Genomic DNA, 137,511 nt, shown 5'->3' on the forward strand with positions numbered 1-137,511 from the left:
TAAGCTGCCACCACCATGATTCACCATATGGAGTTTGTACTTTTGGTAATAATAATGCTGTTATATTTTTTGTAATCTCTTTTACAAGACCATAACACATTTTCTCACACAGGTTTGAGGTGATTTATTTGAGCTCAGTTGTTTATTTGTTTGTTTTTTTGTAAAAAAAAAAAAAAGCTTTCTTCAAAGATGTTTGTCATAATCTGTACTTCTGAGATATATCTGCAGCACCATAAATATTGCTATAGCTCTCTTAGCACCCTCCCTGGTGTTTCAGGGACATCCTGTTCCTGGTGATGTCACAGTGGTGCTCCATTTTCTTTATTACTTGATGATGATCTTTATGGTTTCCAATGGTACATCTAAAATTTTGGGAAATTATTTTATACCCCTGTCCAGATCGATACCTTTGAACACATGACATACCATACATGCTCTTTGTGGGCAATAACTTTAACAGATGGATAAAACTGGCAAAATCTTACAGCAACAGCTGATCTTTTTTTGTTGTTGATCAGAACGGCTTCATTGATGACAGCTGCATGATAATTACTTTTAAACATGATATTGAATGTGATTGGTTCATTCTGAGCACAGTTACATTCCCAGGTATAAAATGCTGTGCACACTTAAACAACCAGGTTATTATAACCTTTTCACCATTTTTTAGCTTATAGCGTTTCTGTTATTTAATATCTAATGTCAAAAATTTATTTATTTAATTAATTTGATGTATTCTGTATTTTTATTTGCAGATTTATTTGATGCTATTTTTGTTCACATAGCAAAATACAGCATAATCAAAAGGTGTGTATAGACCTTATATATCTAATTTACATTTTATGGCTCTTTTTTTTTTAATTAAATTGTATTTATTTTACCACAAATATGCACACAATTGTTTACAGACTGCAAGTGTAAAATACAAACTCCAGCTTCACAAACCTTTCTTTATTTAGTGACAAGCTTTTGCCCAAAAAGTCAATATATGCACAAAACCACAGCAAAATGCAAGCTAACAAACCAACAAATGTTCTTGTTTTCATTATAACACACGTTTGCATCTAAATAGACTTAAATAGCATCGTAATGCTTCATTTTACTATAAGCCACTGTTGCATTTAAATAAAAACCCTTGATCTCCTGTTACCTATACTAATATTTTCACACAACAACCTATCGAAATCCTCACATTCAGTAATCTGGAGCTGTCATTTCTTTAGAAATGTAACCACAGTCATGCTTTCTTAGTCTGAGGACCACGGATAAGCATGTGGTGCTACTGTCTCCTACTTCCTATTCATGTTGTGCGAGATTTAAGTGTTATCAAAGCCACACCCTCACATTGTGTCTTACTTTTACTATCTGTTTATTGCAAAACATCAGGAGAAACTATAACTTTTTTTTTAAATTGCCCATATCCTACAAGTCATTCGCTGACTAGGTTCTCTAGTTTTTTTCTCGATAATTTTTTGTCATCGGACACAGTCATTTTAGCTGTCTCTCTCTTTCTGTGGTGCTGTGCACGGAAATGAACAACCTCAATGTAAGGCCTGCCTCTGCATCAGGCATATAGTGTCGATCAGCAACGATCAAATCTCTCTATACTACATTGCGCTTGATGTAAAAGAAACCCTCTGCAGATAAGCCCACAACATCATCGATAACAACAGGGCAAAGTTGGTTTTAAAAAGCAGCGGCTAAATAAGAAAAAAGACTTAACTTAACCGTCCTTACCTTTTTCGCTCCACCGGCACAAGAAGCAGCCCCAGAAAGCATCTGTGACGCAAGAAACCACCAAACTTCCCTTAGTGACTTCCTGACTTCTTGGTCTCTCTTTAGATGTAATTCTCCATTTTAATCCTCCACATTCATCTTATATTCATCTGCATATATAACTTTATAAATGTGCAGCACGTCTGCTTCTAACATGAGAGAAAAGGGGAGAAAGGGGAATCCCTTTGTGTATGTAAATGTAAATGTAAAAAGCTGTATCACTGTGCCACATGAACTGAAAATTATAAATTACACCCATAGCTGTGTATTACAGCCATGTTAGAGTTAAAGGATGTCATTTTGTTTATGTTTATTTGTCTGTAGATGTCTATTACTTTGCAAACCAGACAGCACAATACTCTTCATGTCTTTATCAACATCTTTGTGGCCACAAAATAGTGTTACTTTCCATTTGTTTTTTTGTTTCATAAAGCAATACATAATATCTAAACGCACCAATAAGATTCTGTTTAAGAGCTCATGCCCAACTTCTTCACTTTTAACCAACCTTGACATACAAAAGTAAATTATAGAGCATTTCCAAAGTCATGATATATGATCTGACCCAGTAGATAGTGTTGTTGTAATGCCTCACAGCTACAGAATCTCTGGTTCTGTGCATTGTGTACTCTTTGTGTGTAAGTTTTGTGTCCATGTTCCTCTGGGTTTCCCTGCTGTTCGTCTGTATGCCTGTTGGTGATTTGACAACACTTAGTTGGACCTAGGTGTAAATGAGTGAGTGCATAGATGTCTTAGAGGGTGCATGCAGGCCTGTGATGGACCTCATTGCCCAGTGTCCTTAGAAAAGTCCCAGTTTCCAATGCGACCCTGACTAAGATCAAGTGCTTGTGCTGCTTCTGCTGCTGCTGATGTGACACCTTTCTGATGTTCCTTAGGCTTCCTTCCTAAGGACTTTGGGTCCGTAAGACTTGGAATATAAACCGAACAATATTATTTACAGTCTTTTGGAAGTCAAGACCGCTGGATCATAATCAAAGTTGGGTCTGGGGAGCCAAAAGTAAAATGTCCTCTCTTTTATGATAAACCAGTTGTTTTCATCAGACTAATATTTATTAAATATATATAAGGCTTTGTGATGTGAAGGTGTAAAGATGAATTTATTTTTCTATTTTGATCATTTTATTCGTGTTATTATTATTATTTACAGTCTATGAGACGTTATAACACTCCAGTTAGTGCTTTATAAGCAGCACCCGGACTCCATGAACCACGTTGCATGTTTACGGTAGTGACGTAAGGACACAACCGGAAGTTGAAACCCTGCGTACGTTGGAAGCCAGTGTTCACAGTGACATGTTAGGATTTGTGTGTATTTCAAAAAGAGTGAACATCTTAGTGTGAAATTATATATACTTTTTTTTTTAAAGAATGGCCCAGTACACATTCCAGGAGCAGCTGCTGTCCGTTATGGAGATTGTGGCCAAAGCGGCTACGGAGGAAATTAACCGGCGAGTGGCCGACAGTTGTGCGGTGATCCGCATCGAGCTTTCCCGCAGCCAGAGGGACATTGACGGCCTGAAACGGAAATGCCAGGTGATGGAGAACGAACTGAGGAAGGTACGAGGAAGAGCGAGGAGGAAAGGTACTGCACCATTTATCTCGTTCACCATTAAGTTTTAACCTTCCTGTACAGAGACCTTCTTACTCGAATGCTTACACATTTAAAGGGAAAGTCCACTCATAAAACACTCCAGTTTGTCCAGGTCGGAGTTGTGACGTCATACGTGTGACATGAATGTCCTGGACAAATCTATTTACGTTACAGAACTGTTATTATTAAGTATTATATATAGGCTTAATTGAATAAGTCCAAGTGTGAGATTATGATGATTTATGATGAAACTGATTATATCCTCAGTAATGGTTTCTCACTAAAAGAGACTGGAAGGTATTTGGGTATTTATTTGACATATTTGCGGATAGACAACATCTTAATGTTTCTGGTAGCGTAAAATTTTTTAAACCTTTGACTTCAAAGAGATCTTTCCCTTTATGGGAGGGTTCTTTTGTCCAAAGCAGAAGGTTTATCTCGTTTTGTATATCCTTCTCTTTCTATCATTTTTTAGTAAACATACCGCTATTGAAAACAAAATTTAACTTTATAAGAAAGAATAAACCCCACAAGCTTAAGAAAACTGTCCTGGTGAATATTCGAACAGAGGGTGACCCCAACCCATGTTTTTTTTTTTAATATATATCAAATCATATTTTTACAAAAATTGGTGGTTTATATTAAAATGCAATTATTTACCTAATAGATTAACAGCACTGTCGACATTTCATCAGCAGGTTCTTTCTTTTGTTGTTCTTTTTTTTTTTTTTTTTTTTTTTTTCCTTTTCCACATAAATGCTTTTTATTGAAAAAGATTCTTCAATAATAATTAGAAGTAAATAAAGTTTTCTTTCTAAATGGTTTAACAGGAATATTATTGTTTTTTTTTCTAAATTTTTTTAATGAAAATAGTAATTTTTTGTCTTACGAACAATTTGTCTATGATTTCAAGAATATAATGCTGTGCTAAAAGCGATTCTTTCAGGTCTAATTTAACTTGTAAAATCCCATTCAATTTTTTTTGTAAGATTTTTATTGATTAAATAAATTGTAAAAAAAAAAAAAAAAAAAAAAAGCCTGATTATTACCTCACAAAATTACCCCCAAAAACAAAAGATCACGTCAATATCCTTCAGAAAATATACCCAGTGAACTGTATTTTGGCAAAATATATGGATATTGACAGTTCATGCTCTTTTTGCAGTATTGAAGATGAAACACTGATCCATTAATTTTTCCAATGTAAAAAAAATGCAAAACCTCTGGAATAGCTTATATCTTCATTTAAGTATTTACCTTGATTCTTCCAGTCCCTTTCAGTTAAAAGATATGATTTAATATAAAGGTAAAACAAATATATCAGTAAATTACATTGTCGACTTTTTTATTTAGTTTGGGAAATTTTTTTATTCCTAAATAAAATTCATTTACATTTGAACACTGTCTGAAATTAATGAATCACAGTCGTATCGTGAAGGCTTCCTTTATCCCACACATTTTGACACTAACCTATGAGTTCATATCAATAAGGAATTGAAATTAATGGTGACATCGGTACAAATATAAGGCTCAGTGCACCTGAAAGCTTTGCTCGGTTCAGCTCGGCTGAATTGGATCCAAGTGATGATAAACACACTGGTGGTATAAGTGTGAATGTTGAAGTTGATCTATCAGATGCAGGATGTACAGATGAGGGAAGTAGAGAAAGAAAAAGAAAGAAAGGTGCTTTACACCTGTCACATGTACTTTACAGAACAGTGACATTTGAAAGGCATTTACATATCCCAGCGATGTTTAAAATCTGGGGTCAAAGCGCAGGGTCGGCCATGTTACAGCGCCCCTGGGGCACAGAGGGTTAAGGGCCTTGCTCAAGGACCCCAGAGTGGCAGCTAGGTGATACCAGTAACAAAGTCAAAATAGGCAGAAAAAAATAAACGAAATCATAAACTAAACCTTTCATGCAATTGAGCATGACATGTGGAATATGTTAAATATTGATATATAAGATGTTTAGGTTGGATTTTTAATCCCATTGAAATAACCATTTCATTCATTTACCTGAATTAATGTTTTTATTTTTTCAGTGTTCATCTGCAGCTCCTCTGAGAAGATACCTTTCCAGAGTGTGTGTGCCAGAAACACGAGTGAAAATGCATGCGGAGCTGAAACGCCTGTCCTCCCAGCACAGGAGGATCCTGAAGCGTCTACACGACACGTCCACCAGGTCTGTAAAAAAAAATACGTTGGTTTTTTTGGTTTTGGTTTTTTTTTTTTTGGTTTTGGTTTTTTGGGGGGGGGGTTTAAACCCCATATGTTAATTATTTTGAATGTCTGCACTTAACATCAATTGACTTTTATAACATGGTTCATGATATTAATTATTTGTTGTATCACTTGTAGCCCTGGCAAAGAAATACATGGTTTTGAAACGTTTTTTTTTGCTCTTTGCTGTAGAGTATCCAGATATTGGAGGACAGATCTACAACAACAGCCATTAAAGAGGAAGGAAATGAAAATGATTCATGGATGAGGGAAGAGGGTAAGAGAATAAGAACAGCTTTATACACTCAATGGCCACTTAAATAAAAAAAAAAAAAAAAAAAAAGAAATTCAAATCCCAGTTCATTATTTTTTTATTTTTTTTGAGCAAGGTCTTCAACGTCGTAACTTTTTTGCTATATGATTGGATTGAATTCTGCCTAGGGTTGCAAAGGGGTGGACAATTTCCATGAAATGTTCCAAGTTGGAAACTTACCATGAATCTTTGGGAATTTATGGAAATTTACGTTTGGTCATAAGATGACATGCATGCAAACAAATACAGATATAAAAAAATCCACCCTGCACTAAAGTGTGCTGTGTGAATGTGATTGATGAATGTACAGCGTAGAAATTCAACTAAAATTGCATAAAATTCACTTGTTTTAACCAAGATTATCTTGCAAGATTTTTCCCTGTTTTAGACTAATCTGCAATGATGCTAATTCCCAGATTCTTCTTATTCGTCCTCATTTGTATTGTACTATAAATAATTTTTTTATTGTGCCCCTTCAAGCTGCAGTACAATTTCCTTATGGGTGCCACAGCAACACACACCAGCACCCAGCACAGGACATAAACGTGGAACAAAACCGATATAGCGAAGACCTGGAGGGACAGAGGACACACCTCACACGCATCGGTTCTCCAGTTACAAGCAACGAGGAGCATCCGAGCCGCCTAAGACTTCAGGTAAAAACTGAAAAGGAGGAAGACGAAGAGAAGGAAGTAGCAGAAGTCATCGTGGTCGAGGGGTCTGAGCGAAGAAGAGAAGAACCAAATCACCCGGAATTTGCATATAACAACAACAACAACAACAGTGACGATGGCCAAAGAACGGACAAGTCCTTCGCGTCCACTCATCTTTCAAGCGACCTTCCGGTCTTCCCCCAGCCTGTAGAAGCGGCCATGGAGCAATCCGAAAACGACGGCAAAACTATCCAAAACGAGCAGATGGAGATTTATGGTGTCGGACAGGTTGGTGTCCATGAGCAAGCACAGCCAGTTTGGTGTAGGGAGAGAGCACACGAGGCAGATCATATGGGACAAAGACAGAGGCACGATGGCTCGAGCGCACATCATCAGCACAGGACTTTATCCAGACATAGTGGAGTCGGAGCTGGACCGGGCATGGGATCTAACGTACCCCAGCAGGCGTTTTTGGGAAGAGGCCGCGGAGGAAACAGACGTTTCCGCGCTCAGTGGGTAACGAGCGTGGACGGAGAGCGCCGCTTCCGATGCTCTTTCTGTGAGCGGACGTTTGTGCGCTTCGGCCAGCTGAAGGAACACATGCGCAGCCATACAGGCGAAAGGCCGTACTCGTGCAGCCAGTGTGGCCGCAGCTTCACCAAACAGGGCAATCTGATCCGGCACGCCGTGGTGCACAGTGGAGAGAAACCGTACCAGTGCAGCCTGTGTGGGAAATGTTTCACTCAGCGCTCCAGCTTGAAGTCCCATCAAAAAACACACACACCAGACAGAGACACCGTTCTGCAAGGATTAGCGGTGCGTCAGCTGGTCAGAGAGCAACACAACAGCCTGGCTGTCACGCAAACCAGGGGTTATGTATAGCAACACCCACAAATTTCATTATAACCAGGATGGACATGCCGATAAGCACATTCACACGTCTGCACCATGCTAACATTGGCTAGGAATTTTCTTACTCAAGGACAGACGTCTTCTAAAAGTAATTCTTTTTGGAGATGGACTACTGAAAGTTTGAAAATCATGACGTATAGCTAATCTAACATTAAAAACAACACTAGCTAGGTTAATGTGTCCTAACAGGCCATGAAGGTCAGAGTTCAGTCCGTTGTTGGCATTCATCATTTTTGTTATTACCCCCAATACTTTCCCAATGCTTTGATTCATCGTATTCGTTTTGCACCAGACTCGTCCTGTTAGCAGTGCACGTTTGACTTCTGTTATCACGACATTCCACGTGGGACACGCTCGTGAATTCAAGCTAGTCTGTTAATCCGGACATCGCCTGGCTGTGGTTTATCTGCAGCTCTTTCATGCTAAACAATACTCTGAAGTAATCGGCATCTAGAAATCCTTTCTGACACTGCGTTTTGTGTTGTGGTGCAAAAACGACAATATTGTGGAACATGTTTTCTCATTACACCACTACAGTGATCTAAGACTTGCTCGCTCACACACACGTTGGCTGTATATCAGTTGTGCTTTTGTAGTGTACTGATTGAAGACAATGTCATGGTCATCCAGTTCCACCAAATACAATATTTTCTGATGGTTGGTGCAACCCTGTGTCCTGTCCTCTCATGTCCTTCATGGTGTGTGTTCTAGTTTGCATTGGGACTCTGAGGTACCTGTTATTAATTAATTATCTCTAGGTAGAGTTATATACTTATTTTAAGTGTGGTTAAGCATTTTTTTTTAAATAGTTTTCTTCTTTCTTTTTTTTTTTTAAGGATTTTACTCGCTTTGTTTGTGTCAACAGGACAAAGATCATCCACAAGGGGGCGCCCTCAAACGACTAATGGATTTCTGGTTTGAAGAACTAAAATAAATAAGAGTATATACGCACTTGCACACATGAAGTAATGTCTGAAACGCACCATACGCTAACATTGATAACCATTACACGGCCACATGCCTTTTTTTTTTTTTTTTTTTTTTTTTTTTTTACTTTTACTGAAAACAACCTGTAACATCATAATACAAAATAATTACATCGTAAACATAATATTAGGCAGTTGGTCATAATGTTATGCCATTGATGCACAGTGAAATTCTTTCCTCACATATCCCAGATTGTAAGGAAGAGCACAAAGTCAACCATGATATGACACCCCAGAGCAGAGAGGGTTGGCATTGATGGGGCTTAAATTTCTGACCTTCCTATCAGTAACCCAGAATATTAACTGCTTAACCACCACTGGTACTGCCCTTAATTTTTGAGCCACCACTGGACCAGTGTCAGTAAAGTATGAAAATATATAAAAAACATAACAATATAATGAGTAGTACAGATAAAATAAATATCAAATTATATATATAGGATTTGTTTCCTTCAGGTTTTGATTATGGCGATTTTTTTTTAGGTGTAGCAGCACTGTTAATACCAACACAATCACAATGCACGATCAACACCTTTGATTTATTTCTCTAATAATATTATTTGAAAGACTGACACACACACACAAAAAAAAACTGCAGGCCACAGATTTACTGAAGGTAATGAATAAGTACAGAATGTGACACTGACTTGGCGTTCTCTATACAAGATCTCTGATAAGAGATGACTGATGGCTACATGACAAGCACTAAAAAGACTGAGAAAATAAATTGAATTATTTGCTTTCATACCAGTGACAAGGATGTGACCTGTGATGTAATGTTATCTTTAACCACATTCACATCGCAGATGAGATTTCAGATGGGGACACCTGTACCCATTATTGTGAACAAATTTGTGTTCCAATTCCACTAAAGATAAAACCGGCGAGTTGGCGAGAACTTCGCTTTGTTTGAAAAGGCTGCAGGGCCTCCCGCATAATGAACAGCAACAAAGAATGAGCAAACGGGTAACACAGCATTCTTTTTTTTCTGGAGCTTGACCATCAATCTGTCACCTGTTCACGATCAGAGCTTGATGCACACCTTTTGCTCTTTGTGGAAACAGGAAAGGTGTGAGAGAAAACTAGAGCTGATAAGGAGCCAGTGGTGATGTGCACGTATCAGGTGAAAATCATGATGGAGTGGCTACTGAGGATGAATGATTGAATAGTATAATCAACATAACACTGAACACGTTATGTTAATGGAATCTCTGAAACTTCACGTTCAGGCAGGGGGGGGGGGGGGGGGGGGTTGGAAATAAACAGGTCCACTAGATGGTGGTGGGCCTTAAATAAAAAAAAAATTATGATTAGACAGATATTACTCATGGGGAATACAACTGTCAGGGAAAACTGACAAATCAGCATTAGGCTGAGACCAGCTTGTAACACAATGAATGGTTGCCATTGTTCCATTTACCAAGCACTGATCACCATAGTTTCTACTGTCTCATCCCTAAACATAAATCCCTAATCGTGATCAATGTGGGTCCCAAAGACTATTTACTATAAATAATTGATCATTATAGTTCCCAGTGACTAATCACTGATCACCAATGTTTCCAATAACTGATCATTTATTACCATTGTTCCCAGTGACTAGTCGGTGATCACAGTTCTTTTTTCAATCACTAAATTCCACTTGTTAAAAACGACTAACCACTGATCAATATGGTTCCCAGTAACTAATCACTGGTTCCCAACTGTTCTTATACAATGACTAATCATTGAGTACCATAGTTCCCAATGACATCTTTGATCACGAATCTCCGTTGTTCTAAATGACTTATACCTGATCACCATTGTTTTTCCCAGTGACTGATCATCGATCTCTATTATTCTTATCCAATGACGATTCGTTGATTACCCTAGTTTCCCATGACTAATCTCTGATCACTGTTCTTACCTAATAACTAATCACCAATCACCATTGTTTTAAATGTCTAATCACCAATCACAATTGTTCTAAATGTCTAATCACCATTGTTCTAAATGTCTAATCACCATTGTTCTAAATGTCTAATCACGATCACCATTGTTCTAAATGTCTAATCACCGATCACCATTGTTCTAAATGTCTAATCACCGATCACCATTGTTCTAAATGTCTAATCACCATTGTTCTAAATGTCTAATCACCATTGTTCTAAATGTCTAATCACCGATCACCATTGTTCTAAATGTTTAATCACCATTGTTCTAAATGTCTAATCACCGATCACCATTGTTCTAAATGTCTAATCACCATTGTTCTGAATGTCTAATCACCGATCACCATTGTTCTAAATGTCTAATCACCAATCACCATTGTTCTAAATGTCTAATCACCAATCACCATTGTTCTGAATGTCTAATCACCATTGTTCTAAATGTCTAATCACCGATCACCATTGTTCTAAATGTCTAATCACCGATCACCATTGTTCTAAATGTCTAATCACAAATCACCATTGTTCTAAATGTCTAATCACAAATCACCATTGTTCTAAATGTCTAATCACCATTGTTCTAAATGTCTAATCACGATCACCATTGTTGTAAATGTCTAATCACCATTGTTGTAAATGTCTAATCACCTTTTACCATTGTTGTAAATGTCTAATCACCGATCACCATTGTTCTAAACGTCTAATCAACAATCACCATTGTTGTAAATGTCTAATCACCGATCACCATTGTTCTAAACGTCTAATCAACAATCACCATTGTTCTAAACGTCTAATCACCGATCACAATTGTTCTAAACGTCTAATCACCAATCACCATTGTTCTAAATGTCTAATCACCAATCACAATTGTTCTAAATGTCTAATCACCAATCACCATTGTTCTTTCTTAATGACTAATCCTTGATTCCCATCGTTCCCAACTACTGATCACTGTTGTTCCCAATGACTATTACTATTACTTATTAGTAGTTCTAATGGTCACTGATGACTAATCACTTCTTAAGTACTACATACAAAAAAGTTTCATTGTTGTTCACATGAATATGATGACGTCATGCCCCCACTAGAAAAGTCCCCAGACTACGTCAGGCTTAGACATGCATGATGCTCATGACTGGATAATTTTACATGTGTTTGTATTGTGTTTAAATGATCGGTTATTCTTTCAATCGTCTCATCTTTATTCGTCTTTCACCACCTTTTATTTCAGTATTTACGGTAAGCTGTATATAAACCGGAAGTAGACAGTCGTGCTGCTGTAGAGATTGAGAGAGAGGGGGGGTGGAGTCACTTGATTGTTGTTCCTGTATTAATATTCTATAATTAAAGGCTCGGAACTGAGGTTCGGGTGTATGAGAGGCTGCAGAACCGAAAAGGGACGATGCTGTCGGAGGAAACCAGTAGCAGCGTTTCATTCCACAGCCGGCTGGCGTCGGTCATGGCCGTGCTGGCACAGTCTGCTGTGGCCGAAGTCAGTAAGCTGTACGATGACGGGCTGCTGGTGCTGCGCCTGGAGGTGTGCCGCAAAGACTCCGAGATCGAGGCGCTGAAGAGGAAACTGGAGACGCTCGAAAACGAGTTACGGTTGGTCAAAGAGTCTCAGCGCTCAGAGACCCCCAACCTGCCCCTCAACCTGCCCCCCAGCCTGCCTCCTGCTCCCTGTTCATACAGGCAAGGTAAAACCCGGAGTATCCCTCTATACACACTGCAACTATACCAGTAATATACCTAATATAATGTCTAGATCATAATAATACAATGATGTTAAATCACTGCATCACAGGAAACTATTCACTAATTCAAGAACATCAAGAAACAGAAGGAAACTAAAAAGAAAAGTGGAATCATCCACGACTTCTTTTTAATTAGTCAAGAAAAGCAAAATAGAATAAACTTTCATTCACCTTTATCCAAGTGGGGCTTCTTGTGGATACGAAACCTATCCTCAGGAATAAACTTATAGTTCCAGTTCATCACACACTTTTTTTAGCATTACCAATCTACCTGTATGTTTTTGGGAGGTAAGAAGGAATGTAGCAATTTAGATAATGCAATACGTTAATAGTCACATCGGGCACAGCATTAAGAGTTAAAAACCTTCAGACAAACTAATCTTTCCATCTTCCTCTTCTTTTCACCCCTGCCAGACCGTGTAGAACGAGCCGCGCAGACGAACGAGCATCTTTCTTGGAAACGTCAACCCGCCACCGACGCGTTCGACGGAAAGGAAAACGATCCTGCTGAGGAAATGCGTTCACAGGAGATTCTCCGAAAGGAATCCGCCCCCTCTTTGACAGAGCCACGAGCGTCCATAGAGGATCTGAACCGGCCACGTGTGTTTGAGGAAGAATTTGGACCAGAGTTTGAGGAAAAGACAGAGCAGGAGAAACAGGAGGTTACTGTAGACGAGAGCAACGTAGAGTGTGTTGTGATCGAGGACAGAGAAACGCAGCCGTGGTCTTCTATAGAGAACGGAGAAGAACATGCAGAGGATCCGGAGTGCTCGATTGTAACGGAGCAGGACGGACATCTGCTGATCTCGTCCGTGTGGAGTGTCGGTGGTACATCCATTCCTGTGGGTGATGTTACTATGATAGACAGAGTCAGTGTGGAAGAAGTGAGACAGCAGAGGATGCAGCAGGAGCAGTCCAGGAGCGAAGACGGATTAACAGACCTGAACCCGTTGCGACAGGTACAACACGGAACAAACGCAGAGGTCCAGCCCAGGCTCTTGCTTCAATCACAAACTCAAGAGCACGTCACACTCTTAAACAGCAGCACGAACCAAATGCAGGGCCACGAAGATTTCTCGCTAAATAACATCTCTATAGCCAGGTTCCCTCCGACCAGAAAGCCATTGAGAGAGAAATGGTTCATGTGTTCGTTCTGTGGGAAAAGCTTCGACCGCATCAGCCACCTTCAGATGCACCACAGGACTCACACTGGAGAGAAACCGTTCCACTGTGCCATGTGCGGGAAGAGTTTCTCTCAGCAAAGTAACTTACGCACACATCAGAAAACGCACAAAGACCTCAGGACACCAAGTAAAACGTTTTGAAAACTAGAATGTTTGTTTCTTTTGCTCATTTTATTACTACAATAAACAAAAAGTTGGGAACACGTAACACTTTTTTTGGAAAAAAAAAAGAATAGCACAAAAATTCTAGAACAGGTATTAATTGTTTGCTGATTTTACCATATTTAACATATACAACGAATACAATTCAAATGCACTGGTGAACTTCTAGATTTTATAAGGCATTAAAAAAAAAGCAGCCAGTAACAAAACTAGGTTGGAGAGTTCAAACAAATGGTATATGCAGTGTGGACAGGGAATGAAAAGCAGAGTACACAAAGGTAATAAGGTTGGGGGGAGGGGGGGAATACCTCTGTAAGCACAAGTTAATGTTAATGCCACAAGAGATGACCATTTTTGCTCCACATTTCAAGAGTCACTCGTGGAACTGGAGGATATTCGTTTGGCAGCACAAGCTGCTATTCCACACAGGTCTTTTTTTCCCAGCATTCACTCAAACACCTGCTTCCTTCAGGATTCTTGTCCTTTTATTGAGCTTTCAATCTCTCTGTGGAGCTCTGATTCACTGCATGATGTGGCCTGCTCTGAAGATTACATCAGTACAGAGAATGGCCGCTGCTTCCCACAGACGTTAAAGTTCACGAAGTCTAGATAGACTCATGTCATTCGTTTAAGCTTGCGGACGCCGGTGATTCACAGTAACTTGATTGAAGAGCTTCTTGAAGCTTAGTAACCTGTTTTAATCTCCATTAACTTTTCAAGGCAAACATGCAATTAGAACAAGTGAAAGTGTCAGTCTCATCAAAACACTGAGGAAAAAAAAAAAGAATGGTCCTGAAGTCACCGTTGAGATCACACCTACAAGTTATCTGCTGTTTTTTGTGTGTTTTTTCTTTTTTGGATCAGCATTTGGTATGATGATAATGTCACAATCGATAAGTTTCCAAATGCACTATAAATTGTGGAAAAAGTATCAAGTAATTCACTAAGGAACTCCAACACTAGTTCTGCTTAATCAGTGCTAGTTCATATTTAGTTTTATATTCAGTTCAAGCTTTTAAAAGTGTTGGTCTGCACAAATTTGTCAATGTCTCCACATCTGGACTATTAGCCTGCTTGTAGTTAATCCGTGAGAAGCTTGTGTGTAGAGTAGAGCACCGAGGTGACCATTGGTCTTGATGTGTCTACCCTGCTTATGGTTTTAAGACGTGCTCCAGTGAGTGTAGAAGAAGTTGGTCAGATGAAGCAGTAAGCAGGATGAGCCGCACTGGACACAAATCTCATAACTGGTGTTCTGAAAAGGTCACAGAAATGACATGGTGCAGAAACACTTCCTCCTCATCATTATATGACCTGGGAATGTGGGTGAAGTAGTATAGAATTTGGGTGGGGTTTTGGCCTGAGGAAACCGTTGCTGTAATGGAAGTGGTTCTGGAGTGCTTCTGAAAGCTGATGCGAGCCTGAGGTGCAGTCTCCCTCCTCGCCCTCCGGCATGCCTTCTCTCTGTCCCCATAAGTCTTTTTCTGTCCCTCCTTCTCTTGAAGTGCCTGAGCAAACAGACAGAGGAGGAGGAGTCTGGTCCCTGCGAAAATCTACATCCTAAGTGAGGGAAAGGAAAGATCCAGTTAGTCCACCAAAGCCCCTAACAATTAATTTTTTAAAAACATTTTTACTTGCTGGAAGCAGTAGTTGAGCACAAAAAACACAATGTTTTTTTATTTTTATCACTGCATTAATATATTGCTTCAAGAAGTAAAATACTGTATATACAGAATTTAAGTTTACCCACAACTAAAACATTAAAGGAACTGCCAACTAAGCCATTTCTCCTTCCTAACCAAACACCTCCATTATCTGCTCTAACAAAGAATGTCGTCGTCTTTCTGCTTCTCCCATAAGGGGTCGCCACAGCGGATCATCCGTCTCCATACCTCCTGTCCTCTACGTCTGCCTCTTTCAAACAACCACCTGCATGTATTTCCTCACCACATCTATTAACCTTCTCCTTGGTCTTTCTCTTTTCCTCCTTCCTGGTGGCTCCATTCTCAGCATTCTCCTACCAATATACCTCATGTCCCTCCTCTGCATGTCCATACCATCTCAATCTCCCCTCACCTTTTTCCAAAACGTCCTACATGCGCTGTCCCTCTAATAAACTAATTTCTAATCCTGTCCATTGTCGTCATTCCCAACGAAAACCTCAACATCATCAGCTCTGCTACCTCCAGCTCCACCTCCTGTCTTTTACTCAATGCCACTGTCTCTAAACCATACAACATCGCAGGTCTCACCACGGTCCTATAAACTTTCCCTTTCACTCTTACAGAGACCCTTCTATCACAAATCACTCCTGCCACCCACTCCACCCTGCCTGCACTCTAACACACTCTCCATTACTTTGCACTGTTGACCTCAGGTACCTGAACCTCTCATTCACACACATGTACTCTGTCTTACTCCTACTGACTTTCATTCTTTCCAGCATGTACCTCCACCTCTCCAGGCTCTTCTCAACCTGCTCCCTACTCTCACCACAAATCACAATATCATCCGCAAACATCATAGTCCATGGAGACTCCTGTCTGACCTCGTCCGTCAACCTGTCCATCACCACTGCAAACAGGAAAGGGCTCAGAGCCGATCCTTGAACCAGGTTATATTAGCAAATTGTCTTTTCCCCTCTCTCCCTCAAAGTTAATAAGAATAAACAAACACAGCTTGTCATTCAACCAAGAAATAACTATCTCCTGACTGATTCTTACAAATAACTTTAACCTGTGTGAAAGGAGTCTGCGGTTTAACATCAACATGAATGCCTCACAATATCAAGGACTACACTTTGTTTAATTAATTTTTAACCAATTTATTAGCATCCCTGTATATGATTTGTTACTATAGATATTAGGACTGTAAAAATTCGAGGCAAATTATTTTTGTTTGTGTACATCACGTTTCCCCACCGACCATTATTATTCATGCACCATTCACATTATGCGAAATAAAGTCGCATTTGCAAGTAAAAAAGTCGGAATTAGGCAAACCTTTTTTTTTTTATATGCCGAAAACAGGCTTCCATAGATTTAGGCCAAATTTTGGGATTATGTTAAAATATAAAACAAAGAAAACACCTCACAGTGCTCATCTAAACTACAGCCAGTACTACTCTAGGAGCTTCTGTTACAAAAAAAAGTGATCCACACATTCAAATTATACAACACTTTGGTATAAATGGCATTAACAGATTCATACATGTACATATGTACAAAAAGCCTCACCAAAGTCATATTACTGTTCTTTATAAAGCTTGCCACTCTCTGAGCACGGTCCTGTTTCTCCACCTCGGACTCTTTCCTCCTCATGCTCGCTCGCTCTGCGTGGTAAGACGGGTAGATGGCTGGACGGCCGAGGCTGTCATAGTCGACTTCTTTGTACCCATCTCTCCGCTCACATATGATAGAATTCTCCTGATGAGCACGGACTTACAGTCAGAATCACATAATTACTGGCTCGGTTTCACTTTTGCACCATGAGATTACTGCATGTCACCCACTACATAATACACCATCCCGAAATGACGTCAATATGCAACTATATGACTCGTAGGTGACACTAAATATATAAACAATATATTAAACAATTACAGGAACTGCTTGAATGTTGCGATAATTTGCTACAGTACCTCTAGTGAAAAGACACTGGATTTTATAGGAGAGTCCATCCCGATTAGTGTGGATTCTTCAGTCTACAAGAACAAACAAGGTGAGATGACATAAGAACTTACGTTAGAATGCGTATACAACCACATTCGAACATTCAGTTTGAGCCTTGAGGCATTTTATTACTCTTTGCCGCGTTCGTGCATAGAGGCTCATGTTTCAGTTTTTGAGTCCAACAAGCCAATCCACATTCTTGCTTCAACAACCTTTGGCACATCTGTGTGTGGTTTTTAACACTGCCCTTGATGACCTGGTTCATGCATGTCTATAGATGGAAGTGAGTCAAAAGCTAATAAAACACTTATCAGTCTAAGGAGAAAAACACTTCATTTAAAGCAATTAAATCCTTTCGCCATGTTACCCAGACACTACCTAAAAGGTTTTCATTCGCAAACAATGCAAGCTTTGTTTGCTAAAGCAGGAACTTGTCTATTATCACACCCCAGGTGTCTGCATTCAAGTTGTATTTATAGCAATAATGCCTCCATGTTCACATGTATCATCAACAAATACAGACTTTTTGTCTATTGAAAAAGGTTCCATGAGCACAAACTTAAATCATGGTCAAACTAGATGAAAACTGAGGGAAAAAAAGAAAAGAAAAAACCCTGCACAATATACACCAGGCTTGCTAGCTTGATAACTAATGTTGGTAAAGAAAAGATATGATGGGTGTGGCTACTGTTGAACAAATTGCTGATAATTTGATCATGTAAACTGAGTCTCAGATTGGAGAACCCAATTTGTCTCTTCCTGTGACAAAATCCTGGTTATGATATTGTTAATCAGAAAATTAAAAGAAAATTCAGATATTAATATCCCATTTGTGACAATGTGACAAATGCAAGCTGGATTGCTAGTAGTTGGCTATATACCAATTTAATTTAGGTTTTTAAACAGGTTTGGTGAGAAAAATGCAGGTTTATTCAAAGCAAATCAAAACAGATACTGAATTAGCAACTAAAAAAAGAAAATAATTAAAATCCAAAAACGTTAGACAGCAGTACCTGTATCCTGGGGTCAGTACTGACTGAGTTAAGTCTCCTCATAGAGGTCTGTCTAGAAAGGTTATTGATCTCATCCCTTAAAGAAAAAGAGTAAGAAAAAAGATGTAAATTGTAGAGACATTGGTTTTCTATAGTATCCAGTGTTTGCTAGATTTTTATTATTTATGGGTTTGCTTAAAAACGATGGCAGACTCACTTCTTTTCACTGAGCTCCCTTTTAAGTTTCCTGGTCCTGCGTTTATGATGACAGGTAACCATTAGGATGATAATTGTCATGACAACTATTACTGCCCCAGCAGCTCCACCCACTATAATAAGAAGGAGGTTGTTGAAAGAGGCCTCGAGCCGGGACGCTTCATTGACTGACATGACGGGAAGAAAAAAGTTGAATTAATTTTTTTCTACCAAATGGGGGCGGTGTGCGAACATGAAAGCCTGATAAATGGCTTTCAGGTGATAAAACATTATCTCTATTTTTTTTTACAGAACTTTTAAAAGAGGTTTGAGCCATTGCTTGCTATAAGAAAGCTAATAAGAATTTTTGGAAAAAGAACATTGTGTTAACAGTTTTTGTGAATAGTTTAAGAATCTAATGAATAAGTGTCGCTAAATCATTACAGAAGTTCTATTTGCACAGATACATTGTGGTTTTTATTGGATTATTCATTTTGGCAAAATTTTGGAAGAAAAAAAAAACCATACAATCTGTACAATGACTGAAGATGACACTGGCTCTCTTAAACTGAAAAAAAGGAAGAGGAAGCTTAAGTGAATAGAACAAGCCTGTTTTTCCATCACAAGATGGACACTGTTGCAATAATTGCGAGTTTTCTCAAGAGTCCATTTAAAGAGCATCACTTGTTTGTGGGGTTTTTCAGCAAGTTGAGGAAGAAGAAACCAGAACCTTTATAACGCCACACTTGCAGAAAAATGGTACCAAACTTAACTCATTAAGAATCATTAGTCCAGAAATAAAGAATTTTAGAATTTTTTTTTTTTACTTTTCCTGAGACTGTATTATACACAACTTTTTTCCCCCAAATTTGTGTTGGAAAATATGTAATATGTTCATTAAATTCCACAATACATTACAGTAGATTATTGTCCAAATCATATACGGTAAATAGTAGACAATACTTTTAATTCATTTTAAATTTGAGAAAAATCTTGACTAGGAAATTATGTGTCAAAATTCATCTGTGATGATGTGAGAAAACACTGACTAAGGCTATGCTGTTAGGGTCAAGGAGAACATAAACCTTACCTGAGATCTGAATATTAACCTCTGCCTTCACAGATCCCACTGTGTTTCTGGCCTCACATTCATATACTCCTTCATCTGTTTTATTTAGGGGACGTGTAAAAATGAGCCTGTTTCCCTCCAAAGACACTTCCTTGGGCAAAGACCCACCCTTCCTAAACAATCAGTAACAAATTACTCATTCAATACATACTTTGTTACAATGTTCCTCAATCAATACAATTAACATTGTTAATTATACAAAACACACACCCTTTTCTCAGATTGTGAAAATTTAATTCAGCAAAGCATCATGATTGAGTCATTTCCTCCATTACATATAATACTAATTCTGATTTATATTTTTGGTGCAACTTGTCACTCTGCCCATAAAGATATGAAATAATACATTACTTCTGCTCCAATACTCAATAATATGCTTCTTTTGCCACCTCAGCATCTTTGACTAATGCACAGAACATGATTGGATTGTCTTTTAGTCTAAAAATCCACTTAGCTGTGCAGAAGACACACCCCGATACTGAGCAGAAACTGGTGCATGCGCACGCACACACAAGAACCGACTGTTGAAGTAAATCAGGGTTCTTGGGACAATAAAGCCAGAGTTCTCAGATTTTAATTTTGCAGTCATCCCCACACCTAACCCCACCCCCCACAAACACATAGTTCTTTTGCTAACCCTAACCCTAGATTAATTTCATTTGGTTACAAAATATAATACGAAGAAGTGCATCAGGAAAATGTTGAGCCTGAGAGCAATTAGCATATTTGTAGAATATTGTGCATATTGGTATGCATGAGACTGAGTGCAGACAGCCTAAATTGTTCGAGAACAGAAAGACAGACCTTCTCGGCCACTGCAGTGCCTGCTATAATGATATCTACCCAGAAAGATCAAAGATTGTTAAGTTTACATATGCAGGCGTCACTCCTGATATACCCTTCGCACTCGGTCTCTAATCAAACTTAAACCCTGTCTTTTGGTGCCTATTAAAATTATATTTAAAGTAGAGCACTATCATTTAAGGCTTAGGATAAGTCTCCCTGTTCTCCTCCCTCCTCTTCTCAGTCTTTTCTCTCACTGACTTTTCTCTCTCTCTCTCTCTCTCTCTCTCTCTCTCTCTCTCTCTCTCTCTCTCTCTCTCTCTCTCTCTCCCCCCCCCCCTCTCCCCTCATGTGAAATCAGGTCTCCCCACTGTCTCTTTAGTAATGGGTTGTAATGCGACACCACGGCTTTTATTTTGCCCTCAAAAGAGCATTTGAATAAGCGGCGCTCAGGGAGTTAAATGCCTTTTGTGCGTGTATGATTAGGTGTGTAAAACAAAGCGAGAGAGGCTGGACTAGGTGGGTATGATGTACATTTTCCTCCTGACGATACTGAGATTCTTGCAGTGTCATTGTTAAAAAATCTTATGATAAACGGTGACGAGTCATAAACAGAGAAAAGTAAACATGTTGCATAAGAAACCGGGTTGTGGACAATCAAATGCAAAAACTGCTATTCCTGGCATGATGGAAAGGAAGACAGGTTTTTTTTGTACACACAACCACAAGCATTCTTATGTAAACTGAGAGGCAGTCAGGAAGTACCTGGTCCAGGTGAAGTTGTGTGGTTGAGGATTTCCTACACCCTCACACTTGAGCTCCGCAGCCTGTCGATTAATTGACCAGTTCTGATCATAACCAGAAATCACAGCATCAGGAGGAACTAAACACACAAACAAACCAATTAAAAACTGTCAACGTATTTATTTATTTTTTTAACCAGTCAGCTTCCTGATTAAAATTTGTTTTTATAGTTTCAGTTCAAATGATTACAATGCCTTTGCTTTAGTGACGGAGCTTTTTACAGTTTAGCTACTAAACGTATTTATGCCTATTAACTAGTTCATTTTTGTTTAAAAATAAAATTACATCTTACAGTCAAAATAGTGACTAAGAAAGTAGTAAGTAGTTATCTATCAACAAGCTCAAAGGTTTGCATACTTAGTGGCATGCTCTAGTTAATTTTTGTCAGTGTGTCTTGTTACAGTGTGTAAAACTTGGTCATCAGCCAACTGCCTCAAATCAGCCAGCCCTCTCCTACCACACCAAAGCCGAGAGAGGGCAAAGGCTGAAATGTGCTTCCTACAAGGCACATGAAACCATCTAACATCTTAAATCACTTCATAGGCCACAGTAACACAAAGTCTTGGCTTTTGCAGTTAAAGGTTCAAATTCTATTTTTAGCCACTGTATATATTGCTACATGATATCCTGTTGAATAAACCACCACAGGCCAGAAAAGAAAATGTTTTCTTTTTAATTGCAATGTGTTCTGGCTTTGACCAAAAAGTTCTGCTACTTTAGCATGATGCCTAGCTAACCCAGCACTGTCTAGAATAAACTAGGAAATGTGTGTGTTGGCCTAAAAAACTTATTTCAAAAGCAATTACATGAAACCCAGTGGTTAGAAACATTATTTAACCAGAAGGTTCAGGTTAGATATTTCAGCTGCGGAATTCAACTAGCTAAACTACAGGGCAAAAAATGATTAAATAGTAAATAAACCCCATTCCAAGGCACCTGAGAAATGTTTGTATTATTAAAATGAAGCCTTGCACATTCAACCATGCTGTTGCCAAGAACTTTGATTTCTCCTATTATTTGTACTTTTTAGTTCTTGGTTTTATGCAAAGTAATTAACGCCTAAGAACCAGATTTAAGAGGAAATGTCATATGATCGTAGGAAGACATTGCATATATAAAGAATTTGCCAGAAATTCAAATGAGACAAAGTACACTGTTTGAAAGGTTAAATCTGCATGTACAGTCCTTTTAAGCAGCAAATACTGTAACTCTATAGAGAGTAGTTTTATGCCAAATAGACTAGGCATTAAAGTGGACTCACAGTGTACGACAAGTAGGTTGCTCAGCCTATGGGGTTGCGCTAGAGCAGGGTGCCACACCAGACAGTCCAGTTTGCGGCCGTTCATGCTGCGCAGAGGATGCAGGAAGTACTGAGAAGTGATGACCCTGTCCTCTGAACTCCTGTTCTGTATTTGCCCAGGGACATCTGTGTCCCAGGAGAGCCTTGGTGGAGGCAGGCCAATGGCACGGCAGGTGGCAGCCACTCTGAATGACTGACCCTCCTGCAGGATAACTGGTTCCAGTGTTGAGATGGGAATCCCTAAAGGGCAGGAGAGGATGGTTTTAAATTATGTGATGTTCACAACCTTGTTATAAACAGCATGTACTATGTAAACAAAATCTCTGAAAATAATAGGACATGTTAATTTAACAAAAAGGAGCCAAAAACATCAAAAGCTTGTCTCTCAGGGGAAAAATATACATACAAAGTATATGTACAGTTCAAAAGTTTACATAACCAAAGTATTATAGTGGTAACAGTGGAATTCTCTGTACCACTGTTGCTGGTACAGTGTGTGTGTGTATATTCTGTGTCTCCCTAAACACACTGCTATTTTTGTGATGTCTAATATCTAAAATCTCAAGTTATGTAAACTACTGCAGAGGAAAAAGTACAACTGAGAACCACACCTTTGTGTAATCTTATAAATATTATGATCCCAGTGTGAAGTAAACCCTTTAAACAGTTACAATGGTGTTACCATTCAGACAAAATGTAAAACTGATTTAATTAAAATAAAAAAAAATAAAAAAGTAATCAGTTAGGCAAGGCCCCCCACATTTGGTGAGAAGTGGTGTTTTGTCTCTTTGTCTTGTATTTAGTCCTGTAATTAGGCTTACTGTGCACCTGTTTCATGAAACCAGAAACCAACTGTATAGCAACTCTACATAAGAATGTTAAGAATTTGCATAAGACAAAAGATTTGAATGTTTTTTCACTCAAATGTATGATGTAGTCAACATGTTTATCGTTTAAAGGGTTTTTTTTCTCTGATTTTAAATTGGAACAACAGACAGTAAACAGGCAGTGGAGGTAAAGGTAGGTAACAGGCAAGAATGAAACAATAGGCCATGCTGTTACGGGAAAATAATCAACAGATGGTGTTATTCAGCCCGACATAAAGCAGTTATTGTTACCAATACAAAAGTACATTTTTCTACACCTATTTTTTTTTTTACTGCTCTTATTTATATTACAGCAATTTGCTAAACATAACAAAAAATATTCAAGTGTTGCATTGTATGTTTATCCATTTATAGTTAAGGTAATGTTTTGGAATATCTTAACTATAACTGTTTATATTGTTTAATGAAAGCTATAAGCAATTAATAAAACAAAAAGGCAGCTTTTTTTGAGTGACAGTCTCCCATTATTTGTTACATTAGTGCTCTAGCTTCAGTGCAAAGTTTAAACAGCAAATGTCAGACACTTCTTTGCTGTTTGACTACGCGTGATGATGGAAAACAAATATTTACATCTTTTTGTACACGAAACCACTGTGAATCGCGTGAATTGTGTGTTTGATCAAGTCAACAAAAGAATAGCGAGACTTCTCTTACTCCAGACAGTAATGATGATTTGTCTCTCGAAGTTTCCTGAAGGAAAAGTGGAGATATGGCAGGTGTACGTGGCTTGATCCGACTCCTTCGTGTTTAGAATCAACAGCGTCGACTCTTTAATCGGGTCAGAACTTGCGAAGCGCACACGGCCCGCAAAGTTAGGAAACTCTGCACACACACACAAATGGTTGAAATAAAGGAAACATTGAATTGGAATGTGTTTTTTTTTATTAGAAAGTGTGTGTGTGTGTGTGCAAACACCTTGAAGCCCCTCTGTCATGTGTCTGGTGATGATCTGCTCCTTGACACCGTTATTCTTTTCTGTAGACCAAGTCACTTGTATCACCCGATCACCGTCCTGGGGCTTAAACTCGCACGGCAGTCGAGTCTCCTCTCCGGCAAAGGAGCGCAACGCCAGGAACGGAGGAGGCTGAATAAACTCTCCACACACACGAGCTGGTAGAATCCCAGAATGTGTATATGCCATGATGTTTAAGGGGCAAAGAACAAGAAAAATTTAAAAACATCATTTATTTATGTTGGCATATGAACAGGGTGGGGTTAGGGGAGAAACAGGTTTGTGTGTGTAGTCTTAGTAGAACAGAAGACTGTCTCTAAACTGTCAGTGATTGTGGGTTTCAAAGATTAGTCTAAGAGTGTGTGTGTGTTTGGTGGGGGGAGGTGAAATATTTTAGGGTGAATAACCTGAATTTTCAGTTAATGTTCAACCCTGTCTACACACAAGGACATTAGCGACTCACTTGCATTCAGACACAAGGACATTCCCACACACAGAACGCCAAACTTTCACAGACATGCTCTGAGTTTTAGTTACTGGAATAAACTTTTAATTTCTCTGTTCCCTGTGTTAAGGAGCAGTGGCTGCCCTACTGGCATTTCCTGTTCATACTTCTATTTACACAAAGCTTCTTACTTAAGCACCAACACATGAAAAAAACCTAAGGGTGCCCCAACTTGTTAGATACAACTCCTAGATGCAAACAAAAATATGGCACACACAAACACTTACTATTCACACACACCTTAACCACTTCCTTTGAACAGATATTTATTGGGTGAGTAATCATTAATCATTATTCATTCTTATGCCACAATAGCCCATGGTCACCTTTCTAAGAATGTCACTCTTCTACTTCTTGTATCCTGTTTTTACACACACACACACACACACACACACACATTCATGACTAACCTTTTTTTTAATTTTAAGCTGTACTCACCAATTACTGCCATCAGTAACAGGGCAAAGCAGGTTGGGTTTGACATTTTCTCCATTTGGTCCAAATGGACAACTTTCCAACTTTTTAAGAGTTAAATACACATACCAAATGAACAAATTTCAATTAAACAAACTTGTAGAGAGATTATGACCTTTTTCCTCTAGCTTATCACAAAATATAGCTCTTTGAAACCAGTCATGTTCATTAAAGCCTCACACTCTTCCCTGTAGTCTGTCGCCTCAGGTCTTCTGTTTGTTGTCCAGAGGAAAAAGTGAACCCTTTTCAAAGAAGAAAACCTTCCTCAAACGCTATACAAGCAAATTCTCCAGAAGAAATACCAAATTTTCCAACAATTCTTTCGGGTTTTTTTTTCTTCTCTCCACCCTGATGGAGAAGCTGAAATGAGCGCGCCGTGTTCAGACACCTATATATAACCTTTAGGCACGCTCGCGCGCTACCTCGCAGGTGAAACTTTAAGCGCGCACACCTGTTCGCTTTGTAGCCACGCCCACCATACAGTCCACCGGAAGTTTTTGCGACAACATGGCAGTGCGGCGTGTTTTTTTTTTTGTTTTTGTTTTTTTGTTATTTTTATTATGTGTCCCTCTAAAGGTACAGGTGCACAATGAAAAGTAGATCAAAACGTATAGATCAGATTTCTGCCCTACACTAAAATGGTTTCTTATGTGTTTATTCCTTGTGTGTGTAAAAAAGATCGAATATAATAATACGGACAGCCTAGAAGGATTGTTGAATGCATTCACATAAAAGTGAGATATGGGACAGATTTATATACTTTAATGCAGTTTTATAATGTCAGATCGTTCATGTTTGTCTTGTCAATAGCTGACAGGAAGATGTGCCTAGAGGTTTTCCTTCAGAGAACCCGCACCAGCCAAACCAGTTTCCTTCCGTGCGTTTTGTTTTTTTTCCAACGAATCGCCTAAAGGCGTTAAATGTCAAAGCAAAACAGAGTCAACAGATATGCAAAACAAACACCTATAAAAAAAAAATGTTTAAATGTTTTTTTTTATTAGATTTACATTCATGAGAGCAAGAAAAAAAAATTGTCCTCACGGGGCAACAGTGACATCTAGTGGCTGTACATATGACCATGTTCATGGACAAAATTGTTCTTAACCCCTTATTTATATACTAAATTGATCATAAGAATCATAAGAAGCACAAATATTATTTGCTTAAAATATTCCAATATTTTATATTTTACCGATCTGTTTTTATAGTGTACTTTGAATCTTTGATTTTATTTGATTATTTATACCCATTTGGTTCACAAATCTTTCAAACAAATCCAGTTATAAATAATCACATTTTCTTCTTCTTCCTCTTTTTAATATTATTTTTTCCTTATGATTATTATTATAATTTTGAAATTATGATTAATCCCACTGAATTCGATTAATGGTTAAACAGATTAATAACATGATCATTTTAGAATAAATAGTCTTTAATATTATCTATTATAATAGTGGGTTATTATATGTGTAAATATTAATAATGATGATGATAATAATAATAATCTAATTAGCTTTTTATTGGATACTTTCAGCTAATTAAATCAACTTGAATCCAATTTGATTATTTATAAACCTATTTGTTTTAGGTATATTATGTATGCATTTATTTAGGTCCCCTGGTGGTCTAGTGGTTAAGATGCAGCGCTGCGACCCGGGTTCGATTCCCGGTCAGGGAACCATCCCCAGCCACGCTCAGTGCCGGTCCCAAGCCCGGATAAATTGGGGAGGGTTGCGTTAGGAAGGGCATCCAGCGTAAAACATATGCCAAATCAAACGTGCGGAAGATCCGCTGTGGCGACCCCTAACGGGAGAAGCCGAAAGAAACTATACTATACTATACTATATGTATGCATTTATTTGTGAACAAAATATGGTTATAAATAACCAAATTGGATTTAAGGTGTCCAATCCCAATAAAAAAAATAATAAATAAAAATGCCTATTTAAATTGTTTTTGTTGTTGTTGTTAAGATTACTGAATTCAATTAATGGTTAAACAGATTTATGAGATTAAGATCATTTTAGAATAAATTGTCTTTAATATTAGCTATTATAATGGTGGGTTATTATATCTGTAAAAAATAAAGAAATAATAATAATAATACAAATTATAATAATATAATTCAAAAGAACATGCTTTAAAAACTTAACCGGACCATAGTAATCTACATAAAGTTGAATGCTGTTGTTTTCATGCCACTAAGACAAAGGAATCAAGAAGACATTTATTGTGTTAGTTTGCACAGAAGATATTTATAAATAACAAAAAAAAATCAATGTGACACCCATTCCGAAAGTGCTTTCATACTGCTTTCACGCTCTTATTCTTCCTGACTTATCTATGCCCGATAAACTATGCCCGTGGTCATACACTGTCTTTTTCAAAGAGCAATCTTCTTTTTGGGTGTGTCAAGGCTTCATTTTTGACTTCTTTCTTTTGCTTCTTTACAAAATATTCATTCATTCTGGACCACGGGGAACGAGGCAGGAATTCAACTTTGTAGGAACTGTCTGAACACGGTAGGCCAAACTGTTACTAGTACTATGACAGGAAAGCTGGACATCATTCTCACACACATTCACATCTAATAGTTTTATCATCATTTTTTTGTTGTTTTTTGTTATTTGAATTAAGGGCTACTTTCTGTACATGTATTACCTTTAAATATTTATATAGCACTGTGTTTTTATTAATATTGTCATAATTATATCATGTCTGCAATATCACAATTATAGTTAATAATCTAATTATATAAAAATAGATATATTTTACAGTAATTTCAGAGTATGTTATGGAAAATAAAAGGAATATTGCCAATTTGCCGATAATTATTGCCAATAAAAAAAGAATATTTGTCATTTAATGCAGCAAAAGCAAGCTGTAAAACCATATGTAAAAAAAAAACAGGACTTGTTAGTAACCAGTACTAAAAACAGATATACATGAATTTAACAAAAATGGAAATGCTTATTAGATGAATTAGATTTAAACGTCAGTTACTACAATGGTTGCTTCTTTACACCGAGCGTCTCATAGGTGTCCTGGTTTTGATGCTGCAAACCCTGATGGGAAAATGTTTTTTGAATAGATTATGCATATGAAGATAAATCCACAAGCCACATTCAAATTCAGATTTCAGACTTTCAGATTCTTAAAAATGGTTGTACCTGGTAGATGCCCTCTGGTTTCTCTTCAGTTGGCTGCTAGAGAAAGACAAAGTGCAGACACGAAGTTAAGCGGAAACATAAAGACGGTTCTGTGAATAAAGCATCACACCAGTGTGTGATAATCTTTCCCTGTATAATGTGTCATCCTTCCGTCCACACAGAACAAATAGTTCTGGTTTCTGCATTCCACACCAGAGATACAGAGTTACGTTCTTGGATAAGGTCAAAAGTAGAGCAGTGGAAATTAAACGTTGCTAAAATGCCATTAACTTTTAAAAAAATCTTCATATACTGGCTGCTTATATGTGAGACATTAGAAGGCTAAGGGGAATTTTTTGCAAGCACGAAAGTATAAATAACTGCTAGTGGTCAGCAATGCACCAGAAAGAGAACTTAGCAGAAGTTAACAGGGGAAGTGAGGATCGGAGAAAGGTAACACACACACACACACACACACACACACACACACACACACACACACACACACACACACACACACACACACACACACACATATAACATAAAGACAGTTAGGAAGGACATCTTTACAAAAAGCAAGTCCTTACCATATTTCCAGAACGAATCTGCAAAGTATACATGAAAAAGGATGAGGATTAGTAATAATTCTCGCTTTCATGATACAGGATTGTGATTTTATTGATCAGGTACAGTTTTTGTTCTTTTAACAGAGATTTATTTAGGTCATGTTATTAAAAATAATTAGAAACTAATACAATAAATTTTTACAGCTGGGTGCAGCAGTTTTTTAACTCTTATCTGAAATTATGCAACCAATACGGCTTTTATTTATGAATCTGTTCTGTTATTATCGCAAGTAACACAACTTTACTATATAGTATTTTCTATTTTTAAAGCACACACACACACACACACACACACACACACACACACACGCATGTATTGTATTAAATCTGGGTATTAATGTGAAAATTTTGTCTGTTAGCATGTAGAAGTGATAAATGACTCACCCTCAGTCTGCAGTAGAGGACCGTCAACACAATGCCGTAGATAATCAAAATCCCATCGAGGATATAACACAATCCGCCTTCTGCCATGGCCTCTGAAAGAGTTTGCAAGCACACACACAAACACACACACACACAAAAAGTAACTACCACTGACTTGACTTTAATGTAGGCAGACAACTCTAAACATGAAAAGCCTCAAAGCCTTACCCAAAATCACATTTCTTTAAAAGATCATTCAAATGTCAACCCCCCATCATGAAAACATGCTTCCCTCACTTTTTTTTTCCCACAGAATCTTCAAGGATCAATGTATCAGAACAGTTCAATAATCCTAAACCTCCATGTAATTTATACCTCCAGCACTAACAACAACTTTTTTATATTTCCTTTCAAACACTTTAATATTTTGTTTCTAATAAAGACTCTTAACTGCTATACTAATAGAGGAGCTGTGCGATCCAAAGCGATATCCTATACAAATTTAATTTTAATTCTTGAGATTATCCTAGACAAATTTTAATTTGAATAAATGTACAATAAAATTTTTTGATTTATGTCATGAAACTGATTTTTTTTTTTATCCTATTTTAATAAATTTCAAAACAATATAGTATAAAAACTAAGAAGATTAAAAAGCATGGGACAAGTCTGTATGCATACATAGATGTCAAGAAAAATCCAGGAAGTGAAGTGTATTTCAGTAGAGATAATGTATGTATTAAAAGTTAACTGTAAAGATAACTAGCAGACAAAACAGGACACTTAGGACTAAAGTCATTTTTAAAGTGCTTCAGAGACGAGATATTTTAGAGATATTACGTGTATATATACATATTTTTGGCATAAAGCGGATGTTACTTATCGTATGATCGAGAGAAACACATTTTCTCTATATATATAAACAACTCCAAAATACATTTTATGAATATTACAAAAACATGTAATGATAAAAAAATAAATTAGCTATGAACTTAATCAAAATTTGCAAATGAAACAGAGCTACAAAATTAGTTTTTATCTATTTAATCTAATTTAAGCAATCAGGGCGTCAGAGACGTCAACAGGGTCTCACCGGCAGCCCCCAAATTCAGAAGGAGGAGGATAAATATCCCTGATCCCTGATCCATTCTTTTAGCTGAGCCGACCCAAAGCCGATGCCAAAACAAAAGTCGATGAGATGGATGATATGATGTGTGTGTGTGTAAGTGTGTGTCTGCGAAATTATATGTGAAAGCAATTCTTTGAACAGGAAACTGTGGGTTGTGACAAAATAGCCTTTCCGAGACACTGCAACTGAGATGGCTGAAGGGTTGGCCACAGTTTCACATCACAGTCCCTTTTTCTTTCATTTTTCTCACATGCCAATTTTATACTTTAGTTACATGAAGTTCTCAGATTTTTTGCATACTAAAAGGGATGAATTAAAGCAGGAACCTTTGCAATTTGCAGGTGGTCACATTTCCCAAAGTGCTAGAACATAAAACACAAAGAGAGACAAAGACCACAAAAATGAATCTGCAGGATTATACAGTGCCATACAATGTAATGCACGGATTACTGCTGCATATGTCGCCTAAACGGAAAATGTGCCTGAATGTAAGACTAGGGCAGAATACAGAGGAAGTAACACCATGTTGCTGTATGGGTTGGCGTGTGTGCTTCGTGTGTGTGCTTTGTGTGTGTATGTTTGTGTGTGTGTGTGTGTGTGTATATGTCTTTGTGTGTGTGCGTGTGTGAGGTAGTTTGCAGATTACCAAAAATACTAAATGCCTGGTAACTATGGTCAGTTTTTTAATTAGCAATGACCTGGTTTACTTTGAATACTGGTTTCCATTATGTGCTTTGTTTCACACAGGAAACTTCACATAGTAAATTTTTTTTCTGCATATGTTTTTTTTTTCACAAAAAACACTGTCACAAAGTAATATCCCTAAAGAGTGCAACCTCTATGAGAAAGAAACCAGACCCACCCTCTTCTTTGTGACACTGTTGCTGTGTCTGAAATCGGTCACTCGTTTACTGATCCATATATAGTCAGGCAATTTTATGGAAAGAAGGGAATGAAATTTAGTGAGCAAATTTGGATACTAACAAAAACACTACACATCAAAGAGCTGCACAGGCAATTTTATTTGATCATTGTCACATTTAACTGGTATTAACATCTGTTGTATGTTGTAAAATATGTTTGTTCTTCATTATATTTTGTATGTAAAACTACATTGAGTATAAAGAAAAAAACACTTTTTCTTTTTTTCAAAACACTACTGTCTGTCAAATGTATTTGATTTATTCTGAAAACATTTAAGCTGACTTCAGAGCTAAATGCTAATTCTGGTTCGGACGAAACCTTTTTCCTTAGAGGAAGATTTTCTTTTATGCCGTGTCTCATTCGATATGGGAAATCGGATGTACACTCGGAATCTGACTGCATAGTGGGTACAAATGAGTGAACATATGTCGGGAATAAAGGGAATGATTCATTCATAATTCTGACACCAATACAAAATCACCATCATTTCTCTTCTACAACTGAATACTATAAAGTCAAACTAATGTAAAGAAGATTGGTAAAAGAAAAGTCAGTAGGATCCTATTGTGAATGAGATTAATGAGTCTTTATGATTACACTGAGCAATGCTTAGGTACAAACCTACAGTATTTCATTGAGATTATTCACTGAAGCAAGCAGAGTTTATCCAGATCTTAAGGTTATTCTAAAGTGAACCACCCACATCAGCAAAAAGGGTGTCATAAGTAGAGGAACTCAGACATTAAACATCAGGATGAATCATCTAGATCAAGGAAGTGAGTATACACTGTGTTCTGTACATTCTGAAAATACAAGGTTGCACTTTGTGGTTTTGGAGTTTAGTGCAGGGTGTGGAATCTGTAGTGATTTGTTTTTTTAATAATTAATCTTTAGGCCTACCTGGTCCCCTGGTGGTCTAGTGGTTAAGATGCAGCGCTCCCACCGCTGCGACCCGGGTTCGATTCCCGGTCAGGGAACCATCCCCAGCCACTCTTAGTGCCGGTCCCAAGCCCGGATAAATTGGGGAGGGTTGCGTTAGGAAGGGCATCCAGCGTAAAACGTGCCAAATCAAACGTGCGGAGGATCCGCTGTGGCGACCCCTAACGGGAGAAGACGAAAAGAAACTTATAATCTTTAGGCCTACCCCAGAAGTTGGTCAAATATCAAGCAGAAATCACATTGCATAAAAGATTCAGTGACATAATCAAATATCAATAGTTAGCTTAAGGATCTAAATTTTGTCATATCATTGGCAGGTTTACACCCCTAGTTACATCATTTGTGTGGCTGCCTATAAAACATGGAGCAGTGTGTGTATCACAAAAATTAAAAAATTTACACACTAATTCACAATGCAATTCAGTCTATTTCCATGACAATTACAACTGCATAACCGAATAACGTCATGGAACGAAATCATCATCATCTATCATGCATTAAGTGGTTATAATTGTATTGTTGCAAGTACATATGAAACTTTGTAACTGATGTGAAAAGGAAATTGCGTCAGTTTTAAGATCTGCTTCTGAAATTTACACAGGCAAGTTGTTTCGATTTTCCCATGGTACAGTCTTATTTTTTGTACCACAACTTTTGCATGTACCCATGACTTTCCCAAAATTCACCCCCACAGTCAACATGTAGGTGAAGGCATAATGGTTTGGGGTTGTTTTGGAGTAGTTGGAGACTTGTTCTGGGTGAAAAGAAATACTAATGTCCCATTCTATACTTCAACACCATGCAGTTCGGTTTGGACTATAGCAAAGTGGAACCAACTTCAACATAAAACAAGAAAATGACCTGGAACATATGTCAAATCTCTGTAAGCGTTATTTAGAGCGCAAACAGTCGGCTGGAGTGTTATCTATAATGAAATGGCCTGTCCAGTCACTGCATTTAAATCCTACTGAGCTGCTCTTGGATGAACTGGATTGCAAGTTCAGAAATAAATCTCCAACTAGAGAAAAACACCTTGTGTAAAAAAAAAAAAAAAAAAAAAAAAAAAAAAGACATTATTTGGATTTAACTAAGCAAATAGTTAAGAGCCTTCCATTAAATAAATACTGACCAATATGATTTCAGCTGCAACAGATTTTCACTTTCAACAGTCAAGTCAAGTCAAGTCAAGTTTATTTGTATAGCGCTTTTCACAACAGACATTGTCTCAAAGCAGCTTTACAGAAAACAACAGTGAAGGTGAATGGTGTGCGTTTGTCCCTGATGAGCAGCCGTGGCGACAGTGGCAAGGAAAAACTCCCTTAGATGATATGAGGAAGAAACCTTGAGAGGAACCAGACTCAAAGGGGAACCCATCCTCATATGGGTGACATCAAAAGTTTGGTCATAAATCTTTCAACAATACAGAACAATTTGTGATCATCATAGATCCAGCATCAGCTTCTCCATGCCAGGGCCTTTAAACACTCGGCATCTACTTCTCCATGATCATCCATAGGTCCATAATCTTCACGAGGTGGGACGTGACTGGAGCTGGCCAAACCTCAGGATGCCTCGGGATGGGGAGAGAAAGAGAAGCAGTGGAGAGGAATTAGTGTAGCTGCTGTTCATGATATTAACAGCACAAGTTGATAATGTGCATGTGATCAGATGTTCTGGAGCACAAGGTTGTGATGTGATGTGTGTGATTGTGTGTTATGTGTAGGCTTTGCTAAAAAGATATGTTTTTAATCTGCACTTAAACTGGGAGAGTGTATCTGAACCCCGAACACTGTCAGGAAGACTATTCCAGAGTTTAGGAGCTAAATGTGAAAATGCTCTACCGCCTTTAGTGGACTTTGCTATTCTAGGAACTACTAGAAGCCCAGAGTTTTGAGATCTCAGGGAGCGTGACGGATTGTAGCGTGTTAAGAGACTGGATAGATACATGGGAGCCAAACCATTTAGTGCTTTATAAGTGAGTAGCAGTAGTTTGTAGTCTATTCGAAACTTAATAGGAAGCCAATGTAGGGACGATAAGATTGGGGTTATATGATCGTATTTTCTTGACCTAGTAAGAACTCTTGCTGCTGCATTCTGAACTAACTGAAGCTTGTTTATTAAAAAAATAAACAGTGATGAATATGTTTCAACTGCTAACAAGTTGCAGTTAGTAGCTTCTCATTTTTTAAACATCCATGTAGGAAGACATATCCTGTGGTCATGGGAAAGACTTTACTCCTTTTCAGAAAGGTTAAATTATTGGCATGCATCAAGCAAAGAAAACAACTATAGCACTATAAATTGGGTTAAGGACTGTCTAATGCATTATTACAACTTTTAAGGATAGTGCTGAATTATAATCTTTAAGGAAGAAGTGAAAAAACAACAACAAAAGAAACCCAGTAGAACTTTTTGAAAGTAAGAGCATTTCCACAGGCAAAAGGTGAACAGAACTTAAAGGATTGGGACTAAATAGCTGTGAAGTTTAAGAAAGCTACTTATCAGTGAGGCTGATCTGGAAAAAAAGGCTTCAATTCGCTAGGCCTTTCAGTGTCCTAACAATAGTGAGAGTACAAAGTAAGGTGCGCCCTCTAGTGAGTAACAATCCATTACAAGATTACAAGAACATTCACACTTATAAAAAAAAAAAAATCATCTGCACCACAACAAGCAGTACATGTCTATTTATTTGCCATAAGACTCGCTAAATCTTGTCAGTAGATAATCCAGTGCTTTCACCGGAGGATATTTGTTGGAGCCATCACAGCAGCTAACGATAGCATCATCGTCTGGCTGCACGAAGAACGCCATTGACTGCCTTGTGTTTGAGTCACCCACAGAAGGCAGTAGAACTCTATGGACCTGCAATAAACAATTGTGTACGATGAAATATAAGATATATAATATAATATAATATAAAATATTTAAGGTTTGTAGAAAACAAGATTATTAATGGCTTTGCTTTGAATGTATGGCCATATTTACAGCAGACACAAACACGTCACCGGTCCACCTCTGCATCAGATCTGCAATGTTGATCAGTACTGTTCCAGGAATGCTTGGAGCTGAGATAAACTCCCCTTTGCAATTTAATACCTAAAGGGAGCAAACAAAATATTTGCTAATTTTATTGTGGAAGGGATACAAGGGAAGGACTTACTGCATAAAACTATGTTTCAATGTGTTTCCAAGTAACAAAGAACAATCTTAACAACAATGATAATGATGCTAATGATGATGATGATGGTGACAACAGGAAATGCTGATTCTGTCTCCATTTTCACTGATCGTGCACTACAAATCTTCTGTGAAATCTTTCTTACCTGCAGGCCTGCCTCATGGCTCTGGAAGACAAGAGTGATGCTGCCATAGTCTGAGTGCTCACCACAGCGAAGCTGACCTTCCTTCACGCTCTCAGCCTTCACCGGAGGGTAATAAAGAGAGCGCAGGGTGGTGCCATTCTCATCACCTTTACATCAACAGACATGTCAGTCATCAGTGGGTCATGACCAGAGGTGGGAAGTAATGAAGTACAAATACTTAGTTACTGTACCTACCTAGATTTTTCTGGTATACTTTACTTCACTTTTTCTTTTTCAGACAATTTTTTTTTTTTTACTTTCACGCATTGCATTTTTCACACAAGTATCTGTAATTTCTACTTCTTACATTTTTAAACTAGGCGTATTATTTTAGTTTTAATCTATTTGGTGACACAATCAATATTGTTCTTTTCGTTGCATGACATTTTCAGCTCATCAACCGATTTCCTGTCAATGTGCAGCTTTTCAATCTACTACTGGTGTATCATTTCCTGGCTTTTTATACGAGTCTTAATTATTCATCAGGCTGAACTTCTGGAGTGCACCTGAACACCTGAATAAAGTCAGTGAAACAATTCTGATTTCAAAACTAATAACTCGTTCCACTGCTTTGCTAGAAATTTACTGCACAAACTGCATAGCACCAGTCATGTCAGAGCATGTATATCTGCATCTGTGTGTGTGTGTGTGTGTGTGTGTGTGTGTGTGTGTTTAACTTACTTCCAATGAGTCTGTGTGCCTTGAGAAAAACATTAGAATCGAGTCCTAGACTGAGAGCCAAAACCCTGATTACTCGAAGAGAAAGCTCCTTACAACGTTGAAAAAAGCCGACTTGGATGTCACGGAAACCATTAACACCATCAGAAGGCCATTTCTAATCAAAAAGAAAGATCACAACAATTCAAGTTTTTTTTTAAATATATTCTACGTTATACCATATATTACTGGCTGTTGCAGTGGAATTTACAATAATAAAAAAATAATTGAGGTAATTACAATATCTGGGCTCAAGGATGCAGTATTGAAGGCTTCTTTCAAGTCACCTGGATTTCGAGGGTTCAAACTGTGGAGAGCGTAAACAAAATTCCAGTATAAATCATCAGAAATTTGACCGATCTTTATGTAAAGGAAAGTAGAACCAACTACCTTTCTCTTTCGAAGGACACCCAGCCATGATTTAAATTATTCGCAAAACTGCCTCTACTGAAGGGTTTTTTCTCGTCTTCAGAAAGCAGGAAGAACTTCTTAGAAATGTCCATGACATGATCCACCTATGACATTTTTGGCGCAAAACATGAACTTGTACTGTAATGTACTTTTTTTAATATTTCAAATTGACAAAAATTAAATACACACACCTCTCTCTGATCTATTCCAGTGTTTTTAAGATACACAAACCCCACTTCGGTGAAGGCCTTTCGAAGTTCTTTGCATAACTCTTGCAGGTCCTGGTCAGTGACATCGCCGATACCGAGTTTGTAGCCATCAAAGTCAACCACAGGTATAAATTCCATAATGTGATCTGTTCTCAAGGTCTTACTGTATATAAACAGCAGCACAGAGCAGAGCCTCTAAAAATATTCAAGCCAGGCCCCAAGATTCCCACGGATTTATCTGTGGAGCATACATGTTAGAGTTAATAAGAAAACTAAATCAGCAGTCCTAAAGTACTAAATCAGCAGGCACACCCTACCATCATCATCCAAAAATGAACTCTTTAAGATCAAACTTCAGTACAGTTCAAGAGACTGGCAGGATGTACAGCATTCCAGTAACATGGACAACTAATTTTAGTCCAACAACTAACACAATTCATGTTGGTTTTCTCACTAATGTAATAAGCCAAATACAACATCTTTATTTATAGAGTCACTTTAAAGATGAAGGGTTACTCTGAGGTGATCTATTTTGTCCAGAAATAATAAACAATAATGTTACAAAAATCTGACATTTCACAATTTTCACGATTATCATGGATTATTCTACTCATCTCACACGTTGGTATCAGGAAAAAGGAAACCAGAACTTGCTTTCTTTAAGTAAAACAAGTTGGTATCAAGCACAATAACTGAAGAAATGACCACAGTGTATTCTTAAAGGTCAAACATACTGAATTTGCCTCCTTTTATTGCTTAATTCAGAGTTTGTTTTATTAATACTGAATTTATTTATTTATTTATTTTTCAATTCAATTCCGTGTCATTTGTATTGTGCTTTAAACAATGGACATTGTTCCAAAGCAGCTTTACAGAGAAGAGATGGTAAAAGTAAACGCATCCTTTACTCAAGTAGAAGTACAGATACTCATGTTTTAAAAGACAAGTTGAAGTACTGACTACACTTTTTTACTCAGGGTAAAGTAAAGAAGTTTGGGCTCTGACATGTACTTTAGTAAAAAAGTAGCCATTATTGCTACCTGTTTCAGTGTCACACTGGTAACTGAACCTTACATCATTTTAATATAAAATTATTTAATATTTTGTTATCTAATGAATGTATCAAACAACCTCCATAGAGATCACAAGCAGAGAAACAATGATGACGATCATGTGATTATCTCCGTTCTCCCTCTGTCTCATCCACGTTACCCACATACTTCTTGTCACCTTCTGCCTGCTCATTGTTCGCTTCGTAGACTAGAATGCGTCTGTGGGGTGTGAGAGCCAGGAAATAATACACCAGCGGTAGGTTGAAAAATGTCAAGAAATTGGTTGATGGGCTAAAAACAGTGTGTAATGAGAAGCACAAATATTGATCATGTCACCAAATAGATTAAAACTAAAGAGCCATGTTTTAAAATGTAAGAAGTAAAAAGTACAGATATTTGTGCAAAAAAAATTAATGTGTGAAAGTAAAAAGTTAAATAGTGAAGTAATGTACTGATACCAGAAAAATCTACTTAAGTACAGTCGCTAAGTATTTGTACTTCATTACTTCCCATCTGTGTTACAGAGATATATAAATCAGTAAAAAAGTTATATTTTAATGTCTATAGGTTTAGTGCTTATTAGCGTATCCCTTAGTAGTTTATCCCTAATGAGAAAGCCAGTGGTGACAGTGGCAAGAAAAAGCTCCCTGAGAATTTTCCATTTCTTAAATTGTCATTGAGTCTATTATGTCCAAGGAATGTTTAATGAGCACAGAATTAAAATGAATTGTTTTAGACTTTTCCCTTACGAGGGAAATATCAAGTTCCGTGACGTCGGAGTGACGTGGGGCCGCCTTCCCGTGGGCTCACCACCTGCAGGAGGGACCGTAAGGGACGGTGCTGTGAGGATTGGGCAGCAGTCGAATGCGGGGGCCTGCTTAGACTGCTGCCCCCGCGACCCGAATTACGGATAAGCGGGAGAAAATGAATGAATGTTTCAGACTTTGAACTTTGGACTGTTTTGATGAGCTTAAGTCGGTGTTGATGGGTCTTCTATAGATTATAATTTACTTTTGACCTGCATTCTGGATTGACCCTTGTCCAGGAGTCAGAAATAGTCCTTTGCATACATTACTTAGGTACTTACTTACACAAATTTACTAAAAAATAAACTCAATGTACTGTTTGCAGTGCAAACAGCAAATGCATAAGCACTTATAAATACATGTACTGCTATAAGCTGATTAAACCAAATTACCCAGTGAAGTAGTGGTTTTTTTTTTTTTTTAAGTTTTACTGTACATAATTCATTTCTGACTTACAGTATATGTATTGATAAAAGACCAATTTGTAAATATACCCACAAGTTGTAATCTATGGGGTCCAAGCACTCCTTGTGAGTTCCCCAAAATACTTAGAACCCCATATGGAGCATACATAAACATTTTTGTAATGATTGACAGAAAGATGCCATGTTTTTTATGTAATTCCTTGATGATTAAAAAACAGTCAAAGATGAGCAGATCAACGCAGCACACCAAATTTCGGCTCAAATGGTCTTTAAACGCACACTTCCCTTCGAAGCTTTTATGAGTCACGGTTTGGTTTGCATGGTTCGAAGATGGAAATGAAATAGTATATGAAGTAAAGGAAGAAACAGAAAAAGGGAAAATCCTAACAATTATTGTAGGGTTTCTGCATTTTGAGTGCTTGGACCCCTAGTAAATGTGGTTTAAAATTTTATGGTTCAAAAATGCTTTGAAAGCATATTTTACAATACATTTAGTTATAGGATGTTACTGTTTAAAATCAAACATGCCCTCAAAAAAAAAGTCCAACATTAAGCTACATGAGAATGAAAATAATCAAATATCTTGTAAATGTAATATAAAATGCCAACTCACATACTTTCAGGCAACTCACAGATGTACACACACTGAACATACACACCTAGTATATTGAAGTCCACTGGAATGTATACTGCATTTGAACATTTGTAACTCCAACAACCATGTGACACAACTGGCCACACCTCCTTCACATATAGTTCAGGTTCAGAATAAATAGAACATTTGATTTTAAATACTTCAGTATATATTTTGATGTTGGTGTTTGACTATATTCACTATATTAACGTAGCTATATCTTAAGCTATCTGTATTCTGGGTTTTTTTTGGGGGGTAATTCTTTTCTTGGTGTTGAACAAAGAACAGAGCTGTACTGTGGTTCAAGCACACCGTAGCATTAATGCCAAGGTTCGGTACTGAGCTTGGGTTAGTTTCTGTGAGAGATTTCTTCAGTGGTTGCCTAACAGTGTCCCAAGATTATGCCAGGGGATTGACCCCTAAGTGTGAATGAGTTCCCACCTCAGTGTTCCAGGATAGGCTTCCACTGACAAAGAAGTGGTAATAAGTCACTTTTTATAAGAGCATAACCTATGACCATCATGTTAGAGAATTATTATACATGGCTCAGCCATAACAATAAAACCAGTGACGGTTGAAATAAACAACACTGATTCTCTCGTTACAATGGCACCAAATTTACATAATTACAATTTGACAAATGAATTAATAACAAATGGAAGTTTTGTCAAATAATCCATGTTTATTCTGCAATCAAGATATCAAGCTCTACTCTTATTCGTTGTCACTGGAAAAGAAAAAATACAAACCAAAACAATAACACGAGGCATTAAATCATTTCATCTACTCTGGATTTGGTCGATCACTGTTCATGAACCGATTAATACGAAGCTCTGGGAACTGCAGAGATTTACTGTTACAGAAAATGTGTACAAAAAAAAAAAAGAACAAAAAAAAAAGAACAAAATGCTATGGGTGTCTTTTCCCATGAGACCTAGTGTTTAGTAGTGATCTTACATCTTGTTCATAAAATCTGGTACACCTATTGAACATACTGCTTGCAGATACACAACTGATCAAGATTCATACAATCCTATCATTCATAAGATTCTCTCTCACACACACACACACACACACACACACACACACACACACACACACACACACACACACACATTAAAGAAGCGGTTGGTATTTTTTGGTGCCAGGTGGGCACGGGGCAGGTCATTTTTTGTAATTGCAAATAACAGAAGGCTCTAAAAATTACAAACCGCTTCATTAATATTCAATATACGGACACAAATCAGCAAAAACAAGGCTAAAACAAACAACAAACAAACTTCGGATTAGTGCCAAACTGAGTAAAGTACAGTGAGCACAAATAGAAATTCTGCACTTAAAAAAAAAAACAAAAAAAACAATTGATTTTACACACATGTTCCTCCTACCCATGTTTCCTGTCCATTCTGTAAACCTGGCCTTATGTCACGTTCAGTCCAGTGTAACCAGGTGTAGTTAAAGTCTTTAAATATTATGGTGCATTTTCTTTACCAGTTTGGAATAAAGTTATTTAAAGGTTCGCAGGTCTGCATTATCAAGAAACATTCCTGCACGAAGAGGTCTGTGTACGACGCTTGTAATGCTGGGGACGGAAAAGTGGTACTGAGTTATAAATTAATATGGGAGACTGGATAGTGGTAATAAAGTCTGTATAAAGGTAGGGGATCGGAGATCGTCAGCGGGTTGAGCAGGACCGTGTTCAGTAGGTGGTATTCGGGGGATCGTGCGCAGAACTGAACAGAATGTCTGCCTTCGAGCTGATGAAGTACGTCACCAAGATAGATACCAGCAAAACAGCGATTCCAACCCCTAGTGTTAGCATCTGTGAGACAAGAAGAGGGAGGAGAAATAAATCTAGTGAGTTGGACAGTTTGCACAAACATAAAGTGGATGACGAGTGTTGCTCATCACTCCAAAAAACCCATTACATTGGATTTGCCTTGTTACCTGTAACTGCGGACTTGCGACTAGGAAGATACGCGCTCCAATGTTCTTCCAGCGAGACTCTGTCCACGTGGAGTACTCCCTGGAACCATACTGTCGGAGCTCGAAGGCGGGGGACACCGCTCTAGTAACGCGCACGGGTGCACGAACACAAAAGGGTTCCCCTGTCGTGTGGTTCTCTGATGCAGGGCCAGACACCCACTCGTATGCGTAGAGCTGAAACAGAACAACAAGAGAGAAACCCTCAGCAAATATCTTTACATACGCACTAATAACTCGACTATTATCTAAACATGGTGGGCTTCACATGGCATGTGAGTGGAGTAAATATGATGCCAGATTATGTCTTAATGAGCCGGTTCTCCAGTGCAGATAAATGCATCATTCATCCGACTTCTGCGCGTATGTGAAGTCAGATTCTCAGGATTAAAATCTTCTGAGGAACTTCGAAGACAAATCGGCAGCAGTTACTGATGCATGTACATCCGTTACTTTTTTTCTCCAAACTACCAATATTTCTCTGAAACAATACTAGGATTCATTATAAGCCACTAATTCAGCTGCTTGTGGGTTTATCCGCATTTTAGACATTTGGGTCGAGTCCAGAAATGCGACAATGATAAATTAACACAGAATTAAATACAGTAATCCCCCGTATAAACAGAGGCCACCACAAAAATGATATTTTATGTATACAGTACTGTACTATTTCATTATTCCAACATAAAACTCCATAAAAACAATTCCCTATAAGTTTTTTTGGTCTATCATGCCACGAGATTCGAACCGTGGTAAAGCGGGGGATTACTGTATAACCCAAATACCCATTAATAAATCATAAATTTTTCAGTTTGTGGGATTGAAATGAGACTTCGTGAAGCTCGATCTTCTGATATTGATATAGTGCGTATCCCACATCACAGTAATATAAACTAACCCACAGACAATTAAACTGGAACTGGTCAAAATTGTTGTGTACTGAAATGTATTAGTTTGACTGAAAACATACATCTCTGTTCTCGCCGGGAATGTCTTTTGGATTCTGGCACTGACTCTGATTCAGGATGGTGGCCGTTCCGGTCATGTTGGCCAGAATGTACCTCACGAAAGTGGTCACGCTCTTTGGTTGTTGGGTCTGCGTCAAGCTGACATAGTACTGAGGAGGGCCTGAAGCTGCAGACGGAAAAAAGAAATGAGAACGAGAATGAACGAGGACGTCTTTACTACTTGACACCGTTTGTGCTGAGCATGCACGAAATCGCTGCCACTTCCGGTCATCGCCGATGTTTCTATGACAGCATAGCGTTATGGATTCTTTCGTGGTTTATATACAGACAAATCCGCATATCGAGGGAATTAATGAATTCATTTGGTATAAATAAACACACTTATTTACACATCTGTATTGCCCAAATGGGGTCTAACAAATGTACTATTTAATTACATTTTTCCATTGATTAAAATTCATCAATTTTAATTGTGCCAATTTAATTAATTTGATTTAATTAATATCATTTTATATGCAACTCTAGTTTATTTTTCATACACTTGGCATCGTTGTGTATGTTTTCAAGTCTAATAATAATAATAATTAAAAAAAAAAAAACAACAATATAAATACATGATATTGCCGTAAATTGTTTCAACATACTTCAGACAGGAAGTAGACGCGTTTGCGCAATACAAGCCGTGTTTTCACTACTTGGTCCGTACTGTATGGTGCATTCAAGACTGCATGACACGCAAGTATACTTAGCGCAGGGAAAAAAATTTGACGAACCCAAGATGGGATTGCGTTCTCTTGACACCATGTCAGGGGGCAGAATGGAACGGAACCAGCTGTTATTAGACTTCACCAGAAAGCCATACAACAACTTGGCCATCTGAAACAAACAAGAGAGAGATATGATTCTGGGCTTTCACTTCCAGAAGATCATGTGCTCAGATCATGAGTATGTCATGTGACTCACCGTCTTTGGCTCAGCTGTAATGTTTTTGAGCACGCTGTCATCCCCTCCAGCCTGCTTATACAGTGAGCGAGCTACCAAAGTAGCCACTTTACTCAGAGACTACAATAAATGGTGAGAGGTACATGAGGCATATAACATTCTGTGCAACCTAGAGTGTACATGACAATCTATAACGCCGCATTGATATAGTTATACTTCTGAGCGACGTAAAAGTACCTTGGCAGTCTCGGTCTCGTACTCCAGCTGCTCCTCTGGGCTCAGGTTGGGAGGGTAGCTCACGTTCAGGTACTCTGCTGTGTCGTACAGACTCTCATAATACCTAGACAACACAGGCAAGAACATTCTATTACAATTTCTTTCCAAAGGTATGTACATTCGCACTTGAGGACTGGTCTGACGCAATGCGTCTCCATGACAATTACACACTCACCCACGATTACTGCGTTTAAAACTGCATGCAATCAGTTTCACTCAGTTCTACACCAGTAAATCATGTGATACTATTTAGCAACACAGTAAGCGTACATGAGGAGTATATAATTGATGATCTTTTAGCTAACACTAGCTGAAGAGCACTTTCCTGGAGAATATCTTGAGACAGGAATGGAACTGGTTCCCTTTAAATCCCCTCCTATTCATTATATACACCGATCAGGCATAACATTATGACCACCTGCCTAATATTGTGTTGGTCCCCTTTTTGCTGTCAAAACAGTTGTGACCCGTGGAGCACTAACAGCATTAACTACTTCAGCAATTCGAGCTACAGGAGCTCATCTGTTGAATCGGTCCACAATGAGCCTCGGACATCCGTGACCCTGTTGGCGGTTCACCACTGTTCCTCTCTGTTCCCCTTTTCATAGATACTGACTGCTGCAGACCAGGAACAGGAAGAAGAGCTGCAGTTTAGGAGATGCTCTGACCCAGACGTCTAGCAGTCACAATTTCGCTCAATTCCTTACGCGTGTCAATTTTTCCTGCTTCCAACACGTCAACTTTAAGGACAAAATGTTTCTAATGTGCATAATTTATCCCACCCACTAACAGGTGCCATAATAAAGAGATAACCAGTGTTATTCCCTTAACAGTCATAATGTTTTAATGTTGCTGCCTGATCTGTGTTAACATTAGGACTGTGCTTATAAAATGTATAAATTTGTCATAAAACCACAGACTTCCGTAAATGTTTGCTACAACTGATGTATGCTTGTAATCTTGCACGCTAATTCTACTACCTGTTAGTAAATGAGGATCGATGGTCTGCCAGCACCAGTCCTGGGATTGGCCGTGCCCTCAGGAAGCGCTGAAAGGAGGAGGGCGGTAAGGCCTGAGTGGCATTGGGTTCATCCAATGAGAGATTCAACATGGAGGCTGCAGACTTGATGTTGGCCACCAGAGATGTAACCTTAAAAAGACAGAAGTGAACCAGGTGAGTTTGATGCCTATGGCAATGTTTTCATTTATTAATTTTTTTCATCTTTTCATCACCCACCTCTTCATTCACCGTTTTGTTTTTCCGAGATACAGGATCCGAATGCATCCACAGCTGCTGTTGATTCCATAGCCCCACCTGTGAACACAACAGTGTGTGAGTGTGTGTGCATGCCCGTGTAGACATGCAGCGAATGTGTGGGTGTGGTGGCCATATCGCAAACCTGGCCGATCTCCAGAAACGAGTGCACGTTGTCAAAATCGATCACAGATTTATTTTTCTGCATATCATACACCATCCGGGAGCTGCCGATGTAATCAAATGTTTCCTGGTAAATGGGGAAAGAGTCGGATACTGAAGTGTTACATACATGAAGCACTGGATCAGATTTGCGCAAAAAAATTTTAAATAAACACATACCCCCTGGAAAAACGCAAAGAAAATATTGCGTGGGGGCGGAGCCATTTGAGCGACCGAGCGAAGAGCCTCGGCGGCGGCCAGAAGCGTCACAATGCCGGACACTGTTCCCTCGGCTGATGGAGCGACGTCATAGAAAAACGATCTCCCATCCAACTGAAAGAGAAAAAAAAGGGAGAGAGAGTTTGTGTTACAGACTGCCAGAACTAAGATTGCTTGTCTACTACTAAAGAGTAGACTGTCACATGGCCCTACACAAACACAAGACACCTGACCATAACATTTGTATGTGCTTTGTGAACATTCCATTTCACATCTAGTAGCCATTTGCTGTTAAAATAACTTTCACTCTTCTGGGAAGATGTTCCACTAGATTTTGGAGTGTGTTTTTTGAAGATTTTTTGCTCAATCAACACCAAAATCATGATTAAAATTAGATACTGATGTAAGTAAGGATAAGGAGGCCTGGGGTGCACTTATTGTTCCAATTCATCCCAAAGCTGTTCAATAGGGTGGAGGTCAGTGTGCTACAGCAGGCCACTCAAGATCTTTCACTTTAACCCATGTAACGCATATATTAATTGAGCTGGCTTTGTGCACAGAAGCATAGTCATGCTGGAACAGGTTTGAGTCTCCTAGTTCAAGTGAAGGGGAAAATAATCACATCAAGAGACATCCTAAACAATTGAGTACATTTGTGGTACCAGTCTGAGGAAGAACCACATATGGCTGGAAAAGTCAGATATTTAAATACTTTGGTGGCTTATTTAACTGTTTAAACAAGACAAGCTTTTGGATACAGATATATATCTCCACATCAGTCTCAACACTCACCCTGGTTGCTGCAATGACCATGCTCTCGTTCTTCTTGTGTCCCATGGCAGTGGCGTTAATGGGTCGGATGGTCGCCCACACGTTGAAGTCCGACAGAGGATCGCAAAGCTGCTCTGTGGGAGGAACAGTGCATGTAATAAATACTGGCTGTTTGGTAGATGTGCGTTTCGATGCATAGTCAAAGATACGATATATTAAAGATACGTATAAAACAGCTACTGATACGATACGATTCACCACTATTACGATGCAGTGCGATCCAATTTCAATTCGATCCGATGAAAAGAATATGATGTTTTACAATTTAATATGGTAGAGTTCGCTTTTATTTATTCGCTGCAGACAGACAGTAAATCATAAATTCTTCTAACGCATGGCCCTTTCACAAACAGGCCTTTGTAGTGCTAAAAAAATAAAAAGAGAAAAAGATTAAACAAAACCAGACGTTCTTTTCCTGTTCTGTCTCCAGGAAGATGCAGCTCTGCCTCTGCCATGTTCATCTGTATTCTATGTGACTCTAAGGACACGCCTCGGCCTCAGTAGAGCTGTGATACGTCATTCACGTAGCAGCAGTGGTGCTGAGAGAACACGCTCGAGAAACGGTTTAGCGAGGAGAAAAAAAATCTACATATCAAATGATTGGTCACTTTCTAAATAATAAAAGTGTAGTGCACCTGCATCTACTAATAATTATATATAAATTATTTTACGGATGCAATTATGTTCAAAAGTTGGATCCTGATACAAATGGCAACTTGTATACCCGACGCGGAGTTTTGAGTCGATGCATCACATCGTTAACTTTTAGTACCCGGGTTGAGGCTGAAGCTGTTCTGCAGGTCCGTGCGTCGCATGCAGGTCACTGTGTCTGTGACGGCATGCATGTGAGAGAAGAGCTGCATGGCGCACAGTGGGTACTTAGGAGCACTTCCATTCACACGCTTGTTGTGATCTTCATAACACTAGAGACAAAGAAGAAAACTGCAATTAAGATGTGCTTTTTTTTGGCTGAATCCTCTTTCTCCAAGCCTTTCTTTCTTCCTTTCTTTTTTCTTTTTCTTTCTCACAAACATGTTTCTCTTTCTTTCTTTCTTTCTTTCTTTCTTTCTTTCTTTCTTTCTTTCTTTCTTTCTTTCTTTCTTTCTTTCTCACAAAAATTTGTCTTTCTTACAAACATCTTTTTTTTTTCGTTCTTTCGTTCTTTCTTTCTCACAAAAAAATTGTATTTCTTACAAACATCTTTCTTTCTTTCTTTCTTTCTTTCTTTCTTTCTTTCTTTCTTTCTTTCTTTCTTTCTTACAAACATCTTTCTTTCTTCTTTCTTTCTTACAAACATCTTTCTTTCTTTCTTTCTTACAAACATCTTTCTTTCTTCTTTCTTTCTTACAAACATCTTTCTTTCTTTCTCTCTCTTTCTTTCTCTCACAAATGTTTTTCTTTTTTCTTTCTTTCTTACAAACATCTTTCTTTCTTTCTCTCACAAACATCCATCTTTCTTTCTTTCTTTTTATTTTTCTTTCTTACAAACATCTTTCTTTCTTTCTTTCTTTCTTTCTTTCTTTCTTTCTTTCTTTCTTTCTTTCTTTCTTTCTTTCTTTCTTTCTTTCTTTCTTTCCTTCCTTCCTTCCTTCCTTCCCTATGTACAAAGTTAAACACTTTTCTACTCTCTGACACAAACACCCACCTGGCGAATGACTTGCGTCTCGTTGTCATCCTTGAGAGAGAAAATCGGAAAAGGAAAGTCCTCATAGGACAAGCCGTTTCCCAGAGGGTTCCACACTGTAGTGTTGCAGTTGGCCAGGTCAGGGCCGTAATCCTCGGTGTACACGCCTGAGGGCAACGAGCAAAACGGCACATTCGACAAAATGTCACTGACAAACTTCTACTCTCTCTCATCCAAATACAATGCTCTTTCAGACACGCACAAAAAAGTATAACGAGTACATTCACTCTTACAAACTCGTGTGTGTACAGACCCGTGTTCTGGTTGGGGCAGGACGTGTGAGGTGAGAATCCCTGGTCTGAAGGTGTGCTCTTGTGAACGACTGCCACTCCTGAAACCCGGGTCGAGTTCTTTAGCCTCATCATAGTGGATCTGCACGCAGAGACGGAGAGGGGACACGCTCGTGACTAACAGGACGGGCACAAATTAAATATGGGAGGGAAAAGTAGGAAGGAAAAACAAGAGGGGAAAAAAAAAACAGAGGGAGTATGAAGAAAGAAAGAATGAAAGAAAATTTCAAACAGGACAGAAGAAAAAAGAAAGAAGGGACGTAGAAAAGAAAAAGATTGCAAAAAAGACAACAACCAGATAACAGAAAGAAAAGGGAACACACTGGGAAAAAGAGAAAGAGGGCAAAACAAAAACAGGAAAACAAAAAGAAATGTGTGTTAATGGTTCGATCGCAGCACCTGGTGAGTGCGGTGGACTCCATGAGCACCACGTATGGAGAATGAGGTCCGGTTCTGACGATCCAATCCAGGTCGTCCTCCGTCTCCAGCACATGCAGAACCCCAGTGTCTCCTGATATGGATGCTACAGAACACAAATCCACACGAAATATGGTGTCGGATTTTCATCAGTCTCCATGTTCAGTAGTGGATTAATTTTCCATTATAGCTCTGAAGAATCTAAAACTTATGAGAGTCTGCTCCAAACTCCATGAGAAACATCTATAGGCCATGTCCACACAAAACGCATATTTTTCATATTTTTCTAAAATGCATAGGAACCCTGTGTGTCACCATGGTTCTCCACCATGGGAACATAAGTGTCACAGAGAGATTGTAAATCGGTGTGGTAGAAGAGAAAGAAAAAAAACGTATTGGCTGGTTTTCAGGGGTGGTGAAAGTAACTCCATGAAATCCTCATGTGAATCATTTTCATCCTTTTGTGCCCTTGTTTTATTTCATGTTTACTGTCTCTGGTACTCTAAAGCATCTTTCACTATCATAATGCGAGAAGATCCTCCATTTCTTGAAACCGTATTGCTAGATTATATTTTGTCCAGCAGCGTTTAATGGAGATTGTGTTAGAGAAGGGAGGAAAAGAGTGCAGGCAGGATGGAGAAGAGTGATAGCAGGAGTGTGATAGAAGAGTATCTGCGAGAATAAAAGGGAAAGTTTATAGGGCTGTGGTGAGACCTGAGATGTTGTATGGTTTAGAGACAGTGGCATTGAGTAAAAGACAGGAGGTGGAGCTGGAGGTAGCAGAGCTGAAGATGTTGAGGTTTTAATTAGGAGTGACGAGGATGGACAGGATTAGAAATTAGTTTATTAGATGGACGGCACGTGTAGGACGTTTTGGAGACAAGGTGAGGGAGGCGAGATTGAGATGGTTTGGACATGTGCAGGGGAGGAACATGGGGTAAATCGGTAGGAGAATGCTGAGGATGAAGCTACCATTAAGGAGGAAAAGAGGAAGACCAAGGAGGAGGTTTATGGATGTGGTGAGGGAGGACATGCAGGTAGTTGGTGTGACAGAGGCAGATGTAGAGGACAGGGGGATATGGAGACGGATGATCCACTGTGGCGACCCCTAATGAGAGAAGCCAAAAGAAGAAGAAGAAGAACAAGTCCCGCAGCGCTCTGTTTCACTCCTTACATATATAACGCAACGCCTTGTGAGCACACTTTATTGCTTTAGTGTTTTATTAGACGGAAATAACCTAGTAAAATAAGTAAGTAAGTTAAAGTGTGTGTGTGTGTGAGAGGTTGGAGGAGCTGCACTCTGTAATCCGAGTAAAGAGCTTCGAGACGGTTGGTCTAAAAATTTGTTAAATCCAAACGTACTACATCAGCGATGACAAATTGTCGGAAAAAGAACAATGTTATATCCCAGGACAAGACATGGCACGAAGAGGATTTCCAGGAGCAAGTGCATTGCATAACCTCTCATCCTTAACAGGGGTTGTGCAAAGAAATGGCAATAATGATCCAATCGTGGCAATCAGACTTCACAAAAGATGTAGACATTTTTACACATTTATCAAACCCATCCTTGGCATTATACTCACACTGACAGCCGATCTGATGAGTGGCATTGAGAAGTCGGACACATGGAGTCGTATTGTTCAGTACCACATAAATCTTCTGCTCCACTGAACTACAGCTTGCATCTGAGACACAAAGAATTGACCCAACACTCTGTAAACCTCCTGAACAACACACTCCTGTGAGTCTTTACACCATGTTATACCGCAACAGACTTCTAAATTACGAGTGTTTATTATCAGTGATTTATAAATAGACAGTTAAAACACGGACATTTTGACATACACTGGAATAGTGCAATGAAGCCTGAGGTACCGGTTATAACCAAGTCATGACTGGGGATTTCCAACATAAACCAAATACCAATTCGATGCAAATATTTTACATTTGTAGTGAAATTGGGTCGCGTTGTGATAAAAAAATTTACTCACATGAATAAAAGAAACAAACTAATAGCAGTTGAATCCATTTTGACGGTATCGGTCCCATCTTCCTGCTTTCTGCTGCTCGTCTGACAAAACAAAGGAAGTCCACAGGCTCGTTTCCGGTTCCGGTTTGGCGTGTTCGAGCGACGCTCAGGCTCAATCCTACTACATGACATAATAACAACTTCTCGTTTTTTTCTATGTAGGTTTCATAAATAAGTATAAAATAATTTATTCGGAATTTTCTGTCGTTATATATATATATATATATATATATATATATATATATATATATATATATATTATATATATTATTATATATTTATATATATTTATTTATTTATTTATTTTTGGTCAATTGTAAATTAAATACAACTGCTCCAGTTGTATTTAATATGCGTGTTTATTTCCCTCATTACGGTATCGCCTTCAGTTTTTAGTAAAAGGTTGCCAGATGTATCTTTTAAAAACTGAATTGGTTTACTAAAGGGGATTAGTAAAAATGGTGGTTCAGTGGTTATAGATGTTGGTCTTTGGTTTAAATCCCAAGACCCCTGACAGGCTCTTGAGCAAGGTCCTCACTCCTTATCTGTTCATGTGTTTAAATGAAATAACAATAAATTCCTTTGGTTAAGAGCATCTGCCGAATGCTGTACATTCATGTATTTATGAATTTCCCACCACTGAAGCTCCCTAGAGGAACCCTCATCATACCATCACACCATCTACTGTACACACACCCTACAGGACACTTTTGTTGCCAGTTTAAAACAAACTGACAATGACTTAGTGGAATGGTAGACGCTGTCGAAGGTTCAAATATTGTGCCAATGAATGTGGTGCCAATCCATCAACAGTACCTGATTACACACTTTTGGGATAAATTACACACACACACACACACACACACACACACACACACACACACACTAAAACATTTTAAAATAAGTAAAAAATTCAGGTTTAAAAAAATAATTGGTCATTGTGTGTTATGCATGATCATTTGTTTTCCAACAAGGCAACGACCCCAAACGCACCTCTCGGTTATGTAAGAGCTGCATGTTCTAGCAGGACAGTGATAAAGTGCTGCATCAGATGACCTGGCCTCCACAATCACCTGACCTAAATCCACTTGAGTTGGACTGGAGAGTGAAGGAAAACCAGCCAACAAGCACTCAACACCTTTTGGAACTCTTCAAGATTGTCAGAAATACATTCCAGTTGACTACCTCATGAATCAGACGAGAGAATGCCACGAGTTTCCCAAACTGTCAGCAAAGCAAAACGTGTCTACTTTTATTTTTCTTTTAAATAATCAAAGATACAATATATATTCTTAGTTGTATAATTGTACTACACAATTCCAGTTCTTTCCCAGTTTGGATGTCTTCACTACTGGTGTAAAATGTTATGAATGATCAAAACTAAGAAAAAACACTGAAGGAGAAGTCCAAACTTTTGACTGGTACTGTACGTGATATTGGTGTGTATTAAGATGGGGGAAGTATCGTTGGGTTTTATATGCAAAGATCTGGCAACCACGTTTGAGTGTCTGTACTTCCGTCGTGTGGTTCGTCCTGGTATAAAGCAACGCAGTCCTCGTCTTTGGCTAAAAGTGTGCAGTAATCAAATCCCAGCGATTCCATTTGGGCAGGAGTGAAAAAAGCTGGAGAGGAAAAAAGAGGAGCCTTAAAGAAAACTTCTCTGGTTTTTAAGAGGGACTCGTTTGTGCGTGTGCGCGCGCGCGCGGTGTGTGTGCTTTATGTAAATGAGATGGACAACATGTCCAGCGGCGTCGCGCTCCAAAAGCAAATCGCGTCGATCATGGACGAGCTCGCTAAAGCCGCGGTGGCCGAGATAAGCAAGGTGGTGGACGACGGCGTGGTCCTGCTGCGCCTGGAGATCTGCGAGCGCGAGCACGAGATCGACTCGCTGAAACGGAATCTGCAGCTGGTGTCCGAGGAGCTGCGCGAGACGCGGCGCGCGCTCGTCCGCCAGCGTGCGAGTGGCGCGTGCCCCGGACAGCCGCTCCAAGGTGACCCGATCTCCAGAGCGTCAAAACATCATCACCATCATCATCATCATGATGGTGGTGGTGTCTTATTTATTCTGTTAGTGATGGTGGCTCACTCTATACGGTAGTGTGCAAAAGTTCAAACGATTAGAAAGGCAGAGATCAAGGTTTAGTCTTCTAGTTTCCTCAATGATCACCAGTTAAAAAAATATTCATGAAATAATATTTCTTAATAAGATCTTAAACAAGCATGCAGACACAAGAAAACTTCTTTTTGAATTGTCCATGAATTGTTTTAAGGGTCATTCTATCTTCTGTGCATGCGCCAACCCGGCCCAGGATGGTCTGATCCCGGAACTGATCCGTCCATCGATCGGACTTTAGTACATGCTCCATCCTGGTGAGGGTCATGGAGGATCTTGGGCCTGATCCCACTGATTCATCTTTAGTAAAAGCTCCAGTGTGGACAGGGTTGTGGTGGATCAATGAATTGATCCCATGGATCCATCTTCAGTACATACTCCATCCTAGACCGGGTCATGATGGATCAAGGAACTGATCCGTTTTTGTTCTATGTTCCATCCTGGACAGGGTCATGATGGATCAAGGAACTGATCCATTTTTGTTCTATGTTCCATCCTGGACAGGGTCATGGTGGATCTAGGAGCTGATTTATTGTTTATTTTATGAAGATTTGGAGCTTTTTGTCAACCTTCCTGACATTTACAGCTACATTCACTCGTACAGTGAACAAGCATCTGGAGAGCATTTCTTTTTTTATCTGTAGGGACTTCTGGGGGAGACGAGACATGAGGCGATTAGATGTGACCATATCCAGGATTGTAACAAAGTTGACCAAAGTTTCACTTTATGCAAATCTGGAGTGATAAATGCACACTATTGAAGCGAGTGAAGACGGTGGAGCGCCCACGATCCATCTCCTGATTTGAGCAATTGTAGTTGCATCACCTGGCGAGAAAAAAATGTTGTACTTGTCACTTTATAGTAGAAGTTCATAGTAAAATCGCTGCATCACAATCTGCACAATAATGACCACCAGTAGCAAAGATTTATTTTTTTTTTTTAAGAAAACAGCCGATAGAAAGGCAACAGCTTTGGTTTTTGAGTAGCAAGCAGTCTGAAATTGTTTAAAATTGTTCTCTGGATCTCCACAGGTGTCACAGGAAACGATCAAATCGGCGAAGAAAGGCCTGGGATCGACGAGGCAGACAGGCCGAGTGACGGCGCGTCGGCTTCCAGAGTGGTCGTGAAGCTCGAAAGCATAGATGATGATCAGTCTGTGGAAAATGGGAAGGATTGCACGAGAACAGAACCTGAGCTACACTCCAGTTCTGCTGATGATGACCAGGTGTGGTCGTTGGAGAACAACGAAGAGATGCAGGACGCTAATTTCAGTTCTAGACACGATCAGTCTCGGAAGTCTGAGCATCGTTCAAGGAGTTACGAGTCGCTTGGGGGTAGAGCGGAGACGCAGGGCCTGAGTGGGGAAGAGGAGCTTTCAGCGGACAGCCTGCACGCATGTACAGACGAATTTCTGAGAGCGCAGCCGTGCTCTCACTCTCACGACGCGCTCGTGCAACCACCTGCTGATTGTCAGGAAGATTTCGGGACCTTTGCAACGTGCGTCACTTCCAGAGGGAGACCGTTGTTTGGGGCGGTCCTGAAAAAGAGACGATATGTCTGCGCCTTCTGCACCAAGAGCTTCGACCGACTCAGTCATCTTGATAGACATCAGCGCATACACACGGGAGAAAAACCCTTCAGCTGCATGTTATGCGGCCGCTGCTTCACCCAGAAAAGCAGCTTAAAAAGCCATCTGAAGACCCACCGAGGTGAGTCCTGTCCGGTACTGGTTATGAATGGACAAGCTGATGTACACTATATTGCCAAAAGTTTTCAGACACCTGGTCATAAGTATGGTATGTGTGCTTTTTAAGCACCCTATTCCATGTTTAGTCCCAATTTGCTCTTATGATGCCCTTCACTCTTTAGGGAAGATGTTCCACTAGATTTTGAAGTGTGCTTGTGGACATTTGTGTTCATCAGCCACAAGGGCTTTAGTAAAATCAGGTACTGATGTAGGTGAGGTGAAGAGGCCTGGGGTTTTCCAGTTCATCGCAAAGGTGTTCAGTAGATATGAGATCAGAGGTCTTTAGCAGGCTACTCAAAATTTTCCACTACAAACCATGTAAACCATATCTTCATGGAGCTCGCTTTGTGTACATGGTACATGGAACAGGTTCGGGTCTCCAAGTTCAAGCGAACACAAAATGTTATAATAGCGCATCTAAAGACGTCCTGTACAATTGTGTGCCTCCAGCTTTGGGGTAACAGTTTGAAGAAGAACCACATATAGAAGGAAATGTCAGGTGTCCGGATACATTTGTCTTTATAGTTTATTATTAATTAAAATCACAGATTTATTTGAACGCATTTCGTGTAATATTTAATCATTTCTATAGAAACATTTACAAGAGGCTTTTTATTTAACTGTATAAGACCTTTTATTATGAATGTAGTATTAGTCATGCTATTCAGCAAAAGAAAAATATTATCGTTGCTATGGTAATGCCTTCAGTAAGAGATGTTTACTTCATGTTGTTTAACGTTTACGTCTCCTGTCTTCTGTCCGTTATGTCTTCAGTGATTTTCTTTTAGCTTAATCAGACTGGAGAGGGAACAACTGTGTATTCATAGTTTTAACATAAGTGATAAAAGTAATTTTTTCAGAGATGAATTTTTATATGATGCGTCAAGTCTTTATTAATGAAACAGATTTGGTATGAGGACTATAAACCATCGGGATTGTCAGGATTATGGCATCAGACGTAGGACTATGACCCCAATGAGGCATTACATCTGATCATGTGGTGTCTTGTCTTGTGATAGTATTGCAAGTAGAGCTGAAACGATTCCTTGAGTAATTCGAATGAATACAAAAAAGGCAAATTATTCTACACACGGAGCACTGTGTTTCCACACGGACCATTTTTACTGACGCACCGCAACCTATTCACTGGACAGGTAAACACAGAAGAAGCTGCAGAATAAAAAATAGAGGAACGGGGAGGAAACATCAAGGGGTGAGGAGAAGATTAAGGTCAAAGAAAACGACAGAAAGTTTGGGATCATTTCAAACGAAAACTTGAAAAAAAACCCAAAACAGTTTTTAATATAAAAATAGATTTTTATAATTTCACTTATATTGTGGTTTTAGCAATAAAAATTTTCTAAAAAGGCAACAAATTACTTGTTCATTGTAAGAGACTCATCTATTTTCTCTTGTGGGTTTAGTATTTCTCTATAATTAAGAAAAAGTTCTCTTTATCCGATTAATCGATAGGATAATCGCCAGAATACTCGACTACTAAAATAAACGATAGCTGCTGTGGATCTATTTTATAAAGAGAGCAAACGTTAATAGATCCTACAAAGTAACTGAGAGAAACCATAACCTGAGCGTAAAAATGAGGACTGTGGAAAACAGTAGTCCAAAGGGGGAGACAAATGTGAGACCACAAGCACTGTGAAAGTTCCACCTCATATATAAGTGCTACCATGTTTCCTCGCAATTATATAAATCGTATATACATTTTTGCGCCAAAAGGTGTGGTACGGCTTATGTCATATGAAATATGGATGGAATAGCTTTTTCTTTTTGCATTCATCTTCTTAACATACAGTACGATAAAGTAAGCCATTACACACGCAACCTGATACAACATGTACTCTGATTGGTCATCAGTTTACCGTAGTTCTCGTACAATGGCACCCGCTTGGGCATTTACAAATACTTACGGTAATTATAATTTATATTACTGGTGTTATATTAATATAATAATTATCATTTCATCATACATCAAATTTTTGCCGTAATATCTATATTTCCATAGTTTTTTTTGTTTAATCACTGTTTTGTTGTTGTTGTTGTTTCAGGATTCACTGCCGATTTAGACACAGCATCTTTGTTGCAGAGTGAAAACAATCTGTTCAGTGATGAATGGAACATGGCGACTCACTGTGAAGAGCAGAGCGCGTCCAACTTGGACCAAAAAGCAGAAGAACCGAATTCACACCCGTCCTACCTGAGCCAAGAAGCAGCTCATTTCACAAACACCGATGAAAAGACCATTCAGCAAGCGTTCGAAGATCAGAAGATAAGATCCTTTCCCTCAGGAGATAAAAAGACGCCAGCAGATCTACCTGAGCTCTTTGAGAGGAACGAGCCTGAAATGGAGGATGAGGAAAATCCCAAGATATCCGATTGTCACTCTGGATCTGACAGTACCATGGACGAGGAGGACGCTCAGGCACACTCATTGAACGTGGCAAATAATGAGATGGACTCGAAGGAGTCTGAGTGCGTCAATGCAACCGAGCAAACCTCAGCTCATAACCAACTCCGGTTAGAATCTGCCTCCACAGTCCTACACACGTGGGGGGTCTCGGAAGTTAAAAGTGTTGCTGTGAACCAAATTCATGTGAAGAAGGAGGAAGAGGACGCGTCCCGCTCGGACAAAGAGAAGTCCAATCCGAATCCCGAGGCGCCCTATGATCTGAACCAGACAGTGTCACCATTGAAGCAGAACTCGACCACAGATTCGCTCAGGACCACAGAGACTGCACCGGTACCTGATTTTACAGCCGACACATTACCTCGGAAGCGGCGTATGCTGAACGGACGCGAGAGGCGCTTCCTGTGCGTTCTCTGTGGTAAGAGTTTCGACCGCCTGAGCCACCTGGACCGTCATCAGCGCGTGCATACTGGTGAGAAACCCTACAGTTGTGGGATATGTGGCAGGTGCTTTACACAGAAAAGCAGCCTGAAGAGTCATATGCGAACTCACACTGGTGAACGCAGCTTCAGGTGCACTCGGTGTGGCATGAGCTTCCCCACACGGGCCATTCGCTACCGGCACCACTGTAACTAAACCACAACCTGCGTCTTACAGCTGATCGTTGTAAAACGCTTTTAATGAAGACTCCTCAAACTCATCAGCTTTGTCCATATTTATGTACTTTGATACAGCCTTTTTGCTCTGACGTAAACTACATTTACTGTAAAAATCAATTACTTTTTTGATATGAAATTGTGTGCACAAAATCACCCCTGTACTTACGGGTTAAAAAGTGTTTTTATTTGTATTTTTTTGTAAAACGCTACATCATGATGAATTTAAAAGTTTACACCAATGAAAAAAATATGTAATTCCACTTTTTCAGTAAGGACCAATCGAGAAATAGGTTTCATGTTTACCGTTTATGTGAAACGCCACTGACGCGTTGCAAATCCAGAAAACCCCCCAGAAAGAAGCGCTTTCATCAGCTGCTGTCCAATGCCGATTATATATGAAGTTGTTACAGTGATGTAAAAATAACATGATTACAGACTGCAAAAAAACGTATCATTATAGACAAACATGTCACAAACCTGCCTTAACCAAGCGCTTAAAAGCTCTACGTGCCCTGACTAGTCCCGGAGAAACACACTATTCTCGCCTGTGTCTTGGCACAAAATATAAAAACTACACTCAGATCCGAAAACATGACAAGTCATGGGATTTATCTGTTTAAACTGTGTCGATTCATCATGCGTTCATAGGCAAGAGTTCATTTTCCATGGATGTTAATAGCTAAGATGGAAGTCTGTGTTTTCAGGGTTAAACAAATATCAGTGTGTTACAGCAGTGACTTTTTATTTCCAAAATAAAACTGATGTCATGAAACATCCATTGGACTTGAACTTGAAATATGTTTTTTTGTTTGTGTTTGTTTGTGCTTTCTCTTTATAAAAACCATACTAATTGTGGACATGTAACTGTATTTATCATGTGATTTGGTTACTGAATGTGTACTGTCCCCTTTATTGTCATATAATAAACAGCCAAACTTATTTTTATGATGGGGATTTAGTGTGGAAAGAAACTTTTTTGATAGAAATCAGATTTGTAGCTAATTGTCAGGATTGGACAGGAGTACCGTTTACGTCTGTTTGGTTCTGTTATAACGCTTTATAGTGTGTGTGTGTTTTTTTTTCTTCATCACTGGACTTTTGGAAATGTGCTATGAACCATGAGCTCGTTGATCGCAAGACTCAGCATGGTTGGAATTGTTTCTCTGCAGACTTTATTAAATAATGAATTGCTAATATGTTATTGTTTGGTTCATTTTATTGATGATGTATAGAAAAGTTTTTTGGTTACTCAAGGGGGAGCTTATTTCACCCATAAGCTACTTATCCCCAGTCTTAAAACCTGTGGTGGCCAGTAACAAAGTAAAGGTTATAAAGGTACTGTACTTAAACGGCTTTTTTTTTTTCGTATCTACTGTACAGAAGTATTTTTATTTGGGGGGGGGGTTAACCTTAACGTCACTACATTTCATAATCAAATGTATTTTTTACTTAACTACATTTTTCTATTTTTATATTTATGAGCAGATAAAGCAAAGCAACCGATCAGGGTCGAGCGCGGGCTCCGTTTAAACTTGTTTTGATTGGCGCTTGGTGGAATCTACTTATTACCAACATACAGTTTAGGATCAGTTAATCTGCAAGCAGAACATTTATAGAGGAATAAATGATGGAAGAAACTCCAGATTTGAACTCGCTACAACACCACGTGGTTTTATTTTTATGATTTCTTTGAGGTAGTTGAAAAAGAAGGTTTTCTTCTCACGATCATTTGAATGGATATCAATCAGTGTTTGACTCATAAATAACATTCTATCGGTAGAGTGTTGTGCTGAGAGTAACATCATAGTCTTTTCATATAAGCTAAGTTGATTAAGCAAAAGTATTGTGACAAAAAAATGATAATAGGAACATTATAGCTGTAATAAATCATAGTATTTTGGAAACTTAAGTACAAAGTTTAACGGGAAGACTTTTAATTTTACTGGAGTCATATTTTACTTGCTGAATCTTTTTTTCTCAAGTTAGTGAACTTTGTCTATCACTGTTCACAACATCCGAAAATGTAAAAGACCGATGCTACCAAATGCTTCCTCTGAGTCATCCTAAGCCGTGTTCCCTATGGGTGTGTAATAAAGCACTAAATGCCTCTCTACATGGGCTACCATACCATTGTAAGGAAAGCTAAAGAGCCATTCATCCCACCCACATGGCAGGACAATTATATGGTCTGTACTGTAGTAGCCCAAGCTAATATAGTATTTACTAGAGAGTATGGTTTATCACTAATTGTGGCCTTTCATATGAAGAGGCAGTTTGATTGACATGGTAGATGACCGCATTTACTAGCAAACCTTTTTTTAGTTAACAGACAATTCAGAAATTTGATTTTATATCTTTGATCTGAAAAGCTAATTGGTGAACAGATGGAACACAAGTCTGTATACACAAAAGTACTGGGAGCCATTCAGACTGCAGCCTTTTGTGATCCTGAAGCTTGTGGCCAGAAAAGTGTACAAAACATTGAACATTTTGTGGCTTGTGGGTGGAACCTGTAATGCTGACAATCTAATCTCAAGAGATGGGTTTCTTTTGTGGATGAATATTCCAGACAATATATATATACAATAATGGTTACAATAAAGATTTTCAGTATTATGGAATGGTTTAATGGTTTTATAAATTTTTTGGCTCTTTTTATATATCTGTATAAAAGGGTATTTATGTATAAAAGTGTACTTAAAAATGCGAAAGCCACATATTGAGTTTAACTATTTTAAATTTAGCAAATTCACTCAGGCTGAGTTGCTTCACCTTGCACACACAAATAAGTGAATTTGTGTAAATCAACATTTGTATTGTTTTTAATGATACTTGCAGATGGCAGGTTGACAACCATGCTTTAAAAAATCTATATAAAATAAAATACAACATTGTTTTGACAATTTTAGTTTGAAAAAAAAAAAAATACACAGACGTTTTGTTCAGTTGGGAAGGTATAAGCATCTAGAACAGGGGTCACCAACATGGTTCCCGCGGGCACTAGGTCGCCCGCAAGGACCACCTGAGTAGCCTGTGGCCTTTTCTAAAAATAGCTGTTTCCTACTTTGTTAAATCATTGTTAATGATTATTATAAGAAATCATTAACATGATCAGTGTCTTCACATAGACGAATATTATTAATTATTAATAATAACATATAATAAAAGGTAAACTGAGCAAATTCGTTATTTCAGATCAAACTGAAAAATGTGTGTATCAAACTGGTAGCCCTTCACATTAATCAGTACCCAAGAAGTAGCTCTCAGTTTTAAAAAGGTGGGTGACCCCTGATCTAGAATATATAATTTATTTCATTTGTATAATAATTTAATGATATATGCATAAATTTGATATACAAAACATTGAAAAGAAGCATTTGTACGTTGTAAAGCCGCAGTAAATCACGTTTGAACAGATAAGTTACTGTTGTAGTTCTATTAAATGCTATAAAAAGAGAATGGAACAGAACGTAGCAAGCTGAAAGGCTTGACTTAAAAAAAAAAAAAAAAAAAAAAGGAAATAATATGCATTGGTGTACAAATGAGCTGAAAACCACAACAGTGACTGAAAATGTGATCGTTTACTGCTGCTGTTATTTGCTGCTTTTAGATTTAGTGTTTGTTCTCACTGTTTTAATTAAATCTGTCACTATTTCGCAGATTGCTCAACCTGATGCTCAACCAGATCCAGTGCGACTGTCCTAAAGTTAGCAAACAAACAGTTTACACAATATCACTTTGTTAAACTGTACAATTTTCACATGATTTCACAGTTTTTGTTTACCATGCTGATGTTTCGCCTTCATCCGTGACTTGTTCCTGCTGCCGGTTGACCCTGTACTCACGGCCATTCCGCAAGCGTCTGTGTTATCTTGCTGTCATGCTAACCCGTAACTCAACTAATCGATAACGGCATTCGTTGACAGCGAATTTCAGTATAGATTTTTATCGATTTTATCAAGTAGGTGCTGCAGCCCTAGTCTTAATACTCAATACACATTTATTACTTCTCTATAACTATCCTTATGTGCTGTTCATACAATCATCTTTCTCATTTAGTTGAAGGAGAGAATAATTTTGGAGATGATGGGAACATTTTGGTTAACTACTTACAGTAACAAAAAAATGAGAAAATCTAAAAGGTTTCAATAGTTTTGGATTATTTGAACTATTTGTCCATGCGTAAATTATACCACAGCATTTGCTGAGGTAAAATATTTGCTTAAATATTGCTTAAAAATATTTACATTATTTTAAGATGAAGAAAAGTGAACGGATTCTGTGTAGCTTTCAGTAGGTAGCTTGAGTATTTCAGATTCAGAATAGAATAGCCTTTATTTGTCACATATACATTACAGCACAGTAAAATTATTTCTTCACATATCCAAGCGATGCTAGGAAGCCAGGGTTTGCCATGATACAGCACCCCTGGAGCATAGAGGGTTAAGGGCCTTCCTCAAGGGCCCCAAGAGTGTCAGCTTGGCAATACTGGGACTTGAACCCCTGACCAGTAACCCAGAGCCTTAACCACAGAGCTACCACCTTGCATTAGACTGATTATAAGGTAAGTGTGTTAGAAAACACGATTGAGAATCGATTGAGGTGAAACGACAGTCCACACACTCGGGGGTTTTACGGTCACTTCAATCGAGCAACGTAACACATCACAAGGTTGCCAGATTGTTTTGAATAAACCCGTGCAACCTAAAAACGAACAACAATATAAATTGTATTCATATGTTACATATTACCTTTAACAGTTTAATTTACTGGTTAAATCATGTTAGTCTTATTTACTTTCCTTTTATTTACTTTTCATTTAGTCCAATCTTACAATGCTTTCCGAATTAGAATCATTTTACATCAAGCCTTAATAGCTTTAAACATACATAATGATCATTTGGATTGCTAATAATGAGTAACTATACTATATACTATATAACGGTAATATAACTAAAATATAGGTAAAAATAAAATTCATTAAATCTGCCGTTAAACGTTTTCGTGAAGTTAAAGGTGCTCGAATGGGGTGTTATATTGATTTGTGTGGCACCTGGCAACCCTGTGCGCAGCCTGACTAAACCGGAAGTAACCAGCGATACAGGTTAAACAATAAAGGAGAACGGAGTGGATTATAGTGGATCCAGGATTTCTGGGACAGAGGAGAGTAGATTACATCACAGACTGGGAAGATGCCGACGTGTATGACTCTGGAGACTCAGATCTCCTCCGTGATGGAGAGTCTGACCAGAGCGGCGGTGGCAGAGATCTGCAAACTGATCAACACCGAATGTGTGGAAATGCGGTTAGAGATCCGCCGGGGCCAGAAGGAGATCGAAGCCCTGAAGGGAAAAATACGGGATCTAAAGAGAGACGCGCCGAATCCTTGTCTGCTCGCGGTGTCTTTAAACCAGCCTCGAGAAAATATGCAAAATTCAGGTCCTGATTATTTACTCAGATTCAGTTATAATTGGCAATGGGAGTTGTTTATCAGTTGTCTTTCTCAAACATCTGGTGTCTAATCTCATAGGTTTGGCCGTGGGGCGTGGCTACTCGGGTGGCACTGGGTGGGCAGGGGCCAACCTTGAAATAGATCATGCAACCCCAGTTCCCATTACAGCAATTCAGCAATGCAGACTCAGGGAAAAAAACGCATCCCAACATGGAGCTCCCAGATGGTGTCAAAAACTAACACGCAGATCCATTTGATCCCCATAATTCTTGGCATATCAAATTTAGAGGGAGAAAGAAAGATTTCCTGAAGAATAGAAATGGTTAGAATATGATGTAACCGATTAAGAATTAGGTCAATCTACCTATTTACACAAAATAAACCACGGTAGTCTGGAAACATTTAGAAAATGTTTACGGATATGATGACTATTTGTATTACCAGTAAATAAATTGCACAAGATCAGTGATTGGTTAACAATAGGAATCAGTGAGTGAGCAAGGACGATCATGACTAGTTGTTGGAAACAATGGGAATCAGTGATTAGTTGATGGGAACAGTGATGGTAATGATTGGTTAACAGACACAGTGAGAATCAGCAAATGAAAAAGGGTGATCACGACCGGTCGTTGGAAACAATGGAGATCAGTGATTGGTGGAAAGGGAACTATGGTAACCCTAATTGGTTGTTGGGAACAATGGTGATCCGTGATGGGATGATGGAAACAATGGTGATCAGTCACTGGATGATGGGAGCGATAGTGATCAGTGATAGGATGATGGGAACAGTGGGGACTGTGATTGGTTGTTTGGAATAAAAGGGATCAGTGATTAAATGATAGGAACAGTGATAATCATGCTCGGATGTTATGAACAATTAGGATTAGTAATTGGTCATTTGGAATCAGTTATTGGTTGAACTGTGGTGACCTTGATTGGTCGTTAGGAATTAGGTGATCATTCATTGTTTTTTGGAACAATTGTGATCAGTGATTGATCTTTAGGAATAATGGTATTTAGGGTACATCAGTTTGCACAACACATTTAAGGTTTACAGAGGTTGTAAGTTGATTGAACTTCTTTAACCAGCAGCTGTGATCAGATCTGAAGAGCTGTTTCTAATATTAATAATATATATATTTTTTTAAATAAATGTGCTACAGGGTGTAAAATGTTTCCATATCTGATCTGATCTGATCCACCCTGAAAGATTTGATATCCAAGGTTGATATTGTAATGAGTTGATTTAGATAGAAGTTTTTACTTCAATACACCCAAATATGTTTTCTTCTTTACCCACATGATCCACTTTAGCAATAATATTAACGTTTTGTTTAAATCTCTTTCTCAGATAACAGAGTCGATGATCTCAGCACAACGTTGACTTGTCACAATGAAGACAACGATAAAGAAACTAATTCTCCAGTGCTGACGAATAACTTGCAGGAAAATGATGTTCGGGGAAGCAGGAATTCTCATCCAAACTCTGGCATTGAACAAAATCAGACGTGCATGTTGAAGGAGTCCCAAATCCTTATGGAATCTTTGACCACTGCAGCTCTCAGTGATATTAGAGAACTCGGTACTGCTGCCGTAAAAGTGGAGGGTGCGAGTCCCCCTGTGTCCACAGTCGAGTGTATCTCAGAGGTCTTCCAAGCTGACCAGAAGCAATGCACAAATACACACAGCCATACAACAGGTAGGAAAACCATCCCACAGAAATTTCAAATATAGTCAGCATACTTAGGCATATAGTAGGTAAAATATTACTTCAGTAAAACAAAAAGTGCTTTTGAATAAAAGTAAAAAAAAAAGTTGGCATTAAATTTACTTAAGTATACGAAATACTTTGATTTATTACAGCTATAATGTTCCTATTATATTTTTTCACAAGACTCCTCGCTTGATCAACTTTAAAATGAAAAGACTCTCATGTGACTCTTAGCACACCAATCTATTAATACAATGTTATTATTGAGTCAAACACTAATTGATATCTATTACAATTATCATGAGCCCAAAACTCAAAAATCACCTAAATAAGGTGACTGGTGTTGTGGCAAGTTTGAGTCAGGAGTTTCTAAAGATACCTTTAGAAAATACCTTTATTTTTCCCACAGTGGGGAAATTTCTCTGTTACAGCAGCAAAGAAAAATAAATGTTCAAATATGTAAAAAAAAAAGAAAAAATTGAAACATAATATAGTATATACACAACACAATGTATAAATACAAAAGAAAAAAAAAAAAAGACTTTCATCATTCTTTCATTATTTATTACTCCTAAAATGTTCTACTTGGTTTTTAAACTAAAGCTAAAGTGTATGTTAGTGTAGGTAGATACCACCAAGCACCCATCAGAACAAGTTCATAACATGTTTAGTGGCTTGTTTTTATCCACTTATAAATAAATAAAAAGGAACAACTGGTTTTGCAAAATGTAGTCGAGTAAAAAGTAAGATATTTGACTTTGAAATGTAGTAAAGTAAATAATAAAAGTCTCCCGAAATTGAAATACTTCTGTAAAGTACAGATACGTGAAAAAGCTTATTAATTACAGTAACAAATTATATTTACTAAGTTCACGTCCGCCACTGGTGGCGTTAGACTTGTTTTCATCAATGCTACAGGAAAAGAAATAGGAAGTTCCTGGTTTGCATTTTCACCACAAAATATGGAACTGTGGCAATTATGTAAAATAACTTGCAAAACCAAATGTGAGATTGACGCATTTCATTATTCACAACACCACAGCAATTATAAACCGAGATTTGAGAGAGTTTTTTTTTTTTCTTCTTTTGTTTAAATCCTGTCAGAAAACATTTCACATTTACTCATGCTAACTAACTGACTAGCTGTAGTAACGAAAGGATTTAAATATGAAAGAAATGCTCTTATAAATCCTGTCAGGTTAGCTCATACTAGATATTTGGCTAGCTTTTAAATCAAATAGATATGAATATAAGAGAAATGCTGTTAGAGATCCTGTCAGATTAACTTATATATGTTGTATATTGCTGTATATTCATGCTGTATATGAATCCTCTTAGAACTCAGATTTGTTCATGTTAGCTTGTTTGCTTGTTAGCTGTACCTTGTTGACTAATGTTGACTGTGTATTACATTAAATCTGATCGCACATTATGTTTTAGGAGACAACATTAATCACATTGGCTCTGCAGAGGAGATTTGGCCACAATCTCATTATTCGGCGCATTTACATAACAAACATCTGCCTGAAGAAGAATCTAGCTACAAATATGTGACAGACTTTAATCATCTAAATGGGCATAGGAGCAATGCAGGGAATGCTAATAGGTTGCTTCTAAAGACTGAGGAGAATGAAGAGCCTTTAACAAACACAGTAGATGACCTGGCACCATGTGGAATGATAGAGAGTGAGGCTTTATCATGGCCGTCTTTGACTTCGGTGAACTTTCCAGTGCGAGGTGGAGGTCCAGGCTGCTCTTCTATGCTACAACAGGCTATTCATGTTTCTCATCCTGAACACGCTGATTTTCATCTCGGTGTGAATGGAGAAATAGAATATACAATCGAACCAGAAGTGAAACAGGCAGGAGGACGAAGTATACAGGATGTGAGCCAAGCCACAGCACTCAGACAGAACTCCACAGTGTCCACAATGCTGACACAAGCGAAGGTTCTGCCGATGGCTGAGATGCGGCATAAGCTATTCTCTTGCTCTTTCTGTCCTAAGAGTTTTCAGAGCAGTGCTGACCTGAAGAGGCATCAGCGCATTCACACAGGAGAAAAGCCTTACGGCTGTGCCGTATGTGGAAAGCGCTTCTCCCTCAGGGGGAACCTTGTCACCCACGAGAGGGCACACAGTGGCAGCAAGCCCTTCATTTGTCGCCAGTGTGGGAGAGCCTTTGCCCATGGCTCCAACTTAAGGGCTCATCAGCGTGTCCATACAGGAGAAAGGCCTTTTCACTGCTCTCTGTGCGATAAGACATTTGCTTGGTACTACCCTTTCAAAAGACACATCAGCTTACATTTTTTGAACGGTCAAAACCCCTGATTACTTTTGTGATTCTTTAAAATATTCAAGGCCATGCTTGTGTCTTGCAAATCATTACAGGCTTTCATACAAAAATGAGCATTTTGTACCAGTGGTCGACCGATAGTTGATAGTTGAGAGGCCGCTCTCGTGCTGTATAAGGTAAACCCGGAAAAACTACCGGTATAAATATAAATATACCGGTATGCCAATACCCGATAGTTCCAGTAATCAGCTATTGGTGCAAATTATGCGGGAAAACAGATGAATCGGTTGACCTCTACTTAGTACTGTCTGTGGTTGTGTGCTCGTTATTTCTGAGTTAGCTTTAAGCAGGAAGTGAGGAAGTCCAGAAAAACATTTTAGGAAAGGCCTAGTGTCTTTGTTAGACAACACTATTATATATGGAAAAACATGAAATAAATAATTAAAATAAACGTAATTAAAATGTTTCTCTTGTTTTTTGTCTCATTTGAAGACATGACATTCAAGATCTCAGATGTGTGTGTGTGTGTGTGTGTGTGAGAGAGACACATGTTGCTTTGTCTTCCTGGATTTTCTATATAACCTGCCTGCAGTTCCTGGACATTTGGGTATTTCTCTTTCTAAGCATTTCCTAATATTTGTCTATATGTTGGAGCTTCAAACACATATCAAAATTCAGGGCCCAGTGAGATTTCCATTTGGAATAACCAATTTGGCCTAACGTAAAAAAATATACGTCATATGAAAACACACACCTTCATCACTAGATGGAGACATTTCACTGCAGAGTTAAAAATTAGTTTGAAAATATAAATAATACAAAATACATCATGCAGATGCACTGGGACACATCATCAGTGATGTATTCTGGGGTCATTGGGTGTTTCGAGTCTTACAACATCAGACACCCTCGTCCAGGCAACCCCAGCCTGTGTCCCAGTAGCAACTGCCCACGGTTCTGCCCTCTTAATCCAAAGCCATATAGTGGCTTCTTTGAGGCTTCAGCTGCCGTTCTAATCGCCATCCTTTTTGCCTTCCCAGTGATGCCTAGTAGAGTAAGTACTTTACAGAGTGAACGCTCTGCAAAACCTCTACAGCCCACCTCCAACGGCTCACAACGAGTTTTCCAGCCCTGCCTTATACACTCTTCAACTAACTCTTGGTACTTAGCCCGCTTCCTCTCATTGGCCTCTTTTATGCGCTCTTCCCAGGGCACAGTGAGTTCCAATAAAATCAATTGCTTGGTAGAATCTGAGACAATGATCACGTCTGGACGAAGTTGTGTAGATGATATTCTGGTAGGGCTCTTTAGCCGTTTATCTAGATCCACCTGCAATTGCCACTCTGTAGCAGAAGTAAGAAAACCAGACTTTACTCTGGATTGTGGGTGGGCCTTCTCTCCAGCTCTTAAAAAAATTGGATGGTCGTTGGATTGTAATGGCCTTTGTTGGCATTAATGGCTATAGCTAAGCTCTCAGCAACTGCCTTAAACATTTGGTCGTGGCGCCAACGATAGCGCTCGTTCAAGCAGCTGCTGAGGATATGTTCTAGCGATCCCCTTTCCGGACAAAGGGAACAGGAAGGGGTCTAACTTTTTACCCAGAGATGGAGGTTTGCAGTACTTGGTAAGACATCATAGACGCTTTGGACTAAGAACCTGATATGATGGAAATCTACTTTCCAAATGTCGGCCCATGGGAATGTTACGCTGCTGAACATTAACCCAACCAGTCCAAGCTCCTTTTTGTCCCAATCCCACCATCCAGCTAGCTCATTCTTCCTCCACGCCTGCCCGCACTTCCTGCTGAACAAGATATTGCCGTTCTTTATTTTAAGCATTGTCAGTTCTCACAACCGGGAAGTAGCCAAAGCCTGCTCGCCCTGTTTCTACTGGCCCCACCAGTGCCTTGTGCCTCAACCGTGATTTAGCCACTTCTAGGGATTTCTCTGTGCTCCATTTCCTACCTGTGCGCACCTGTGACTCTCTGTACTGCCATGCTTCCTGTGTTCTTGATACCATGAACTCTTCAGTAAGACTACTCATCGGGAGGTGCAGAATTGTACTAAAATATTGATTCATTATTATAAATAACACTCCTTTTATACATTAGTTAAACATGTGTCACCCTGAATTTTATAGCTTGTATTTGTCTTTTGGCTGTTTACTGTATTCAAATTTAACAGTGCAATTCTGATTTTATTAGTCTTCATGAATAAGAAAAGACATGCCACACATTTTCCCTTATAGATATAAGCCAAAATTCCACATTTGTATGTCTACAGAGATTTTGGCATTTCAGGAAGCTGTTGTATATTAGTTTTGTCACATGTGCAAACAAGTTATTCATGTAGTTTTAGTGCAAAAATAATCCCAGGATAATAAACTGCAGGTAAATCTTGTAAACCAACAGCTTATAGTGAAGAACAAACATGCAATATTTATAGCGTTTAAACTAAACAAAAAAAAAAAAGCATCTATTCAGTCATAAGTGGATTTGAACATTAACAAGGAAGGATATATGAAGAAATATAAATGTGATCCATGAAACGGATGTAATACCTAACAAAATAATACATATATATGTAATATGGAATAATATTGAGAATGTTTTGTGAAAATAAATACATTTGCAAAGCATGTTAGTCTTTAACCCTGGTATATTAAACATAAAATAGTTTATATGTAAGGACGAAGCAAAGCAGTAGGGAGTCTCCAGTGTCAGTGCTTTTGCAACAGTCTACAACCACCTTTATAAACGGTTTTATCTACTGCTGATTCCACTAAAATAAAAAGAAAAAAAAATCTATGTGACATAAATCTTATTAGAAAGGTTTCCTACAATACTGTGCTTTGTTGTGTAGGAGCAAAATCAATGTGGTAGTGCTGAGATGGCTTTTAGGACACGGGCTATTAACTGCCTCCTATGCAGAAAGGCTGGAAGCTGACCAAGACTGATATGATCAAAGCAGGTCTGCAATGTGTTCTTTGTGTCAAAGCAAAAAAAAAAGAAGTGCCATCTGTCCACATCAAAACACCTTTTAAATTGACCTTGTCTTTTTGTCACATCAAAATCAGGATCGTAAAAAAGACAAAGAGGTAGGCGGGCTTGCACTATTCAAATAATGAAAGTCGAAGCATTCAAAAGCAAGACAAAAATGCTTCATTAATAATATATATCTATGAAAAATTGTCATTTAAATTACCTGTAAAGAATACCATCCAAACCTCGACTCTTTATATTTGATTGAATACAGTAGATTTTTTTTTTTATTTCAATAGTTTCAACAATAACACTGCATTCAAAACCTCATAACGTACTGAAAATCAAACTAATATTAAGCTGGCCAGATTAGAGTATGGGTTTGGATATTGCCTGTGTCTTTTTATAATGTTCTATGACAAGGAACTAGCTGTGGAACCAAAATGGTGGCTTACTTTATATTCCCACAGATAACAAAGTCCCCTATTGTCAAAAGGTTATGAAAAGTCAGAAACCCCTTTTAGTGTGTTTGACTTTCAGTAATAATAAATATTGTTATATATTATTTAGAGATATGTGTATTATGGTATTGACATACTAATCCAGAGTGACTTACAATTGAGCAGGTGGGGGTTAAGAGCCTTGTTCAAGGGCTGAGGAGTGGCAGGTTGGTGGTGCTGGGATTTGAACTCATAACCTCCCATTCCAAAGTCCAAAGCCTTAACCACTGAGCTACCACCTCCCTACTATTTAGTTATTCTATGGTTTTTGCTTAGACAAAATTAACCGAAATTGTGATGCAATGGTGCTGCTAAATATGCATATAAATAATTTAAATCTAATGACTTTTTTTAAAATAAGAAATTTGTTCTAAATCACCAATAAGAATACCAAGAGTGTGCAAAGCAAAATAATAACACATTTTAAACATATTCTGGGTTTTTGTTTACTCCATCATTCCATATTTGCTCTTTCCCATATTGTTAATCTTTAGTATGAATGTACAAGTTGAACATAATAAAACTGAAGTAAAACCACTGAAGAAGGTGTCCAAACTTTTGACTTCTAGTGACACAGTGGTTTAGCAAACTTTTGACTTACACTTACACACACACACACACACACACACACACACACACACACACATATATATATATATATATATATATATATATATATATATATATATATATATATATATATATATATATATATATATATATGTGTGTGTGTGTGTGTGTGTGTGTGTGTGTGTGTGTGTGTGTGTGTAAGTGTAAGTCAAAAGTCAAAAGTATATATATATATATATATATATATATATATATATATATATATATATATATATATATGAGAGAGAAGAAGCCTACTGGTCATGTGATATACACAAAAAGGGAAATGACTATGTTGGATTAGATTTAAAACAGATAAAGGATCTATTAAGTTTGTACAATTACAGAGGCGGATAATTGACAGCTGTACGCATGTTGGTGATCTGCGTGCGCGCTCCCGCGTGTGTATGTGTGTGCGCGCGCGCCAGTGGTGAGGGCTTTGGATTTCTCCGCGCTCCCGCTCGGCGGCTCTGTGAAAACGGCGATCCGGCGCTGCGAATCCCCTCCCCGACATAAACATGTCCAAACTGGAGCAGATTCTCCTTCTCGATCCTCCGATTGATCTCAAATTCAAAGGTAAGACCTTTGCGCTTCTGACCCGCGACTGACATCTAATTTGGAGTAAGAGTAGATATATTAAAGACGGGGGAAAAAAGTAAGAGACGGATTTCACGCTCCCGCCGCCATGTTGGAGGCTGGAGAACTCGGGGCAACTGCGGATCCCCGGGCTCGAGTGACGTCGCCATGCGGCCTTACACTCACCATACCCCGGCTAGCTTCACCGGATACGCCCGGCTTACTCGTTACAGCGATACAGCAAAACCGCGAAGATTTTTTCTTTTTCCTTGACAGATTTTATCCTTTTTATACTTACACACGGGTCATTTTCAGTTTATTTATTTTTTTGGCAGCGAATTGATGAACTAGCGTCTGACGCCAGCGTTAGCATGAGCTAGTCGGTGCGGATAGGGTTACAGGGGCGACGTGGATGGTGCTAGCGAACTAGCAGGTGCTGATGGAGGCTAATGCTTCTTCTTTTAAAATCCACTGTCGTACAATACAAATATCATTTTATCACCGAATACGGTATTTTTTTTAATTTTATTTAGTTTCCTCATTTTGGACCTGAAGGTTCTCACATAAATAAGGGAGGCTCGATAAATATTTGATGCTCTGTCAAATAAGGTGCATTACAAGAAGACACTGATCAGGGCTCAACTATCCTTTTTTTTTGCAATCTAGCAAAACCTTGGCCATGACATCTTGCTGTTTATTTATTTTCATAAAACATATATTTTAATTGCTTAATAGAGCCACAGTCTTGAAATGAAGGCTCAGAAGAGGGCGGGGTTCAGCAGCCAAATGGGGCTTGATGGGTTTAGCGTGGATGGAAGCAGGGTGTGTGCGCGGATCCGAATCCATTCTGCATCATCATCATCATCATCATCATCATCAGATCAACTGCACATTTCAGACTTCTCATTTATCCTACATTCAGCAGTTTGTAGAAATGGCTTTAAATTATGCAAGATCCGCAGTCTGCGGGGGAAAAACACGCGCACACGCACACACGCACACACACGCACGCACGCACGCGCGCGCGCTTATAAACCTGTGATTTAACATCTCCAAATGTCTCGAGCATAAGTCATAAGAATGATCATATATATTTAATTCTCCTAAGTCTGGGAGATTATAGTATACTGTATAAGCCTGAATGTATGAATGACACGGAAAAGGGCGATGTAAACATTCGGCAAATGAAATCTCGTGATAATGTCACATGACCTCGTTTTGACCAGCGATATGGGTTGTCACGTGATTAGAGATAAGAAGTCATGGAAAACGAGCTTTAATAACTAAATTAATATTTTCCAGATATTCGTTTTTGACATGTTTTGTTCTAGAAAACAAATCATGTCTGATTTAAGCATGCATTTGAAGTCTGGTCTAATTGATTTCTCTTTGGGTCTGTCCGTCTGTCTGGATCGTTCAGACATTTGTGATGCGATTTCGAATCCAGTTAACCGTGGCATATACCTTTGCTGTTTGCAACAAATATTTCAGAAACCTAACTGGACTTTGCTGCTGTGTAAAGCATAATTCAGGATGAGATTTCTATCCACATACTGTCCAAAAAAAAAGTCCAATTGTTACTGCTAGTGTGATGATCATAGACCAGATCAGAGACGACCCAGAATTGTCTTCTTGTAAAATCAGAAGGTTCAAAAAACTAAATGAATGTAAGTAGTGCATGTTTGTGACCAGGTACTAGTCAAGTGATTAGACCAGAAATATAGGAGCTCAGTTGATCATGTCCCTTGTGATACTATTTCTTTAGGATTGTTTGTTGGGCATCCTTGGCGATCTTTCTCACTCCTTTACTCTGTGTTTATAATAGAAACCAGCATCATGCGGCGATTAGGGCATTACTGATGCTCATCACCAGAGCTACCTTGCATGCTTTATAGCCTAATCATAGTCTGTACAGAGCTGTGTTTCCTCTGAATTAGGTTAGGATGCTGTGATACTTATCTGTAGTCTATAGTGCAGATTGTAGATACTTCCAAAAAATTGGGATCATCACTGTAATTTCTGGTCCGATTTTTCAGCCGGAAGATACGAATGGGAATCACCGGGACAGCACCTTCCACTCCGAAAACTGCGCCACGCCATTTATAAAATACCCCTTTTAAACATTTCACACCTCTGGTCATACATTAACTAACCCCACCCGTCCTGACCTGCACTGGTTTTTTTCCAGCATTAGTCACATGATCTGGCAGTAAACCATGCCTGCAGGTGCAGGTTGAGTCGAGTGTCCCTGTATCACCAGGGCACTGAGATCTCCTGTAGTTCATCGGTCCAGGAGGGAGTGTCTCGAGTTAGCTTCTGTTTACACGTTTCTCTCAGCACCGAACTGCTGCTCAAACTTCGGAAAGGCCCGAACGATTGTGTCCGCTGAGCTATAAACAGCAGCACAGCAGCAGGACTGCTCTATATGAGTGTACTATCACCATCGTTTACTCTCTCTGTCTGCTATCTCTGGCTTTTTTTCTCCTCTCATTGTCTGTCATCCTTCTTTTTTTGCTCACCTATCATTTATTCCTTTCCTCTACCTCTGTGTTCTCTCTGATTCTTTCTCACAGAGTCACTGTCCTTCTCCTTATCAGCCTCTTTCTCTTGAGCTGTCTGTCTGCCTGTATCACTCTATTTCCCTCTCCCCATCGGTGTTATTTATAGAGACAAGGAGGCCTGGGAGACTGGTACAGAGTGAGTGTGGAAGACATGGTAAAGCCACTCAAGTGAAAGAGAACACAGGGTTTCTAGAACAGAGTAGTTTTGCTACATTGTCCTTCTGCGAGGCTGAAAATCCAGTTACAGCAATTAGTGCTGTAATTATTACATGTAATTATTACATGAAATATCATTGTTCTATTCAGATTTTTTCCCTATTCAAATGAAAGTGTAAATGCCCCCAATTATGCAAACATAATCATACAGTTTTTTATTTATTTTTTTTATGTTGAAAGTATGTTCGCGTAAACTCTTTAGGCATGAAATGTTCGAATGGCAAATCGTATTGCCTCATGACCGGTGCAACACGAGTAACTGGTGCATATCTTGGCGGACTCTGTCACAGAGGGGCGCGGCGTGGATGTTTCTCAGGAATTAAATTTACAAATGGAAGCTGAATTCAATCACAAATCCATTTTGCAAACAGGACAGGTTTCAAAAGCCTTTTTTGCTTTCCACACCCGATTCAACATTAGAATCGACCTCGTCTAGTGACACAGTGGTTTAGCAGGCCAGAATGATGAGACCTTGGCTCTCATGAAAAAAAAAAATCAGCTAGTCATTATCACTAGGTATTATACAGTCACAGTTACTTTTGTGAAAATGTATAGGTGATGAGGTAAAAGCAGAAGGTAAAAAAAAAAAATATCAAGCTTATAGACAGATTTTGGAGCTGATGTTGTGTTGAGACTTTAAGATTTTAAGTAGTTTATTGTAGATAACTTTTTATCAAGGTTAGTCAGTCTTGGAAAAAGCAGTATATTATCAACTGGAGGTTGACCGGTATATCAGCATCGATAGATGATTGCTCGAACTATTTTTGTCAAAAATGCATACGATAGTTTTTCCGGGTTGTGTTATTCAGTACGAGAGCGGGCCGCTAGAGGCGAATCACGGATGCCACATGCTGTTTTTTTTTTTATTTTATTTTTTATTGATTTTTGGATGTAACCGTTTTTATTTATTTACTGTTGCTTTTGTTTGAATGCATGTCTTATTTTTCTCAATATTCATTAATATAATTATTAGATTCATATTTATTCATTTAGCTAATTTTAATGATTCAGTACTGGTTTTAAATATTTGTAATAAAGGTCAGTACTATTTTACATGGAATGGTTTTTATTTTTTTTATTTTTTATCCAGTATCTATTCCAAATCTAAATCGGTTGATTTAATAGGTTCTCTGCAAGTACGACCCAACCTAGCTATCCCTAACGGTCAAATCCATTATGGGTCTACCTCTATTATCCACAACACATAATCTTGTGTGGTCTATATGTAAAGGTCTTGTTTATCTTTACCTGGAGATTTAAGGGCTTTAAAGATGAATAATATGGGACTTGCTGGACGCCATTTTGCACAGAAAGCGACTCTGAACTGTAAAGTGATTTATTAAAGAATGAATTCTACACTAATGGATAATGGACCAATGCCAAATCTGTCCAAGATCAGTAGTTCATCCTTAAGTACTACAGCACTTTGCTGAATCATCTTTATCTATAAATGTGCATAATATCTGTTACAATTCTGGCCTTTGGAAAAGCATTGCGACAGTGTAGGCGATAGTTTGAGTCATGGTGTTGGCATCTTCGCTGTTTCTGATCCGAATGCGTAAAACATGCATCCCTATTTATTTATTTTTTTTTAAGAATGTGGAACGGTAAGAAGGCTTTTAATGACGGAAATAACTCTGCGCATTGTGCAACACTGAGTCATAGGGTTTTTAATCCTTCACAAAAATGACGTTAGGAGATCCCTTTACAGGATTCTAGATTAGTAAAGAATTGGTTTATGGTGTAGTATTTCATATAGGACAACGTTTTACGTGAACACAGCCCAGCCTTTGCACTAGGGGTTCATTAAATGAAGTATTTAGTTGTATTTTTAAAGTAATTGCACATTTAAGCCTTCTTAAAATGAAGTATTCATTGTTGTAGCTCAACAAGGGGGAAAAAAAGCCTGAAATCAACAATTCTTTGGCTGAATTTAAAGAAAGGATCATTACAGAAGTGACAGAAAGGTGGATTCATGGTAGTTACCAAAGTGTGTATAGAGTTGTCTGGTTGTACATAGTTTAATATTAATAGCTATACATGATATTTTCTTCAAAAGGAACAGTAGTGCTGCATGCCAAAAAATGTTGCATTCCACTAATTATATTATGTACTAAAAAGAAGTCCTCTCTTTTCTTTTTTTTATTTATACAAAAAGAGTACATTCTCAAAAGCGTGTAGCAAAAGATCAGCGCATTGCTACCGGGTAACGTCCACTGTCAATGCAGACAAATGTCGGATTTTACATTTGCTTCATTCATAATTTCTTATACACAGACGCTCCCCACTTTACGAACATTTACTTTACGAATTTTCGTAGTGAAAGTGAAATTTGTCTTAAAAATTCAAAACGGAGGAGAGCCGCCGCTATTTGTCGACCGTAACGAGTCTACATGATGCGCACTGGATTGGGCCAATGAATTTTTTTTAAGTACATTTTTTTAATTTACATTTTTATTAATTTTTATTATTAAATACAAAATATTATATACAGTATTTTGAATTGTTTTAGTATATTTTATTGTTTATTTGATAGTATTTCTAGCTCTTACTTCATTAGGAGATATGTGTTGTCAATAACGAACACAGTAACAACTTACGAACAAATTCATGGTCGTTCAGAACGTAACTCGTCTGTAAGGTGGGCAGCGTCTGTAGTTTATATACTATCATTTCATTTAACATTTTCTTGAATTTTGTCCACGTATCATTTACACCTGAATGGATCGACACTTTTAAAAACCACCCTCGATCTTCTGGTTGCCTGTATGCTGTGTGTTTGGGACACACTCATTCTAATCTCAGATACTATTTAGGACAGATGTTAGGAACTAAGGGTGCAGCATAAGTGTTTTTACTTTGAGGATGGATTTTGACCGATATCAACAGTCTGCTATAGTGGCTTAGGACCAATGTTTGCATGAACAGTTCTGCATTAAAGTGCTGAATAGTAAATCTCAACAATGATGGAACTGTAATAAATGGGATTTCGGATGACTGGTTCACTTTTGAGTCTGGATATTTAAAATGATTCGTCCTCAAGTTTCTTCCTCATCTTAGGGAGTTTTTCATTGCCAAACAAACAAAATTATAGGCACTATAATTATACATTTCAGCTTCATAACAAAATCATATTAAGCTAAATTTAATTAAATTAATAGGTGGTAGTCTTTGTGAGTCCCTATACAGTGTGTGTGTGTGTGTGTGTGTGTGTGTGTGTGTGTGTGTGTGTATATATATATATAATATATATATATATATATATATATATATATATATAATATATATATATATATATATATATATATATATATATATATACAGTGAGGAAAATAAGTATTTGAACACCCTGCTATTTTGCAAGTTCTCCCACTTAGAAATCATGGAGGGGTCTGAAATTGTCATCGTAGGTGCATGTCCACTGTGAGAGACATAATCTAAAAAAAAAAATCCAGAAGTCACAATGTATGATTTTTAAACTATTTATTTGTATGATACAGCTGCAAATAAGTATTTGAACACCTGAGAAAGTCAATGTTAATATTTGGTACAGTAGCCTTTGTTTGAGGTCAAACGTTTCCTGTAGTTTATCACCAGGTTTGAACACACTGAAGGAGGGATTTTGGCCCACTCCTCCACACAGATCTTCTCTAGATCAGTCAGGTTTCTGGCCTGTCGCTGAGAAACACGGAGTTTGAGCTCCCTCCAAAGATTCTCTATTGGGTTTAGGTCTGGAGACTGGCTAGGCCACGCCAGAACCCTGATATGCTTCTTACAGAGCCACTCCTTGGTTATCCTGGCTGTGTGCTTCGGGTAATTGTCATGTTGGAAGACCCAGCCTCGACCCATCTTCAATGCTCTAACTGAGGGAAGGAGGTTGTTCCCCAAAATCTCGCAATACATGGCCCTGGTCATCCTCTCCTTAATACAGTGCAGTCGCCCTGTCCCATGTGCAGAAAAACACCCCCAAAGCATGATGCTACCACCCCCATGCTTCACAGTAGGGATGGTGATCTTGGGATGGTACTCATCATTCTTCTTCCTCCAAACACGTTTAGTGAAATTATGACCCAAAAGTTTTATTTTGGTCGCATCTGACCACATGACTTTCTCCCATGACTCCTCTGGATCATCCAAATGGTCATTGGCAAACTTAAGACGTTCCTGGACATGTGCTGGTTTAAGCAGGTGAACCTTCCGTGCCATGCATGATTTCAAACCATGACGTCTTAGTGTATTACCAACAGTAACCTTGGAAACGGTGGTCCCAGCTCTTTTCAGGTCATTGACCAGCTCCTCCCGTGTAGTTCTGGGTTGATTTCTCACCTTCCTTAGGATCATTGAGACCCCCACGAGGTGAGATCTTGCATGGAGCCCCAGTCGAGGGAGATTGACAGTCATGTTTAGCTTCTTCCATTTTCTAATGATTGCTCCAACAGTGGACCTTTTTTCACCAAGCTGCTTGGCAATTTCCCCGTAGCCCTTTCCAGCCTTGTGGAGGTGTACAATTTTGTCTCTAGTGTCTTTGGACAGCTCTTTGGTCTTGGCCATGTTAGTAGTTGGATTCTTACTGATTGTATGGGGTGGACAGGTGTCTTTATGCAGCTTACGACCTCAAACAGGTGCATCTAATTTAGGATAATAAATGTAGTGGAGGTGGACATTTTAAAGGCAGACTAACAGGTCTTTGAGGGTCAGAATTCTAGCTGATAGACAGGTGTTCAAATACTTATTTGCAGCTGTATCATACAAATAAATAGTTTAAAAATCATATTGTGATTTCTGGATTTTTTTTTTTAGATTATGTCTCTCACAGTGGACATGCACCTACGATGACAATTTCAGACCCCTACATGATTTCTAAGTGGGAGAACTTGCAAAATAGCAGGGTGTTCAAATACTTATTTTCCTCACTGTATATATAGTATTATATTATATTGTAATATATATTTAGTTAGTGTGTATATATACATTTAAAAAATGGTAATAAGTCTATATGTCTAATCCATATTTATTAACTTATATTGTGCTTGATTACATAGGACAATGACAGCAAACCTTTAAATTTCAACGTAGGCACCAGTGTCGTCAACCAGTTTCCCCAAACAGCCGGGAATAGAATGTACAGTCAGTCTTCCAAAGGAAGTTATTCGGCATATTGCTGAGAACCTCTTGAATCCGTGCCTCCAAGTCCCCCAGTTTGAGAGGCTTTGTCCTGTACACCTCCTCCTTTGCGTAGCCCCACAGGAAAAGATCACATGGAGTGAGATCTGGACTTCTTGGAGGCCATTCATGAGGTCCGCATCATCCCAGCCAACAAAATGCTGGTCTATCCACGCACGCATAGTAAAAGCTAAATGGATGGTGCAGCATCCTGCATGAAAAACAGGTCACCAAGTTCTATAGCCATTAAATATTGCCTAGTTAATTTTCACCCACCCTGGAGGCCTGTCTTATTTTCTCTCGTATATTTAGTATTGCACTTAAAGTAAAAGTACTTCTGATCCGATTGATCGATGGAATAATCAGTAGAATACTCGATTACTAAACTCAACTCTAGTGATTAGTTTAGGGATGAAATGGAACATAGTGTGTGTGTGCGTATAAAAACATACACGCTACAGTTCCTACTCGAGAAAAGTGATCTTAGAACGGACTGTGAAATGTCTCTTATCCTGTTACTACATTCTGGACCCATTTTTCAATGTTGTAACAAACATTTCTTTTTATAAATATCCTGGTTAATAGATCCTGGAACATGTTTGGGATGAGGGATAAGTGTATAATAGATTGACTCTATTATACATGATATAAATCACAATATATACATTTGCTTACGATCTGTCAACAGAATAATATTGATTATGCACAGAAAATATAGACTGTTCATCTTATTAACAAATGGACGTTTTATAGGAGACAGATATATATATATTATATATCCTTTTTTTTTTTTTTTTTTTTCAGTTTGTAAATATATAAAAAATATGAAACAGTATTACTTCCACAAAATCTCAGATATTGTGACACAATTCAGTAACAATATTGTATCGTCAAGCCCTAGTACATAACGTAATTTCTGGACTATAAAGCGCATCCATGTATAAGCCGCACTGAATTTGACAAAGATTTTTATTTTGAACATAAATAAGCCGCACCTGTCTTCACTGAAACTAATGAACTTTACACAGGCTTCAACGATAGGCAGTGCCTGTTACACGATGTAAAGGGTGAAATATGTTGTGGCTCCTTTAAGAGCAGAGCGGCATTGTGGGAATAGCCTGCCGCCGCATTTTTTCCGGTATTACTGCATGTGTGCAAGACCGAAGAATATGTCCTTATTTTTTTCTGATGCTCATTTCTAAGTTTCTTTGACTAACCCGTGACGCTGTTGCCAAGAAACATAAAAAAGCACGAGTTTTGGAAACCTGTCTGTGCTTATATGATTTCTGTTGCAACTGGAGTTAGTGAGCTCTCCCATGACCCAGACTCAACGCGTTACAACGGCTTGTATCTAAAGAGTAGCCGACCAAGAAAGTCATTGTTCACTGTCTTCCTCCTTCCTTACATAACTATTTCTCTCTGGAGTTGATCTTTTTCTCCCGATGCCGTGCAGCTCAGAACACGGGTGAGGTGCGTGTTTTTTTTTTTTTTTTTTTTTTTTTTTTTCCGTTTAAGTTCGGAAATTTTTATTGGTTTAATGTTATGTCGTTCAGTTTTTTGGCTTGAAGTTTGTGAAACCGGGAAAAACCCAGGAAAAATCCATAAATAAGCCGCTTCGTTGTTTAAGCTGCGGGGTTCAAAATGTGGGGAAAAAGTAGCGGCTTATAGTCTGAAAAATACGGTAACATTGTCATCTCAGAAGCACACGCTTATTATCAGAATCTGTCAAATGCTGTTGGATTGGCTCTAAAGTATTGACACCCTCGTTTCTTGCTTGTTATAGCGATGCAACAAACCGGATCAATCCTTTGAGTGAGAAATTGTATCCTAACAGCTAGTTTAATCAAATGTATTTTTAAAAATAATAATAATTATTATTATTATTATTGGTTTAAGAGGACCGTTATTACTCCTACTTATAAAGTAGAACTTTCACAGGTAGCGTTATGCAATGGGGGAATAAAGGACACGCACTCAGTCACTCAACAACGACATGCTTTCGTTCAGATTTATTTCCAAGCTGTGGTTTGGCATTCAGTGGAAATCTGCTACAAATCATTATCCCCCCAAGCATTGAAGCTAAAGCATAAATAGACTCAAAGGGGGAAAAGATCCCATATACAAATCATCTTCGACCCAGATTTATGAAAAATGATGTCTAATCTTCTTCTGCTGCATCCTCCTGAAAGCAAAACACATCATGATGTCGATGGTAACTCTCGCACAAATACAGCAAAGTAACAAGTCCAGTTAAGCTTAACAAACCCGTTGCTTGTTTTATGCTTAAAAAAAAAAAAAAAAAGGTCTTTATTGTCTACTTGTTGCTTCTTGGTGTAGTGTAGGAGGATATCTTTCATCCGGTGCCTCCTCGGTTGGAATGCTTTTAATCACAGTGCCGTGACCTGAGAGGGAGTCCGAGCTGGTCTGAGGCGTACGCGCTTTAAAGAATTTTTCTCTAATGATGCTTGCTGTTTACTTCTTTCTGTTTACCAGTTTGATGTGCTCATTTATGTTTGGGTTGTGCAGCATGGCTTCGGGGGCGATTTTTAAAAAAACTTTTTTCTGTTCTTCATTTTTAGTAAGCAAATTGGGCTGACAATCGTGCTCTCCCAGGGGGATTAGGCTTGTGTTGAGAATGTGGGTTTATTGTTATTTTTTAATGCATAGCCACAGATCAGGTTTACCATCAGCCTTTCAGCCATTACCGATGTTTAGCGGTGAACGATGAGTCCATAACGGGTGAGCCTGCGGTTACTCGCTAGTTGATATCGGCAGACCCGGCCCTAATATAATTTTACCGCCATTTTCAGTGTTTAGACCTTTTTGAATCATTTGCTCAGCGCGATTTTCTTGGGCAGGTGAGAACGCAACATTCACACTCGAGTGTGAACCCAAACAGCTAGAGCAGGAGGTTGTCTCGTTCCAAGTAAACTCTAGCTTGGTTTAATTGCAGTGAGAAAGCCCTGAATTATACCCAAGTGCACCAAGTATTCAGCTTGATTTAAACTCTTAGGCTTTTTGCGATTCTTTTTCTTTTTTTTTCTTCTTCCAAAAGAGAAGGAACTCATTATGTAATAGCATTACACTGTTTTTTTTTTTTTTTTTATTCGTTTAGCATATTTTGTTTTGTGCTTGTGCAACACACAAGCCGTCTTGTTCTCTTAAGACGAGCTTCAAACGCTCAGCTTTCAAAACAAGTCTAACTTCATCTGATTGTTTTTTTGGAGCGCACCTGATGGCAGCTGATATATTAATACGAGTCATGCTCGGTCATAAGATCTACAGAACTTGGAGTTAATTGATATGCCTCGTATTGGCCTGAGAGCAAAGCCGTGGAGCTCAGCGGTGTGTAGTTATATCGAAGCAAAACATATTGATAGTAGAACTTTAAATGCAATCAGTATAGTAATCTATAGCAATTTCTATCATTTCTAGTAATTTATTTATTTAAAGAACACATCATACATTCAAATCCATTTACAGTTACATCTTGTAAAATGTCCAGAAGACTAGTTACTTTCCTGTCAGTAGATAAAAACTACAGATTGATTAATTGGCACTGATGCTTGATTGCTGAAACCATCAGCTGTAGGCAAAAATCAATACCGAACAGTTTTTCCGGCTTACGGTCCACTGTCATTACGAGAGCGGCCTCTAGAGGCGAATCACTGACGCCACTTGCTGTTAGGTTTTTCACGCGAGATCGCTTGCTGCACGGAGAGTGCAATACTATATTTATTAATCGCTTATTAATGATATTATATTTATCAGTTAATATATCTTATATTTATTATCGGCAAGTACAATTCAACCTAACTATCGGTATCGGTGAAATCCACTATCTGGAGAAAGGAAAAGGATTTTGCGGTTGTCTAAAGGAATTTCTTCCTCAAACGATGTGAAGCTTGATAAGCTAGCTTGTCATTAATTGCCATCAAAGGTCTCCAGAGCCTCAAATTTACATGCATATACTTTTCATGTATATTAAGAGATCTGGTTGCCCATAGTTTATTAGTAGGAACACAGAAGTTGACTGCAGGTCAAAACCTTCTCCTTGAAGCACGCAACTTATGTGCCTGTATTCATTAGAGAAAGTCTGTCGGTTATTGTATTGCTGTCACTTTCGGTCGTATAATGCGCCATGCTTCGATGACGGGTGCCTTCTAGAGCAAAACCGAAGCATGTTGTCAAGTCTCTCATGTTGCACAGAGCGACAGTGTTGGAATGTCACCAGCGAAACACCCGCGCCTTCACCACGCCCAGCTGTAAAGCAAACAATTGCAGGGAAACAATGGAGCTGGTTCAGTAACTAAAAGGCAGATAAGCAACAGTACGGTCCAGAAATCTGAGTATCATTAACTATTTTTTTTTATCAGTTGCTATGCAGGCAGGTGACAAATGAAACAAAAATGCACTGGCTCTGTTCCGCTGCATTTTTATTTTTTTTTTTAGTTAGGTGTAGGTTGCCTTTAAACGAATCACCCGTTCACTATAATGAAACATTTAGATCCTTGTGGGCTTGGTCTTTTCCAGAAGGAGCCAGGAAATAAGGGCTTAATAAACGCTTATCAAGAAGATGACAACGGTGCAATTCATACGCCGTGAACTTCAGTCAATTCGTTAGAGCACCAGCGGGTGATTTTGCAATGTGAGCGCATTCTACAGAACAACCGTCACACGACATGGCCAAAGGTTTGTGTAGTCATGAACATCAGACCCCCGTTGTGGGGGAAAGTATTAGAACCCTTACCTCAGTCCGTGGTTTTGTAATGCTCTTGGAGCTGAAATGGCAAATCCTAACAGCAGCACTCCAGAATTGAATGTAAAGCCTTCCAAGAAGAATGGAGATTATTCTAACAGCAAAGGAGAACTAAATCTGTAACAGTTTGTTCGAACATCACACATGAGTGTACTGCTATGATTTCCCCAAATGTTTTAGTATGTAATGTTCTGTAGTGTGTGTTATGCGACGAGATGCGTAAATTGCTTCAGGTTGTAATCTATTACCACACGCATTTGTCTTCAAATGAGCAGCGTTAATGAATAACACGTAATGACTTACAATCACCTACTACAATCCATTTGGAGTCGTCATATCTTCAATTCTGCTTCGTATCTAGCCTTTCAGACTTGAGATTTTGTAGCAAACACAAATTAACGAGGAAACAACCAGGTCGACGTTTACCGTTCCTACCGTGACGCTTTTCACCTACACGATCCACTTCAGGAAATACAAGACGTCAATCGCTAGGCTCGAATGATGTTCTTCTACTGAGATACATGAAGCAGGGCTTTGGTGTGTTCTTGATCTTTTGCTGGGAACTTGCAAAGAAAAACATCAGCCTCATGCGATTAGCCAAGCCCAGTTTGCCGTCCTGTCCCCTGGCTACTAAAGGATCCTTGGGATTTAAACGTGCAATTTTCCTATAATAAGGTCAACACTTTTCTGTGATGTAAAGTCATATCTTTAATGTGATACTAGTACATCACCGAAATGTTGCCTAGCTGACGTTTGGTTGAAGCAGACACAATGACGTTAGAAACTCTGAACAGTCTCAGAAAAGTCTCTATGAGCGTATTTAATGACCAGTCTTATCATAAATTATTCTATTGCTTTAGCTGACAAGTTTTACATTAGTCAGTTACACCAGATTGCGCAAGCATGCTGGAAAGCCCCCCTTTGCCCATTGGGCTCCCCAATAAATCGATGATTTCCTTCACCCTTGCTTATCTTTATCTTATCCTTATAACCACATTCTTACACTTTTTATTGATCTGTAATTCTTCGTTGCCTCATTTTACTGTCCCTTTGTTGCTTAAGGTATTATGTAACACGTGCTTTTATTGAAGAATCTCAACCTTCTAGTCAACAACACAGAATTCTTTACTAATGAACTACCATTCCATTGCAACTGGCTCTCTTAAAGGGGGCATTCCAGCATAAAACTGACGTTTAAATTCACTGCTCTGTAGTATTCTTTAACACAACAATGTACACCAATCAGGCATGATATTATAACATTATAACATTATGAGCGCTTATGATTATCTCTTCATCCTGGCATCTGTTAGTGGGTGGGAGATATTAGGCAGCAAGTATATTTTTATTTTATTTTATATTATTATTATATTTTTGAATTTTCTAGAACTACAATCCTCAAGAACTATCGCTATGTTATTGACAAAATCAATAAATGTGTTTGAAATAGAGACACTACTGTAGATGACTAGTAGGTACACTGGCCAGATATAATATTGACATTATAGCATTATGACAGGTGAAGTGAAAATGATATGATATTATTAATCATAAGATTGCCATTTGTACTTAATGTTGATGTGTCAGAAGCAGGAAAAATGAAAGTTGTGATGCTAGAAGACTTGGTCAGAGCACCTTTCTGGATTCTCTGGACAATAAGTCCAAATTGGCCTGTTTTTGTATTTTTATTTATTAAATTATTTATTTATTTTTACTCTAACTGAAGAACTAATGTAAGACAAAGAACAGGAGAGATGATGTTAAAAAATGCATTAAGCAGGGTTGTTTAACAGAAAGGTTGGAGACTCGTTCCTAATAAAAGGAATGACTACAGTTCGTTCCACGCTATAACGCCACACGATACCGTCCGAACTGCGGCTAATTAGAATCAACTTCACTAAAACAACAAGACGATGACCCGAAGCACACGTCCGAGCTCTGTAAACGTTATTTAGAGAGCAAACTTTCAGCTGGCCTGCCCAGTCACCAGACCTAAATCCTGTTGAACAGCTTAGGGAAGGTCACAAGTTCAGAAAGAAATATTCAACAAGTTCTACAAGAGGTCTGGCAAAGTATTTCAGCTGAATGTTTGGAGAAACGAAATGTCCAGATTCCAAGAGTGTGTAAAGCTGTTATTCATGCTAAGGAAGGATTTTTTTTTTTCCCAGTACAAAATAACGTTTAACGTGAGCATTTTTTTTTTTTTCCTCCCCAAGTAAATCTTCATGCTGTTAATAGTTTGTTGCATATAAACAAAAGGAACATGCTTGTGTCTCTCAAAAATGAAAGTATTAGGTGGTTTTCCAAAAGTTTGACTGTATATCTGCTACAGTGACAACCCATAATTTTATATAGTTAGTGGGGTTTCTCTTTTCACTGCTCTGGCTTTGCATGTATTAAGAAAATGCCTCATTGGGAACTTCTGGGAATCTCCACCACAGCACTCATTTTAGGTGGATCGCCAGTGAAACCACCCGAAAGCCCTCCTCAAGACACGTCGTCATATTGCCTTTGCATTGCTGCTGTGAGAGCTAAGCAGCCACTTTTCAACTGAGTGGTTAATCTATTTTCCATCTTCCGGATTATGCTCAATTCACACCGAGCCCTAAATATACCTCTGAAAAAAAAAATAGTGCAATAGCCCCCAAATAGGCTAACAATGTTTAATGAAGTGTAGACGTGTTCAATCTGAGCGCTTCTTCTTGGGGATTTTTCTCCCAACTGGGGTCCTTCAAATTGAGTAGCAGCCGAAAACTGTCCAGATGCCACCATTACACCTCTTGTAGCCTTCTCAAAACGTCGCCACCGATCCGAATAGGCGTGAAATGTAGATTTCAGAGTTGTGAAGTAATTACGGCGAGTAACACCCAATTGCAAGCTGTGGAAGCACAAGGGACTTTAATATTCAAGCTGAAAAAGCTGCTTCTCAACCGTGTTTAGATGATGGTCCTGAATAAAGCCTTCTAGGCTGATGAATTTGCAAACTGTGCTTGTTTTTGTCTAGTCTGGTTACCGGATATGTAATTGTCTTTACTCACAAACGTTTAGCCTGTATGATTGTTGTTGGGAAGCTGTTTACTGCTGTGGTGCAAGAAGGTTTGTGAGGTAGCTAGCTACTAGGGAAAAGAACCAGGTATATAAGACTAGACCTGCTGTCCTGATTTGGACCCAGCAAAGTATTTTAGGCAGCACTGAAAAAAATACAATATATGGAACAAATATTTCGATGCCTGACCATAAGGCTTGTATGTGGTTTGATTAGTGAAATAAACGCTTGGTATTACTTTATATCGAATAATTACTTTGTTCTCAGTACAAACAAACGTGTATCTCATAATTCATTGTGCCTGCCTTTACAAAACGTTTCAATTCAACCAGTGTCTCTTTTTTTTTTTGGTGTAAATAGACTTTTTTTTTTTTTTATCTGTAATTTATGCCGCTGACGCCTAAACGCTTGTCCTGTCTCCTCAGGTCCGTTCACAGATGTCGTCACGGCTAACCTGAAGCTGACGAACCCGTCAGACAAGAGAGTATGTTTCAAAGTGAAGACCACAGCGCCACGCCGGTACTGCGTACGACCCAACAGCGGCGCCATCGACCCCGGCGCTTCAATCACCATCTCAGGTCAGATTCATGTATAACAATTTAAATCAGGGTTTACCGTCAATCACCACGCAATCTTCTTATTCAACAGTTACATAAAGAGTTATGGGGAAAACCAAGTGTTTCCATATACGTCTAAGTGCCACAAGACTTTACAAAAAAGGAAATGTGTATGATTAATATTTCAGCTGCTGTTGTGTAAATCGCATATTCCACAAGAAGCTTTGATTTTCTGGTCTAAATTCCTTCTCGGTCTGAAATTGTAATTGCAATTGATGCTCTGCCGGGCTAATTTAAAAAAAAAAAAAAAAAAGAAAAAAAAAAAAGAAAAAAAAAAAATCTCTTCAGATTTTCATTTTTTAATTTTATTTCTTTTTTACAGCACACAATTGCCATGGCACCATTTCCATAAGCTTATGCAATTTCACATCTCTTTCCTTCCAAAGTTGCGTTAATATTTTTGCTAAGATCTTGAATTAATGATTGGAGAGTCGGATCGCTGCGTAAAGTCTTCTTCAGCTTATCCCAAAGAATCCCACTGGGGTTAAGGTCTGGTCTGTGGTGGCCAAGCCAAGTGTGGAAATGATGTAATAACACTGCTGAACCTGAATATGAGCAACTGAAGCATCCCCATATCATAACACTGCCCCCACAAACTGATGCAGAAGCCATTGTTCATGCACTGATTTTTGCTTCATGCAGGATAATAATTCAATAATTTAATAATTGAACCGTTCTGAAACAGAATACCTTTTTTTTCTTTTCTTTTCTCCGACATGATAAACGAGAAGGTATTTACTGCATCAGTTAGGGTTTTTTAAATATTTTTTTAATATTATTTCGGGGAAACCATACCAGTGTTTTTAGTAGCCATGTTGTTTGTATTACTGTAGCTAGTTTTCTGTAGGGTTGTGGATAACCGAGTCTGGTCCAGTATTACACAGATGGTGATTTATATTGAGCAATCAGGTGTTTAGGGCAGTAATAGGAAAGCAGGTGATCTATGTAGACAGTGAGTGGTCTGACATCAGTGCCTAGACTCTGAGGTTAATATTTGCTTGGTCAGGTAAAGGTGTGTTTCTTGAATAAAGCATTCTCTTTTTGAAGTCTGTTTTGTTTAGAAATGTTGTCATTTACTTTTTTGTCTTTCTTTTTTTTTTTTTTGCAGTTATGCTACAGCCGTTTGACTACGACCCCAATGAAAAAAGTAAACACAAATTTATGGTGCAGACCATCTTTGCACCAGCTTCCGCCACAGACACAGAGACCATGGTAAGTATGAGGCAAAGGTATGCATTGTAGTCCTCTTTTTGAGACAGTAGAGGGCAGCAGGGGCTTTTCCCTGTAGCCGTCTACAATAATATGACCAAAAGCGTAACTCCATGCTTCTGGCCTGGAGTAAATGTTTGTGTAACAATAGAAAAGATGCGATGCCCAGAAAAATTGAACCCGCTTCAATTATTCAAATATAGTTCTCATAAATCAGTACTTTTACTTTCGATACTTGAAAAGTTAGGTGTCCCAATACTTTTTGCTCACAAAGTGTACATTCCAAAGTGATTACTTTTTGTACTTTTACATGTTGAAATGTACACCTCGTGAGCAGAAGTATTGGGACACCTAACTTTTCAAGCCATATATGGCTCTTCAGTAAACCGATAGCACCAAGCTGGAGGCACACAATTGTATAGGATGCCTTTAAACAGAGTAGCATCCAATTTTCCCTTTTGTTTAAATTAGAAGACACAAACCCGTTCCCCTGTGCTCAAAGCCAGCTCCATGAAGTTATAGTTTTTATAGGATGGACCGGAAGATTTCGAGTGGCCTGCTCTAAACCCTGCTGAGCATCTTTGGGAATTGGAACCTTGACTGCCTGACTTTTTATTAATACCAATATGAATGACCAAAAGTAAATTTTATCTTCAGTAGAAATGATTTCAGTGGAGATCATAAACCTCTAAAGGATCTGAGGTGCCCATACCGCAAAGCTCACGTGATCATTAAAGATTGTGTTATCAGCTATATGAAATATACCTTCGCATTTTGCACTTTGACGCCGATTAATAACAAACCCACAAATCCCAGACAACACTGCGCCTTTGTTCGTTAGTCAGACCTCGCATCTTGTTGCACGCAAAGCATTCATATTTCCGTTTACCTCAAAAGTACTCTCACAGAACATGAAAGAATTCCTCGGCTGCGAGTTAACATCTGTGCTCTCTCAGATCGCTCGATATGATTTAGCGCCTTCGCAATCAAAGACGATCGACCAAGCAAGTTGTGGCAGTGCCAGACGTTCCGGAATGCACCGCACGTTTGAGGGTCAGTGTCGCAATGTACGGCTATCGCGACAGGATCCGAGCCGTGCGATCTGATGTGCGGCAGATCACAGACTACAGAATTTCCATCCTTGACTTTACTGCCATTTTGTTCTTTAGTGTGGCATGGAAGAAACACAGTTGTGCTACTATTACAGTGTAAAAGCAGCCACGTGAAACACGTAGGGGTGTAATCACATGCATTATTGTTCCATACGAGGTTTAGGATTTGATATGTCTGCGTATTAAACAATAGATTTGGAAGGCTGCTATAAGAAAGTCGGCTGCTTGTCAGAATACGAGGCTTATATCCAATGAGAAAAGAGCCCTTACTCTTAGTATTGTAGAAAAAGACAGACGTATAGAAAAGTGCGCTATACCAAGACACTACTGTAAAATGTTGTTGGAATTTTGCTGCTCGTTCCATCTTGAGAAGCGCATTGTGAAGCATGGATGGAGTTCCATCTACAATAAACAGTTTTACACTCAAGTGTCAAATTCAAGTCTCAACAACGATGGAACTATAATGAACGGACCTTTAGATTCACCCCGATGAAGACGAGTTTCCTTTTTGAGTCTGGTTCTTGTCAAGTTTTCTTCCTCTTAACATCTCGTGGAGTTTTTCCTCAGCCATGATCCTCACCGGCTCGATTATAAAGGGATCAATTTTTAGGTAATTTATGATGCAGTCTTTTATATTTGCAATTTAGTCAATTTTGTAAAGCTGCTTGGAGACAATTGTTGAAAGTATTACACAACATTGAGCTGAATCAAGCAGCTTTATTTTTTTTGTGGTTTATCAAAAATAAAAACATCAATAACAGGTTTATGTGGAGTTCTGTTTAAAGTGTGGGGCAGGAGGTCTCCTCGATCACCGGCAATGGGAAAAATACAGAGTTTTAATACCTCAGTATCTGTTATAGGAAACTTACTGAAAGGTAAATTGTCAACATTTTACATCGAGCCAAAGTTCCACTCCAGGGTTATACAGCATAGTGGTTGAGCTGACTTAATAGAATTTGCGGGTTCTGGGTCTTATTCAGCCATTCACTGCACCTGCACTACAGTAACGCCTCAGACATTTTCCTGGCTACAGTTTAACCTCGGACTGAGGAACACGTAGTCGTGGTATTTTTTTCTTTTTTTTTCTTGTTAGTCTGAGGGGGCACGGTTTGAACTAGGTGTGCTGGCATACGTGCTCATGCACAAGCCTGTGTGTAAACATGTGGTGTGTCTGATGTGTTACTGTTCCACTGTGACTGTGTGTATGTGTGTGGGATGAGGTTCCAGCTGCTCGCTTGTCGAGGCTGATGAATTGCATGTCTGTGTTTCGACCCTGCAGTGGAAAGACGCGAAACCCGATGAGCTCATGGATTCCAAGCTGAGATGTGTGTTCGAGCTGCCTTCTGAAAACGATAAAATGGTGAGTACATGAGAAATTGGAGAAATGGGTACAGGGAAGAAATGAGAGGAATGTAGGAGAAAAGGATGAAATCGCAAGTGGAAGAAAGGATAAAAAGGAATGAATCGGAAAGGGAAGTGGATAAAGGGAGGACGGAATGGAGCGAGGTTGCAAGGAGAAACAAAACAAAGGTAAATGGATGAGGGGAAAAGTAGGACGGATGGAAACAAATCCCAACAAAAAGAAGGAAGAGACGGAAGGAATTCAAAAAAGAATAGAAAGAACAAAAGAATGCAAATGGGAAGAGTTGGAGGGAATGGAGAAAAATTAAGGAAGGAAAACAGGAAAGAATAAAAAAAAGATTTGAAATGAGAGACAGAAACAAAGGAAAAGTCTGAAATAGGGCTGTGCAATTAATCGCAATCGCAAAAAAATCGCGATTTAAGCACATGCGATTTTCTAAACCGCATAAGGCTGCGATTTTATATATTAATTTATTTATATTTTTATTCAGAATATGCTTGTGCGCATGTTTTTAAGACGTTAACCAATCAGAGCTAACGCAGCGCACGTCGAAGCTGAGCGGAAGAACCGAATCGGCGAGTGGGAGGAAAGAACATAAAATATGGATTTTAAACACTTAACACTTAAAACAGCGCCATAAAAAACTGCATGATCAATGCATGTCGACAAAGTCCATCGAAACAAACAAAAGCACACCTTAAAGCCAGCCCGAACAGATTGAACAAGTTTCCATTGTTCAAGCATTTGCAAGCGCCATGCCTTATGAGAAAGGATCAATCTCGCACTCATTTGCTAACACGTTTTGCTATTCCCAAAATGTATGAGAAATGTAAGGCGGGCGTTGAATACGAGCTCAAGCGGGTGAAATACTACGCCACGACCACAGATATGGTGGACATGCTGGTTTTTCTTGCAAAAAAACCTTTGAGAGCAATCCGTTTTTTTTGGTTTTGATTTGTTAGTTTTTATTTATTGTTATGACTGGAGTTGAGGTTAGTTCATCTTAATTTATTAGCAGTTAGTACTACTGTACAGTATGTTATTTCATTGTGAAATGTGTGCACTGAAAAACAGTTTTGAAGTTTATTTATTATGGCTGGAATTTAGTTTAGTTTATTTTTTTACTATAGTTTTGTTTATTAAACTATTAATACTGTTATTTTATTGTGAAATGTTTTATGCACTTCTTGTGCACTGAATACATTTAGAAAAAGCATGTTTGAAAAAGTTTAAAAAAGCAAAAACAATTGCCAAAATCGCAAAGAAAATCGCAATCGCAATATTCATTCAGAAAATCGCAATCGCAAACTAGGACTGTCTAGATCCAGTGCCACTCTCGTGGAGTGGACGACTGATTTCCTTCCCTGCCGCTGTGATGTGGTGACTCTAGTTGAGGTGGTGTCTTGGCTCTGCGAATGTTCTGAATATTATTTAAGCAGATTGTTTCATCATGACCGTCAATGCGCACACCTCTTGAGTTTAATGAGAGTTTTTAATCAGGCCAATCTGAGTGCCGTACAAGTCCAGTCACTTTGACTCCCTTCCACTATACGAGTCTTAACGGCACGCTTTTAACACACAATCGCAGAACGACGTGGATGCTGTGAGCAAGGCAGCCCCCGTGCTGGCCTCCTCCAAGGCGGAAGGACCAACTGCGCCCAAACCCGCGAGCATTGCGCTGGACGACACCGAGATGAAGAAGGTTCTGGAAGAGTGCAAGCGACTGCAGACGGAAATGAGCAAGCTGCAGGAGGAGAACCGTCAGCTTAAGGTAAGAGGGGGATGAACAAAACTTGGCCCAAGTAATAAACCAATGTAACTTGGCCCAGGAGTTCCTTTTTCTAACCACTGAAATCCTAGAGGTTTATGGGAACGCATCAATTTCGATATTTCAAAAAGATTTGCCTGATGTCTGCTTAAATTTGTGCTGTGTGACTGACAGCGTAGCACTTGACCAATCAGAAAGTGGCTTTTGCAAGTACGGCTGCTTTTTTTGGTTAAGCAATGAGACAAGTAGAAAAAAGATTAGTTCTGTGATGATCTACTTTAAAAAGCTGTTATGAATACTTAGGAGTATTGTACATAATTATACACTGATCAGGCATAACACTGACATTATAACATTATGGTGAAGTGAATAACACCTTTTAATCATGGCACCTGTTAGTAGGTTAAATATATTAGGCAGCATTTTCCTCAAAATTGACGTGTTAGAAGCAGTAAAAATGGGCAAGCTTAAGGATTTCAGTGCGTTAAATGAGGGTTAAATTGTAAAGGCTAAACGATTCCAAACGTGATCACGTCAAAAGTACTCCAAGGAAGGAACGGTGGTAAACCGGTGACAGGGTCACAGACGGCCGGGGCTCATTGATGCACGTGGGGTGCGAAGGCTGGACCGTGTGGTCCAATCCAACAGACGAGCTCCTGTAGCTCAAATTGCTTAAGTAGTTTAAGCTGTTAATGCTCGATGAGTCAGGAGTGTTTTAGCATGCTAAATCTCATGAAAAACCATCACTACTGGTGCTCTTGTGCATGCAAATCACATCTTGCGTTTTCCCCTCCTTCTTCAGGACGATGGATTGAGACTGAGGAAAGTCCAACGGCCCGAGCACACAGCCTCCAATTCCAGCTCTCTGATTGGCCGAGAAGTGGCCACTAGCTCCCTCCCATCACTCCTGGTCGTCATAGCAGCCATCTTCATCGGATTCTTCCTCGGCAAGTTCATCCTGTAGATGGACAAGTGGAGGGGAGTCTGACTTGTCTGCCTGCCTATCAACCGGTTCCAGAGAGAGAGGGGGGGAAAAGAGAGGGAGAGCTCACATGGCCTGGTTGAAAGGAGAATGTCTTTCTGTTGACATTGCCATATCATTGGTAGCTGGGCCAGCGGCAGAAACACATCTGTGCGGCATCATAATGTCCTCAGCCTCACACACGGTTAGTTCAACACTCGAGAGAGAGAGAGAGAGAGAGAGAGAGAGAGAGAGAGAGAGAGAGAGAGAAAGAGAAAGAGAAAGAGAGAGAGAGAGAGAGAGAGAGAGAGAGAGAGAGAGAGAGAATAAAAAGCAGAAACAGAAGTAAGGCTCTTTCTTCTCTCTGTCCCTTTTTTTTTTTTTTTTTTTTTTTTTTTTTTTTTTTAATTCCCACACCGTTCTTTGCTTTGGGCAATGAACAGAAATTAATTCAGAAAGCAGGGTTAAAACACAGCAGTGGTGTTTTAAAAAGGAAAAAATAAAGACAGGACAAATCTCAGAGACCCAATTTATAAAGGTGTTGATATAAATATTTTTGTCCCGCACATCACCATCACCATCATCACCATCATCACCACACTCCTCGCTCTCTCTTTCTCGTTTTATTAAACAGTTCAATGGAATGTTAGGTGTCTTGTAAATGTAATTTTAATCCTTTTAAAAAAAAAAAAGGGAAAAAAAAGGAAAAGCAACATCAATCAAAAAAAAAAAAAAAAAACGACCGTGTGACCCTTTTCACCCTCCGGCTGCCTCAGAAAGACGGCAGACGTTTCTACCCCTTCGCTGCCTCTCCATTTCTACGGGAACGTCAACAGTTGGGCTGGGAACAAAGATGCCTCCTTTTTGTACATTTCCGTCTTTTTCTTTCTTTTTTTTTTCTGTTCCTATCGATACCAATGCAGACTTTTATTACTGTTCTATCATATTATTAATATTATTAATGTTCTCTTCACTTTCCCTCAATACATTTATCCCTACTTGAGGCAAATGTTGACTGAAGTTCGAGTCTACACCTCTCCTGTCCTGTCCAATGCTATTCAACATTAAAGAAATAAATAAAGTGGGAAAAAAAAAAAAAATCTCCATTTGTACAGCTGTGGGTTTTTTCCCCCCTTTACTTGTTCTGTCTGATCTATTCGCGTCTGCCTCGTCAAGCAAACACGCGCGTGCATGCGCACGTCCAACCATCGTGTTTAAGTTTCCAGAAGAATTTCAGATCTTCCATAGTCTCCTTTTGGAAAATGTAAAGGACTCGTTAGTATACATGCCCTAAGAATCTCTGTAACACTGAAGCTGTGTCTGTTTTATTGTTTTAAGTTACTAGTAGCCATATATGATTTAATCATGTATTTTCTCATTACCACAGCAATATCTTACACATGACTCAAAGAAAAACTGGACCTTCAGAGTTCTGTGATGGCTAAAAGTAACCTGAAAAACAACAGGCACATTCTGTTTCTACCACAAATCAAAGAACAAAATTATGAGGAAAAAAAAAACAATACATACAACCCAATCAAATATTTAATTTCTGTTCTTACAATCCAGTTATTAGGACGATGTCTTTTCAATGCACTTGTAAGTAATGTAAGTAGGTGCATGTAGTAGATCAGCTGTCATTAGTAACAATAGAACATTCTGTATCGAAACAAAACTCAGAAATCTGTAGAAAGACCAGTTATAATGCTTAACCACCTCTGTCTCAAATACTGTGGTTTCAATCTGTTTGCTTTTTTCGGCAAATGCAATTTATGCCGATGCAAGCAGGAAATTAATATCGCAATGTTCGCTTTCTGTCTAGTTCTGGATAAAACTGCAGTTAAGAATGCCGGTTTCTAATCGGACATCCGAAAGCCACGGTTGCTTGGAATAGTCTTCATTCCGTAACCAGTCAACCATCAGGAAATCAGAACCGGCACTCTTCTAAACATGAACAACTGTGTAAAAGCTTTAGTTTCCTGTTTCACGGATAAAAAACATGTCAGATCTTTACTGTAAATGTGACAATATAGTACCCAGTCATTCCTTTTTTGACGTACCCTGAATTGATTTATTTTGATCGTTTCCATATGCACATTTACACAATATCCTTTAAAAAAATAGCTCTTTGTTAGCATACATGCCTACAGTAAAGGTTAAGAATATAAACAGAAAACCCTCGAGGGTCAGGTGAAGCTGATAACACAACGTGTTATCAAAATGTTTTTTTTTTTATTTTTTTTATAAGAAACCTACAAGTTCCAGGTCTTGCTTTATTAAAGTGCAGTTACTGTGGTGCAGCAGTTTCAGTTTTTTTTCTTTTCGCAGACACTTCGCCTCTTTACACGTTTCGTGTCTCCATTTAGTCCTCCTCCGAATAGGCCAGAAACCAGAAAAAATGGGCAGGATGCTCAAGTAAACTTGTTTCCAGATGGCCAGAGGATGTTCTTGCATTTCTCTGCTCTTGCTTGTGTCAATATGTACAAAGATGCACAGAAAAATCAGTTCAGGGTTGTACATTCAACCCAAGAAGTGCATGATCAGCATGTTTATTCCCACAAGAACCACAGTTTCCATCAAGTAGCTTTGGTAAGCTGGGCAGCAGCTGTTATTTGACTCGTGTTGCCATTTTGCATGGTGACCAAGGTTGACCTCCGACTTCTGGCTGTTGGCCGAGCACTGCACCAGGGGTGTCTGGTAGGAGGTGGCACGTTTTTCAGGCCGGTTAGGACTGGAACCATCGCTGGGTCGTTGGCCGTTGTAGAGCAGGGAACGACCGCGAGTGTCCTGCTCCATGCGAAAAAGCTCGTACTCCGTGTGCGGGAGGCTGATCCCCAGAGCTTTGCAGCCATTGGTCGAGGTCACGTCCTGCTCCACGCCGGTTTGCCACGAGCCTTGAGCACCACATTCATTCCCATCAAAGATGTTCAGAAGAGAAGTAGCACCTTGGTCCATAGGTACCACCCGCATGTGGGTCACTACAACCAGAAAGACAGTGCGTTAGATTCTATTGTAAAATTTTTCATTGGACATCTGGATTAAATATTTATTTTTCAAGTTGTTGGGTTGCCCACGCTAGACCATTTAATTTTTTTCTGTTTACTCAAGGCCAGTAAACTCGAACCCTGCACCTTTGGGTGCAATTAGCTTTAAGTGGCTAACAAAATGTACCCCCACTTACCATTAAACACAAACTCCGTTGCCCCCATGACACGTTTAGAGTGCACACCGTGGCTGTACCTGCCCCTGGCAAAGATGCTGAAGGACAGGTGCTTGCAGACGGGATCGGTGTAGTGGTAGTAGTGTCCCTCCCATGTGCTGTTGTTGTCATAAAAGATGAAATGCCTTGTGAGGAAGAGCCCGTCCGGCCGAATTTCACACCGCTGAGAAACCCACTGGCCGCGCAGGTCCACACTGAGCTCGGGCTGTGGCGGGAGGATCGGAGGCTCCAACTCGTCCGAGCGCAAGATGATCCGGCACGCGACGCAGTTCTGCTCGTGACTCTGAAGGTAAGAAGGCACGGATATCAGAACGGAGATCGAACGAAGGTATGAGATTGTTTCCTTGCTAATTTTACAACTAGAAAATGGTTGCTTTTGAGCCTGTTGGCAACAATGTTCCTTCAAGGTATTAAGTGGTTTGCATAGAACATTATTTCCAAGAGGCTGAAGTCATAGATAAGTTTAAGCAATCAAGGATCTACCAGAACAAGAAGGCTCAGTGTAGGATGCTGGAGCAAGTCGTCTTTTTCCTGTACAAATCCTGAGTCCCCCTAATTTGTTTCTATTATTCAGCTGAAGGTGGACATTTTATACAAACACTTTCACCTAATATTGCAAGCAATCCAATAAATATCACACATGAGAATGTCCACATGTGTAATAAACATTATGGAAATGATATTTGATCTCATTTTACTAATGAAGTTTTTTCTAAACTCCAGTTAAACATATCTTAAAACCCTAAACACTTTTACAAAGAGAGAAAAATACAAATGCAATATCCAATGCACTTAAACGACACATTGTTCAATGTCAGAAATAGTATCTATATATGACTGGGTATATGAGAAACATTCAGGTTTGAGCTTTATTTACACAAAGTATTCGCAGATGTAACTGTGTTTTAAATAGAAGAAATAATAATAATAATAAAAAAAATATCTATGGTGCTTAATAATAAGCAGGTCCGATTTTTTTCTTTAAAAAAATGCCTCAATTGCTCCAACTTATATGTTATAATATAATATAATATCGGCTGAAAAGCAGGTGGGTCGTGAATTCTCGAATAAATCAGAATACTTTATTGATTCCATAGGGAAATTGTTGGATTGCAGTTACTCATGGTAAAATTAAAGTAAAGATTTAAGTGGGATAAATATATTTTAAATAAATATACATATTAAGTGAAATGAAATGTGTAGCAGTGAGGCAGAAAAAGTCAGACTACAATTATGGTTATACAAGTTATTGCATATGTAACAATGATGATTATGGAAGTGAAATTATTGCACATAATTGCCCAAGATATTAACATTATACAAGTGTGGCTTAAAAATCTATAACTATATTTTCTATATAAAATACTTGTATATTCGTTTAAAAAAATATATAAATATTTTGGAAAAATAAAATAGAAAAATAAAGATAAAGCTTTAGTTATCACTAGGTCACCAATGCAAAAATAAATAAATAAAAGCTTTTTACATTCGAGTGAACTATCAGGCTGCATCCCGTTGTTTTTTTCTTCATGAGAAGTACAACACATCTATATAAAACTGCTGCGCCTACACCATAGGAGTCGTCAACTTGGAGCAAAAAGCGTAATAAATACTCTTTACGACCAAAAGTCATGGGCCACCTGTCGTTTCCAGCCATATGTGGTTCTTCCCCAAACTGTTACCACAAAGTTGGAGGCACACAATAGTGTATAGAGATGGAAAGTTCAAAAAGCACATACGAACCATAGTCAGGTCTCCACAATCTGTTGCTCATACAGTGTGTTTCCCATAAAAATAAAAAATAAATGATTACTGGAATTCAACATCTGCCCTCAGACATGTTTTATAGGCGAGTTTAGCGCAAATAGACGAGCAGTTCTTCTCTCAATGTCTGGAAATGTTCAAATTCTAGTCCACATGCTAAAATGTGGTGGATAGAGATGAAATTAAAAACAATTCCAAGCTCATATTTTTGTACATAAAAAAAAAATAAAGAAATAAATTAATAAATCAAATATATATATGAGCTTGGAAGTGTTTTCAATTTGAACATTTCCATATATATATATATACACACACACACACACACACACACACACACACACACACACACACACATACACACACGTATATATATCGGGCTTATCAGTATTTATTCAAATGTTTAAACAGGCTGCGGTATTAACAGAGCCATGCCAGGTTGTGTCCAAACGCACCAGACTCCAACACAGGGAACAATGGAAAGAAAAGAACAGAAGAGAAAAACACAGACTGCATGTGTGGACAAGATGTGTTCACCCCGTCTCTGCTGATGAAGATTTCGGTTGATGAATCCCTGATCTTCTGGCTAACCTCAGACTTAGCAATGCAACACATCTGACAACATGTCTCACTCCGTCTTCCTCTCTCACTCTTTCCCTGGCTCGAGTTGCTCTTTTGTTTAGCCAAAGCTATCCAAAGTCATTTGGAAAGTTGTGATTGCTGCAGTCTAAAAAAACACCACATAAGAAACGTCGAGGTTTATTTTCCTTTCTCGTTTCTTTCCGCGCCATTAAAACACTAACACCAACATCCTAATTTGTGCGCCGACTTGCCGAATGGTGCCAATCATTCGACGCCGCTTGCGGACCGGTTTGAACCAGTTCGGGATGGGACCACGGAAAAAAGTGGCGGAGAAATGGGAAACGAGAGGAAAACAGTTGGGACTATTGCTGGCTTCTGCCCATGCAGCTCTGATCCACCCAATAACCGCAAATGAACAAAGTGCCACTCTCGAATCCTCTCAAAACAGATCCGGAGCGGGGCACAAGCTGCTATTTCGTAATTTATGTCTGGAATCGTCATGACAGCAATACAACATCTTAAAAATAAAAAAATTAAAAAAAGGAAGGATCCCTCCATCCTCAGATGGCGAAATTGTTAATTAAACATCTTTTATGCATGGCTCGGCCGTGTTTGGCTAATGTGGTCGCGATGCAACAAAGTGCAGACCAAATCGTTAGGCTTGATTTGAATGAAAATGAGTGCCACATGCTTCACTTTTGGTTGTTTGTTTTTTTTTTTTTTTTTTTTCTTCTGCGGCTCAGTCTTTAGAGCGACTCTTGTTTGGAATAACATTTGGCTGGCGAAACCGTTTTTAATGGTACACGTTTATGTGGACATCATCTCTGTCTGAAATTATACCAGACACAGAAAGAAAACGAGTTACGAGCTTTTGGAAAAGTGGGAACATAAATGCAGAAGGTTTTCCACATGTAAAAAAAAAAAAAAAAAGATAAAAATTTACTGTACAGTCCTTGTGTCCAAGGCTGGTCTGCTCATTTTGTGGTGATCTTTGCTGTGTTTTTGAAGTGTCCCATATAAAACACGTGAAAGGCATATATTTTCTATAAACTCTAAAGCCAGTCTTGAGCTAAACCTTTCGTATTTGCGGACACAGAACACAGAAGGGGGAAAAAAAATGCTGAGGAACGGAGAGCTTTCCAATTCTTCCCGCATGGCATGCAGGAAATCGGACCTGGAGTGTGAATTCTCCACAACACCACATGTCGAAGCTTACCACTGTCTCTGGTACACGACATCTGATCTGTGATCTCGTCCTCAAACACTGTCCTGATCTGTACAAAGTTAAATCGGCGAAATTGTCTGAAACAAGGCTTGATTTATTTAATGTGCATGATGTGACCTGTACTAGGACATGCATCCAAATCCAGACAACTGCTGGACATGAATGCACACATTTGTCTAAAGGGATTAAAGAGAAACACAATGTGAGTGATTGTGAAGGACTAGAGCATGAGCCATTGTGTAACCCGACTGAAATGTTCATCAAAGCTCAAAATCAGGGCAATTTCACAGTTGAGTGTTTGACATGGCGAGAGCGGTGCCAAAGTGTGGTGAACGAGAACCAGTGTTTCTAAAGTTTTATTGAGAACTTTGATCTTGTAGTAGGATCCTTTTATTGAGGTAAACAGACTGAAGTGGTCGACATGTAACTATGCTTTTAAAATAATAAAAAAACTTGCAGAGAAAAAAAAGTTGCAACTTCCTGTATTGTGTCTTAATACAAAGTTATATGTCCTAATGATGCAAAAAGTACAGCTGGTTGCCTTTTCCTTCCAATTTCTGTCTTAACAGCTAAAGAAGGCATACTTTCCACTTTCTTTCATGTACACATACACATACACACACACACACACACACACACACAAATGATTTCAATCTAATTTGCAATGCGCTCCTTAACTCACGCAGTGTCATGAATTTGTGGGAAAATCACCTTCCAGCATTAATATATGCACACACTGAAAAAAAGCACAAATGCATACGTGAGTTTACACGCAAACGTATGTGCACATATAATCCCACTGACCTTGGCGTTCTGCAGTGGAGGCTGATAGCAGGAGGGCTTGTGGCTCATCCTCTGGCTCGTCTCAGTATTGATGTCACCTAGAAAGAGCTCCTCCACGGGCTGCTCCATGTCCCGGTTCACGTATTGCTTCTCAATGCGCAGCAGCTGCAGCTCCTGCATGGTGAAGTTCAGGCCGCGAGAGCAGTTGCAGTTTCCGTCCTCACTGCAGAGCTCATAACTTAGGTTCGGCTCCAAAGAGACGCCTTTCATTCCTTTGCAGCTCTGTGCCAATCGCCTGCTCAGCTCCTTGGCCGTGTTCGTAGAGTGGCACATCACCTGGATTACAAGTAGAGCAGAGTAAAAACATATACTTCACACTAAAACTTCAGTACGGTCTCTGATTCACTACTAAGCGGGAGATCGGGTTAAAATTGAATCACGGTTCTAATTCGTTGCTCGTAGTGGTCTTCTAGATCGGTATGTAACCGGTTAGCATAGTCAACTCTTTGCACTTGGCCAGTTTGTAATATTTTCTTTAACATGGGTAGAAAATCCTATCTACTACTCTTAGATGGGAACTAGGCGAAAACAGACCTTTGCCGGTCCTGGTGTACCTGAATTCTTCTGTTTTCCACCCTGAAGAACCCTTATATGTTCCATAACCTTTTCAGAAATGTCTTGATAACCATAAAAGGAACCAATAAAAGACAGATTTTATTCGATTAAATTAGCAAAAGTGATATTTAAAATGAATTCCACACAAATAACACATGCTGAGGCAAAGCGGCAAACTTTAAACCCGATCCGTTGAAGTGTGTGGTCTGGTGTTTCTCCAGTTCGAGAAACACAACTTTTAGTTTCCATTTACTCTCTGACTTGCAAAAATGGAGTAACCATTTCACCTGATCCTATTGTACACCATGACCGCTCATTAAACGTTTATAAATAAGTTATGCAGAAAACGAATTCTTGTTTTGGAGGTAAAAGAACACATAACACGCAAATCGTACCAATTTCCAGCTGATTAGGGCTTTATTTTGTGTTCAACCAGTTTGATTTAAAGGCTATATACGCCATTTATATCTACTATAGTGACAGCATACATTCGCAAGCATTAGTAATCGCTGCATGCCTACAATAATGTTGTGAGGTGGATTATAATTGTTTAGGCATGAAAAAGCTAAATATGGTACAATTAAGAGGACAGAAAGTGTCCCAATATCTGAAACAATGCCTGAGGTGGAGAAAAAGACACTTTATTAATATTAAATGGAATGAATCTGTACAAAAACAAGGACAGAATAAATATATATATATATATATATATAGCAACAATATCAGCAATTTAAAAAAATAATAAAAATATATATATATATATGAATGAGATTATTTTTTAATTAATTATTTATTTATTTATAATTATAATAATAATAATATACCATTTTCTCTCTCTCTCTCTCTCTCTCTCTCTCTCTCTCTCTCTCTCTCTCTCTCTCTCTCTCTCTTTCTCTCTCTTTCTCTCTCTCTCTCTCTCTTGCAAATTGGCAGGACGTACTGAAATTAATATCTTCTTGGTAATTCCTCAACACTACTAGTACATCAGCATTTTCTCAATTACGGTGTGCAATCATGGCATCTCACCTTAATATTGTGGATGTGGTAGTCGGCCTCTGTGCCACCGCGAATGACCCATGAGGCCTGACGCATGTGTATGCGGCCCTGGATCACCAGCGTGTAGGAGGGCACAGTGCAGTGGTTGTCGGCATAGTAGAACTGCCAGGCCTGAAACGTGTGGTTGTGTTGAAAATGGTAGAGGCGGGTGATAAACTCCGGGCCAGGACGTACCTCACAGCTGCCATAACAACCCGGAAAATGAGAGAAGGAAAAAAAAAAAAAAGGTGTGGAGGATTAGACAGAAATAATTGTTCAAGCACATTTATTTATATTATATTAAATCCTAAAAATACTATTAATTCACTATTAAAAACTATGTATAAAATTGTAAGACAGTGGATGTGATCTCTGCCCACTGGTTGTTGATATAAATAAATACATAGATATAATAAATACATACATAAAATATTTTGTAATAGTAATATAAAGTAATATAAAGTACTTATTTATTTCAGTGTGAAGGTTCTTTTAATTGACAATTTTTTACAATTGGTTTGCTGGAAACATCTTTATTTATTTATGGCCAAGAAAATAGTGTATAATCACATTTAACATTTTGTAACAATTGAAATAAATGTGATAATCGAAATTTTGGGAAACTCTTCTGTAATGTGCGTCTTATTAAGGATATGAATGAACATGGTTATGTAACTTTCATTAAAGTGGATCATCTCAAAAGATGTTTGGTCCTGGTTATAATAACTATAAAAAATATAATACATATAAATACAAACAAAAATGTCATAAAAACAAACAAACAATATTTTTCAAAGTTGTATATAATATATAGTTTTTTCTAGTGAAATGCTTCTTTGGCAAATGTATCAAACAAATGATTAAAACCATTGTGGGCAAACTATTAATAAAATCATTTTCAGAATTTTTTTTTCATTACCTGTACAGCATTGTTCTATTTTCAGTTATTAGTTCAGTATTAAGTACTTTTCTCTATTCAGGTCACGATCTCGGGTCACATACTCACCTGGTGGAGACCCAGTGGCCCTCTAAGTTGGGGGGCATCTGCACAGTAACACGTGCTCCGTTATGGAGACGCTTTAGCATGTCCTGGCACTGCATGGCTTTGGGCGGCCAGCTTAAACTCTTCTCCAGAGCCAGACGAGGTGAGCGACCATCCGCGACATACAGAGATGAGCCTACTGTCCAGCCTACTGAATACACAACCACATAAAAACATGTTTAGCCCTTTGGCTAGTTTGTATTATGTTTGGTCATAATTGCAAGGAATATAAATAAAGCAGTGTTTATTATTAGGAATGTAGTTATTGGCAATTATACACATTTCATGCAGATAATCTTTAAAGTTGGGTGAAAAATAAAAAAGTAAAGGCTAAAACTTCTTGATAAATGAGATCATAGAATAAAAGGACAGGTTCAAGCTGACAGAAAAGTCACTCATTATAACCATGATGAGCAGAAATCTCAGAAAGTACAACACCAGGGATACACGTTCACAAAATCTGGACAGTTGAAAATGATCAAATGTAACTTGATCCTTTACCAATGCCAGAGATTGTTTGAACACTTGATCGCTCACCTGAATTCTGTTCCAAGAAAATTCACAGATAAACGACATACATAAACTGGCACAAAACTGGGAGATTCCCTGTGGGGAGTTATGCAAGCAGCACTTAAAGTGTTCAACACAGATCGCTCTCCTGGTGGTACAAAAATGTGATTTGGAAGGTACTGAGTTGTAAAGTGTAGTCATCAACTTTTTTAACGTTATTGGCAGATATTCAGTAGATATCGCATCTGCCGAAATGTGGGTTTATATTATTACCGAAGAACTTTCATTTTGGTATAACATCGGGCACATTCGTTAACTCCCTAGCGCTACAATTGTCATCTCTGGTCACCGCAAAGTACCGAAAAGCTGAGGAACTTAAAAGCAAACGTCTGAAATGAAAGGAAACTAGAGCTCAAGGCTATTGGGCAGAACTCCATGTGTGCGGACGTCTTTCAAACACCAAAATTATTGTAGGTTTGGAACCTGTTATTAGGGATAGTTGTGTGCCAATCCTGTTCGAAGGCGATGCTAGTCTGTCCATGCTACTCTCGAAACTTTATACAAAGAGTATAAAAAACCTAATTCTGATTATTGTATTTCAAGCACAATTGTATTTTTCTGATTGACCATGCGTGATAAGGCAGCAAGATCCAAAGGTCCAAGGTCCAATAACCATACTAAGGATAACCAAAGGATATCTTTACAGGATATTACTTATTACTTAACACGTCTAACTCCAGTACCAATGGCAAAATGCTAATAAATGGCTCCACTCCATTTCATTCCCTTTCTTGAAAACAATGGCTATAGCTAAACATTTCACTTTGGGTAGGGCTTGAAAGAATAATTTAAAAAAACATAAAATGTCTTAGACTGTTTATGACTATGCTGTGGATGCTAATGTCATAGCTCATGTCATAAAATATATATATATATACACAATGTGTTAGAATGATATGAAGTTCTGTAAAAAAAGAAAGTTTGTCATATTTTACCACAACATATAGAAAGTTATCCAGTATTGACCTTTAATGAACAGTAAAATCGAATTAATATTTTTTGTTATAAATACAATATTAGCGAAGTGACATGTTTAGAATTTTGCTGGTTAGTTTGCTTGTTGGTCTTTAAGTCTGTTACAATCTTTAATACTACTTGGATTTATTTGGTTTTCTATAAGTATATTCTATGATATGTTGCAGATATCTAAGTCTCATGCATCAATTTATCCCACATTTCATCAATACAAATTGATTGCTTTGACTTTAATTATAAATCCGGCTTGTTTTTCCTGCGATTGTGTTAATAAAATGTATGAGATCTATAGCAAGAAACACAGTAGTATAAAATTTATATTTCATTATTCACTATTTTAACACAGTCCTTTTTAGATTTAGAGATTTTTTTTTATCTGAATTTAGTAGGAAAGACTTGAAAAAAATTGCTGAGTCAGACAAAACAAAAAAACATTTACGTTCCTATTCGACTACACTAATGCCATGCAGATAGGGATTTGTTTTCATAGAGAGAAAAGTATTTTGTCTGGTAAAGACAAAGTAACATGAGGATTTATCAATGAATTAATAGAGGTAAGGTGTGAGTAGAATTCTGACAAACAAGCCCCATTAAAACCTCTTTTTTGGGATATGAATAAACGTGAACATGTTCAGTTCATAAAAGTGGATCATTTCAAAAGTTTTGGTTCTAAATATAAAAAGAAATTCAACATTTCTTGTTCTTTTTTCACTCAATTGAAAAAAAAAGATTTAAATGTCCAAAATTTTCATCACTACCTATAGAGTCTTGACTTAAAGTTGACAAAATTAACAAACTTTCAGGCGTAAACTAACATAATGCAAGTTATATAATGCACATTAGGTCTTTGGGAGACTGTACCATAAAATAATAACTCTCCAAACAAACAATGAAAGCCATTGTGGGTTAGCTTCATCTTAATAATGCCTATTTTCTGTACTAACTGTACAGCATTAACCATTTAATTTGCAGTTCAGTATTTAGTTAAGTATTAAGTACTTTTCACTAATACAGATCTGATCTACGGTCACATGCTGACCTGGTGGTGAAACAGTAGCCCTGTGTGTTGGGGTTCAGAGCCACACTGATCATAGACAAGACAAGATATGATCAAATCTATCGAATCCTCATCACATTTCATCAGTTCAAACTGATTGCTTTGACTTTTATTAGAAACTTTGAGAACAAAGAAACAGAATATTTCTTAAGTGTTAGAAGCCCCATGAAAACCTCCTTTATGTTAATATCCATGTTCTTTAGTGCCTGTGGATATACATTATTTCCCAAAAATTGAGTGCACCACTCACATTTCAGCAATGATTTTAGTATATCTTCTAAAGGGACAATACTATAAAAAATAAACTTAGATATATTTTAGAGTATCAATGTGCACTTTGTATATCAGTACAAATTTACTGTCCTGAAAATAACTCAACGTACAGCCATTACTGTCAAAATAGCTGGCAACAAAAGTGAGTAGACCCTAAGTGATAACAGCTGTATGTCGTTTAATCATGCAAAGCCACATGTCCTATTCATCATGTTCATGTTTTTTGTCTGCTTGGCAGGACCATAAGAATTTGTGTATCATGTATTAGAGCAGTTAAAATTTGGTGCTTTGAGTACAAATCTCTCATACTGACCACTGGATGTTCAACATCCACCTCATGGCAAAGACTCTAAGCGGATTTGAGAATTGGAATTATTGCTCTCCAAAGATGGCTGAGGCTACAAGAAGATCGGTAACACCCTGAAACTGAGTTACAGTGCAGTGACCAGGGTCATACAGAGGTTTAACAAGACGGAGTCCATTTGGAACAGGACTTGCAAGGTCCATCAAAAAATGTTAGTCCTCGTGCTGTGTGTCAGATGCAGAAGCTGCCTACAAAAACCAGACGCATGATTGCTGCAGCATCGCTTTAGAGGTCGCAGAAGCGGAATTTCCGCTTGTCAGTGCTCAGACCGTACGCTGCACATTGCAACAAGTAGGTTTGCATGGCGTCGTCCCAGACGGAAACCTATTCTGAAGCTGGCTCACAAAAAAAGCCTGCAAACAGTTTGCTGGAGAGAACATGTCCAAGAGCATGAATTACCGGAACCATGTCCTGTGGTCTGATGAGACTAAGATAAACTTGTTTGGCTCAGATAGTGTCCAGCATGTGTGGCGACGCCCTGGTGAGAAGCACCAAGAAAACTTTAGCCTACAGTCAATCATGTTGGTGGGTGCATCACGGTCTGGGGATCATTGTGTGGAAACATGGATTCCAACATGTACTGTGACATACTGAAGCAGAACATGATGCCCTTCTTGAGAGGCAGTTTACCAACATATTACCAACCCCATACACACCACCAAGATGACAACTGCCTTGCTGAGGAAGATGAAGGTGAGTGGCCCAGTACGTCTCCAAACCTGAACCTTATTGATCACCTGTGGGGTGAAGAACTGCCATGTGTCTAACATCCAGCAGCTCTGTGATGTCATTATGGAGGAGTGGAAGAGGATTTCAGCAACAACCTGTGCAGCTCTGGTGAATTCCATGTCCAGGAGGATTAATGCAGCGCAAGAGACCAATGGTGCTCACTTTGCACACAGTTTTGACATTTTCACTTAGGGTGTACTCACTTTTGTTGCCAGTTATATATTTAACAATGGCTGTATGTTTACAATACAATATAAGTGTTGTTACTTTTGTGAGATACTGTAAGGGCTCCATTTGCACCTGCACCGACTCCCACTCATCAAGCCGGCCATGTGATTAATTCTAAACTGTGATATCTGGAACCAATGTGGAGATGTTGGCCACGGCATAACCCGGCTTCTATTATGTAAACACACTCCTCCACAATACTGTGAAAAGGCAACCCGACATTGCCTGCTTTTGGGAGATTTTTTTCAAATGCCACTTTAGCACCCTGGCCTTGTCATGGATTTGCACGGTTCTTTTTTTTTATTAAAAGAAAAACCTAGGGTTTTTTTGTATCAACCACATTTTCTTTACAGACAACTTCGCTATCGATCCAAAGGTTGATAAATTCTGCATGGAGATATACCTCAGGAGGAATTTAAATCAAGCTGACTTGGAACAGATCCGTAGCGAGAGGAACGTAAATTTGAAATCGGATAAAGCTTCATGGACAGAATGAAGCCAGTACTGTAATGAGCCACTGGAATAAATAGGATCATCCTTTAATAACATGGCCAGCTTTATAAAAGCAGTCAGTACGCGATGTAAAAACCCGCAGTATAAATATACAGAGGCACTGAAGCATAGAGAGGATTTATGACCCATGACCCGCAGAGGGCATTTATGACCTATTGGCGTCCTGCAGCCTGGGTAAAGAAAGAGGCCGTGACCGGACCTGATGTCATTAGAATTCCCATGCATGGGTACGCTGCCCGTCTTTGTCTATTGTACTCTTGAATATACCCAGTTTATCGCAAATGAGACAATGCCTTACCCTGCCTGTTGTACCGCTTTCGCTGAACAAATCTGCTTTTGAAAATAAAAATAAAACTTCATATGAGGTTAATTGTCAAACCTCCATGCTTGGAAGCCAAATAGATCCTTCAATTCCAGCCTGAAGCCCATAACCACTTTTTCCCAAGCTCTAATTCAAAGCACCCACTCAGTTCCCCAATCCTTTAACCACCAAGAACATTTCCAGTTGGACAGACCCCATCGGTGAGCTAACAGTCCTGGGACGGCTGACAAACGGACAGACGAGCTCAAGAATCGAACTTAGCTGGCGAGAGCAATCCAGGACTTTTGGAGACATTCTGCCTCTCCTCTAAAGCACTTTACCATGTCCCAATTCATGTTCGACGGACAGCACGTCTCTGACATTCTTCTCTCAAGACACCGTTTAGTAGTCTGGTGTCAATACAAGATTTATGTATCCATAAGAATTTTATAGCATGTGCAAAGAAATTTAATAACAAAAAAAATCCTAACTGGCACAGGAGTTAATGTATGTATTAGATTTAATGTCATTTCTTTGGTTTGCCTAGTGTCTAATTAGACTGGACCAAATTTTAATAGTTTCTATACTTTGTTAATTAATGTTTACTTTTAATTGAGATTCGCTAACTGCATGTGCCAGCAGTCTAATTATCTTAGCATAGGATTTAACAGCTTCAGTGTCAGAGCGCATTAAAAACGCCTCTGCGCAACATAAAAAACGGGCTCTAAGCCGATCCTTTGGTTTCTCTACGACCTTATCCTGAGGTTTCTCTCACACCCATCCCACCCTCCCATAAATGTACATTACACTCTAATCCAGTCTGACACTGGCAGTTTTATGGGTGCCAGGAAAAGGCTGCAATAACGTGCCACTTAATTAAACTTTTGATTCCTTTAAACACACACGAGAGTTGAAAATATATTGGGGTTTTTTTTTTTTTCATTTCTGGGCCTAATTTGAAGTGAGAGCTGAATGTTTGGGCTCCGGTTGTCATTTCTAGCAGACGGAACCATACCAGGCCGCTATCGCCATCACAGAGAGCTAAAGTATAGCCTTGAACTCCAGAACAGCCCCACATCTACCCGAGAGGCACAGGGAGAGCACTTTATTGCCTACCCTTCCCCAGAGTAGAGATGATTTAAACATAATCTCCCCCTTGAACCTTCATAATGTAGAAACTTAGTTCTTACAAATGTGAGCGGAGGCCTTTTGGGAAAGACAAAAAGCAATCCCAAAGAAATGCAGTACTGAACCATGTGTTCAGCACATTTGGTGTTTTTACCATCTGCTTTAACACTTAGTTACACTAGTAATTAGTTATAACAATCAGGTGCAGAGAAAATACAATATTCAGACAGTTGGAGACTCCAGAACTTAAAAGGTGCTCATCAGCGCCCTCTGTGTGCCCTTACTGATCTGCAGACACAGCATGAGCTCTATAACCTGAAATCACTGGACACCAGTTCTCAAGTGCAAGCTAAAGCAGATGCATTCATTAAAGCCAGTAAAAGTAAAAAATAAAAAATAAAAATGTATATTAAAATAAGGAAAATCAAGTAACATTAAAGCTACAGGTTACGTGAAACTAATTACGCGATTAAACCAGCTGATTTCACCCTGAAGTTTCATTTTGTCTGTATTTTCACTCACACCTTATCATCATCATCGTGTGAATGTTGTCTGGAAAAAGAATGCAACCAATGGATCCCTTTTCACCAGATGTGAAATGACATCTGACATGGTCATCTTTCCAAAATCAACTGGACATTAATTACATTTTTCAAAAACTGTTCCTATTCAGATTAACCACATAGATTTGGTGACTGGATCCCGTACAAAACAAACTGGCATGCGAAGGCTAACATTAATATATTTCGGATTTAAACAACACCTAGAGCGTGCAAAAAAAAAAGTAAAAAATTACAGGAAAGATATTCATTTTGCATTAAGTGCATAACATGTTTTGTCTGTATGGCTGCACGAGCCACGAGACAGTTGGTATAATCTAATAATGCAGACAAACATTCCAAATTTTCTCTGAAATAATTCTCAAATATTTTTGATTTAACTGAATAGTTTGAGTCATATAACAAACAAAAAGGCCAGGGATACAAATGATGGGCCCCTTAATCTAATATCCTTTTGTACAACTTTTATTTTATTTATCAGTGCAAACAAGCGATATCTGTAGCTCTCATTCAGACTTCTGCACCTGTTAAAAGGCCTTCTGGTCTGCTTTTTTATGAGAAAACATCTCCAGCTGTCTCAGGTTTGAAAGGTAGCTTTTCCAGACTCCACGTTTCCATAGACGTTTGATAGCATTCAGATCAGGGAGTTGGCCTCATTGAAGCCCAACTTATTATATTCCAGTGTTTTAGAAATATCTGAGCCAATTCTGGGTGCTTTTAGTCAGATGTTTTGGGTCAGTATCCTGTTAGAGGATCCATGGCTGCACCTGAGATAAACTGTCTGATTCTGGGCCGTATGTTTTGCTCCAGAATGGCTTGGCAGTCTTGAAATTTCATTGCACCCTGCACAGGTTCAAGGTCAGACATCGCAAAGCAATTCCAAAACATTATCGAGCATTCCCCATGTTCCACAGTAGATATCATGGATATTTCTTTGAAAATCTCTTTGTATTTTGCCAAAAAAGCTTCCAGTCTGGCCTTTTCTTTTTTCTTTCAACATGGAGCTCATTGATGTTTAAAAAGTGACATGCTGTGTGATCAGACACTGATGTAACTTGACCTTGGAGATCAGCTTTTGTCTCTGATTTTCTTGGATAGTTCTCTACCATTCGCACCAGCTTTCCGTTCAATCCGTATCATTTTTCTCATGCAGCCTCATCCAGAGAGGTTGGCAACAGTCCCATGGACGTTAAACTTCTTAATAATATTTGCAACTGTAATAACAGGAATATCAAGCTGCCTGGAGATGGTCTTAAAACCTTTACCTTTATCCTGCTTGTCTATTCATTTCTGTTTTACCTCCTCAGACAACATTTTCTCCTTCGCTATTGCTGGTTCATGTTCAGTGTGGTGTACAACATGATACCAAACATCAGTGACCACATTTCTCACAATTGAAATAGGCTGAATGATTGAAGACATGTGTAAAACAAATGTCATAAAAATGGAAATTATTATTTCGAAACATCACTAGAATGCAATTATTTTGATTTATTTTCTAAGGGATTGTTTTATTATTCAAAATATTCTGTTACATCAAAATTTAAAATCAAACTCAGATTTTTTGTATTCATTTTTTGTATTCACAATATAGACATCAGTTACTTTTTGTCCGTTTCAAGTTACTTATGAGAAAATCGTGGGTTCTTGTAGGGTCCTAAGGTGGAGTTTGTCCAAGTCTGTATCTATTTGGGTACTTGAGCACCCTTAGTGTCTGTTCAGTTTTTCCTTCTGGGGAACTCTGTATTATGTAAAAGCACAGAAGAACACATTTAGAAAGCTTGGACTGTCATCAGTCCCTATGAGCGTGTGTGTGTGTTCAGTAACAGTGAAACCATGAACTCACCAAGCGTCACCAGCAGCAGGGTTACAGTAATGTCCATCCTCCTGCAGCCGGACCCACAGCTCCTCATTGTGTCCTCATGCACTTCCACTTTGGTGCTGCCAAAATCAAATCAAATCGCCAAGAAAAGCGTATCCAGACATCTAAAGGAAATCGCTGAAGACTGCGCGTCCTGAGCCCGCGGCCGAGTGGGAAAAGCGCCGAGGAGCCGAGGAACCGTGTCGGTGTTTACGTGCTTGCAGACAGACGCGGAGAAGCTTAGATGAGCTCAGAGCCTGACTTCCGTTAGCGAGCTGTTCAACTCCGGGTTCCTCATCACCACTGGAGGCTGATCTGAGAAACCGGAGCCTTTTACTAGAGACAAGCGTTCCGAGTCACTTTACTGAGCCGACTCTTTTGAACACACTGTTGTGCTGAGAGTAGTAGTACTACTGTCATAAATCCTCCATGCTCAGGGCTCAGGACACCAGACACAGGACACAGGGCTCAGGGCACAGGGCATAGGGCTCAGGACACCAGACACAGGACACAGGACACAGGGCTCAGGGCACAGGGCATAGGGCTCAGGGCTCAGGGCTCAGGGCACAGGGCATAGGGCTCAGGGCACAGGGCATAGGGCACAGTTTTAAACAATTAAACAACACACGGTTTATCCTATCATTTTGCCTTTATGACAACAGTTTCTTTTCTTTTGTCATTTCTTTTATTTTCTTGTCTTTTCTTCTCTTCTCTGTCATTTCTTTACTTGTCTTTACTGTTCTTTTTTTTGTCTTGTCTTTTCTTTACTTTTCTTTATATCCCCTTTCTTCACTTTTTTTACTTTACTTTTTCTTTTCTTTTCTTTTCTTTTCTTTTCTTTTCTTTTCTTTCTTTTCTTTTCTTTTCTTTTCTTTTCTTTTCTTTTCTTTTCTTTTCTTTTCTTTTCTCTTCTCTTCTCTTCTCTTCTCTGTCATTTCTTTGCTTTTCTTTACCATTTTTCATTTCTTTACTTTTATTAGTCCTTTTTTTGTCTTGTCTTTTCTTTACTTTACTTTTTTTTAATATCTCCTTTCTTTACTTTTTTACTTTACTTTTCGTTACTTTTCTTTTCTTTTTATCCCATTACTTTTCTTTTCATTACTTTTTCTTTCTTTACAGTTATTTTTATTTTCTTTACTTTTTATCTTTCAAATTTTTTACTTTTCTTTTTTCATTACTTTTCTTTTCTTTACATTTTTTTTTCTTTTTGTTACTTTTCCTTTCTCTGCTTTGCTTTACTTGTCTTTGCATTCATTTTTTTCATTTCTTTTCTTTTCTTTTCTTTTCTTTTCTTTTCTTTTCTTTTCTTTTCTTTTCTTTTCTTTTCTTTCGATCCCAGCTATGACTGCATGGCCCCTGATTTACAAACTGCTACAATTTCAAAAACTGTACATTTGTGTAAAAATAAGTTACATGCAGGAAACCTAATTGTAAAATTGACCAGTTTTGAAAAACAGTACTGGACACCAGTTTCGCTACTTGTATGTATTTGTATGTTGCAAACTAGAAATAAATATAATATAAATTCCTGTACAAAAAACAAAAAAAACAAAAAAAAAAACAAGCCCAAGCCCAAAACTGGTAAAATATTAAGCATTATATATATATATATATATATATATATATATATATATATATATATATATATATATATATATATATATATATATATATATATATATATATATATATACATATATATATAAAATCACAATAACTAATTCTTTTTAATTTCCTGGCTAATGATTTTGTTGTTTTTCCCATTCAGGTCTTGGCCCAGGGTTTTATATACATACTGTATACATGGTCAGAATGATATTTTACAATAAGCTGCTGTGTTTCCACCAGTTTCACCTGCGATTGTTTATCTGTTACATCTCATGAGAGAATATTATCCTGAAATGTCAATAACCTCTTCAAAAAAAACATTTACAATTCCTAATTTCTTTTAAGCTTTAATGCAGAATTTTCTCAGTCACATAATTAAAACTAATTAATCTGCTCAGCTGACCAACGTGCATAAAGTATTTTTCTGCTGTAACACTTCTGTCATTCAAATCAAAATTTCATTAATAAGTCTTGTGAATTTAAAAAATACCAATGGTAAATGATTGGGTAGAAAGTATACTGAAATGTTCTAAAAGTATATAACAGTACAAAAATATTCAATATGCATGCAGATTTCATACAAGCGCATATTTGCATGGTATCAAATATGAAAACATTTCAAAATGTTCAACTTAATATATAAACAACATTTAATATTTTGATTTGAATCTCTTGCAGTGTAAAGAAAAAGCTCTCCACTCACACTTCCCTATTTAAAACTATTAATTTTTTTCCTTATAGTGTAAAGAAAACAGAGTTCAAAACATTGCAGTGCCTCGAGGAAGGGATGAGATATGTAATTTCCTGCAACTGTGATAACTATGTGTCCATATGGAAAGAAAAACGAAAGCGCATCCAAAATGTTGGGTTTGGTTTCTATGTGTTCAAAAGACTTTAATCTCTCAGTATGACCACAATCAGACTTGCCTTTTTATTTCTCCCACCCTCTCTCTCTCTTGCTCTGTCTGTCTCTGTCTCTTGCTCTCTCTCGAGACCCTGCAGCTGTAAAAGTGAGAAAAATAGAGAGGCTTGAATTGTGTCTATAAAGTGGTGACTTCATGCATATCTGTTTCTGTCAAACTCGGTTTTTCATTCACACACTCTCCATTGTTCTGACTCAATGTTTTCATCTTAGGAAAACCACAGGTATTAGAACAAATGGCATCCACACCCATCTTTCTCTCTCTCTCTCTCTCTCTCTCTCTCTCTCTCTCTCTCTCTCTCTCTCTCTCTCTCTCTCTCTCTCTCTCTCTCTCTCTCACTTCCACACACACACACACACACACACACACACACACACACACACACACACACACACACACACACACACACACACACACACACACACACACACACACACACACACATTTCTACAGTGTTCTCTAGTGAATAGCCATCTGAGATCACAAGTAAAGACAAGCTGTGATATTAAAAAAATCCACTTGGCAGGGATGAAAAACCCTACATGGCTTATTATCTCCGGATTTCCAATGACCTCACCCTCGATATGAGCTGGATCCAGCGAGTTCTCCTCTGTAAAAACAACATTAATACGGACCTTTAACAATAAATCAGTGCGTATTTTATCCAGTTAATAAATAAAAGAAACTCTCAAGCAGACATTCTTGCATTTCTTCCTGAAAATATAGTGCCTTTTTTTACAGTCGTAATTATTTCAGCCAAGATTCTGTGTGTGTGTGTGTGTGTGTGTGTGTTTAGGGTTGGAAGGAGAGTGTGTCTAAGGTGTGGAGCAAATTCTAACTAATCAGTTTTCTGTACCACCTTCATTGTGGAGAATTCACAAACACACAAAGCCACAGGTTTTTTTTTTACTCTGACCTTTGCCCTCTGACCTTTGAGTTTTTCTGTGTGTGTGTGTGTGTGTGTGTGTGTGTGTGTGTGTGTGTGTGTGTGTGTGTGTGTGTGTGTGTGTGTGTGTGTGTGTGTGTGTGTGTGTGTGACCTGTAGCACTGATCCATGGATAGCTTTAACACACCCTCTCTGATGTTTTTTAACCAATATGTGGGTTTCGGGAGTCAAAACAAACACTAGCCTCCTGTCCCGGTCATTAGACCTCTCTCATTAGCATTCACTCAACCCTCTGAGCTGCAGCGCACAAACTGTACAACCATGGCTGACTGTACATGCTGTGTTGTAGTACATAGAGTGATGTGTAGTCATGTATACATTGCCATGGTGTCAAAGTAATTTTTTTGTATGCCACCATTGATGCTGGTTAGATGAAAATCACAGTAATATTCAATTCAATTAAATTCAAGTTTATTTCTACAGCACTTGTCACATTTGGACATGGTCTCAAAGCAGCTTTACAGATACATACAGTGTATTACCTGAGCAAAACATGGTAGTTGCACATCAGGGATGTAACCCAATATAATACATTATTCTGAATGTACAGATAATGCACATAAAAACCAATACAAATATGAATAAGAACCACAATATTGTCAGAAAGCTTCAGTGGGCATCTGCTTCAGACTAGAGGTGTTTCAGCACTAGGACTGGGAAACCCATTTTAAGTTAAATGCACTGTCACAAAAGATCAGACTTGATCCTAGACCTGCCCTGAAAGGTAACGTTTGAAGAATGTGCATAGTGACACTCGTTTAACGGCAGCTCAGACGCGTAGAGGTAGTTTACCTTTAAATTCAATTCAAGTCCTATTTGTATAGCACTTTTAACAATGGGCATTGTCCTAAAGCAGCTTTACAAAAAAAAAAAAAAAAAAACACAAACAGATTACAAATAGAATTTTTTTCAAGTCACAAATTTGTCCCTAAATGTTTATTCCCTAATGAGCAAACCAGCACCACCAGTGGCTTGGAAATGACAAAGAAACCTTGAGAGGAACAAGTGTAAAGGAAATTGTTGAAAAAACTTCAACAATTTCAAATTGAGTTCAAATTGAGTGCTTATTAATATGTATACTTTAAAAAATAAAAATGCTAAAGATACTAAAATAGATCAAACTAGTTTAAGCAGCACATTTGAATGCACAGATTTTAGAATTTTAGCTTTATGGGGATGTGTTGAACATGTAATTGAGTAAGTAAGAACAGTCTAGCTTCCTTCTTCTTTGTAGTTTTTGTCTCTTTATCTTTTTTCCTTTTTTTTTTTCTCTCTACTTGTCATAAAATCAAGATTAAGTGATTTTTGGCCCACATCCAGAGTCTCTAATTAAACGTATTGTTTGGGATATTTCTTCTTCTGTTGCGTTACCATGGAGTTTGTCACGGAATCCCCCGCCCTTACTCGCTCTCCGCTTTGCTCTTCACCTCCCCTCATTCTCTCTTTCCTTCAGTCCTTTTGTTTTTTTCCCCAGATTACAGATATGCAGAGGGCAAGATCTGGAACAATGCTCATAGAGAGAATTTGGATTTATCAGTCTGGCTTAGAAATGAGATGAGAGGGAGAAAGAAAGAAAGAGAGAGAAAAAGAGAGGAATGGAAAGAGGGAGGCTGAGCAGTCACGGTGTGTTAACCATGTCTGTGTTCAGTAATCGAAAGCCTTTGCGGTTCCTCTTTCAGTATCAGGCTATGCCTAAAGAAGGTTTTATAGAAAGAATAATAACACACAAGACTCAATACTTTAAATGAACCATACAAAAATATGATGTAATATTTGCCATTATACAATTCTACACATATATATATATAATATTAGAGCTATTGAATCTCTGAATATGGTTGATCAGAAGTCTGTGATTATATTTCTATAATGGGAGTTCTGATATTAATTCCACATGCAAATCTCAAGTTTTTATCAATGTACAATAAATGATTATTTTCATGGCATCAGCAAATTCAATTCTCTGATGGATATCCACATAATATAACGGTAATAATGGAGTACTATCCAGACAATTAAAGAGATTAATAAATAACATTTTTGAATCATTAATATTAATAAGTGTAAGGAGATGTTTATTTATAACATTTAATGGAAGGAGTCTTTTCATTAATAATGCCCATTGTGACACTATAAGATGAAGAAGAACACTTAGTAACCTGCTAAAATTGGGAAGGAATCAATTTTAGGAGGGTAAAAGTAACTCCAAGTTGTGTCAGGCTGTATCACACCAACCTTTCTTTAAATACTTTCCAAAAAAAGATGCCATGTTAAGTATTGTTCCTTAACACATATCCGCATTTTGCTTGAATCGCAGCGTGTCGCAGTGAATTTCGACAGACCATCCCTTCAATTTCAGTCAGATATTCACCTTTCCCTCTGTCAGCTGCTGTATTATTACTGTAATATTACATGTCTCAATAAAACATTTGCTTTCCAGTAAAAAAAAAACGGACGTTCACCTTTCTGTCCTGCAGCTACTGTACGCCAGCTGAACTTGTCACCCTGAAAGGTGATCATCTCATTCTCACTTCCTAGCTGAGGGCTGCAGGCTTTCTTCAGAACTTCGCCTGTACTTTGTGTCATCCATCTTCCCATAAATCCTGACATGTAACCCACTCCCAGCTAAAGAGAAACACCTGCACAACAGGGTTCTCTCAGCACCAAGCTTTACTTCAGAAACGATGGTTAAATATAAGGGCTTTTCTCCAGACATTCGCTTTCTGGATGACATTCAAAACATTGTTTCATTCGACCACAGCACCTTTTTCCACTTTTGCTGGTGAATATTTAAGGGACTTCTTTATTTTTTTTTTTTTAAACAAAACCTAACTGAGATGTAATGAACCTTTTTAAGTCAAGGATCACTTTCATGAAGGAAGAATTGTGGACAGATTTTAACATTTTTGTCAGCTGGACCCACAGAGCAACATTTACTGTACAAAGTTGTAACTCATTCTTATATATATATATATATATATATATATATATATATATATATATATATATATATATATATATATATATATATATATTTTTTTTGTTTTTTTTTTTTTTTTCATTTGGCTGATTCTTTTATTCAGTGTGACGTATAAGCACAAGGATTGAAAGGATTTTTAAGGGATTGACCCCAGTTTAAATCCTGGGACTTGAAGTCATAAACTCTTAGTTAAAACTAGCAAAGTATAATAGTATAAAAGTATAAAAAAATAGTGCTATGGTCACATGCTGAAGTCTCAAGTCTATAAAGGTATATGACATTTTTCAGTCTAAACAAAAAAGAACCCAAATGTCTGGGAACATAGTAAACACAAGCTGGACCAAGAAACAGCATTGATGACAATCATGGATGACAAACATGAGAAAAGTAGTGCTTTATATAAGATTATGATTAATAGAGTTTGCGAATCAGGTGCACATACAATCACATGACATTGTGAAGTTTGCTGATGTTAGTCATTTTCCTATAGCTTTGGATGCCGTCCTTTCAGTCTGGCATTGTGCAAATGGTCACAATGTTTAGGTCTGTATAATTTTCTGTTACTGCTCAATTACTTTTCAGTAAATGATATCAAGTAGCATCCAGTCCTTCAATTTTTTTCCGTTGCTGTCAAATGTAATGTTCTATATGCTAATCTAAATGCCTAAATCCGAGTGTGAAAAATTGTGGTTACATCAAACTAACAGACAGTGACACTGGACTTTGCCTCTCGAGCTGGAACCCAAAAAAACAAAAAGAAAAAAGATGTGTAATTGAATAGAATAATACTATTTTATACAGAATAACTGTTCAGAATGATATAGAATGGAAATCTAAAAATATCCTCTTTTTTAATTTTGAAATGAAATAGATATTGAAGTCGATCAACTGAAAATCAAAATGTTTGAAAATGAGACCATTGTTTTTCCCACATTTGTGTCACTAAAACGTAAAGGTTTGTGTCAGTTTCGAGGCATGGGATCAGTTTCTGTATTTGGTAAATTACTTAAAAACTAGGAAACATGACACATTAGGCAAAAGGGTTTATCATGATGACTCGCTCTTCATGGTTTTTCAGCATAATGATATTCTAGTGAGCTGAAAACACTGTAGATGTGCTTATTAGTCTTTTATACCGTACATTACCTTCATGATTTTATTTAGACATGCTGCTTTTCCATTGGAGTGGTTTGTATACAGAACATGCCTGTTTAAAACAACTTTTTTTCCTGAGTGCCACATTTTTATATCAAATATGCCACATTTTTTCTAAATAGGAAATATGCCACATGCTGTAGGTATGCAGTAATAATCAGTATATAGGATGAAATAATGATTTGTAGGACTGGAGGCTTTGAACATTTTGAAGAAGTTCTAACTGAACAATAAGCTCCTTAAAGTTTAGAAAGTAGGGAGGAAGAAGAGGAGGAGGAGGGGAAGGAGGAAAAGGGTATGAGATCAACACTGTTTGGCAATCATCAAGCCAGCTTCAGTATGGCCAGCATCTGCTTGGAGCATGGCTAAAACTTGTTTAAACAAATCCAGATTTAAAACGAGAGCCCAAGAAGAGAGAGAAAGAGAGAGAGAGAGAAAGAGGAAGAGAAAGAGAAAGAGAAGAGAGAGAGAGAGAGAGAGAGAGAGAGAGAGAGAGAGAGAGAGAGAGAGAGAGAGAGAGAGAAGGTTCTGATGAACTAGGCCTACACTCTTACCAAGGTTCACAAACAATAGAGTAAATAAAATCATCTCAGAAAGAAAAAGAGAAACATCGAACGTTCCCATCTTCCTCACACAGCAGCCCACGCCCTTTCAAACATCTCAGTGAGAGAGAGAGAGAGAGAGAGAGAGAGAGAGAGAGAGAGAGAGAAAACGACAGAGAGCTGACCCCTCTTTCACTCAGTTTCTCTGTTTGCCCGCCACTGCCAGATCTGTGCTCCACAAATGAAATCTCTCTGTAGTATGGCCACAATCCCACAATGCCCCACCACGGCTGCCCTGCACATTTCAGACCTCCGTGGGTGAGCTTTGTCAAAGCGTCTCTCTCTTTCCCTCCTGTTTGATGTGGTTTGATGGGAACATTTCCACAAGCACAGGATCTGCATCTGAGCCTCTGCCTGTTTTCCATTTAACAGGTGATGGCAAATAAAATTCGGCGCTCTCGCTTTGATGTCGACGTTTACAGTAATTGTCTGATTGCTCAGTGTTTACCTGAAATGAGAAAATTGTAAAAAGTTAGCTTAGCTTGCTCAGTGAGGAGATACAAGAATCCCACAGCAGATGTGGAAAGTAACACATGCAATTACTTTCTTACTGTACATAGTTACATTTTAATAACAGTTTTTTTCTTCACTTTTGCTTTTTTCTAAAAAGAAAATGTACTTTCCACCCAACATTTTTCGGATGCTATAATGTACTTTAATGTAAATTTATTTATTCATTTTTCTGTTTCGGACATCTTTAAGCAATTGATAAAAAAATGTAATTCTTAGCAGATGTGACAAAAACGAGCATAAATGCAAATTGATAAATTTAGGCACACGTTTGTACGTTTTACATTTTAGTTTGTCACATACCTACCGTATCGGTTATACATTAGCATACAAGCTATTTTTTTTTCATCATGCTTGCTTAAAAGAAAATATTATTTCTACTGCACTAATTCATCAGCGGTCAGTGTTGTTTCAACACTTTAAACAAATGTAGGCGGTTGAGGAGAATCTAAAACCTCTGATGTCCTGAATGCTATAGTAATGAGTAAGACAAAACTTGAATGTAACCTTGTGACCAAAAACCTGCTGCTGTGTCAAAAGCTTAAAAGGCATTATTAGCTGTATATGAGCTGTCTATGAAGCACGCCTTTCAGGTTGCATATAATCCTTTAATAAAAAAACACAAAATGTAATAAAACCTTAACTAAAATACAAAACACAAATTCATAAATTATACAGAAATAAAAAGAATCCTGTTCTTTTCTGCTTTCGTAAACTTCCTGATTCATCCTGATGTCCTGCTTTTAGATGAAGTTCTTTCTCTGCTGTCAAAATCTTCACATTAACACCCCATAGATCCATGATGTTACTGTGGAGGGTTAAAGTAGCCATGAGGAGGGATTTAGACTGTAATTCACTTACAATTTGCTACAAAAGCTTAGGGTTACAATCGCCATGAACTGTTTCAGACTCCAAAAAGACTCCAAAAAGTGTCCAACAGTGAATTGACATTCAATGTCATGAAGATGAGGATGGGTTCCTGTTTGAGTCTGGTTTTGCTCAAGGTTTCTTACTTATACCATCTCAGGGAGTTTTTTCCTTGTCCACTATCACCAATGGTTAGTTCATTATGAATACATGTGTATGTTATAATTGAAATTTAAATTGTTTATTAAAGTTTTGGGATAATGTCCTGTGTTAAAAATGCTACAGTATATACAATACAATACAATACAATATATATATATATATATGAATACAATGGAACTTAATTGGATTTCATAAAAGCACACGTTATTTACCACTGTTTCTTTATATTGACTTCAGAAGGACTACAACCACCTCATGGCACCTCATCACAAACAAACAAAATAAACATAATTATTTCTTACTTATCCTTATTACTAACTAAAATAAGCACTTATTCAAGCCATTTACAGTAGTTACAAAATGAATCTTGGAAGCTGCGCTTTTGCAAAAACACAGAATCACAGACTCTTTCACTCTACATGACTTTAATCATTTTTGTTAAGTTGTTTCTTGGAAAGAGAAGCAGCAGCACACACTACACAATCACTCACAGATGAGGCTCACACACTAAATGATCTGTGACCTGGAGAGTTAATTAAAGGTGCTTGCCTCATCCCCAAATTTTGCTTTCTCAACAAGCAGTTTCAGTCTTTTTTTGTACTTATTTTTTACAGAAAGAAGAAAAACAGAAATGTGTGGATGGAATATCAGTTGGGCAGATTGTCTTTTTTGCAAAGAGAACTGGAGCTTCATTTTAAGCTTCATTTTTTAGCGGTTCCCTCTAACCCTCTATCTATCTATCTATCTATCTATCTATCTATCTATCTATCTATCTATCTATCTATCTATCTATCTATCTATCTATCTATCTATCTATCTATCTATCTATCTATCTATCTATCTATCTTAAACAAATACTATCTACAGTACATATACATATATAATAACTATAAGTTTTGATTAAACAACTGTGAATGTTTGTGTGGCCTATCCCATAAATGTCTGATAATCTCTTCTCTGGTCATTAACAGAAAAAATTAACTGTTTGTGTCAGCACTCAAATTGTTGACGAGCTCAGACAGTGGTGAGTCTCTTAGTAGATCAAAGGTCTGGACATGCTGGAGGGCAAAGAGGAAACGCAGCTTAAAAATTTGTCTGCAACATTCCATGGGCTCTTGTCTGAGCTTCGAATCTAAATTTATCACCATCAAACGAAGGCTACCATGTGGCGTCGCTCGGTTTAAGAGCCTAAATAGATAAAGACACTGTCAATTTTAGTCAAGTGTGTGCATGAGCATGTGTAAGTATTTTGATTTGTTACACTGCAAGCATGTCAGCACAATCTCAAGCATTTCAGAGGAGGAAGGAGAACGCAAAATGATGGAGGCAGAACTTAAGTGATCCTCAACATTCTCTAGAATTTTTTAATAACAGGGAAACATCTTCCATATGAGACTATTACTGTTTTGCTCTGATGTCTGAATTTATGTGATTATATTATGATATACACCTGAGTTAAGCATGCAGGAACCTGCAGTAAGCTTTCCCTCTCTCTCTCTCTCTCTCTCTCTCTCTCTCTCTCTCTCTCTCTCTCTCTCTCTCTCTCTCTCTCTCTCTCTCTCTCTCTGTGTGTGTGTGTGTGTGTGTGTGTGTGTGTGTGTGTGTGTGTGTGTGTGTGTGTGTGTGTGTGTTTACAGCAACATACCAGTCAGCAAAGATACCTCCAAAAGATGTTATCGTTTTGGGGAATTCTGTTCTTGAGGTTTATTGTAATGTGAACTATAATTTTTTCTCGAATGTGGCTTTAAGCAACATAAAGAAGTCTATACATAATAATCATAAAAAAAAATAGAAAACGAAAAAATAAAAATCCACTTTTGAGAAAGAAAGATGTTTTATATTTGTCATATGTTAAATTTTTTCGTTGCATTTTCCAGCAATGTTATTAAACTTGGGTTAGAGCACAGGATCAGCCATGATACAGCACCCCTGGAGCACAGAGGATTAAGGGCCTTGCTCAAGGGCCCCAAAAGTGGCAGCTGGGCGATATTAGGGCTTGTGTCTTTTTCCTTATGGAGCATCCAGCACAAAACTTCTTTTATACACAATTTTCCCTTAAAACAAACCTGTTCTATTTGTAAAAAAAAAAAGCATGTAATCACAACATATTTGCATATTTTCTAGCAAAATTTCAAAGTGATGTAACCTTAAAGCTAAATTAAGATTGTGAAGAGCATTAAAGCTGATCTGTGTATGTCAAGTGGCAGAATCTATTGGACCCCAATAGATCTGGAATCTATTGATCTGGAATCTATTGATTCACAGTGTAACCTAAATGATGTGCACCACAATTACTTCCATAAGTGCAGGCAGACTGCGGTTTGAGTGAATGGCATTTCTCTCAGACTTTTCTCTTCCTTCCTGTCCCCATCTCTCTCTGTTTCTCTCCCTTTTTTGCATTCCTCTCGCTCTGTGTCTCCTCAGTCATGGTCCGACCCATTGCAGCAGATCCTCTGGAGCGTGGCTGGAACCGGACGACTCAAGTCTACATAAATACATAAATAAAAAACAGTCCTTCATGCCAATGCAGTTTACTTTTATGTTTCCCCCCAAAACCGCCTCGTGTTTATGAGAGAGCAAATACATTCAAAACATTTTCTAGCCACAAAATTAGTTCTGCTCCAACGAACCCCTTCAGGACTCCAGTGCTGCCATGGAAACGAAATGTTTCTAATGTAAAACAAATATTAGAGCTCAACCTCATCCTCTGAAATTCTCTTTTCAGCTTGCTATTTCTTTTTTTCGTTTGTACATTGGAAATTGCTTTTTTTTTATTTTTAATAAGAGATGACATGAAATAAAGCAACAACTATAGCTGATTTCAAAACAAAAATGTAAAGAAAGTTTGAAGAAGAACTAAAGAAGAAGAAAGGGATTGGGAGTTGCTCCTCAAAGGCTGTACCAAACATTCTCAATCTCTCTCTCTTTCTCTCTTTCTCTCTGGTTGTTCACCAGGCAACTACCACCATTATAAAATCTCATTACTGTATGATTCATGATCCTTCTCTGTTACATTAGTGTTTTGCTCAAGTCAGGAAGCCATATATCACAGCACATGACCTGACCACATTAATGGCAAGACCAAGTTAGAAAAGCCTCATGGCAGAGAGAGAGAGAGAAAGAGAGAGAGAGAGAGAGAGAAAGAGAGAAAGAGAGAGAGAGAGAGAGAGAGAGAGAGAGAGAGAGAGAGAGAGAGAGAGAGAGAGAGAGAGAGCACACACATGGCTCAGTGTACATTGTATATCAGTAGATCCTGCGGAAAATCCTTTTATCTTGCTCAGAGGAGGAGCAAGTGGACGTGTAATATAAAATGTGATTAACACTTGCATCACTGCATTTCGTGGTATTTTAGTTTCCAGATATTTAGGGTCTGTACAAAAAAGACAGCTTAGATAAAATGCACAGAATCATGAATCACAAAACAGAGCTTTATTTATATATTGGATTTGTATAAAAATGTATAAAAATCATAAAAAAAAATGCATCCTGGTGTAAGTTTCTGCTTCCCACAGTTAATAAAGAGCAGTTATTTGAGTCTGCCACTCGCTTGATGTTCTCTGTGTTTTTATGTGTGTCAGAGACACAACATCTCCCTGTCTTGAGAAAAGAACAAAAAACATCTTTATTTAAAACTCATACAATGTTGTTGTGGCATTAATAAATGGTTAATGTACAAATGATATAAAATGAATGAATGCATTATTTAGAGTGTGTCATTTTATATTAGAGGTGCTTTTTTTCTGTCCTGTCTGAGGAAAGAATTATGGTAATGTTTTACCGGCAATATTCTGGACCTGATGGTGCATGGAAACCACAAAAGCTTGGTGAAAGCATGAATAAACAGTATGCTTTTAAATTCTTACAAAAATCTTTTTTTATTTCTTTTTTCATTTTTGGGAAGATTATAGTCAGTGTCTGGGGCACAATGGTAGCGTTTATACCGTTTCTTGTCACAATATTTCTATAAAAGCTAATGAAATAAAATTCTTACTTTTGGAATATCCTCATAGAATCTGGTTACTTTTTTTTTTTTTTTTTTTTTTTTTTTTTTTTTTTTTACATTATACAGTTTAAAAAGTCGGGAAAAAAACAATATGTAAGAACATCCATAGTAACTTCCTGTGTTTCCCCTAAGTATATTTTATTCTGTTTAATGGTTGGAGGACTGAACTTTTGTTGCACAGCAAAAATATTTTAAACAGACCTATTTTAAAGGTTTTTGCCCCTGTTCCTTTCTTGAAACAGTTCCCCTCTGTCGAAGTTTTTGTTTGCTTTGCTTGTAATCATCTTTACACTAAACAGAAGGTAGATGAATAGGTCAAATCTGACAGCAATGGACAAAGTACAAATTACCCCAGTAAAAGGAAAGTAGTCCCTTTGGAAGAGTTTCAGACAAAAGTATTAGGACACCTGACTTTTCCAGCCCCAATCTGTTAGAACAATGTTTGAGGCACACGACTGTATAGGATGCCTTTGTATGTGGTTGCATTAAATTTTCTCTTTACTTGAAGTAGAGCAAAATCTTTTCCAGCATGACAATGAATATATAGTTTACATGGGATGGAGAGGAAGATCTCGAGTGGCCTGCTATAGAGCTCTAACCCTATTGGCGCTGACTGCACCCCAGGCCTTCATATTACATTCAATCCCACAATCAGAATTCTGGGGTTACGATTTTTTGGTCTTGCAACAGCAAATCATTTCAAATCATTTATGGATTCTCCTTAAAATGGCAAAAAAAAATATAGCATGTTTTTCTTAAATGTAGTACAGTAAAATGTAAATGTTACACATTAAAATGTAATTAAGTAAAAGTTTTCCAAAAATAAAAAATACTCTGATTAAAGAAACTTGAAGTAAAAGCGAAAATTCTTCCTTACTGTCCACCAATTAAATCTGAGTTACTTCTTTTTATTGGGTCATAATTGTTTTCTTATAGAACAAACAAAATGTTTCCATCATAGTGCTTATGTGAATTTCCTAAACATCAAATGATGCATCATACTATAATACATAACAGACTTTATAACCGAATGGCATTCATCATGAAATTAAAAGAAATTCACTGATGTTGCTCTCAATGCTGACTCCACAGATACTTGGAGGGATTCATTGTCTTGCCTCTTGAGACTATGTGACAGTGATTTTCAACAACAACAACAAAAAATTCTTTCAAGTTTATTGAAAACAATATGTTTTTAGAGCCCTAGGTCTTAGTGGGGAAATGCCGAATCTGTCTTCTATTAAGACTGTGTTATAAATGTATCACGAGAAGAAAAACAAAACCGCTTATTAACTCAGTGTGCAATGCAGTGCATGAGGTTATGGTGGAAGGCTACGTCTCTTCAGTCTATAGTGCTGGTGTCTGTGACTTGTGTTTCTCATTGAAGAGTCAACGTAAATCTTTTAAGCTGGTTTTAGAAAATTGTATTTTTTGAGTTTTGTAAGATTATTACAGGTGATAGTTCCTGAGATGAGCCCAGTAAAATTTTAGCTGATGTTCTATAACAAACAAAATGCAATAATATGCTTATTAAACGCCAGACTATACAATAAAAACCTTTGATGGGCCTGAGATTAAAGGGGACATAACACACACACACTTCAGCCAATTTTATGCTAGTCTTGAGTAGCTATAGAGTAGTACTGCATCCTTTATATTTTAGAAAAGTCCTTAATGTGATCATATTTATAAAAAAAGATACAGATTTATGCTTTTCTCCAGAAATCTCCTGAAGGCATGCCAGGTAGAGCTGAAAAGAAAAAAAACTAAACTAAAACTTTATAGTTTTAAATTAACTATGGCTAACAATCAGATCCAGCTGTACATATCGGATCCAGAATCAGATTCCGAGTCTGAAATTGAACATCAAGAACTACAGCAGCAACAACGACTACAGCAGGATGTGTCTATATGGTAATTACTAAACAAGGTTCTCCTTTCCTCACATTTAAAAACACACTTCTTTCGAGACATTCTTCTCAAGCAAATCCTAGCCATCAACTTCTGTAAACGAATGAAGCACGGTGATGGGTGTGCCATACAAGGAAGGAGTGTATCAGGCACAGAAATACTTTGTCATACTGCTAAATAGTTTTTCCACACTTTGGCCATGTTAAGCATGAGAATCCAACTCTTTAATAATACAGAGGTGGAAAGTAATGAAGTCCAAATACTTAGTTACTGTACTTAAGCAGATTTGTCTGGTATCAGTACTTCACTATTTATTTTTCTGATAACTTTTTACTTTCACTTATAATTTTTTTTTTTTTACACAAATATCTATACTTCTACTTTTCACTATTTTCAAACCCGACTTTTTACTTTAGTTTTTATCTATTTGGTGAAATGTCAATATTTTTTCTTCTCATTGCGCACCGTTTTCAGCCCATCAACCAATTTCTTGTCATTGCGTGGCTTTTTCAAACTACAACTGGTTTATCATTTCCTGGCTCTCACACACCACAGACGTAGGCTAGTTTATGAAGCTAACAACTAGCAAGGCAGACAGCAAGTATGGGGCAAACGTATATGGTGGTTGCTTAGACTGGATACATTAATTGGGTAACAAAATGTTTAATTCATTTGTATTATTATATTAATATGATGAAAGGTCAAGTTACCAGTGTGACACTAAAACGGGTAATAGTAGGGCCGGCGCTAGCTATAAGCAGAGCAATAGCCTAGGGTCTCGGGCTTGGATGGGGGCCTCCATAATCACAGATGTTAAATGAAAATGACATTTTATCCCCATTTTACTGTACAGAGCAGGCAAAAATGTTCATTATCCCAAATAGTGGATCAATGTGTTACTGTAAATACATTACTGAACAAATTACTCAGGTCCTCGGTCAGTGTGTCTATGTGAGGTATTTATAATAAAATTATAATCTTAAACCTAGTAATGTTAGCATTTTAAAGTAATGAGAAAAACACATCAAAACTAATTATTATTTAACAGTATAGCCTAGCTAATGACATGCCATGGCCAAGGAAGAAGAAAAGCTGGACCTGATTTTATACTTTTTTTATTTTTATTTTTTTTCTCTTTTAGTGTTGACCTTCGTTAAAGTTATATTAATGTATACACATGTAAACATGTCTAGAAGCCGCCCTGGGTTATAGTAATGGCTACTTTTTCCTTAAGTACATGTCAGAGCTCAAATCTCTTTATTTTACATGAACGAAAAACTTCAACTGTTACCAGAGTCTGTTAAAACATTAGTTTTTATACTTGATTGATGACGGATGACTTCTTATATTTCACCAGTCAGTGTTTCACAAATTGCTTTAAACAGATTAAGCTTAAAGTTAGATGGCATAAAATAGACGCAGACACATTTACTTTTCCAATTTCTCAAGGACAAATCAATCAAAAGTTTCTCCAAAATACAAATAACAAAATAGCATCCAGCATCGAAAATACTGACTACCCCTTTATACCACAAATTAGAGAGAATAGTCTGAAACAACAGTCTCTTTAGCTACATGGCTAAGCTTTCTCATTTATCTTAAGATTTCCATGCACAAGCTGTTCCAAGTGATCTTGCATGCCAAAAATATTTAGCAACAATATCTGTGTCCTTTCGAAGACTTGAATACTGTCAGGCTCCTTCAAATAATCACCTCCTATACCTCACTTCCTTCACACTCCAGGGACAGCCATATCTGTCAGAGCGCTGTGTAAACAGTCAGGAGTATGTAGTGATATATAAAGTGTTATCTATAAGGCTGGTAAAGGTTCAGAGGAAAATGTGTGTGTGTGTGTGTGTATGTGTGTGTGTGTGTGTGTGTGTGTGTGTGTGTGTGTGTGTGTGTGTATGAAGCATTGGATTACTGCAGTGTCCGTCTCTCCTCCTTAGGGCCTCTCTGAAATGTCAAACATTGTGTTACTGATGAGCTGTAGCCCTCTAGCCTCAGCATTCTCCAACATCCCTCCTGTCTGTTTCCCCCCTTCCTTTAACTTTTGGCAGTCTTATTCTTTCACACAGCACAGGTGGAGCGAGCCGTTTTGTTTTTCGTTTCTCTTAAACATGTCACGGACAAGGTGTAGTCATAAGATTTACAGATTGCAGTGTGAAATAAAGACTAGGAGACTTTAAGTAAATGTAAATAATGATGTCATGTGATTTTCACATTCGCCTTGCAAAATGGGAGACTTCTCTTGTACAAGTCTACCAGAATACTTCAAGAAATAAGGGGTTAAGAGTTTTAATGACTGTTGAGGCTTTCAATGACTACACAGAAATACTCAGCAGCAAAAACAATTCAGCACGATTAGGTCTGTGATACTGAAAATCATTAGACGTATATCAATAAATACAAAATATTTGTTTGGTCAGTCAACAGTGATTTTATCCTTGTCAGGATTGCAGTGGGGACATCACAGGTCCCCATATACTCACTGATTATTCAATACCTAAGGACAAGTTAGTGGATCTGAATGTTTTTGGAAGGTGGGTCGACCTGAGAACACAGAGGAAACCCATGTGGACATGTCAAAACATGCAAAAGACAATTACCCCAGCTCAGGATTGAACCAGGCGCATCTACAGCTGTGAGGCAGTAACTCTATATGCTGTACACTCATAGCATAGTATGACTACAGTTTCATTAGAACTACAAGAAGCCCTATTTTTTGTGTGTCATATCTTATAGCGAATGACAGTCGCAGCTCGCCAACAACTGTGGGAACAGTGTTAGCGCTTGTATATATAAACCATGCAAGATTTTTCTGACCGCCATCATGCACTTTGGTAATATACATACTTATGCTACATTCTGCACATATGTGCCCCCAGAACACGGGAAATAAGATAATACTGCTGGCCAGAATGTAAAGGGGGTGATTGTGGTAATGATATCTCTTCAGTGGGTTTTGTTTTCTCTTTGAACTGTCCTACATTGCCAGTGATCCAACAAATGGACTCGCTTCATTGAGACAAGGCCACACTTCATTGTTTGGTGTTTTAGGTTCCAGCTGTAGGCTGATAAGTTGCTTGTGGAATGTCCACAGCTCTAGCGGGCCAAGAGGGATCAACAATGAAGCTGCTGTCATCAGTCTAGCATCCTCAACAGAAGCCGGGTTGACTTTGATTGGAAGGCATGATAATATACCTCACACATTTTTTTAGTTAATCTGTAATGTAGATGATGGAGGGATGTGGATGTGTCCTGGATGACCTGCTGTTTGGCTGGGGCAGATGGTATTTTAATTAAAGCATTATCCTAATGCCACTGACAAGTAGGGAAAACATGGGTACTTGGATACAACTTGAAAACAACCATAGTGCTAGGGATGAGGCCAACAATGTTCTGAAAAAGGCATGAAAGAAGAGGTGAAAGAGAAAGAGAGAGAGAGAGAGAGAGAGAGAGAGAGAGAGAGAGAGAGAGAGAGAGAGAGAGAGAGAGATTGGCCGATACTACATTTAAATCCAAACATTCCCTTCAAGCTTCTTTTATAGAGCAAAACCAAAGCGAGACAACCAGGGCAAACTAAATCAAACTGAATAAAACAGCTTTTGAAAGGACATATCAAGTAAAATATGTATTTAATGGGAGCCATGCATGGACACTTACCTTCTGTATGGTTTAGTTTTGCTGACTGTCTTTTGACTGCAGTGACTGGTTTAATAAATATATTTTTAGTTAAAATTCCAACTTAGTACACGTCAAGGTGTAAGTCTCACCTCATCCACAAACAACACATAAGTCAATATTTGTCTGTTATTAAATATTTCCTGTATAGTCGAATGATGAAGTGCGCTTTGTGCCTCGTATCTCGAAATATCCTGGACGCGTGGCACTGGAGTATGAAATTCTGTTTGGGCTGCCTGTGGCTCTGGTGCTGACAGAGAGGGTTGATATCATCTCAGGGAGCTGAAGAGAAGCTCTGTGCCTGTCATGCTTTATACAAGCGTGGCCTTGTCCATGTTCTGGGATCAAGCCTCCATCGGAGACACCCAATACAATGCAGGTCTGGATTAAACATGTCATATTTCAGGCCTGTTTGTCATCAGGCCCGGATGGCACCTCTTGCTATGCGATGCGGTTGAGAAGTGATGATACTAGCATGCTAACACTTTTAAGCTGGAAACCACTAGCCTAAACAGTGTAGGGGAAAATTTAGATCTGGTTTCAGATCAGTGAAAAGACAAACCTCGTCATTTCATATTGTACTCAAGGTATGATTCCGAAATGTTGGTGAATTTTTTTGCAGAAAGACAGAGTGGCAGGATGTAGCAAAACCTTCTCAAAACCTAAACTAACTTGAGATTAAATGTGCAAACTAGCTAAATACGAAGAACTGTGAAGGATAAACTAAGAGACTGGGAAAGGTCTTGCCCTAAATAGATTGTTCCAAGTGTGTCATGCTGCCCTGTGATGGAAGCTGAGTCAGAAAAGACAAGCACTTATGAACACAAGAGTAGTACAGTCTAAATCATCAACAATTTTTCATAATTCTACATAAATCTATACAAGTTCATAGACTAACTAAAAAAATGTTTAAATTATTTTTTCTAGATATGCTTTTTAATGAATTTCCATAATAATAGAGGATGGACACAAAAAATTTTGAATCACCATTAATTGATTTCACTTGATTACAGGCTCACTTTATGACCTACTTCAGCAGTACTCCATTTAATCAACAGAACACAGCTGCATGCACAGTCACAGGGAGCACTGACCTTATGTCAGTATGCCAAAAGACATGGTCGTGTGTACATCGGGAGCTGTGCAAACTTTTTTAATACCACCTCGTAATGATGCATGCAGGGTTGGACAAAGATACATCAAAAAGTATTTTAAAATAAATACCAATTACCCTAACTTTGAGTGTATCAAAATAAACTACAAAATACAGCACACACCATGAATCAAAATACACTGCTGTAATTTTATTTTTAAAAATACAAAACAAATACTTTTACAATGGAGCATGAAATTTCTTTGCAAATTTTCCATTAATTGGTCTATTTGATCTGTTCTTCACCATGACACCGATTTAGTTGATTAAGTAAACAATGTTCGATAGCAGCAGCTTTTCTCTGGTCGAGTCACGCAATAAATCTGACACATGCAACCAGTTAACAGATCAAATATTCACATACATTTCCCTGATGAAGGTCAGTTTTAAAGTAACCAACAGTTGAATGTTTAGCAGTTTGCAAATGACTCATAATTGTATCCTAATGATTTTGGCTTTGTTTATTGTTTTTAGTCATATACCATATGCCATATAGATAGACGTGCTAATGAGGTTAAGTTGGGGGTAAAAAACTCTTGATTATTCCTTTAATGTACACATAAACAAACACTCTACTGTTTTTCTAAATGTGATGTGCACACTGACTAAAAACAACACACTTCTTATTATTCACCCTCCCATTCTAATGTGTGTGTGTGTGTGTGCGCGAGATGCTGTAGATTCCATTACACGACTGTGAACAATCAAGACCTAATCAGCAATAGATGTTCACTTCAAACAGAACAGAGGAACCAAGACCTATATCGTTCCCTAGCGCTGTATGTGTGTATACAGATCCAAATTTATGTATGACTGATGGAAAAGAACTGGCAATCATTAGTGTCATCTTTCTTCTGTTTAGGTTAATGAGATGCAGATACAAGAAAAATGCTTTTGTATACACATGGAAAATAAGACCCAATAAGAAAATTTCTACTATCAGACAGGAGGAACTTAAGATATATATGCATTTGCACTAGAAACAGAAATTATAATAAAAAAATAATCTTTATTTTATATAGCACCTTTAAAAGTTACAACTCAAAGTGCTTTAGTAACATAAAAAACACAAATAAAAAAAACAAGATAAACATCAAACACACTATGAGACTGTCTAATCTCATTGGGAAGGGAATTCCATAATTTTTTAGACAGGTAGGAGGAACAGCCAATGGGTCATAATCGAGAGAAGGAGAATCATGCCTAGGAGTGTAAAAGGTTAAAAGTTGTGACAGATAATGTGGAGCTATACCATGTAGTGCTTTATAAGTAAGCATTAGATTTTTTAAATTGATCCGAAACCTGACAGGGAGCCGGTGCATTAACTCCAAAACTGGAGAAATGTGTTCAGCTGTCCTGGTCTTTGTCAGAATTTTTGAACTACCTGCAGTTTATTTAAAGTGGATTTCCTGCCAAAAAAAGCTGAATAATCAATCAGAGAGAAAACAAAAAGGTTGATAAATTTTTCAGCAACAGAGAAGGATAACATAGAGCGCTATCTTGCGATATTTCAGAGATGAAAAAATATATGGTCATCTGTATTCTGAAAGTGTGTAAACTGAGGTCTTGAGTCTTGTGAATGCCATGGAGAGTTCAGTACGCTTAGACAGAGCTCTATCCTAAGAAAGAATTGCTTTGATTGTCACCCTCAATAGAGTACAGTGTTAAAAATGGAAGGTGGCATGTTAGTGGTTAAGGCATTGAACTTTAGATCTGAAAGTCGTGAGTTCAAATTCCAGCCACACCAAGCTGCCCCTCCTGGGCCCTTGAGCAAGGCCCTAAACCCCATAGCTGTTCAATAGGATGAATGAGATAAAAGTAAGTAGCTCTTGATAAGGGCATCTGTCAAATGCTATAAATGTAATAAACTGTGTGATACTCACCTTCAAAAGAGTGAAGTATTAATAAGCCTAAGTGATGTTCACCCTCACAAACTGTACTATATAAAATCTTCAGGTCTCAGGTCTCCTGAACTCTCTGTGGGAGTCACAAAATAATGTCCCCTATAGATGCTGAGAATCACTTTTTAAAAACTGAGAATCTAATAAGCTATTAGTACTGCACTGAGAACGAGAATCAGTCAGTCAAAGAATTGCTTCGATTCTCACCCTCAATTGAGTAGAGTATTAATAGACTGACTGATTCAAATCCTTTATAGTACAGAACTCAAATTCAAATGTAATATGTCACATACACATTCTTACAGAGTACGACATGCAGTGAAATGCTTTTCACGACTGTCCAACATTTAAACATGAAAAATAGAATATAGGGATAAAAAAGAACAAGGTAAATAAATAAAATGTAAAAAAAAATATATGTATATAGACATTAATTCCAGAATTGCAGAACTAATAAACTGAGTGATTCTATAGAGAGCACTATTTTGTGACTGCCAGGGAGAGATTTTTAGACAAACCTCAAAACCCTAATAAAGACTTGCTTTGATTCTCACCCTCAGTAGAAGTACAGGATTTACAGACTGACTGATTCTCATGCGTAATAAAGCACAGTATTAATAGACTGAGTGATTCTCATCATCTATAGATGTATACCCCCAGTGACTGACTCCTATCTTAAACCAAAACACTATTAGTGCTGGAGTGATTCTTATTCACAAATTAATATCAATATCAGACCTTGCATCAGTCAAACAGAGAAAAATTGTAGGTTTTTTTGGAACCCACTCAAAAATAAAGTTAATATGATTTTTGGATACAAAAAAAAACAAGCTTTGCACAGAACTGTTGGTTAGTTTTGGACAGCAAAAACAAAGACATGATTATGTTTTTTATTGGATATTCTGATTTTAATATGAAAGTAATCTGTCTGCAGTATATTTTGGACTGTGGCACATTTTCTGGAAACAATAAACCAGTGTTTTACTTGTGCAATAAATGCAGACGACTAACATTTTAAATGTTCACTAAAGACTTGTACATTTGTCTACATAAGATCGACTGTGAATGTTTTTATCTGTAACTGAATGGGTCAGATTACCTCAGGGCTATGAGAAGTGGTATTTAATACAGCCTCTCTTAAGTGTCTTTATAGGATTACTATCAAGTCCGGGCTTGCACAGGTTATTTGTGAAATACATTTTCAGCTTTGCACAGTGCCTGTCACTATTTGTGTGTAATACCTCATTCTGAGATAATTACCATTTGTCTTTGTTGCTTGATAAAACTAAAATAAAAAGATGAAAAGGAAGAAAAGCTCGACTTAATCTCATTCGTTTGAAGCTTTGGCCTGTGGGGCTTTTATGTGATTAAAGAAAGACGTGGAATACTTTACTTGGCTTCGTCCAGTGCAACGCAAAAACCACAGATGAAAAAAAATCACGCTGCT

At 38.2% G+C, this 137,511-nt stretch overlaps 11 protein-coding genes across 17 annotated transcripts in view; 5 read left to right on the forward strand and 6 right to left on the reverse strand.

The window, feature by feature from the left end:
• The window catches only part of LOC310717157 (uncharacterized protein), a 12,425-nt gene extending 10,616 nt beyond the window's left edge, over positions 1-1,809 (reverse strand). The window contains exon 1 of the mRNA XM_083524863.1: positions 1,738-1,809. The gene's annotated coding sequence lies outside the window, so the exon portion shown is untranslated. The remainder of the gene's footprint in view (positions 1-1,737) is intronic.
• A 1,186-nt stretch (positions 1,810-2,995) lies between these two features.
• On the forward strand, positions 2,996-8,539 carry LOC310717169 (uncharacterized protein). 3 transcript variants are annotated; one of them, XM_083524883.1, is made up of 6 exons: positions 2,996-3,061; positions 3,165-3,379; positions 5,434-5,573; positions 5,804-5,888; positions 6,405-7,393; positions 8,355-8,539. In XM_083524883.1, exons 2-6 carry the CDS (start codon positions 3,166-3,168, stop codon positions 8,421-8,423), a joined length of 1,497 nt encoding a protein of 498 aa, XP_083381009.1. In that variant the 5' UTR covers positions 2,996-3,061; position 3,165; the 3' UTR covers positions 8,424-8,539. The 3 variants fall into 3 exon arrangements, with proteins under 3 accessions (XP_083381009.1, XP_083381008.1, XP_083381010.1); XM_083524882.1 differs by having other exon boundaries at positions 3,022-3,379; XM_083524884.1 differs by having other exon boundaries at positions 3,022-3,379; positions 5,813-5,888.
• Positions 8,540-11,173: 2,634 nt separating this feature from the next.
• LOC310717173 (uncharacterized protein) lies at positions 11,174-14,291 on the forward strand. The gene is made up of 2 exons (XM_083524891.1): positions 11,174-12,100; positions 12,572-14,291. The coding sequence occupies exons 1-2, from the start codon at positions 11,806-11,808 to the stop codon at positions 13,480-13,482; spliced, it is 1,206 nt and encodes a 401-aa protein (XP_083381017.1). The 5' UTR covers positions 11,174-11,805; the 3' UTR covers positions 13,483-14,291.
• On the reverse strand, positions 13,496-47,517 carry nectin4b (nectin cell adhesion molecule 4b). Its single transcript, XM_083524878.1, has 12 exons — positions 47,506-47,517; positions 25,157-25,452; positions 24,177-24,371; positions 23,916-24,083; positions 22,336-22,614; positions 21,036-21,153; positions 19,449-19,600; positions 18,381-18,546; positions 18,185-18,260; positions 17,141-17,203; positions 16,737-16,925; positions 13,496-15,060 (listed from the first exon to the last, which is right to left on the reverse strand). The coding sequence occupies exons 2-12, from the start codon at positions 25,209-25,211 to the stop codon at positions 14,806-14,808; spliced, it is 1,716 nt and encodes a 571-aa protein (XP_083381004.1). The 5' UTR covers positions 25,212-25,452; positions 47,506-47,517; the 3' UTR covers positions 13,496-14,805.
• Positions 27,408-30,582, reverse strand: fcer1gl (Fc receptor, IgE, high affinity I, gamma polypeptide like). Its single transcript, XM_083524817.1, has 5 exons — positions 30,424-30,582; positions 29,352-29,443; positions 28,929-28,946; positions 28,363-28,398; positions 27,408-28,257 (listed from the first exon to the last, which is right to left on the reverse strand). Exons 1-5 carry the CDS (start codon positions 30,476-30,478, stop codon positions 28,195-28,197), a joined length of 264 nt encoding a protein of 87 aa, XP_083380943.1. The 5' UTR covers positions 30,479-30,582; the 3' UTR covers positions 27,408-28,194.
• On the reverse strand, positions 34,978-37,178 carry LOC310717885 (uncharacterized protein). The gene is made up of 7 exons (XM_083526262.1): positions 37,004-37,178; positions 36,792-36,916; positions 36,642-36,708; positions 36,366-36,519; positions 35,646-35,791; positions 35,308-35,418; positions 34,978-35,184 (listed from the first exon to the last, which is right to left on the reverse strand). The coding sequence occupies exons 1-7, from the start codon at positions 37,157-37,159 to the stop codon at positions 35,008-35,010; spliced, it is 936 nt and encodes a 311-aa protein (XP_083382388.1). The 5' UTR covers positions 37,160-37,178; the 3' UTR covers positions 34,978-35,007.
• Positions 40,601-52,957, reverse strand: ncstn (nicastrin). The gene is made up of 18 exons (XM_083524873.1): positions 51,991-52,957; positions 50,960-51,118; positions 50,552-50,653; positions 48,948-49,071; positions 48,512-48,630; positions 48,220-48,365; positions 47,347-47,497; positions 46,536-46,648; positions 45,705-45,857; positions 45,508-45,612; positions 45,345-45,422; positions 45,088-45,257; positions 44,069-44,171; positions 43,853-43,951; positions 43,663-43,765; positions 42,892-43,055; positions 41,886-42,098; positions 40,601-41,760 (listed from the first exon to the last, which is right to left on the reverse strand). Exons 2-18 carry the CDS (start codon positions 51,015-51,017, stop codon positions 41,638-41,640), a joined length of 2,124 nt encoding a protein of 707 aa, XP_083380999.1. The 5' UTR covers positions 51,018-51,118; positions 51,991-52,957; the 3' UTR covers positions 40,601-41,637.
• Positions 52,496-59,138, forward strand: LOC310717163 (uncharacterized protein). Its single transcript, XM_083524876.1, has 3 exons — positions 52,496-52,988; positions 54,143-54,820; positions 56,925-59,138. The coding sequence occupies exons 1-3, from the start codon at positions 52,727-52,729 to the stop codon at positions 57,917-57,919; spliced, it is 1,935 nt and encodes a 644-aa protein (XP_083381002.1). The 5' UTR covers positions 52,496-52,726; the 3' UTR covers positions 57,920-59,138.
• Positions 59,139-63,006: 3,868 nt separating this feature from the next.
• On the forward strand, positions 63,007-67,466 carry LOC310717170 (uncharacterized protein). The gene is made up of 3 exons (XM_083524885.1): positions 63,007-63,381; positions 64,746-65,093; positions 66,546-67,466. Exons 1-3 carry the CDS (start codon positions 63,135-63,137, stop codon positions 67,430-67,432), a joined length of 1,482 nt encoding a protein of 493 aa, XP_083381011.1. The 5' UTR covers positions 63,007-63,134; the 3' UTR covers positions 67,433-67,466.
• Positions 67,467-71,883: 4,417 nt separating this feature from the next.
• Positions 71,884-95,937, forward strand: vapal (VAMP (vesicle-associated membrane protein)-associated protein A, like). Of its 4 annotated transcripts, none has more exons than XR_014530842.1 (7): positions 71,884-72,062; positions 88,233-88,385; positions 89,533-89,636; positions 92,025-92,105; positions 93,697-93,879; positions 94,679-95,046; positions 95,107-95,937. XR_014530842.1 is itself a non-coding variant. In XM_083525392.1 (6 exons), exons 1-6 carry the CDS (start codon positions 72,005-72,007, stop codon positions 94,838-94,840), a joined length of 741 nt encoding a protein of 246 aa, XP_083381518.1. In that variant the 5' UTR covers positions 71,884-72,004; the 3' UTR covers positions 94,841-95,093. The 4 variants fall into 4 exon arrangements, 1 of the variants encoding a protein (XP_083381518.1); XR_014530843.1 differs by having other exon boundaries at positions 95,113-95,937; XR_014530844.1 differs by having other exon boundaries at positions 95,117-95,937.
• LOC310717436 (protein APCDD1) lies at positions 95,521-114,053 on the reverse strand. Of its 2 annotated transcripts, none has more exons than XM_083525390.1 (6): positions 113,645-114,053; positions 105,065-105,251; positions 104,050-104,260; positions 102,430-102,744; positions 98,019-98,340; positions 95,521-97,815 (listed from the first exon to the last, which is right to left on the reverse strand). In XM_083525390.1, the coding sequence occupies exons 1-6, from the start codon at positions 113,709-113,711 to the stop codon at positions 97,358-97,360; spliced, it is 1,560 nt and encodes a 519-aa protein (XP_083381516.1). In that variant the 5' UTR covers positions 113,712-114,053; the 3' UTR covers positions 95,521-97,357. The 2 variants fall into 2 exon arrangements, with proteins under 2 accessions (XP_083381516.1, XP_083381517.1); XM_083525391.1 differs by having other exon boundaries at positions 105,065-105,248; positions 113,645-113,981.
• Positions 114,054-137,511: the final 23,458 nt, after the last annotated feature.

This window comes from Silurus aristotelis (genome assembly GCF_946808225.1).
Source record: "Silurus aristotelis genome assembly, chromosome: 22".
NCBI classification, from domain to species: domain Eukaryota; kingdom Metazoa; phylum Chordata; class Actinopteri; order Siluriformes; family Siluridae; genus Silurus; species Silurus aristotelis.

Bases quoted from the DNA above. Each gene is read 5' to 3' on its own strand.
- LOC310717169 (XM_083524883.1), top strand. From the start codon at position 3,166: ATGGCCCAGTACACATTCCAGGAGCAGCTGCTGTCCGTTATGGAGATT. The intron at 5,574-5,803 runs GTCTGTAAAAAA...TCTTTGCTGTAG, and splicing joins CTACACGACACGTCCACCAG to AGTATCCAGATATTGGAGGA. The intron at 7,394-8,354 runs GTGCGTCAGCTG...TTGTGTCAACAG, and splicing joins CCGTTCTGCAAGGATTAGCG to GACAAAGATCATCCACAAGG.
- LOC310717173 (XM_083524891.1), top strand. From the start codon at position 11,806: ATGCTGTCGGAGGAAACCAGTAGCAGCGTTTCATTCCACAGCCGGCTG. The intron at 12,101-12,571 runs GTAAAACCCGGA...CACCCCTGCCAG, and splicing joins TCCCTGTTCATACAGGCAAG to ACCGTGTAGAACGAGCCGCG.
- nectin4b (XM_083524878.1), bottom strand. From the start codon at position 25,211: ATGGAGAAAATGTCAAACCCAACCTGCTTTGCCCTGTTACTGATGGCA. The intron at 24,084-24,176 runs GTGTTTGCACAC...GTGTGTGTGCAG, and splicing joins CATGACAGAGGGGCTTCAAG to AGTTTCCTAACTTTGCGGGC. The intron at 21,154-22,335 runs GTGAGTCCACTT...TTGTGTGTTTAG, and splicing joins CAACCTACTTGTCGTACACT to TTCCTCCTGATGCTGTGATT.
- fcer1gl (XM_083524817.1), bottom strand. From the start codon at position 30,478: ATGGATCAGGGATCAGGGATATTTATCCTCCTCCTTCTGAATTTGGGG. The intron at 29,444-30,423 runs GTGAGACCCTGT...AAACTCTTTCAG, and splicing joins TCTGAATTTGGGGGCTGCCG to AGGCCATGGCAGAAGGCGGA. The intron at 28,258-28,362 runs GTACAACCATTT...TTTTCCCATCAG, and splicing joins AACCAGAGGGCATCTACCAG to GGTTTGCAGCATCAAAACCA.
- LOC310717885 (XM_083526262.1), bottom strand. From the start codon at position 37,159: ATGGAATTTATACCTGTGGTTGACTTTGATGGCTACAAACTCGGTATC. The intron at 36,520-36,641 runs GTAATTACCTCA...CTTTTTGATTAG, and splicing joins CATCCTTGAGCCCAGATATT to AAATGGCCTTCTGATGGTGT. The intron at 35,185-35,307 runs GTAAATATGGCC...TGTTTATTGCAG, and splicing joins GTGACGTGTTTGTGTCTGCT to GTCCATAGAGTTCTACTGCC.
- ncstn (XM_083524873.1), bottom strand. From the start codon at position 51,017: ATGGGACCGATACCGTCAAAATGGATTCAACTGCTATTAGTTTGTTTC. The intron at 47,498-48,219 runs GTGGGTGTTTGT...CTTTGTCTCTAG, and splicing joins AGACGCAAGTCATTCGCCAG to TGTTATGAAGATCACAACAA. The intron at 45,613-45,704 runs GTATGTGTTTAT...CCCATTTACCAG, and splicing joins TCTTTGCGTTTTTCCAGGGG to GAAACATTTGATTACATCGG.
- LOC310717163 (XM_083524876.1), top strand. From the start codon at position 52,727: ATGGACAACATGTCCAGCGGCGTCGCGCTCCAAAAGCAAATCGCGTCG. The intron at 52,989-54,142 runs GTGACCCGATCT...GGATCTCCACAG, and splicing joins CCCCGGACAGCCGCTCCAAG to GTGTCACAGGAAACGATCAA. The intron at 54,821-56,924 runs GTGAGTCCTGTC...TTGTTGTTTCAG, and splicing joins CCATCTGAAGACCCACCGAG to GATTCACTGCCGATTTAGAC.
- LOC310717170 (XM_083524885.1), top strand. From the start codon at position 63,135: ATGCCGACGTGTATGACTCTGGAGACTCAGATCTCCTCCGTGATGGAG. The intron at 63,382-64,745 runs GTCCTGATTATT...TCTCTTTCTCAG, and splicing joins AGAAAATATGCAAAATTCAG to ATAACAGAGTCGATGATCTC. The intron at 65,094-66,545 runs GTAGGAAAACCA...ATTATGTTTTAG, and splicing joins TACACACAGCCATACAACAG to GAGACAACATTAATCACATT.
- vapal (XM_083525392.1), top strand. From the start codon at position 72,005: ATGTCCAAACTGGAGCAGATTCTCCTTCTCGATCCTCCGATTGATCTC. The intron at 92,106-93,696 runs GTGAGTACATGA...ACACAATCGCAG, and splicing joins CTTCTGAAAACGATAAAATG to AACGACGTGGATGCTGTGAG. The intron at 93,880-94,678 runs GTAAGAGGGGGA...CTCCTTCTTCAG, and splicing joins AGGAGAACCGTCAGCTTAAG to GACGATGGATTGAGACTGAG.
- LOC310717436 (XM_083525390.1), bottom strand. From the start codon at position 113,711: ATGAGGAGCTGTGGGTCCGGCTGCAGGAGGATGGACATTACTGTAACC. The intron at 104,261-105,064 runs GTGAGTATGTGA...TTGTTATGGCAG, and splicing joins GGCCACTGGGTCTCCACCAG to CTGTGAGGTACGTCCTGGCC. The intron at 97,816-98,018 runs GTAAGTGGGGGT...TTCTGGTTGTAG, and splicing joins AACGGAGTTTGTGTTTAATG to TGACCCACATGCGGGTGGTA.